General features: G+C 41.8%; 13 protein-coding genes and 1 long non-coding RNA gene across 17 annotated transcripts; 6 read left to right on the top strand and 8 right to left on the bottom strand.

Moving 5' to 3' along the window:
* Positions 1-4924: 4924 nt before the first annotated feature.
* fbxo42 (F-box protein 42) lies at positions 4925-12212 on the bottom strand. The gene is made up of 10 exons (XM_006783383.3): positions 12025-12212; positions 10838-11120; positions 10599-10715; positions 9715-9849; positions 8562-8715; positions 8346-8456; positions 7906-8002; positions 7687-7743; positions 7489-7605; positions 4925-6559 (listed from the first exon to the last, which is right to left on the bottom strand). Exons 2-10 carry the CDS (start codon positions 11112-11114, stop codon positions 5525-5527), a joined length of 2100 nt encoding a protein of 699 aa, XP_006783446.1. The 5' UTR covers positions 11115-11120; positions 12025-12212; the 3' UTR covers positions 4925-5524.
* A 1905-nt stretch (positions 12213-14117) lies between these two features.
* Positions 14118-18901, top strand: LOC102782395 (SUZ RNA-binding domain-containing-like). The gene is made up of 4 exons (XM_006783385.3): positions 14118-14576; positions 16168-16217; positions 16393-16662; positions 16778-18901. Exons 1-4 carry the CDS (start codon positions 14526-14528, stop codon positions 16887-16889), a joined length of 483 nt encoding a protein of 160 aa, XP_006783448.1. The 5' UTR covers positions 14118-14525; the 3' UTR covers positions 16890-18901.
* Positions 15703-20067, bottom strand: LOC118453490 (uncharacterized). The gene is made up of 3 exons (XR_004843334.2): positions 19619-20067; positions 16769-16924; positions 15703-16688 (listed from the first exon to the last, which is right to left on the bottom strand). It is a non-coding gene; the product is annotated as an uncharacterized LOC118453490 (long non-coding RNA).
* On the top strand, positions 19694-25598 carry necap2 (NECAP endocytosis associated 2). The gene is made up of 8 exons (XM_006783384.3): positions 19694-19851; positions 20610-20710; positions 22698-22802; positions 23035-23116; positions 23542-23650; positions 24203-24347; positions 24450-24534; positions 24662-25598. The coding sequence occupies exons 1-8, from the start codon at positions 19757-19759 to the stop codon at positions 24705-24707; spliced, it is 768 nt and encodes a 255-aa protein (XP_006783447.1). The 5' UTR covers positions 19694-19756; the 3' UTR covers positions 24708-25598.
* A 1710-nt stretch (positions 25599-27308) lies between these two features.
* On the top strand, positions 27309-52640 carry crocc (ciliary rootlet coiled-coil, rootletin). 4 transcript variants are annotated; one of them, XM_087840770.1, is made up of 38 exons: positions 27309-27455; positions 31700-31844; positions 32187-32313; positions 32390-32532; positions 33796-33987; positions 34068-34145; positions 34238-34329; positions 36724-36889; positions 36990-37096; positions 37184-37411; positions 37643-37733; positions 37813-37899; positions 37983-38168; positions 38412-38611; positions 38722-38904; positions 39221-39365; positions 40170-40316; positions 40587-40817; positions 41547-41740; positions 41820-41947; positions 42041-42210; positions 42301-42480; positions 42674-42808; positions 42923-43066; positions 43413-43651; positions 43735-43894; positions 43997-44164; positions 44267-44690; positions 45287-45450; positions 45551-45671; positions 45883-46046; positions 46445-46660; positions 47462-47686; positions 47772-47921; positions 48062-48262; positions 48818-48949; positions 50185-50358; positions 51711-52640. In XM_087840770.1, the coding sequence occupies exons 2-38, from the start codon at positions 31782-31784 to the stop codon at positions 51807-51809; spliced, it is 6054 nt and encodes a 2017-aa protein (XP_087696896.1). In that variant the 5' UTR covers positions 27309-27455; positions 31700-31781; the 3' UTR covers positions 51810-52640. The 4 variants fall into 4 exon arrangements, with proteins under 4 accessions (XP_087696896.1, XP_087696895.1, XP_087696897.1 ...); XM_087840769.1 differs by having other exon boundaries at positions 31694-31844; XM_087840771.1 differs by lacking the exon at positions 31700-31844 and having other exon boundaries at positions 51711-52639.
* On the bottom strand, positions 52561-58410 carry mfap2 (microfibril associated protein 2). Its single transcript, XM_006783386.3, has 9 exons — positions 58327-58410; positions 56699-56760; positions 55317-55364; positions 54902-54928; positions 54742-54807; positions 54589-54630; positions 54420-54507; positions 53709-53782; positions 52561-53263 (listed from the first exon to the last, which is right to left on the bottom strand). The coding sequence occupies exons 2-9, from the start codon at positions 56727-56729 to the stop codon at positions 53160-53162; spliced, it is 480 nt and encodes a 159-aa protein (XP_006783449.1). The 5' UTR covers positions 56730-56760; positions 58327-58410; the 3' UTR covers positions 52561-53159.
* Positions 58411-59742: 1332 nt separating this feature from the next.
* sdhb (succinate dehydrogenase complex, subunit B, iron sulfur (Ip)) lies at positions 59743-63304 on the bottom strand. The gene is made up of 8 exons (XM_006783387.3): positions 63189-63304; positions 62433-62566; positions 61838-61923; positions 61338-61474; positions 60776-60892; positions 60578-60679; positions 60368-60490; positions 59743-60247 (listed from the first exon to the last, which is right to left on the bottom strand). Exons 1-8 carry the CDS (start codon positions 63258-63260, stop codon positions 60167-60169), a joined length of 852 nt encoding a protein of 283 aa, XP_006783450.1. The 5' UTR covers positions 63261-63304; the 3' UTR covers positions 59743-60166.
* Positions 63305-63526: 222 nt separating this feature from the next.
* On the top strand, positions 63527-66792 carry mrpl20 (mitochondrial ribosomal protein L20). The gene is made up of 4 exons (XM_006783388.3): positions 63527-63769; positions 63920-64030; positions 65562-65639; positions 65721-66792. Exons 1-4 carry the CDS (start codon positions 63683-63685, stop codon positions 65892-65894), a joined length of 450 nt encoding a protein of 149 aa, XP_006783451.1. The 5' UTR covers positions 63527-63682; the 3' UTR covers positions 65895-66792.
* A 591-nt stretch (positions 66793-67383) lies between these two features.
* atad3 (ATPase family AAA domain containing 3) lies at positions 67384-74506 on the top strand. Its single transcript, XM_006783389.3, has 16 exons — positions 67384-67697; positions 68259-68335; positions 69429-69530; positions 69643-69702; positions 69788-69857; positions 69954-70119; positions 70942-71011; positions 71825-71980; positions 72062-72118; positions 72200-72325; positions 72415-72539; positions 72653-72704; positions 72797-72867; positions 72992-73159; positions 73572-73680; positions 73784-74506. Exons 1-16 carry the CDS (start codon positions 67502-67504, stop codon positions 74174-74176), a joined length of 1998 nt encoding a protein of 665 aa, XP_006783452.2. The 5' UTR covers positions 67384-67501; the 3' UTR covers positions 74177-74506.
* Positions 74507-79399: 4893 nt separating this feature from the next.
* Positions 79400-84317, bottom strand: ssu72 (SSU72 homolog, RNA polymerase II CTD phosphatase). The gene is made up of 5 exons (XM_006783390.3): positions 84031-84317; positions 83064-83207; positions 80775-80914; positions 80555-80673; positions 79400-80338 (listed from the first exon to the last, which is right to left on the bottom strand). Exons 1-5 carry the CDS (start codon positions 84108-84110, stop codon positions 80237-80239), a joined length of 585 nt encoding a protein of 194 aa, XP_006783453.1. The 5' UTR covers positions 84111-84317; the 3' UTR covers positions 79400-80236.
* Positions 84318-85824: 1507 nt separating this feature from the next.
* Positions 85825-87454, bottom strand: fndc10 (fibronectin type III domain containing 10). Its single transcript, XM_006783391.2, has 2 exons — positions 87365-87454; positions 85825-87266 (listed from the first exon to the last, which is right to left on the bottom strand). The coding sequence occupies exons 1-2, from the start codon at positions 87370-87372 to the stop codon at positions 86579-86581; spliced, it is 696 nt and encodes a 231-aa protein (XP_006783454.1). The 5' UTR covers positions 87373-87454; the 3' UTR covers positions 85825-86578.
* Positions 87455-91207: 3753 nt separating this feature from the next.
* Positions 91208-92242, top strand: ora4 (olfactory receptor class A related 4). The gene is made up of 2 exons (XM_006783392.3): positions 91208-91294; positions 91382-92242. Exons 1-2 carry the CDS (start codon positions 91208-91210, stop codon positions 92240-92242), a joined length of 948 nt encoding a protein of 315 aa, XP_006783455.1.
* Positions 92243-93252: 1010 nt separating this feature from the next.
* Positions 93253-96489, bottom strand: ora3.1 (olfactory receptor class A related 3, tandem duplicate 1). Its single transcript, XM_035904194.2, has 4 exons — positions 96220-96489; positions 95758-96015; positions 93956-94192; positions 93253-93465 (listed from the first exon to the last, which is right to left on the bottom strand). Exons 1-4 carry the CDS (start codon positions 96448-96450, stop codon positions 93253-93255), a joined length of 939 nt encoding a protein of 312 aa, XP_035760087.2. The 5' UTR covers positions 96451-96489.
* Positions 96490-100163: 3674 nt separating this feature from the next.
* Positions 100164-113458, bottom strand: LOC102784970 (von Willebrand factor A domain-containing protein 1-like). The gene is made up of 6 exons (XM_006783393.3): positions 113157-113458; positions 103273-103812; positions 102866-103144; positions 101851-102126; positions 101428-101715; positions 100164-101318 (listed from the first exon to the last, which is right to left on the bottom strand). Exons 1-6 carry the CDS (start codon positions 113224-113226, stop codon positions 101299-101301), a joined length of 1473 nt encoding a protein of 490 aa, XP_006783456.2. The 5' UTR covers positions 113227-113458; the 3' UTR covers positions 100164-101298.
* Between the last annotated feature and the right edge of the window lie 517 nt (positions 113459-113975).

Genomic DNA, 113975 nt, shown 5'->3' with positions numbered 1-113975 from the left:
ACTTCAACATAGACCTATTAAATCCAAACAAACATAGTATGACAGATGAGTTTATTAATACAATGTATAGCATGGGACTCTGTCCAGTGATTACTAAACCCAGCAGGATTACAGCACAGTCGGCAACCTTAATAGACAATATATTTACTAATGAAATAGAAAACAGATCTATAAGTGGTCTCCTAATTAATGACATCAGTGATCATCTACCTGTTTTTGTAGTGTATAACAGCAATTACAGGAAGGCCAAACAGGAAAATACAACAAAATACAAACGAGTGAGAACAGAGGAGTCCATAAATGCATTTAAAAGTGATTTACTTAAGCAAGAATGGGAGATGCTGTATAAGGAAAAAAATATTGATAAAGCTTATGAGATTTTTTTAGGAAAATTTAAACTGTTATATGATAGCTGTTGCCCAGTTAAGAAATATAGTAAAAATCAAAAATATGTAGCGTGCCCATGGATCACAAAAGGATTACAAAATGCATGTAAAAAGAAAAATACCTTATATAGAGAATTTATAACAATCAGAAGTACAGAAGCTGAAAATAAATACAAGAAATATAAAAATAAATTAACTAGTATTTTGAGGTCATGTAAAAAGGAATATTATGAGAAATTATTAAATATGAATAAAAATAATATTAAAGGGATTTGGAAAACATTAAATACCATCATTAAAAATGGTTCTAGGCAGTCAAATTATCCTTCGTATTTCGTTAACAATGATAGAAATATTAGTAACATGAGTGATGTGGTTAATGAGTTTAATAAATTCTTTGTAAGTGTTGGGCCAGATTTGGCTGATACAATTCCTGATATAACAGATTCTGCAGAGAAAGAAACTAAACTCATTGACTGTAATCCTCATTCAATGTTTTTAACGGTGGTAGAAGAAAAGGAAATCATTGATATTGTTGGGAAATCACAAACAAAAAATTCTACAGACTCTGATGACATTGACATGGAAATTGTTAAGAAAGTGATCAGTGGCATCTCCAAACCCTTAACACACATTTGCAATTTGTCTCTACAAACTGGTGCATTCCCAACACAAATGAAAACAGCTAAAGTAACACCACTGTTTAAAAATGGAGATAGACACCAATTCACAAATTACAGGCCTGTTTCTCTACTTTCACAATTTTCAAAAATACTGGAAAAAGTTTTCATTAATAGACTTGACAAATTTATAGATAAACACAAAATAATAATGGACAGTCAGTATGGTTTCAGACCAAATAGATCAACATCTATGGCATTAATGGAACTAATTGAAAATATCACCAACAATATAGATCAAAGACAATGCACAGTTAGTGTTTTTATTGATCTAAAAAAAGCTTTTGACACAATTAACCATGAAATATTACTTCATAAACTGGAGTACTATGGTATTAGAGGAGTGGTGCTAGAGTGGGTCAGAAGTTATTTGAGAGACAGGCAACAATTTGTGAAGATTGGTGAATATCAATCAGAGTGCCTGGACATTGTTTGCGGAGTTCCACAGGGGTCAGTATTGGGACCAAAGCTGTTTATCCTCTATATCAATGATATATGTAAAACATCTGATATATTGCAGTTTATTTTATTTGCAGATGATACAAATATTTTTTGTGCTGGAGAGAATTCACAGCAGCTTTTGGAAATTGTCACACAAGAAATGATTAAACTAAAAACATGGTTTGACAGAAACAAGTTATCACTAAATTTGAAAAAAACTACATTTATATTATTTGGAAATTGTAAAAAAGATGCCGGAGCAAAATTGTTAATAAACAATGTTGAAGTAGAGCAAGTTTCTGAAACAAAATTTCTGGGTGTGATAATAGATAACAAAATCTGCTGGAAACCTCACATAAAGCATATACAAGCTAAACTGTCAAGAAGCATCTCTGTACTGAGTAAAGTTAAACATTTTTTGCCTTCCAAATCACTCCGGGTACTTTACTGTTCACTTATATTGCCATATTTAGAATACTGTGAGGAAATCTGGGGAAATACTTACAAAACTTCACTTCAACCACTATGTAAAACTCAGAAAAAAGCAATCAGGATTATTACTAAAGCAGGATTTAGAGACCACACTAACATCATGTTCTTGAAATTAAAAATACTGAAGTTTATGGATCTTATAAAATATAAAACTGCAAAAATTATGTACAAAGCCAGATACAATATGTTACCAGGAAATGTACAGAGAATGTTTTTTGACAGAAACGGGGACTATGCATTGAGGGGAAAATTAAATCTGAAGACTCTTAAAGCACGGACACAGGTTAAAACCTTTTGTGTTACTATTTATGGGGTAAAACTGTGGAACAGTTTTACTGTGGACCTACAGCAATGTTCAAGCATTAGTCAGTTTATAAAGATGTTTCGAAAACTGATTTTGGAAGAATATGAAACTGATAAAGTTGATCACCCATTGTATATATAACTATGCTAAATTGTATTTAAATTATATCTATCACTGTAGCTATGTTTATACATGTTCTCCTTGTTTATTGTGTGGGGTAAGTGATGATGGGAATTAGGTGAATAGTGGGATTCAATAGAATGTTAAGCATGGGGTAGGGATTAATAAGTATGTAATACTTCTTCCTACTCCATTTCAGACCTAATAATTGTCATTTCATGTAATTGAGACTCTGTTTGATTTATTTATTTATTTATTTATATTTTTATTTATTTATTTTTTTTTATTTTCTTTGTTTTATCTGAGCACATACGTGTGTGTATGTACACAGAGTAAATGCAAGTATGTGTACTTGTGTATATATTGTTTTTTTGTATATGTCTGAAATAAAGATACTACTACTACTACTACTACTACAGTCAACAGGCCAGGTAGTGTTTTTTTCCCAATTTTCTAATGTCCATTTTTTTTTTTTTGCCTGTCCCGTTTGGCTCTTTTGCCATCAGAATTATTGTCTAAAGGCGAAGAAAGATGCCCAACGGATTTTCTTTACCAAATTGACCATCCCAGCTTTGCCGTAATGGTCCATTTGATTCACCTTTTATTCTTTATTTTATTTTCACTTGCTGAATACGGGACAGACTTGACTGGGGGAAAGAAAAGGGAGAAAGAAAGAGGGAAAGAAAAACAGTTGAGAAGAGGGACGGGGGAGAAGGGCAAAAAACAAAAACCAACAGAATAAGCAAAAAAAAAAAAAAAAATACATATATCGATCACCTGGATCACCTGTTGAGAAAGAAAAAAGAAAACAAGCAGAAGAAAACGAGAGTAATACAATAAACAACATCACAATGATATATGGGAATATGACAGTAAATACTAAATATTAAACATTATTGTGCAGCACGTAAGATCGACAGCACAGTGTGCATTGAGGTAGGAGCCAAAAAGGGTGTAGTTTGTGTGTGTGATCACCCGTGTGTACACCTGTGAGCATGGACGCGCTTGTTTTCTTAAAAGGTTCCCTCATGTAATGATCTGCTAGAGGGTGTGGGGGGCCACTGCCCCGTCCTCCAGGGCATGAAGCAGGTATGAAGGAGATCAAAACTCCAGACATCCAGAGGCCCCCAGAACACAAGAGACCAAGGAAGACCAACAGAGGGGCAGCCGTGCCATTGTCCCAGAAAGAGCTGAGGAGAGTCCCAGATGAGGGGTCACCCAGCAGCCACGGAGCAGAAGCCAGGGGGGGTTGCAGCGACGTGCCCGTAAGCTCCGCCGGCAGCCAGCTGTGCCTGAGTGACCGAGCCCCAGGCCGAGAGGCCGGGGGCACCCCACCTCCGAAGTGGCCCAAGCGAGCCCCAGGCTCCAGGCCCCGATAAGCAGCCGCCAAGGAGTGAGCCGGTGTGTACCCGGACGCCCACCCCCGGACACAAAGAACCACCAACGCACCGATGTCTGAGGGAGTCCGCCCCCGGCAGGGGAAGTGGTGGGGGGAGATAGGCCTCCAAACCTTGGAGGGCCTGAGCTGTCCTCAGAGAGGTGGCGTCTGATACCCAACCTGACATATGGACACAGACATACAGGCACACACAGATACAAACATCCATTCCCACCCTCATGCTCTCATATGCACTTACTCCACACTTAACCAACGTGGAGACAGACATAAAGAGACGCTGTACACACAATCACACTCCCCAAGCGTACTCTACGAACCGGGTCTAGGTACCCTTGCCCCTGGAGGGGGGAACTGCACCCAGACCCAGGTTGTGTTACCCTTTTTCCCTGCGGTGGGGAGAAGCAGACCGCCCCGACTCCGCAGCAGCAGGGAGGCCCCACATTCCGGACCCCAGTCGGACGGCCAACTCCTCCTCCTAGCCCCCCTGCTCCAGCAGACCGCAGAGAACGAGGGTGAGAGAAGACTCCTAACCTCCCTCCACCCGCTCATTGTAGTGTTGATGTATGTGTGTTCTAAGGTGCATTTAAAACCCAGGAGGGCATGGAGCTACCTGCCAGAGAGCAGCAGGTAAGCGCATAGTCCCTCCTGCTAGCCCTCAATGTCTACGTGTATTTAAAATTGATCTAACGTCCATTTTTAGCGAGTCCATGCAAACTTGTGCCTCTTCTTGGCTGACAGGGGTGATGCTCTGTGTGGTCGTATGCTGCTGTAGCCCATCTGCTTTAAAGTTTGTGCATTCATCATGTGTAATCAGTGGCTATTTGAATTACTGTTGCCTGCCTATCAATAGAGGAAATAAAAGTTAAAGATTCTAATTTTGACTCGACTTCTAATTAAAGTGAAGAAGTATTTAACTATTAGGAAAAAAAAATTAAACTTCACATTAATGGTTTCAGCTGTTTCCTTAGGTTTGTGTAACTTCAAAGTTTATTCTCCAGTTTGATGACAACTGCTGAAATGATCGAAAGCTTCAACACAATTATGACTGCAAGCTGAGCTTGTTTAAGCTACAACAGCAGCAACGTTTAAAGACAAACAAGAATTTTGAGACTGTCACTGAGCAGACATGGAGGCCTTTATTGTTTAACTATATTCATAGTACAGTGCCACATCTCTCATCCACTGTAGCCCCCGTCACACACATTAGTCAACAACTTTTAACCACCATCGTGCACACACATACACACACCACACACACACACTCACACTGTTTTCAATGTAAACATTGCAGGCTTAAAGAGTGATACAAAAAGCAGGTAGTCAGACAGTTTCTGTCAACAGCGTCTGCTCTTCCAGACGTACTCTAAGAGTTCAGAGGATGATGACACAAAAAATAAAAAATTTCTGGTTGTTCTTCTAGGGAACAAAAAAAAAGTCAAATTTTCTCCCATCACTGTGGTCTCATACTCACACACTCACAGGATTCTCATTCAAGCAAATGGTTTTATCAAAGTGTACTTAAAGTGTTTTCTTTTGAATGCTTGCAGTAGGCAGAAGGGGGAATAGTGAATTTCTGAAGTGAAACATCTAGCAATGATTATGTTCTTTATTCATAATCCTTCCTACAGGAAAAAGGCCTTGTGTGTCAGTTCCCTTGTGTGGTCACAGGATGAACATCTTCTCAATCCCGTCTGGAGCTGCATTACCTTTTAGCGCGTACAAAGTACAAGGCGTTGGTTTTAGGGTAGTATTTCACATTCTGTTTTTTGTCCATGAGGCCCCCAAAGATGATGAGCTCTCCCCTGCCCTGTACCACAGTGTGAAGGCTGGTCTCCGGTGGTCCTGTGACTGCAGGTGGAGTCCCGTTCCCATAAACTCTCCAAGACACTACCCCGGCAGACTTGGCTCGGGACACATCGAGCACGTACATCTGCATGGGCTTGCAGTTGAGAGACTGGTACAGAGGTTTGCCTACGTTTAGGCTCTGCGGCGGATGATGACCGAGACGCCTCGCAATAGGCGGGATAGCATGTCCATCGGCTCCAGCCACCTGAGGAGGACTGGAGGAGGATGACGGAGGGGTTCCTGGAGGACCTGCTCCACCTCCAGGAGAAGGCCCCTGTGTCTGAAGGGAAGATGATGATGAAGAAGAAGGTACAGATGAGGAAGATTTGTTTTTCACTGCCTCCAGCCCTCGTCGTAAGGCAGCAGGGGACACTGCACCTGGTGGGGTGCATGGGGAGCCTGAGGGAGGCGTATGCAGGCCGTTGGTGCTGGGGACCTCAGGATGGTGAGCAGCGGAGGGGGGAGACTCCCATCCATAGTCAGTGGAGGAAGGCAGGTGAGGACGAGAGGGAGGAGATGCAGCCTGGGCTGGGCTGGTCCGGGGGGAAGGGGAGGATCCATTTATTAAGGGAGGAAGAGGAGGGCTTTCTGGGCCTTGTGAAGGAGATGGCTGCTGAGAGGAGGACGGGCTCCCGTCTCTGGCACCACCTCTCACTGAAGGCCGAGGTCTCAGAGTGCCCCATCGGCCATTTACACACGGAGCCTCTTCAACAGCTCCCAGAACAACACCGGCAGCACCGCTCCGAACGGGAGACTGAGAGCGCAGGGAAGGAGGTTCAGGGCCCAGAGGGGCAGGCGTGGCACTTATGGGGGAGGGCCGAGAGTTAAGACTTGGGCTTAGCGGTGCCCGCCCAGATGGAGCCTGTGAGAAGACCACCACACACTGGCCCACCTTGCGTGTAAAAAAAGAACAAGTTGGGAAGAAGAAGCATTAGTGAACACGGTTTACAAGTATTCACAAAACTCAGGAGTGTACTATAAAGAGACATACTGGGTTAAGGAGGTATTTTGAAGGTAAAGTCAAAGAGTGACTTTATGTTTTTTGTTTTTAACCTGGTCACAACAGTACCTTAAGATGAAGGCAGAACTGACCAGGGAAAGTTTGTTTTGGAGTTTTCAACAAAAAAAAAAAAAAATCAGTTTCAAATGTCTCAACCATAACCAATTACTTTCAAGGGAACATGTTCGAAGTGCCATATAGATTATCTTAAACATACACCAATCAGAGGCATAACATTATGACCACCTGCCTAATACTGTGTTGGTCCCACTTTTGCCCTGACCCACTCACAGGCATGCACTCCACTACACCCGTCCTTTAAGTCTTGTAAGCTGTAAGGTGGGCCACCATCTGTAGGACATATTTGTCCAACACATTGAACAGATGCTCGATCGGATTGAGATCTGGGGGATTTGGGGAGCAAGTTAACACCTCAAACTCGCCTTTTAGCTCCTCAAACCATTCCTGACCCATTTTTTCTTTGTGGCAGGGGTGGACAGGGGTCAGCATGAACACATTGACTGGTCTGCAGCTATACAGCCCCATGCGCAAAAACTGCAACCCTCTGTGTATCCTAACAACTTTGTCAGAACCTGCATCAGTGACCATATTATGCAGTGTATGTTATACATGCAACCTACAGACCGAAACACTGAATTCATTCAGTTGGTAATGTAGAAAGACCAGGAGCAGGAACAAGTCCACGGAGGGGTTTTTATTTATAGATATATATGCCTAGCCAAGGAAGAAACCTAGCTATGTCGAATGTGCTTTGTAACACACACCTTTAATTGATGGCTAAGTCACACACACTCACTCACCCTACATGCTGGGTGACACCACAGCTCTGGGGCTCCATGGTCCTCGTTTTCCACCTGCAGCTGCTGCCACCTCCATGGTAGTGCATCCATGTGGAGTAGCCAAGCATCTTTAAGAAGCTATGATTAGGGAAAAAAACAAATCAGTTCTCATGTTTCAAGGATCTGTTTTAAAACTGGAAAGAAAGAATAAAAACTTACTGCATTCGGACCACCACATCCTCCCAAGATGAGCAGCGTCTGATCGTCTATCACAATCTAATGAATAAACATTTGAAGAGCATCATTTATTTCACATATAAAACATAGATGGACTTTTCTGGCACCTTTAGTAAATGCACAAAGAGACAAGTCAAAGTCAAAACTTCCACAGGGCTGTTAAAATGATTAAGCATCCCTGTTTAAATACTGAAGCCTTACTTGTGACTGGCCGCCTCGTGGGTGTGGTGATGGTCCAGATATGGGCGGTTTGGACCAGGACCACTGCTCCAGGTCAAGAACCCACACTTCATTACTCCTGTCATAACCAAAAGAGGACCAGTGGAAATTTTCATTCAGTAATACATCCCTGTTCATAACATCTAAATCTAAAAGGATTAGTAATCTGTATTGAAATATAATTCCTGAGAGTCGAGTGTGGGAAGATTTACTGTACTTGGGAACAGTGATTACTGCCGTCTAAGATCACAGTCTGTACAACACATTGTTTCAGATCTAATTTAATCTGTTTCACATGTGTTAACCAACCAAGCGAAGCCTTTGCAATGGCAACCTATTAACACCACTGTAGTTTAAATAAGCAAAAATTTTGACTAGTCTTTCTAATTTCATGCAGTCAATTACAAATAAAACCTTCTTACATCTGACGTGCTCCTAAAGATCCCCCGAACACTATCATGTTGTTTCCTATTACAGATGAAGAATGGCCTGCCATAGGTGGAGGTCCATGTGTCGTTACTATACAGTTCCACCTGAGACAGAGGAAAAAACAAAGTATATGGAAAAAGAAGACAATAATAATGAAATTTTTAAACTAGTTCATATTTGGCCACCATGTCTCAGTCACTCCTTCTCACCAGTTCTTTGAAGGAGAGTAGGTGTGGATTTCATCAAAAAAACGTTCTGGTTGGTGTAGTGGATAAGGGCTGGGGCGAGTCCATCCCCCAAACAGCACTAACAGATCTTTGTGCATCACTAGAGTCGCTCCAGCTTTAGGAGATGGATAAGAGCCTGTTTAAAGGAAATAAATACAATAATTATTGGAAAATAAGTATGCCAGATTTTTAAATAAGTCATCAATTACACATACATATCAGAAACTGTTTCCTCTTTGCTTTAACTCATACATTGTATAATTAAATCTGCTATTAAGCATGTGACTATTGTTCTCTCTAGCATGTCCTGCTGAATATGGGTGACTGGTCTTCAAAGATTTTTGACAGAAAATTGGGAAAGAGTGGAGTTTGACCCAAACCGTGAGATGAGATGTTATACCTCAAGGATGTAGCATTAATTATACAATAATTACATTTAGGAAAATAAAACATAAATATAAACAGGCAGATCTGTAACCTAAACTCATCCAAACCTCTGTGTGGTCCACCAAACAATTTACCCGACGTTTCAACATGAAAAATCAGTTTTAAGATTAAAAACATGTTAACATAATGAGAATTATGGGAGCAGTAATTATAAGAAAATTGGCACCATGGATGGGATTAACAGTTTCGTCAAACTTTGTGCTGTAGTGGGGACACTTTAAATGACCATTAAAAACATGTTGAACTGTTTACTACACTCTATAAACCAAGGCAGAACCATTATGTTGCCATAGCAATACATCAAATAGGTAGGTTGCACTTTAGAGACTGGTTGGAGAACTATCCCCGTCCCCCACCCACCCAAATCAACAGTAACCAGACAACTATGTTGGATATCTAGGTAAACCAAACTGTAACTACCCAAATGTATCTAAAAATCATAGCTTGTGTTCCCCAGGTTGAAAGTCTGACCCAATCACATTTTCACCCAGATGTGGCTGACTTTTTCTCTTTATACTATCTCACTCCACTTCCTACAAGCCTTTTCTCAGAGAGCCAACTCAACCTTTCAAGGAAACTGTCCCCACACAGCTCCCCTTACATAAGACGCTACTTGTTTCCAGAACAGTTGTAAAAGGGGTTACAACCTCTGATTTGTGTTGTTCTTACCAGCCTGTGAAATTGTTACCTGAGGCCAAAGGGCGGATCCACTCCTTGCTGTTGAGGTCAAGTCTCCATAGGTCATTGAAGGCAGCATTGCAGCTACTCTGAGTGCAACCCCCAAACACATACATGGACTGATTTGAGTCATAATAACATGCACCTGCAACCCACAAGAAGAGAGAATAAATACCCAGTGTGTATAGTTAAAGTCTCTGCACACAATGCTTTAAGGATCATCCTGTTCTTTATGAGATGGCACCAACAGCTTGTCTGACACTACATTTAAACCACTGTGATTAAAAGGGTTTATGGTTTATGTATTACTCCAAGTGGCCTATTATGACAGTGACATAGCACAAATCAGCATTTTAAGATTTCAAAACAAAAATGATGAAAGAACATTTCACTTCAAATGCAGCTGGTGAAGAAAAATGAAAAAAATTAAGTTGCTAATAATCTATTTTAAGACCAGCAGTAGTCTATATGTGGATTAAATGTCTGATGCTGCTCTTTTCATGAGTCATCTACCACAGACTAAAAGCCCTTTTTAATTGCTGTACATTAAACTTATAATCTGATCCATACCTTAAATCAGCGGTCCCCAACCCCCGGGCCTTGTGTTATGAATAAATTTTCTTTTTTTTGGTACCGGTACTAGTTTTATTTTGTTGTATTTATCCGCGACACCTTAAAGGCCGGTCCATGAAAATATTGTCGGGCATAAACCGGCCCGTGGCGCAAAAAAGGTTGGAGACCGCTGCCTTAAATTACATCCAAACATTTAGAGGCTTCAGATCCAAAAAAGATGAAGTGGCATTTTATTTTGACTTGTAGGAAATAGACACACCAACCTGTAAGTGGGACAAAATGCTTTTGACATGAAGCATGGTAAAAGGGTCATATACTAACTGTGTGAAAAGCGCTGAGTGATGGGAGTTCCTGGATATGGGTATGTGCGACTTTCCCACTGGATATTACCCTCCTGGACAGCTCTCAAAAATCCATGGTAACACTGATAGGCAACACCTAGTTAGCAGAGAGAGTGTTTAAGAAACAGAAGGCAGAAAAAGTGGAGAAAGCAGATTCTAAGCAAAGATAAACAAGCATCCACCTTATGATTAAATATTATGCAAACATGAGCGGCGTACCTTTAATGAGACGGTACCACTGCTTACAAACGAGTGCAGCGGTCTTGTGCTCCTGGTAAGGTGAGAGGAAGGACAAAATATACTCTAGAACTTCCTCCGGCAGCTCCACCATTGTCCTCCCTTCTCCTTTGGCACCACTGTCCATGTTCCCTTCTTGACAGGAGGACCCCATCTTTGCTTCCACTTCCTCCGTTATCCCAGCAGGCTCTGAACCTTCATCCTCTGTATCCATGGCAACATGTCCTCCTCCATCTTCATTGTCAGGGGAACGGGACATTATTGTCTGTTGAGACATTGGGAGACAGGCTATTGATGCTAAGGGGACTATTTTGAATCAACTAGATTTAATTGTGCTCTATACATTCTTACTGGAATCCCCATTTTACAGATGCCTGTATGATTGATTCACTCAGCCTAAACACAGAGAGGGTGAAGGCTTTAAATTGGAAGAGATCTGCTCCTAGCCAAGAAACCCAATGACACTGCAAAGCTGCAATCAGCATAAAATTAGCGCTCGACGACCTTAAGTGTGATATCCACTGTTTAGAACAGGTGGAGTCCTTTCTTTGAGTATCTGGTCTGTCCACACCGGACGTTTCGGTTATATCATTAGCTACATCTAATTAGCTGCCGTTAGCCATCACATTATAATGCAATACTGGGTAGCTAGTGCTAATTATCGCCTAAAGCTAAGTCACGCTATTAGGGGAAGTAACGTCATATTTCATAAGGCTAAATGAGCTTTGATTTTTGCTACAAACTGCAATTTATCCAACTAACCAACCGGCTAATGGTACCGTATTGTGACCAAGAAAAAATATTTTGTGCTAGCTTTGGCTAACGCTAGTCAACTTGTCATGAGCATCCACGCTAACGTTAGCTAACAGAAAAAGAACCTTTTGGCTAGCGGTGTCAAAGAAAAGGTGCATTTTCTCGACAACACCTCTGCTTTAAACAGCATAAAATCGCTCGCTTCTTAGCTGTCTTGTCGACACGACATCCTCTCAGGTCAGCAGCCTTATCTAGTGTTACCACCCTCCTAACTGACGAGCTAGTCGAAACCTTCAGTCTTCTGCTAATAATCTTTGCTAACGCTAGCTCAACCACAGGCTATGTGTAATGTCAGTTTCCCTCTTTATTATAAGCTGTCAGCTTCACTCGGTGACTACGGCAGATTTGTCTGGTACCGTTGTTTAAGACGTTTTCTTTTCAGGGCTCTGAGTGTGAAGCTTTCCTCTCCTCCTCCTCCCCGTTATCAGCTCCAAAGATTCCTCTGCAGCCTCCAAACAGTCGCCATCTTCCGCTGTGAACAGCGACCTCCTCCGCAGCTCAGCGACGCTCCGGTAGCCGCTAACCGTCTGTGGTACCAGGGTGGGTCCTCAGCCCCAAACAGCCGCCCAGGGCAACACGCTGTGTGTGACCGTTGTATGGAAGCCTTTTTCAGCCATTCAATTATTAATTACTTTTTTTTTTTTGTTTTAAATTGAACGCTAAGTTGAAATTTTGAGTAATTAAGTAAGAAAATGGAGATCCATAACTACAAAAGTCAAAAATTTAAAATGCTAACTCAAAATGTAGTCTTTAGTCTAAAAGAATGTTCAGTTGCAGAAAACCATTTCCATACCACTGTTAAGGTTTTTATAGTTGTATATTTATGTATTTTGTATATATATATGTATAGTTTATTGAAGCAAAAAACAAAACAAAAACAGAAAACAAGAACAGAAGTCTTACCAAATAAGCCTGACATTCATAACAGCAGCATTAATAAATACACAACATAATGTAAGAAGATACCCAAAATAAAGTTTGAATTAAAACATATCTAGGGGAGATTTTCCTCAAGAGAAAAATAAATATATAAATATATGAAAAGTGCACTTTATTGCCAAATTTTAGTTGTTTTCGCAGCTTTCCAGTTGCTGGAGGCTATAATAGTGTTGAGTTAAGATTTGAATTCTGCTGTAAAAAATTAAATAAAAGTTTCTTTTTGCTGAATTTACATTAATGAAATGTTGCAGCTTGAATACATACCATGTTTTCCTGAACTTGAGCTTTAATTTTATTTATTTAATTGTTTTTTGCTTTTTTTTCCTGCTGGTACTGGCTGGTCTGAAGGTTCAACAGACCAATTTTTCAGTCTAGCTTTCCCCTGTGCATCTTCACACAGGATGACATTTTTCCATGGGCTCGGGAAAGAACAACTCGTCCCACACATCTGTAAAAAAGAAACCTCTCCCCCAGGTTTTATACTGTTCACTCCAATGCAAGAGTTTGGCAGTCTTTGCAATCTGGGAAGCTTACTGGTTTCCAGCACCTATTGTATCTTGTATTTATTTAAAACAGTGAAAGGATAAAATGTGTCCTGTTGTTGTGAGTAGAAAAATTTATATCACCAAAATACAAACATTTCCTTATTAGTGATCATCACATGTAACCTGAATACTTTTATCCTTCACAATTCACCTTCTGTATCTAAGGTACAATTAAAGTCACTAAATGACATTAAAACATCTGTCATAGGAAACAGTTGATACCATTCTCTGTCAGTAGAAGGTGAAGGCATAACTATGCAGCAGTACTTATGCTGTCTTAGGTCAGCATTAGTACTGCTGTCAAGGCAAAGTACTGAATCATCCAATGAATAAAGAAATTGGCTTGTTTTTGTCTCAGGGTGATTTGGGGCATATTTTAAAGATATTAGGTGTGGAAATGTCTGCCTTTTCTTGAATGTAATGGAAATAAATGTTTTATCATGTTATGTTTTCTTCAGAAGATTGAAACAGGAGATGGGTGTAGTTTAATAAAAGAGAAAAGAGTTCATATGTTCAAACAAAGAAGCAAACAAAACTTTACCAAAAGCAGTCTGCACTTGGCTGATGAGACTTTGATTGATGTATTTATTGAGACTTTGGATGTCTATAAGGTTGCGAGTCACTGCTATCATAAAGTTATTTTTATTGTTATGTATGTACTTTTCTTCCCAAAATTTTCCCAGAGTACAATATTAATTAATAAAGACTGAAACTAAGACTAGAACTAAAAGAAGCTAAACTAAAACTAAACATTTTCAAAAAGATAAAAAAGTAAAACAAGCAAACTCACGCTGGAAACTAACTGAAATGAAACAGAATTAAAAGCAAAAAAGTCCAAACGATATAAAAATAAAACTAATTATGAATAACAAAATTATAATAACAGTGGTACGGACGCCTTCATTTGTTAAACCACTCCATTTGGAGGCAGCCTGTGGTTGACGTTACCTGTAGCTGACGTTATGACGTCATTTCCCTTCTTCGATTTGACGGTTAAACTTGAGAGGTGTAGTGAAGCTAAGTATTAAAGCATTGCAGGGACAGCGGTTTATAAAAACATAACGTCCAAGGGTGTTTGTTTTCCGTGTGAGCAGCAGCGGTGACCGGGGTTCATTTACTGAGGATTTTAAACAGCAGACAGCTGGTGGGGTTTGCTCCGAGTGTAGCTTTAAGCTAGCAGGCTAACACGAGGCCGGGGTAAAGGTTTGGGAATTTGTTTATCCAGCTTTTATCTGATCATAAAAAGGGAAACAGTGGCGGAGCTCCCTGTGGTTTGTACTTGAGCGCTTGCCGTCGTCTCATGCCCACTGTGGGGTACATTTAGCCGGTGAAGCGAAGAGAGCCAACCAGCCACCCAGCAGTCCCGTTTAAACATGGAGGATGAAGAGGTTGCAGAAAGCTGGGAAGAGGCGGCGGACAGCGGGGTGAGAGACGCTAACATACTGTGCTAAACAAGGATGTAACAACACCCCGGCTTTAGTCTGACAGCCATCAAGGCACAGTGCAAGAGCTGTCGATAGAGTAGAGGCTTCCTGCGCCCAAAAACATTAGCGGTTTTTTTTTTTTTAATTTTCAGCCGAACTTCCTGGTTGAGTCTTGCAGGCCGTGTTGACACGGGACTGAGCACACCATCACACCAATTAATTTATCCAACTGTGGAAATAATCTGAGTAACGTCATTGTAGAAACAATATCGTAACATGTTCAGCTTTTTCCTGCAGCCCCCCCAAATGTGCCCTGAAATGAACCGTAACAGCACCTTAGCAGTCTAGTGTGTGCCACTGATTGTAGAAAATAGTTTTATAAACAGCCGCTGGTTTGTACACATACACATTTTTCTGTGTGTTTCCCCAAAAAATGAACCCTGCTAGATTTGATTGTGCTAAAGTGTAATGTGTCACTTGTGATCTAATTTGAGGTTCTCTGCAATAGCACCTAAGTGTCCTCGAAACATTGAGTTTGTGACTGTAGGGGGGTTAAATTAGTTTAGTAGCTTTTTTAAAAGTTTCTTGTTTTTATCAGCTAAACTACATATGGATCTCAGCTTTATTGGTAAGCCTTTTTATGTCTTGTTGAGAAGAGTTTTCTGCCCTACTTTTGCATATTTGTACAATCACGTAGAGTGTAATTGAGATGAAATTAATTTTTAATATTAGACATATTCAGAGCTGGAGTTGTTTGTGTATTTTGGATCGTTGTCTTGCTGCATAATCCAAGTGAGTTTGAGCTTTGGGGCATGAACTGATGGCGGGACATTCTCCTTCAGTCTTCCATGTTTGACTGTTGGTGTTATGTTGATTTTAGGAAGCGCTGTTAGTTTTATGGCAGATGTAACGGGACTCAAACCTTCCAGAAACTGAACTTTGGTCTCTACAGTCCACAGAATATTTTCCCAAAAGTCTTGGGTATCGTCAAGATATTTTTAGGCAAATGTGAGATGAGCCTCTTTGCATTCTTTTTGGTCAGCAGTCATTTTGGGGGCAATTAGGTCACAATCAAAACTGCAAGACAACATATATATGCATATATTATCTTTAGGTTCTCCTCTACTGTTAAATACACATCCAAATTTCAGTTATCTCCTGTGCACCAACATGTTTTGGATACTTTCACATTTGTGTACTTTGTCACCTGGTTATGTGTGTATTTAGTTAGTTTATAATAATTATCATACTGCCAACAAAAAGCTAAAACACAGTGCACATTTACTATAGCAACAAAGACCTTCCCAGCATAAGGTATTTGATCAATTGCATGTGAGGCTGTCTTTGGTAATGAAGGTTTAATAAAGTCTGAAACACACAGAAAAGTTTTACCTGCTGTGCTGCTGCGTTTGGTTGTCACTTAAGAGTGATTGTAGTAGGGTAATTGAGCCAGGATTGGAATGATATCCGGTCCAAATACCTGATAGGTGTATCTCTACAATGTGAACATGTTTGGTATACAGGAGGATGTGAGGACAAAAGTAGAAATTGAGTTAATTATTGTATATATGTATTATATTTCCTCCTTCAGGAAATTGAGAGAAGACTTGAGGCAAAGCTGAAAATAAATCAGGAAGCAAAGTAAGTAACCAGAAGACAAAGCTACTGCTTTCTGCTTCTTTTTTTCCCCAACAATATCTTTGTGAATATTTTTTTAAAACTTTAATAGGAAGACTAAAACTAAGGAAATGAAATTAACTTAACTTAAAACATGCCCAGACCTCTTCAAACACTAATGATTTTCTCATCTTTGCAGAAAGTCCAATTTGAAATCAGCCAGTTCACCTATACGAACTGCTGTCGTAGTCCAAGATGACTCTCTCCCAGCAGCACCACCACCTCAAATCCGAATTTTAAAGCGCCCTACAAATAACGGCAACACAGGAAACCCCGCTGCCTCGTCTCGTCCCGCTCAGCAGATGAAGTCTCTGGCCCAGAGAGAGGCAGAGTATGCAGAAGCCCGAAGGAGGATTTTGGGTAGTGCTTCTTCAGAAGAGACGCCTCAGGACAATCAGTGCCAGGACAGGTGAGTTGTAATGTCTGCAAAATCAACTGTGACAACAAAATGTTTTGAAGAAGACACCTAAAAGAGAAAAACACTGTTTTGTGATGTATTCTAATTTTTCTCTTACCATTATTAGGCCAGCTTGTATGAGTGTGCAGCAACCACTGGAACCAGTTCGTTCAAACAATCACGTGATCCGTCAACCCAACGGCCCGGATGGCACCTCAGGCTTCCGACTGTGCAGATAGGCAGGAGCTGCCTGATTCAAGACACGGATGTCTTCCTGAGAGGGCACAGAGGGTGCAGTGAGGAGTGTTGTGTGTGGTATGAAGAGCAGAGCGGTGGGACGAAATAAAATTTGACAGACGATAGACATTTGAAGATGTAGCATGGATTTAGATGAACTTCTCCACCCTCTCTCTTCTCTGCTTACTGGTGTGGTCTTTGCCTTTTGCCTTGTCTTTTCCCTCTGGAAGCTTACAAGGGGCTGGCAGAGATCAGCCAAAGATCCGAAATCCTTTGTGTTCCACACTGTGAGCAGGCTTTCGCCTCACATTCCTACACACTGTGTTACTTTGACGTACCATGAGGTGCCCTATGATTTTAGGTCTGATTGGCCGGCCGAGTGCCAGGACATCAGGTGTCTGTCTCTTCAGGGAGAATACGGAGAGCTTGCAGATTTGTGGGACCTCCCCAGAAAAGGCAAGCACACGAGGTGGCCTTTCCACTGATGAAGCGTGGGTCATGGCTGGGTATCCACCGGGGTACTGGCCTTAATTTGTCGGGTTCAGTTGGAATGAAATGCTTGACGGTGCCATAAATTTATTGCGTGTTCAGCAGCTTGAGTGAGCAGCAATAAAAAAAAAATTGTACTGATGGAGCCTTTTGGTGCCTAGCAGTGTGCTTTTAATACTGTAGTCGATGGCAGTGGCTCAGGCCACAAGTGTCCACAATCCTCTGTAAGGCACGAGTGGCCCTTAAAGAAATGCCCGGTGGGCACACAGCCTGTGGCCAAAAAGAATAGAGCTGAAGGACAGTATCACTAAATCTAAGCTTATCTAAGCAATAATGATGAAATTACTCCCTTTTTTTCTTTCTCTTTTAAAATGTTGCCCTTTTTCTGTGCTGTTTCTTTTTGTTCACATATGGTTTTAAACACTTCATATTGTTCATGTGTTTCATTTCTGACACATAGTACGTATAAGTCAGGTGATCTGTAGTGTGTAAGAGCCTAGAAGATGTAGTCTGCATAGTCGTGTCATATTCAGTTATATCTAATTGGCAGAAGACATGAACTGAAAGTTTAAAGTGTGTTTAAAAAAAAAAAAAAAAAAAAGTTCCTGTGTTGTTCCTTTGCTGTTTCGGAGCAGCTCAGCTCTGGAGTTGATGATGGATGATGGATGATGGATGATGATTTTGGTGGGTTTTCGTACCGGCTGCAGTTTGCTGATTTATTACCTACAGTTAAGAGTTGTATTAATTATTCTGAAATAATTATTTCAAGCTCAGCCTAGATGGGGATATCATCTAAAGTTTTGTGTTGGCAAATATTCTTCCAGGGCCAGGAAACCTTAAAGTTCTTTACCTAATATCATCTTACAGTGTGGTCTGCTTGTTTGGGACCACTTTAAAATAAGAGTTTGCCTGCAATAACATGATAGTATAGGCAAATCCTGATGAATAACCAGTGCTGACACTTGTAGTAAACAGTACATGAGCCTGCGGCAGGTTTTCAACCTTTCTACGCTGTTATGCCTTAAAAGATAAACAATCCTTGGTCTCCATCACACGCTCTCCAGCAGGTAGTGCTCATACATATTTGGAGCTTTCTGTGAAAGGTTATTTATGTCACAAGTAAACTGCAGCACAGCACAGGAGCACATTTATCAACATGGCTGGAAGTGTTGCATTTGTGCCACTTATTCCTGCTTCAAAAAGTAGAAGTTTTTGTTTTAGGAGATTATCTACAATGAAAAGGAGGACGTTTGGACCTACAACATCTAGATTATGTGCTACTAACACAGCGTTCCCTGGGATCCTATTCAATTATTGTAACAAAATCAGTTTCTAATCAGTTTAAATTGAAAGGGAGAAATAGTCATCCTGTACCTGTGTGACCTACCCATGATGCTTTGCTGAAGTCATTCATAGCCACCTGTCTAGTGTGAAGCTCATTTTATGTCATCATTGTTTTGAAGCTTTAGGGGGAAAAAGCTCATTAAATTTGAATACCCTTTAATAAACACACTCAGCGGTACAACTTGCTTCATGTGTTGTTATTTTAGATAACGCAGTAGTCTTGCATATGCTGCTCAGAATAATGAAGGGGGCACTGGATCAGCACAGTCTAAGATGGACTTCAGGGATATCAGTCTGCGTGTGAGGAGGCAGCAACAATCCATGATCAGATCCATAATCTGTTTATAACTATCCACTGCATCCTGTGAACTTTCGGGAAAACATGCAACAAACATGTGACTTTTTCTGCTCTAGCCTTTCACCCTCAATGGAAAAACAACCCACATAAAAATAATTTGCTACTATGACTGTCCCCATGGTGACAAACTAATCTAATATTAGAGGGAATGCAGGAAAATTTGCTTAACACTTCAAAGATTGGGTCACCAGTTTGTCTTCAAACAATCACTGAAAAAAGTTTAGTTTGCTGTAATATGTCCCATTTGTACTGGGCATGAAGAGATGAAAATGATTTTTAGGACAAACCTCACATAATGCATATTTTGTGTTATTTAGTACTGTGTAGTAATGTATTGTATCAGGAAGGAAATACATGAATTCACTGGCTTCTAATACATTTCGCACAGTAAGAAGGATTGAAATACGATATGTATCATTTTTTATAAGAGGAGAATAATTTCAGTGTTCTTATGGAAAACTTCCTGTTCTTTCTCTATTTATATACATTATACTGTTCTTTCTAGGCTATTTAAGTTCTTATTGACAGACTGTGACGTACTCTTTAGGCGCTTATACATCCTGGCCGGAGGTGGCGCTGTTAGGGTCCGGTTAGCCTGGTTCAGCAGGACAGAGCCGAGCAGGCGAAGGGTCCATTGAAAGTCGGAAGTTGGTTTTTGGGTTAGTGAAACTTGACAAGATGGCAGAAGACAACAGCTACGAGTCAATGCTCTGTGTAAAGCCAGAGGTCCATGTTTACCGGATCCCGCCGCGGGCCTCTAACCGCGGATATCGGTACGTGCTAATGTTTTTAACTGACGAGAGCAGCCAGATTTTTGATAGCGGGCTAATTTTGCAGACATGCGCCCATTATCGGACAGCAAGTTTGTCAGGATAGTTTGTTAGGTTTTTGTCATTCGATTACTGCTTTTACGGGTAGCCAATATATACTTTTAATATAAAAATTATAATTTTAACTGTATCAGCTCACGGAAATGGGACTTCAACATCCTGTCGTCTTACCTGCGACTTGCACCTGTTGGCGTTTAAAAGCTTACTTCACACGTCGATGACACGCAGATGTAACGCTGTAGCTTTGGTCTGATTGGCCGGCCAAAATGTTGATTTTAAGTATCTGTCCAATGATAGATGCAGATGCTCAACTTTAACGCTAGTAGAAAATTATTCTTGTTTTTAGTGTCTTAGTTTGAAATGTGTCGTTTGTTTTAGTGGAGTCACGTCTTTGCTCCTAAACAATTTGTTGAAAACGTCTTCTTACAAAAGGGAAAATCACACATTAAGTTATTTTCTCAGTTAATTAGTTGTATAAGTACACAGTTTTAATGCCGTAGACACAACAGTTAACAACTACTTTTTAATGGCTTTAACATTTGTAAGAGTAGATAGAGCTCATGTCTCAATTTAGTCTGACTTGAAGCTTTCATTTCCCTTCCTCCTCCATCAAAAGTAGCAGCTGGCAGTGACTGGGTCAGCTGTTTTCATAGAGGATTACACCACTTTCACAAGTAGATATGTGTTTCCTGTTTTTCTAGTGCTGCAGACTGGAAGCTGGATGAACCTGCGTGGAGTGGAAGGTTGAAAATAACTGCCAAAGGAAAGATGGCCTACATTAAGTTAGAGGATAAAAATACAGGTAGGCAGAAAAAGGACTGCTTTAATTAGTGAAGTAAGAAAGAAGACTAAGAAGAAGGAAAAAAATTGGTAGTAAACCCCAAACTAGACTGCAGTAACTAGTTAACAGTTAGGTTTGTGTCTTCATAGTTGTGTCTTACAATATGTTGACGGTTTAAATATATGGTTCAAAACCAGTATTTAAAGTGGGATTTGGCAAAGGGGATCTGGTAAAGTGTAACAGCATGATTCACCTAGAAAGGAGTCTCATAGTTACTATAGTTTTCTATGCTGAGGTCCTGTAGGTTTGTTTTCATTGCGAACAGGCTGTGATTAGCTGACCTGTCCTGCTTTGGCTCTGACGTCTTCTGCTCTTAGTGGATTTAGCCAACTGCATTTGACGATATACACTTGTGGTCACAAGTTCACGTACATCATGAGTGTTAATGTCATGGTAGTCTGGGGCATTTAATGATTTCTTTGAACTGTTCGTGTTCCAGGGTGGAATGATTACACAGTATACACCCTTAATTACTTTAAAAAACAACCTTAGGATGTGCAAGCTTGAATATAATTAGAATTCTTTTAAATATGTACATGCACCCCTACTAATAGGCTTGACCTCGGGGCTTTGGGAAAATCATTCCAGAAGCTTAATGTTAGCCTGCTTTACCAATTCCAAAACCAGTTTTGATGTGTGTTTGGGAACATTGTCCTTTTGGAACACCCAACTATGTTCAAGTTTCGACCCTCCGGAAAGAAGGGTGGAAACTTGATCTGATCTGAAGTGATCCGAGATAAAGTTGAAGAATTTGGAGGTAGTCCTCTGTCTTCATTGTTCCATCTACTTTGTGAAATGTACTGGTATCACTGGCGGCAGAACAGCTCCAGAGAATGATGCTACCACCACAGTGTTTGACAGCTGGTATAATGTTCTCAGTTTAAAAGTCTCAGCTTTACTCCTCTAAACATAACTCTTGTCATTGTGGCCAAACAGCTCAGTCTTTATCTCATCTGACCCCTAACCTTTTCTCCAGAAGGCATTTTACTTGTCCGTGTGAGGAGCTGCAAATTTCAGTCGAGTATGAAAGTGCTGATTTTGGAGCAGGGGCTTCTTTCTTGGTCGGCACCCTCTCTGTGGTGATGTAAAACTGGTTTCACTATGGACAGCAATGCTGGTGTTCCAGCAGATGTCAGTTCATGGCACGCTTGAACATTGGGGCTTTCTGTCTTTTTCCTGAACATCCTCACCAATTGCCTCTCATCTGAGGGTGAAAGTTTGGATCTTCTTCCAGTCCTTGGCAAAGTGGTGACACATCCAAAAAACTATTCAATTGCACTAGCATACAGTTGTTTAGTAGAGACCTTCCCAATGTGTGTAAATGTAGAATCCTCACATCTTTGCTGAGTTCTTTGGACTTTCCCATTATTCTGAGTATTGGTCAATACAATGAGTCTATAAAGGTCTATGTTGTACAATCATTACCCCCTGGAAATGGAACAAGTCAAATAAACCATTAAAAGCCATAATTACTGTGACGTTCATGGCCACAATGAGTGTGTGTGCAACCTTCTGACCATAGCTGTGTGAACAGATGTTATTGACTATCATGGTTGCTTTGCAACCTGTAGCCAACGAGTGTCAAAAATGCAAAGGAGTAGGTCCTGTTATTCACAACTAGCTTGTGTCTTTGAACTATTTTACTTAGATTACCTTTGTCTTTGTTGCGCACTGAGATATAAAGCTGCACGTATAGAACCACAAATTACATCCAGCAAAAATAGTTTAAAGGGTTTTGGGAATACTTTACAACATTTTGCCGTTTCAGTGATTGGTACCAGGTCAACCTTTTACATTACAGCATGACATATTGTTACAGGGTTATCAAAGCTCCTTTTCAGAAACCTTGCTGTCTTGTTTTGTTTTATTCAGTCATCTCAACTTGACAGCTTGTTGGTAACAGAAAATAACCCTGGGGCTTTGTTTGGTGTAAATTTACTCTTTGCAGGAGAGCTGTTTGCACAAGCTCCAGTCGAACAGTATCCAGGTTGTGTCGTGGAAGCAGTAACAGACTCCAGCAGGTATTTTGTGATCCGGATAGAGGATGGCAACGGTAAGACAAAGTATTTGGAACGGCATGTTTTGTTTCGTTAAGGGCATGCTCCACATTTTGTTGAGCTTGACTTAATCTCAGTATTTGTTTTGTACAACTTAACTTTTGTAATCTCATAGTCCCAGTTTCCTGTAAACTGTGTGCCCTGTAGTATGTGCGTTGTGATTTATAGATGTAAGGTTGAACCCGTGTGAACTAACTGTATAAATATCCTTTTTTTCCCCCCTTAAAGGACGTCATGCTTTTATTGGTCTGGGTTTTGCTGATCGTGGAGACTCATTTGACTTTAATGTCGCTTTACAAGACCATTTTAAGTAAGTCGCCATCTATTACGTTAGCTTTTTATTTTAATTTTATTATCCAGTTTGGGCCAAGCTTTAGGTTTATTTGAGTCCCACATCATCACTCCTCTACTGCCGAGCTTCACAGTTCAACTGAGGTGTTTGATCTGTTGTGTTTGGGGCTTTTGCCACACAGCTCCACTTGTGTCTCTTATTTCCAGCAAACATTGTTCCAGAGGTATTGGGGTTTGTTTAGATGCAACTTTACAACCCCAAGCTGTGTTACTAAGTTCTTTTTAAAGGGAAGAGGCTTTCTGACATGTCTGACATTTTAACCCTGAAATGGTTCAAATGTAACTTGAAGTTGAGCATCTTAACTTCTAGTCTAATTTTTTTTATGTGTATCAATAACCAGATTGATTTAGCAATAATAATTATTCTGCTTTCAATTTTTAAAGGTGGGTCAAACAGGAAGGTGAGCTCGCAAAACTGGAAGCTTCTCAGAGCGCAGCCCCTAAACTGGACCTGAGCTTCAAAGAGGGACAGACCATCAAAATCAGCATCGGGGTGAGCACACAGCGGAAGATTGCAGATCGAATGATGACGCGACAGGTTTCCCAGGGATTTAAAAAAGTTACATTCATTAATGTAAACGAGTATCATGCCTCAGCATTCAAACAGGCTTTTAATGCACTGTAGGGGAAAAAGTCACCACTCTGATTGTCAGCCCAGATTAAGGTAGCTGGATAAGCGCACACTACTTTTTAGGTTTTTCTCTTTTATCAGTAAGTCATGTTTGCATGAGCGGTTCTTGAGAAAGCTGGCTATTCTGCACTGTCACATTTTTGTCTCACGCATTCAGTGAATGTCAGATTTCAGATTAGTTTCTGGATTATTTCCAGTCTTTAGGAATCAAAGCTGCTCAATTAAATGAAAAATCATAAACTTGATTATTTAACTCTGTGTCTTTTAAGAAAAATAGTACTTGTTGTACCTCACAGACTCCTGTGTTTCCAAACAGATAAAACGGTTTTACGACTTTTGTTAATCAAAGTTTGAACCTTGCACAACTGAGTGCCTAAGAGGTCAAATACTTAAAAAGACGACTCTCTGTTACAGAACATCAAGAAGAAGGACGCAGGTGGTGCCAAACCACGGCCCATGGCTGGTGGCCTGCTCCCTCCTCCACCTGGAGCAAAGGCTGGAGGTATCCTGCCACCTCCGGCAGGAGCACAGACAGTCCCGCTTGCACAGGCGAACACCGGTGATCACGATGCTTCTCAACCGCAGCAGCTTTTTGCACAAATACGTGCTAACCGTAACGATGCTTATACCAACACGGATTTCTTTTTGTCTCCAAATCCAGCTCCTCTTCTAGACTTCGGCTCGCCCGTCCCTGCACCCCAGCCCAGCTCCGACGTGTGGGGAGATTTCACATCCGCGGGTTCCAAGTAAGACATCACCTACACCTCTGTGTGCCTCAGCGTTACATCCATCCATCTTTGTTTGATTTCTTTATTTTATTTCTGTGTGTGTTCATCAATCTCCCATCCTTTACCCCACCCCTCTCATCCACAGCTCCAGTACAGATGCTGTCAAGTCAGGATGGGTGCAGTTTAGTTGAGCTGTAAGAAAACGTGCAGAAACTCAGGTTCCAAACATTCCACGGACAGGACGATTGTGGTGAAAGATTTATAATTTTTCAAAAAAGAAAGTAAGAGGGGAACTGTTAGGAGACTCATTTGCTGCACTTACTCTCACTCCCTCTGACAGCACACTCTGGAAGAACAAACGTTAAAATGTGTATATTTTTACAATCTCCTGTTTCCCCACACTCTGCTATGCAGTAGGATCGATATTTTTAAATAGTCGGGTAACCACTGAAGTGTAAATGAAGTGTCCAAAAAGGTCGTCTCTTCACACTAACTTGATCAGCTGTTTCTTTATAGCTTTAAATCAGATGCTCCCATGTTTTCATCTTCAATCTGTCTATAATTGTGAGTAGATTTGATTGTGCCTATGTGCTCTTGCGCTGTCCTTTAATGGTCTGATTTCACCAGCACCGTTTAGCTTAAGGTTTTTGTTTTTTGGTGGACATTTGAGAAAATAGTTGGAATGTCCCCGTTTTGTTTAGCTGTTTACAAAAATGTGTTGTTTTTCTGCTTTAGCTACTCTCATCTTTCTGATTCTTCTTTTAGTACACCTGTTGAAGCTTTATTGATCATTTATAATTAGTTTTACATTAACTTTCCTACGCCCTCATTATTTTTTTTAATCATATGTCGGGGTAAAAAAAATCATTTCTGTCTGTCGTTCAAAGCGTCGACATGTCTTGTTGGTGTGTTTGTCCTCCGTGTGTCTTTACCTCACGTTTTAAATTGTGCCTTTTACCCAGCTGAAACTTCCTTACCCCCGTTGGCAATTGCATCGACTGTTTGATTAAGTGCCTTCCTGAAAAAAGTATATTGTATAAAATATAAACCTATGTCTTCTTGTAAATAAACTATATATATTTCAGTGGTGTTGAGTTTTTGATTTTAAATAGGAAGGTTGGTGGTTAAATCTATGGCTGCTCCAGTCACAGAGCCTGTGAATGACACATGCTTTATAAAGTGCTTTGGGTAAAAAAGTAGAGTGGAAAGGTGCTTTATCGATGAAGTCGGGACCACTGTCAGGGTTGGGGATAGTTGTATAATTTTCAAGGTCTACAATCAAGAAACGCTTTCATGTATGTAAACAGAGGATTTACATTAAGCTCCAAACCACTGTTTACACGCGAGAGCAGGAAGGACAGATAAGACTTTACCAGAAAACACATAAAAGAGCCCGCACAGTGCTGAAAATGGATAAATCACTAGATGGATGAAGCCAAGATTAACTTGTGTCAGAATGATGGGAAGGAAAAAAAACATGCACCAAACTTTACAGACACCAAACTGAAACAGATTCAGCTGAAAAACATTTAGACATTTAACGTTTCCTGTGAAGTAAGTGTGATCGGGATTTATTTACTAGACTACAGGTGTCTAATATCAGTTCATTAATACAGTTTGGCACAACACATGTTTTAGAAATGATTTGGCAGCCTGAGCTACTAATTAAAGTAAACATGAGGTTGCTGTGCAAAGAAGTGGAGACTCAGGACTGATTGGTTTTTCTAACAAAGTCAGAATAATGGTTTGTATGGAAGCTTCTTTCTGCCATTGTAACAAGAATGGGGGGGAGGTGGGGGGGTCACAATTTCAATTTCATAACTCATAATAAAATAAAGATCCTAAAGATTCACCTTGTATGCATTTTTAAATTTCTCCCTGAAGGCAAAGTACCTAACAACAACCAACTTTTATTCATCACGTACACAATCATACAGAGTAAAACATGCAGTGAAATCCTTGCGTCCGAAAGGACAGGCTGCAGACGTGGTCGCGCCATCTCAGGGCTTGGTTTTAGCATGGAGGGCTAGCCAGGACCCTTAATGGATACCACCGGCAGACAGGAAATGAACTTGCAACTCCTGCTCCAAAGGTGTGCAGTAACTACGCTGTCCAGCTGCTTGTTATTTTATATGTTTTTATTTTTGTTATTAAATAGTAGATGAATGGATGGATTGGATTTTAGATATTATTTTGATGCTTTTAAAAGATAAATGTCTCTCATTTTGTTTACTGAAATTGTTTTTAAAATATTTTATTTAAAAATAATATTGTTTTATTAAACATATGGCAAAATGGATTTGATTGGATGTTAGATATTAAAAATGTGAACTGAAAAAGTAAATGTCTTATTATTTTTGTTCATTTAAGATGATTATTTAAGAGAGGTTATTTAAAAATATAACTTTAATTCATTTTTTAAATTAAGCATTGGATATGATAATATGACTGGATTTTAGATAGTTAAAAGTGTTATTTTGTTCACTTAAAATTATTATTTATAAGATATTTTGAAATAAAATAATGAAGTGTATCGATTCTTTAATTTAACCTTGGATAAATGTATATGCTCGGATTTTAGATATTATTTAAAAGATAAACATCTGCATCACTAAAAATATTTCATTTTTTACAAATTTCACACTTCAAACATACACACTTTTTTTTTAAAAGATACTCGTTTATTTGAGTGAATAACAGCGTTCATTCAAAATGCCAGCGCGTTATGGAGCTCGGTGTGATCATATGATAGACCCGCCGCTGATCTGTATGAACTGGAAGTCCCTCCCCGGAAAAAGCATGGAGAAGATTTCGAAACAAGGCGACCCTGCGTGCAGGGAGCCGACGGTCCGTTTGTAGGTGCCGGGATGAGCTTCGTGCCTGCTTTTGCTGTGTAAAAAGCCCACGCAGAGGAGAAATGGAGAGACAGCAGGAAAACGGTGAGCAGAACGAGCAGCCGAGGAGAGATGTTTATCAGACAGGGAAGCGGATGTTTTCACTGCTAAAGCTGCAGCAAACACGACATGATGTAGGTGTAGATGGTGTTTATATTCAGCCTCTTGTTTCCACAGCAGTCACGATCTCCTCCTCTGATGGTCGGGTTGCGAAAAAGTCTCCGTTTAATTTTGGTTGGATGCTGCGCGGCTTAACGTGCAACCATCTCCCTCCTCCAACTCCTCCAACTCCTCAGACTTTTGAAAACTTGGGCGTGTCTTTGTGGATGTCGGTGGTTTCTGTGCTTAAAGAGGATGTTGGCGATGAATCGTTTGGCCGTGTTCTCCTTTATATGCACATAATAAACGAGAAGCGCAGAGGGATCTGCTCAGGAAATCAGTGATTTAAGGTCGGTGCAGAAGAAGTCCCGTTTGTTTAACGTGTGGGGAGGAACGGACAGTTTGGGGGTGTGTTCGCATTTGGAGATTCAGGATGAACAATTGCGAAGATCGACAGATTTTTAAGGTTTGATTTCACTGAAGTCAGTACCAGTTATCTCCTGTCACACCAGTAGGGGGCGCCAAAGATATGAATAAGTTTAAACTGAACTTTTCATTCCTGGGAAATGAAAATCTTTCATTTATTTCATATTAGAATGCTATGGTTTTACGTCAGCCACTTTATTAGGTACACCCTGCTTGTGCGGGACCCCCGCCTTTAGAGCTGCTTTAATTCCTGGTGATCTTAGCTGACAGCAGTGTCTCCTGTCTCCTTCTGCATGTCTTGGTTGGAACAAGTGGTTATTGGAGGTACTGTTGCCTTCCTGTCATTCACCTCCGAGCTATGAGGCATCTTCTCCAAGAGAACTGCTGCTCATTAGATATTTTCTCTTTTTAAATCCCAGAGATGGTTTTAAGGGAAAATCCCAGGAGATCAAAAGTTTCTGTCCTCACATCCAAAGTCACTTTAATCACCTTTGTTCCCCATTCTGATGCTCCGTTTGAACATCAGCTGGTCGTCTTGACCCTGTCTATGTGGCTCAATAAACTGAATTACTTTCATGTGGCTGAGTAGACATTTGCCTTAAAAAAGGTGTGCCTAATGAAGTGGTCGGTGAACTAGTGTCAGGCGTGACAGCATGACTGATGATGTCACAACACATCAGTTTTTTGTTGTTTATTCCTGTAGGTTTAAATTTCAGTCATTCGGAAATTTAAGTCAGCATTCACCAAAGTCATTATAGCCCAATGAAACTGTGGTTAAAAAAAACAAAATAACATTTTAGTTAAAGGAAATAAAATCAAAGCTAGAGATTTTTTGAGGGGGAAAAACCGTCTGGAACAATGTTATTACTGTGTTATTACAGTCTACTGAGCATCGGGATGTCTAACACACTAAATCTACATCCTTTGGGAAGTGCTGTTTGTATTGCAACATCTATTCAGAACTTCTGAACAACATGCCCCTATCAAATACTCTTAAAATTATAATGATGAATTTACAAAATTAAAAGTAAGAGTCAAATTACTAAAAACTAAAGTAAACAAAAAGACCAACTCTGAAATCTAACTCAAACTAAACTGGATTGAAAACAGAAAAACTCAGAAACTTGGGGAAAAAAATCCCTATAATAATAATAATGAAGCTGTAATAACTTTAAGTTTTGATGTTTATTCCTGTAAGTCCTTTTGTATTTGGGCTTTTTAAGGACATTTCAATTCAATTCAATTCAATTTTATTTATATAGCGCCAAATCACAACAAAAGTCGCCTCAGGGCGCTTCATAGATACAGAGAAAAACCCAACAATCATATGACCCCCTATGAGCAAGCACTTTGGCGAATCTGGTAATACTCGCTCCCCCAGGGCCCTGTGTGGTTTCAGGGGTTATAGGGTGGAGGGATGGTAATGTGTACTGTAAGAGAAAGTACTCACAAGCATAGAAATGCAAATGTGAGTGTGAGCGGGAGAGCTGGGTTAAGGCAGGGTGGGGGGGTCTGGTATTGACACAATGATCCTCTTGTCTGTAACCTTGACAATTCAAACGCCACACAGTGCAGCACACACCCCGTCATCTTCAATGCCTGTGTCACAAAGCAAACAACAAAGCAGATGCTTTGTTTAGCTTTGTGCTAAAGTTGCTAATGTATTAAAATTAAAAACGTTTAAACGCTAAAAGAAGAAGAAGGAGAAGCAGAAAACAAAGTCAAGTGTAAAGATACGAAATATTTGTGATTTTGTGAATTATTCCCATTACAGCTGCTTGAATGTAAAGATATAATAATGGAGAAGATGTCACCTCTTTGCTCCCCCAAAATTCCTGAACAGGAACAACACCCTTCCCACAGAAAATATTTATCAGAAATGAATAAAGTGAAGAAAACTGTGGATACACCATACTGATGTTGTTACAATCCACGTATTCAGTGGGAGAAATGTTTTGTCACTCATCCAAGTGACTACAATAAATAAATAAATAAAATAAAGTAGATCTGCGAAACAGTACTTTAGTAAAGTATTTTAGTAAATGTACTAACTGTGCATGCTCTCATCCAGTGCACGCTGTGGGTTTTACAGTCGTCTGATTGCATTGGTGGGAGTGGGGTATCAGTAAGATTCAGTCATGCTGCCCCCTCTGGACGTACCCCTGCCCTTCAGAAATGAAGAAATACCCCAAACCCACTAGTGTTAAGCTATATCAAGATAACATTTTATACCTTCCCTTTTTTGTTTTTGCAAACACGTATTCATAGTTTCATGAAGCAGATCCAAACTGTGATGACAGTCATCACCCTAACACCAAAAATACTGAACAGCACTAAAAGGAAAACTGAAACTGACTAAGGCAGCATATTTGGTTTTGTCTTGACTTGTCCAAACACAAACGACTGACCTTAAATATGTTTTATGTCATGTTTAGACTACTTCACTGCATTTCAGAGCAAAGTATGAAACCCTTATTCTCCCATTTAAGTGACAGTCACAACTTTTCAAAAAGTCACACACACACACATCCATGTGTAGAGCACTTAACATGTAAAAGTATAATACAAGTGTAAATGGATATATCTGATCCTTTTTGTGTCATTAAAACTAAGAAGTGGCACAAATTACCTGGATTGTTAATAATAATAATAATAATAATAATAATAATAATAATAATAATAATAATAATAATAATATGATTGCAGTGACAAGATGTTGTTTGTTATAACTGCTTCTTTGGCTGGCAATAATTTTGTACTTTTAATTAACCCCTTAAGCTGGAGGATATTTTTAAAAAAAATTTTTAGATATTAATTTAAAAAGATCCTTAAAAACACTCAGTAACAGCTGCACTGCTGCACTGCCACTACTTATGCTTAATCGAAACAAGAAATTTGGTAGACGCTTATGCTCTGTTGTTTTTTGTTTGTTTGTTTGTTTTTGTTTTTAAACCCTCATATTCAAAAAGTGATTGCTGCTGTTTCTGTGGTTGTTTGTAAAGTCCATTCTTTGCTTGTATTGGTAAATAGACTGTAGTCAACATGATTTATGAAAGGCTCATATACAAAATAAAGAAATGACCTGCTTTGGAAGCACCCTCATGATTCTGTTATGGTAGCTAATGGACCCAGCCCTTTTTCACCACTTAAAGTGTGTTTTAGAAATGTCTGCTCCCCTCTTGGACAGGTCACTCTGAAATAACCTTTTAGTCTTAATGAGACCTTTGACCTGGATAAATAAAGGCTACATAAAACTTACCTAAATGAGAGAGATGTTTCACAGATTTTGGGTCAACAAGTCAGTTGTAACAGATGGTCTGTGTTTTTGGCAGATGAACACTTTTTGGCACGACGCCGTAAAGGAGTTTAAAGATATCTGCTGCTTCTCTCGGTGGGCTCAGGAGTGCCGTAACTATCTGAATCAATATTAACATACTGACGTCACAAAAATCAGGTTAATTTTTCGGCATCTTCTCTCAACTGCGAGGCTCGAGAGTAGCTGGATATCAGTGACGTGTGGAGGGCTCTGAATGTGAGAAGTGGGAGTGTGGTGATAGTGGTGGAGGTGGAGGAGGTGGGTGGTGTGCATTTTAAAACCTGCTAATCCTGCTGTCCTCAATCTCTGCCTCCCGGAGGAAGAGGAGGAGGAGGCGACGGGACGGACGCGCACTGCTCCTCTGCGACTAAACTTTGTCGGCTCATACCAAATAAGCAGCTAAGGCTCACAACTGTTTCTTTTTCCCGCTCCTGCTGCAAAGCAACAGACCATCGCTGACACCGTGAAGACGTAGAATTTATTCGGAGTTAATCCTGTTACCCGGAGGATTTTAAATACCTGCCGGTGCGATGAGCGCTGCGGAAAACTCCGCAGAAAGCGACTCCAGCAGTAAACTGGAGTCTGTGATCCAGGTGAGGCTCGCCGGGCCTGCTCCAGCTCACTTGATCATTTCCTTAAATGACGCAGGTGTGGGGCAAATAATAGCGGCTCATCTGGGGCGTGCATGCGCTTGTTTCTGTTTGGGAGCAGTTTTGTGTATCCATTGCGTAGCAGTCGTGGTCCTGTGCCTGTCGTGACACCGTTGGGTTTGTGGCACTTTTCAGACACATTATTGTGATCACTCGGCTTCTGTCATGTGTTGTGATTTTCTGTGTTTACAGCCTTATTTCATATTTTCTCAGCTCTGTGTTGCTGATCTTTCTCTAAACGTCACAAACTAAATAAAAACGGCTGCGCCTGTCCTTCTCCACCAGAGGCTGGAGGAGAGCGTTCTGTCTGAGGAGAAGAGGCTGACAGTCCGGGGTCCATCACCTGATGCCCCCCCTACATGTCTGCCAGCACGAGTGCGAGAGATTGTGACAAAGAACCTCAGCGACAACGGTGAGTTGCTACAGTCCTCTCTCCTTCACATCAAATCAGTGCCGTCTTTGCCTGACTTTGGCTTTTCTTTGAGCAGCAGGGGCCATGTCCTCGGTCATGTCCCTCCAGGAGGAGAACCGAGTACTGCAGGGGGAACTGGCGAGGTTGGAGGACCTGCTGGCACACAGCAGAGCCGACCGAGACGAGCTCGCCATCAAGTACGGTGCAATCAGTGAGAGGGTAAGGCAAGTCTCCAGGATGCCTGCAAACAGCACTTAGTTGTCATTTTGGTAGAATAGGTTGAGAGGTGGATGGAATCATTATAGCCTGTTAATCTTTTGCGATAAGTTCAAACACTCTTCAGGTGCTCTGGCTTTACACACATTTAAAGCTGAGGACCGTGCCACATTCCCTTTTCCTCATTTATGTGGTTTTTTGGGTCCTTCCTTTGTCTGAGATTTGCTCGTCTCCCAGGTGATGGGGGCTGGAATCAACTGAAGTGGAATGTTGCCATGGCGTCTGTCACCCTGGGTGACTGTAAACAGGGGCTTCAGTGGCGAGGGGAGATGCAGTGTTGGGTGGGTGGGTGAGTTGGGTGCTACAGCTCATTTGGGGTGGGTTGAACATTACAAAAGGAATAACTGCAGCCTGCTTCCTAAAGCACGAAGAAACTGTGCCGGAGATCGTCCAAAGGAATCTTTTCTCTTTAAAGAATAAATTAATGTATATATGTATATTTTACTCTTGTAGGCTGTTGAGATGCCTGCTGCTTTAATGTCACACATAAAACAACCAGTTTAAAGGAGAGTGTCCACCTTTTATAACTTAATGGACTCATTTCAAAAGTGTATTTAAAGTAATAACTGGTCTCCACTTTGGGATACAGACACTCTGTAGTACTGAGCAGCTGGAATATATGTTAGTATGTGAGTCAGCTTTCTCTTAAATATAACAGAACTAAATGGCGCTCACCCTGTGCTGTTCAAAGTGCCAAAAAAATGATTTATAAACTCAGCAGATGTGCCTCTGTCCAGATGTCACGCTCAGGTTACACAAAATAATCCACAAACCTTCTTGTGAAGAGTTTCATTTAAGAGTGAACATCTATGCAGCACAGAAAGAAAGATGTGGCTGAAAACAAAGTTAGTATTTCTTAAGTACTATGACCTCCATTTATGTAGTTTAAATGTAGTATTTTCCTCATTTTATGCATTCATGAGAGGTTTCACAGGAAATAATCAGGATGTGTTTTGTACCAGTGCCATCAGTGTACGCACAAGCTTTCCCGAACAGCTGTTAAATGGTGAGATGGTTTGGGGAAATTCTGTTTTAAAGTCTGGAAAATAGTTCCCATCTCAAGTACTTTGCTCACTGGGATTTACAGAACACGTATACAGGTATTTTTGGATGCAGTCCAAACTTGGCAGTGCCATGCAGATCTGTCATGAAGAAGTGTGAAATTAAACCCGACCCCTTGCCTCTTACCTTTCATTAAAACCACAGCTGGAGCAGGCGCTGCGTTTTGAAACAGGGGACGAAGACCACGATTCACCAGAGTCACGCAGCTTGGCTCAGCAGAATGTGGATTTGCGCAGGCGGCTGGATGAGGAACAGGCGGCCTACAAGCGCAAACTCACTGCATACCAGGAGGGGCAGCAGAGGCAGGCGCAGCTCGTGCAGAAGTTGCAGGCCAAGGTGCGTCTGTTTTATTTCCCTATTCTGCTAAGTTGTTATTGATGAGGTGTGACTACTGGTGTTATTTCCTGCTCCTTCAGGTGCTTCAGTATAAAAAGAGGTGTGGTGATCTGGATCAGGCGCTGCAGGAGAAGTCATCAGAGTTGGAGAAAAACAGTGTAGGCGACCTCGAGTTTACTGTAAACATAAGGAAGCCGATTTTTATCCACAGGTTAAAAATAATATGTCCAATGTCATCTTTTGATTTTAGGGTCACAGCGAAACATCGAATGGTCGCCATCAAGATGAAGCAAGCAGCAACCTGGAGGATGCTTTAATCCGTCTGGAGGAGGAACAACAAAGGTGATGCATCATGAGAGAAGAGACGTAAAATGATTTAGCTGCAAACCTGTACCGTCCTCAGACTGTTGAAAAGTATCAGTGCAGCCAAACCAGAGATAACTCAGAGAAAATTCAATATTATTTATATAGTGCCAAATCAGAAAAACTTAGAGGTGCTTTACATTATAGGGTAAAGATCCTGCAATATTAGAGAGAAAAACCCAACAATCAACCAGAGTAAACATCTGGTTAGACACCATGCTTTTAAGATTGTTAGGGTTGAGTACAATAACCTCAGTTTTATCTGAAATTACAAGCAGAAGAGGTCATCCAGATCTTTGTGCCTTTAAGACATTCACACAGTTTAACTAATTGGTGTGTGTTATCTGGCTTCATGGATAGATAAAATTGTGTGTCATCTGCATAGCAGTGAAAATGTATGCTATACCTTGCCTAAGGGAAGCATGTATAATGTAAACAGAATTGGTCCTAGCACTGAACCCTGTGGAACTCCATAATTAACCTTAGGGTGTGAAGAGGACTCTCCATTTACATGAACAAATTGGAGTCTATGAGATAGATATGATTCAAACCACCTCAGCACAGTACCTGTAATACCTACAGCATGCTCTAATCTCTGTAGTAAAATGATGTACAATATTAAGCTGTCAAATCAGAATCATTCGTAACCTTCACTAAAGCTGTTTCTGCGCTGTGACGAGCTTCAAATAAGCCATTCCTCTGCAGATGATCAGTTAGCTGTTTTACAACTACTATTTCAAGAGTTTTTAAGATAAAAGTTCGGTTGGAACTTGGCCTATAATTTGTTAAAACAGCTAGCAGTGGTTTAATAAGTGTCATTGTAAAGAATTGTGGCACGTAGCCCATAAATAGAAACAGAAACATTAAAACCTGCACTAACACCATTTTTTATATGTCAAACTTTAATTAAAAATTAATTATTAGAAATTATTTAACTGGTATTTAAATAACCTGTGAGCCACATTTATGACAGCTGTGGTTGTGGGGATAGTGTGAGATGTCTGCTAATCAGAGGGTCAGGGTTCAGTCCCAGTGTTGAATGTGTCTAAATTAGTGTGTGATAAAGCTTGGTAAAGCTGCTTTTGTCTGCTCCTTTATTCACAAGGAAGCAGCTTAGCAGGTTTCTACGCATGTCTCATTAGGCAGATTTGTTACACCAGACCCTGTCCTTAACCCAAAATGACTTGTGACTCCTCCTGGGATCAAACCAGGGACTGCTGCACTATAGAGGCACTGTGTGTATCTGTGTGATTGTTAAAAAGTGTTTAAGAGAGCGGGACAAAAAGCTTTATTAATCTAAGTGTGGCATATGATGTAGCAGCACTTTGAGTAGCATGAGCAGAAGACGACTGTATAAGTCTGTTTACCAGCATTCATACAGTGCTTTATTCTGTGCACTTCAAGCGTGTTGTCTCTATCACACTCACACTTCAGTGGCTGTATCCAGGACAGTTTTCGGTTCATTTCATCTTGCCCACATCTTGCCTTCCAATTATTAGTTGAACCTCCTGAGCCACAGCTAGGGTTGCACTGGCTCTACAATGCTCTCAGTGCAACTTGAGCACCGGCAGTTTATTTAAAAAACTTAAATTCAGCAAGGTCGTCCTCTGAGATCAAATTCTGCTTTTGCTCCGTGAGCTTAGCGAGCTTCCTTTGGAAAACTCTGTCTAAGCAATCTTCCAACGGGACTGTTACCTTGAGCAACATAACTTGCTTAGTGGATTCAGCCACCAACAGCTCCCAGTTTCAACCTGATGCTGATGATCAGGGAACATCACACTATGATAGCTCCCTTTGAAGCTGCAAATAAATGTATATGGATTTATTACTTTAATTTTACATATGCAACAGTCTTTAAAAAATGAATTGTTTTGTTATTGTAAGGATCGATGGACAGAATTGATATAGATGGTATTGCACTCATGCAGGAACAGCGTATTTTCATGGCCTATGTATAGCAGATATAAATAGTTATCTAACTGCCAACATAAGCTGTTGGCCAGTTAGTCCACTGAGTTATTATTTTTAACTCTTTTTATTTAGAGACTGAAGATTTTTGAGACATTTTTCAGTTGCAGCCAAAACTATTTTTACAGGAATGAGTCATGAGCTCATCTGTGATTGTGCTCCGTTGTAATTTGACTTTAACTTTTACACCAAAAACATAGGAAATATGAGAGTGAGCAGCCTTTTTTTTAAAACCACGCAGACTCTAGTTAAGGAGGATTTCATGAATTCAGTCATGTATTATACCAAACATCTGCAGGCCTGATCAATCTTCTCCTTTGCTTTTTATTTAACCACTTTCCCTTTAAACAGCTCCAGCCTGAACTGCGTGTGTTATATTTGAGTGTTTTCATGTTGTGACTTCAGGAGCAGCAGTCTGTCTGCAGTGAATGCAATGCTGAGAGAGCAGTTGGAGCAGGCTGGTTTGGCCAACGAGGCTCTCAGCCAGGACATCCGCAGGCTCACTGCTGATTGGACAAAAGCCAGAGAGGAGCTAGAGCAAAAGGAGTCTGACTGGAGGAGAGAAGAAGAGGTGGGAGAGGGATGCTTCTTAAATATTAAAAGGAAATTCAGGAAAGTATAAATTCAGAATAATCATTACTCGTTTTAATTTCCTTTGGCCTCCTGTTCAGTCTTTCCACAGCTACTTCAGCAGCGAGCACAGCCGACTGCTGACACTGTGGCGACAAGTGGTCGGGTTCAGGAGGCATGTCTGCGAAATGAAGAGCACCACTGAAAGGTAAACTTTGTTCTCCTCAGTCTTATTTTATCTTTTGACTCGTGTTTTGTCTCTCACTCCTTCCCGCCTCTCTCCAATCTCCCGCAGGGACCTGTCAGATATGCGTAATGAGCTGGCTCGGACGTCCCACTCTGCTCAGGTGTCCTGGGCCGGTCTGTGTGCCACGCTGCAAAGTCGGGAGGGAGGAGCAGTTCTGGCTCTGGAGCAGGAGAAAGCTCTGAGGGTTCAGCTGGAGCAGCAGCTGAGAGGTCGAGTGGCAGAGATGATGAGCTTTCAGAGCAGGATGGACGCAGAGAGAAGCGAGCTCAACGTCAGGTCAGGGTGCCGAGCCGTCCTGCAGGCTTACAGTTGTATAAGTTGTTTTTAATCGAGCTGTCCAACAGGAGGAGCTACTTTAGTAAAAGTCCCCATTGTGTAACAGCAGGAAGACTTCCAGCACTTTTCATTTAAAACAACAAGAACTGACTCAAAGTGCAAAACTAAAGGTCCTTTTTACCGTCCGCGTGAGTTTAATTTCATATTGTCTGTTTTCGTTCTGATTTTTAGGTTGTCCGATTTGGTGCGAGAAGGGGAGAGACTAAAGGGACAAATTGAAGAGCGTGACAGAGAAATTGTAACACTAACGAGGAAGCTCGAGGTGAGACACCAGTCACGGAGGCCATAATGGTTTCATACTGGTCCGCTTCATGTGCTTCATGTGAATCATTTCCCTTCAGGAGCAGAGCGGCAGTGATGAGACTGACATGCAGATGATGAGGACTCACACTGAGACGCTGTTAGACACACTGCGGGACATCGCTCAGGTAAACAACACACACATTTTTACATCAGCTGATTTCTCAGTGGGAACCCAGATGGAAGGGCTTCATTTTAACTGCGTTTACAGACGGTTTCAGCAGACGGAGAGTCGTCATCGTCAGAAGCAGATCAGGACAATTCTGGGGCTCTGATTCGTGACTCTTTCCCTCGAAGGCCGTCCTCTCCCACTCGACCCTCCTCGCTGTCTCCTCTCCCAGAGGCGGCGCTGTCTGCTCTCCGCTCTGCAGTCACAAACAAGACACTCCAGCTGCAGGTGACATGTTAATCTATAAACACAAAGGACCGCACACAAACCCTCTGAAAGAGGTCACTGATTTTATTTGCCCGCCTTTTCTGGATGTTTAAGACAAGCTAAACGACTTAAAAATCAATGAAGCTCAGACATTAAGTGCTAAAATCTGTGGTGAGACTTTAAAATCTTTCATGTTGTAGGTGCTGTATCCTTGTAACATCATCATCATCATCATTATCTCCACTTGTCCGGTTGTGTTTGCAGGATGTTCGAAGCCGTCTGCTCTCTGCTCAGTCGTCTGTGCAGCAGTTACGAAAACAGCTTTCTGAGTCCGAGTCGGCTAAAAGAGACGCAGAACAGAGAAGCCAAACTCTGCAGCGGGAGAGGGACGCCGCTCAGAGAGAGAGAGAGGCCGCGCTGCGAGAACGGGACCGTGTGAAGCAGGAGAGAGACACGCTGGCCAGGTTTGCCAAACTTCACTTACAAAACCTGCCTGGAGACCCAACAGTGTATTTATCCTCAACTCTGCATTATATTCTCACATGCACACACACACATGTGATGAATGTTGCAGCGAGAAGGTGAACCTGGAGAAGACAGTGCAGGCTGCGCAGAGCAGCAGCCAGCTCCTGCAGATGGACTGCGAGAAGCTTCAGCTGACCGTGGCGTCCGTGCAGCGAGAGCGAGACCACGAGAGGGAGGAGAAGGAGGCTGTCGTGCAGGAGAGAGACCGGGCGAAGGCAGAGACGCTGCGGGTGTAAGCTGGCTAATTCGTAGAGATTAAGTGAATGTGATGGGGGCACTAATCCACACGCTGCACATGCTCACAGTGTGCCATTCAAAAGATCTGCATCAGCTCCCTCTACATAAGCATCTCAGTCATTAACAAACTCCTCCCTGTACAGCCCCAACATCTCATTTACAGCTTTTGCGTAAAAGTTTGACTCTATTCACAACTATTGTGCTGTCCAGTCATCCCTTCCTGCAATAGAACAACAAGCTTCACACACTAACAGATACACACCAAGAGTCCTCCCTGATTTTCAGTGAACAACACGTGTTGCCTCAAACAGACAGAAGCAGTTGGATCAAAGCGAGAGTCGAGCCTCTGCTCAGCGTGGCGAGTTGTCTGCAGTGAGGGAGACTCACCAGCAGGGGGAGGTTCAGAGGCAGCTGCTGGAGCAAGAAAAAACCCAGCTGTCTGAGGCGCTGGCTCGGGTAAGAAAATAGTAATAGTCTGTGTATTTGTCAGAGGTGAAGCGCTACTAGAGTACTGCCAGAGTGCAAGGGAGCGACACTCTGCCACTTTTTTGTTTTGGATGTATTTGTTGAGAGGAAATTAAAGTTAGTCCATTAAAATTCAGTTGTCAGTTTCAGGGTTTTTCATGCGAGAAAGTTAATGAAGGCAAAACGAGTGGTGGAAGTGTTCATGATATTAAGGTGCAGATTTAGTAGCAGTGTCCCAAAAACAATAGAGCATGCTTCTTTCAGCGCTAAATGTAATGTTAGACTGTGTGTTGCAAATATCAGTAAATCAAGTATTTTAAATATTTTCCCTCTGATGTTTTGTGAAAAGGAAAATCCTACAAATACATTTGCAATAAGGCCACTAAACAACCTGCAGCATCTATGGCTTTCAGCTCCAAAGCTGATGCTGCACGTCTTCAGACAGCAGCTTTGTAACGAGTTTTACGATTATTTTTGCAGCTGACCTCATAAATATATTTTTAGGAGTTTCCCTTTCAAAGCGCTGACTGTACGACTGTACATGTCGTCTGTGACACAGATTTCAGGTTTTTGAATAGTTTGTCGTGAAGCAGCGCTCCTCTGGATGACTCCTGCCTCCACCTGAGCTGTCTGATGTAACTAAAACTCAGAAGACTTTATGTTTTTAAGTTTAGTCAGACATTTTATTCAGTTATTCTTGAAAACTTTCAGATAAACTTGTGGTGCAATAGCCCGACTGCTGCGCTCGACTGCTTAAACAAATAGCACCTGTTTGACCGTGATTCTTCCCTCCAGACTGAGAGCAAAAACACGGAGCTCTGTCTGCTGCTTAACAAGCTCCAGTCTGAGGATGCAGCTCTCAGAGACTCTCTGGCAAAGATGGGCAGCATGAACGAGGGTCTGGCACAGGACAAAGCAGCCCTGAACACCTACATCCTCAAGGTAAGGGAGCTGCAGTGCTATTTAAAACCTCCACATATGTCGTTTCAAGCCCATTTGATATGAAATACTCTTGTGTCTCTGTGGACGAGAGTTAATGCCAGTGTAAACAGAGTAATGTAGTTAGATTCAAATTCAGGTGTTGCCAAACTGTGATTGGTGTGCGTCATCACCCATTTCCATCCCAGCCGAGTAAAATAAACAAACCTGTTCTAGATTTTAAGAGAGGTTTTCAGGCCTTTAATGTGACTTGCTCTCACCTCTGTGTCTAAGCTCGAGGAGGAGAAAGCCGTCCTGCAGGCTCAGAAACGCGACGCTGAGCAGGAAAAGCTGACCATCAGAGATGAGCTGGTCCGGCTGGAGCAGGACAGGCTCGAGCTGGAGTCCGCCCGCATCACACTGCAGCAGTCGCTGCAGGACGCCGAGCTAAGCCGCGTGGGGATCGAGGCTGAGCTCCAGAGTCTCAGGGCTGAGAGACTTAAGCTGCAGGAGAAAGTCACCCAGGTACAACTACACATTACATCATTTCCACTCTGAGAGCACTTTAAACATGCCTTGAATGATGGATGTTGCATTCCTGTGCACATTGTCTTGTAAATAAGAGAACACAGGAAGATATTTCCTGTTTGTAAAACACCGGTCTATTACCAAAGCTTGGTTGAAAAAGTTGTTTGCAACATGGGCCTAAAGCGTTATTTTGAATGACCCAAAAATAAATGCAGATAATACGACCACATGGCTGATTTCTCGCCTCAGTTATTTTAAAAACACATTTAAAAATGGAAAGGAAAGTTTTTAAATCAGACAAACTGTTGGTTAAACTTTGAAACCCAGAAGAAAGCAGCAGAGGAGCGATGTGTGTCCGGTGTGTGCAGGTCGGTTTTTGCAAGGTTGATGAGAGACCGCTCACATATGACACTGTGACATGCAGTACCTTTTCTGTTTTTGAATCATCATGTACTTCACACTAATTATAAATAAAAGTGGGCCTTGATATAAACCATGAAGCTGTCTGATATAACAGTATTAAAGTGTTTCAGCTCCTCTCTTTTTAAGGCTTTTGAAAGCCGTTCTCTGATTGGCTGAACTTTGGGGCTGTGGGCCTTAAATGACAGTGACAAGTACATCTCGTATAACTGACATAACAGAAACTGGGTGTTTATAGGAATCTGAAGTCTGAGCTTTTGGCTCACAGAGGTCACTTAACTGACCTCATCATTTTGTACTCGACAGCTTTGTGGTGAGGTGACCTCTTTGGGTTCTGAGTTAAGTCTCGCTAGAGGAGAAGGCCAGAGGAACGAGGTGGCCTTGGAGGAGGTCGGCCGCAGTCAGGCAGAGCTGGCCCGGGACAAAGCGGCCCTCGTGGTTCAGCTGACAGCATCTGAGAGGGAAAATGCCATGCTGTCTGAGGAACTGGCTGCTTTCAGGCATGTTTGGTTTCAGACTTGGTTAATTAGTCAAAAGTGCTCAGCGCACGTGTGTGTAAGTTGTGGTTGTAACCTGCAGGTCGGAGCGCGAGTCCCTGGAGACCAGCCTGTTCGAAGTGCAGCAGCAGCTCGTTCAGGTGGAAACTCGCAGAGAGCAGCTGGAGACAGAGAACCAAACCCTCAGAGTCCGCTGTGAGACGGCTGCAGGTGAGAGGAGAAGTTGATTTTATAATTAAAGATAATAAAAGTTGGTCAATAACAGGAAAGTGTTGTATTTGTTTTCCTGATTGTGATTTCCAGCTGAACTGAGGCGCGTTCGCTCAGACGGGGAGATTGCGTTGGCCCAGACTGAGCGGGAGAAGCAGACTCTGAGTCAGACTTTAAATGCGGCACAGCTGGAGGCGCAGCAGGCCTTGCGCAAGGCCTCCTCTGAGCATCAGGAGGAGGTGGAGAGACTGGTCTCAGAAAAGGTGAGTGGGTTCAGTGGATCACTGTTAGTTTAAATGCTATTTGTGTGAATGTTTTTACACTTGGATGAATGTCATCGTGGTGTTTTGCAGGAAGTTGTGCGGCACAGCTTGCTGATGGAGCATGAGGTCACGCTGAGAAAGCTCAGGCAGGAGATGGAAGATCAGCTCAGCAGAGCAAAGAGAGAAAAAGAGGAGCTGCAGGATGAAATGCGGACTCTGCAGCACGATAGAGATCAGTGTCTCCTCCAGGCTGAGACGGAGAAACAACAGGTCTGATCCCAGCCTGTGAAAGAGACTAGAGCTGTATTTATACATCAGATAGCATCTGTCATTTAAATCTTTGGTTTAAAACAGATTTCTTAAAATAATGTCTTTGTTAGAAATGCCAGCATGGCTCAGGCTGTTCCTTCCCCCCTTTTTAAACTTTGTTTTAGTGTTAACCAGACATTTTCTGTCCTCCCAGGCTCTTTCTTTGAAGGAAGCAGAGAAGACGGTTTTGTCTGAGCGGGTTTCCAGTCTGCAGGCTGAACTGTCAGCTGCAGCCCTCGAGACCGAGCGAGTGGCCAGAGAAGCAGCTCATTACAAAGAGCAGGAACAGGTGACGGGAGGAAACGTGGAGGGTTTCACTTCCTGTCCTGATTTGTATTTTGTTGCTGATGTCGAGGCACGAATGAAAGATTAACTACAGCATCACCCTGTTTGTTTTCCTCAGATCAGAGTCGGCGCTCTGACCAGCGAGGTGCTGGAGCTTCGCTCTCAGCTGGAGGATGCAGCCTCTGCTCATGAGAGGGAGCTCCACAGTCTACAAGAGACATGTACTGATCTCCGCTCGCGTGCTGACATCGCTCTCAAAGAGGTAGATCATTATCTACAAGAGGCAAAATGCATAATATCAGATACCAACATCCTAACATATACCTGGTTTCCACTGAACCGAACCAGGTATGACTTGATGGCCCACATTTGAACAGATTTGAGAAACAAGAAGTTAGAAAATAAATTGCTATAAGAAGAAGATCAAAGCGAGGAGAATCTGCCACTGACCATCAGTGTTTCCAACTTTTTAGCATCTGTGGAAGGTTGTAGATATGGGCAGAGGTCAAATATGAAAACATAAAACAGTTTAATTAATTGGTTTTCATGCTGCAAACAAACAAATGTTCTGTCCAGTGACCTCATTTCATCTGATTTTCACCCACCAGCTGGAGCAGTGCAGAGCCGCCCTCGCAGCCACAGAGGAGAGCCGAGACCAGCTGAGGCGGGACTTGTTGGAGACTGAACGCCGCCTGAACCAAACTCAGGACTCAGCAGAGAGCTACAGGAGAGAGGGCACAGAGCTGCGCCGTGGCTTTAGTGATGTCACCAAGGAGAGAGAGGCTCTCAGCCAATCAAATACTTACCTGAGAGAAACTCTGCGAAGTGCAGAAACTGAAAGGATCAGGTATGCATGAGATTGGCAAAGTATCCAGGGACAGAGACACAGAGTAGATGAGATGTGTAAGCAGAGTGTGTGTGTTTTGTTAGTGTGAAGCGACAATGTGAGGAGAAGGAGCAAAAGCTGTCTGTGCTGGAGGAGAATTTGTCTTCCACTCAGAAGGAGGTGACAGAGCTGCGGAGCTGCCTGAGAGAAGTTGAGAGATCACGACTGGAGGCTCGGCGAGAGCTGCAGGAGCTCCGCAGACAGGTCAGACATGCAGTCATCTCTCTCACATCTGAGCAGAACCTGGGAAATATGTTGCACACAGTTTTGCCTCTAAATGTAAATTTTCCTTTTGTCTGGCTCCAGCTGAAGGTCCTGGATGGAGAGAAGGAGCAGAAAGAGAGGGAGGTGGCAGAGCTGCAGACTCGCCTGTCGCTGGAGGAGCAAAGAGACGAGGAGAGAGGAAAAGAGGTTTTCACCCTCAAACAGAAGCTGGCTGAAGCCGAAACAGCCAGAGAGTCCCTCAAGAAAGAAGTGAGAAGGCAGCAAAGTGAAGAAGTTTCCAGCTCTTTGTTAATCTTGCTGTCTTCAGTGCATCACTGCTGTCTCTTCTGTCTTTTTTTTATGTTAATGCAGCTTTCCATGACTCAGAAGCGTCTGCTTGAGTCTGAGTCGGGCTGGCGCAGCTGCGAGAGAGAGCTGACCGCTCAGCTGCAGGAGGCTCGAAGCTGCGAGAAGAAGCTCCAGGACGAAGCTAAGAACTTGTCCCTGCGTGCTCAGACGGCCCAGGACTCCGCCGCTCACTGCAGCCTGCAGCTGAGCGAGGCGCAGGGCCGGCTCGCCGCCACTGAGTCGGAGCTGACCCGAGCCGAAGCCACGAGGAGGGACCTGGAGTTTCGTCTGAGCAGCCTGCAGTCGGCGCTGACGCGGACGCTGGGCATTGGAGCAAGTGGCAGAGGACCCAGGGGGAGGAGCCCAGGAGGGAGCTCCACATCACCTGGCAGCATGTCACGCCACCACAGCATCTCACCTCTGCGCTCCTCGCTGTCGCCTCCTAAAGGTGAGAAGCAAACACGAGGCCTTTGTTTCATTATTGTTGCAAAGTTTATTTAGCTCTGAGACACGATGTTTCATCGATCGTGGCTCAAGAGTTGGGAGTTCGCCTTGTAATCGGAAGGTTGCCGGTTCGAGCCCCGGCTCGGACAGTCTCGGTCGTTGTGTCCTTGGGCAAGACACTTCACCTACCGCCTACTGGTGATGTCCAGAGGGGCCAATGGCGCGATATGGCAGCCTCGCTTCTGTCAGTCTGCCCCAGGGCAGCTGTGGCTACAACTGTAGCTTGCCTCCACCAGTGTATAAATGTGTGTGTGAATGGGTGGATGACTGTATGTGTAAAGCGCTTTGGGGTCCCTAGGGGGGACTAGTAAAAGCGCTATACAAATACAGGCCATTTACCATTTATCACTCTGATAAAAAATGACTCCAAGACTCTTCAAATTTTAGCATAATTATAGAAAGAAATTACTGCTTACTGACACCCATAACAAATAACATGAGGAATTACTTTTTGCTGGTCTTGTCTCTGTAGCATTATAAGAACCCTCCTTCACTCCTTCAGCTATCTCAGCGTAACATCTTTCTGTTTCTCCTGTACAGAAATTCGAGGAAGCACCCCTGACAATACTTTGGGCTCAGGCGCTGTATCTCCTGAGAGAGGGGATACACCGGTGCCTCTTCTTCAGTCAGAGCTGGACTCCGAGACTGTGCGAAGCGGTCTCAGAGACTTCCTCCAGGAGCTGCGTGATGCACAGAAAGAGAGGGTAACGGGGCTGCGCGGCACGAAAATGACAGTACATAATAACTCGAGGATAATCTCTTTGTTTGTGTAGCTCAAGTCTTTGTTTATTGCTAATTTTGAAGGATGATGTCCATTGCCAGCTGGGGTCCGTGCAGCGGGAGCTGGAGGAGCTGAAGGTGGAGCGGGACTCTGCTATGAGTCGACTCACTCAGCTGCAGTACTCCATGCAGGAGTACCAAGAAGGTTAGAGAGTTTGCCCAAGTTGTTTAGAAAGAAGGAGATTTTAGATGAGCTCAGGGAAACTTTTCGCTTTCAACAGTCTGCTTGTGTCAAACTCTGAAATAATCTTCATCTGCACAATGAAGGCAAGCTGCCCAAAACCCATTTCTGAGTGGAGTTAAAATTAAGTCTGATAATCTGCTGCAGGCTGTGTTGTTTGGATGTCTCATTATAGGGAAGCGTGGACTGGATGAGCGCCTCACCACCACCCAGATTTTGCTCCAGCAGCAAGAGGAGGCGGTGAGGAGAGGAGACAGAGAGCGGCGAGCTCTCAGCGACCGGGTGAAGGATTTAGAGCGAGCGCTGCAGGCCTCTGAGACGGATAAGAAGCACATACAGGTACTCCATGTTTTGTGTTGTCACTCACACAGCAGTGATCCCAGCTCGGCTACAGTCAACATATGGTAGCGCAACAGAAGGACAATAACTGGAAGCGTGCACTGTCGACAAATGTAATAACAACAGATGCTGGCGCACACTCAGTGTTGCACCACCTGTGGTGTCCCCTGCCAGCCCTCCATATGTTTGTTTTTAATACCAGCACCTTTCAAAATGATTCACCTTCTGGGCTGTGTGTACTACTGAGTGAATCTTTTATCTGTTGTATTTTTTAGAACAAACGTTTTGAGAAGACAAGGAGATTATTGAGCTGTGGCTCCTCTCTGTTTCTAATTGTCTGTTCAAACATAAGTGAATGTAGACTTAATATGACCCTTCTCCTCCATCCATCTCTGCAGGATCAGTTAAATAAGCAGCGTGCTGCCGAAATCCGTCTGGAGGTGGAGAGGAAGCGCCTGCGGGAGGCGCTAGAGGCAGCTGAAGCTCGAGCCACCAGGGTGGAGCTGGGGAGGCGCAGTCTGGAGGGGGAGCTGCAGAGACTCAAGCTGAGCCTGGGAGACCGAGAGGCTGAGAGTCAGGCCTCCCAGGAGCGCCGTGACTCTCTCGTCAAACAGGTACAGATACAGAGCTGTTTATTTATGACTCATGATCAGCTTAATGTGATTAGTTGGGCCTGAGAATTTAGAATAGAATAGAATAGAATAGAATTCAACTTTATTGTCATTGCACATGCACAGGTACAGGGCAACGAAATGCAGTTTGCATCCATCCAGAAGTGCTTTAGCCGTGATATAGATATATTACAGTATATATTAGCAATAATATAGATATGTAAGTATATTACAGAAATTATGGTCTATTATGGTATGTTATAAGGTACACGGTATGAAGTATGTTATGAATATTCTAGAACTATAAGTATGTACAGGCTATGAACAGGATATAAATATGAAAAACTAAACAGAAATCTGCGATATACATCTATACAGAAATGTAAACTATGCAAGTTATAAACAGTTGTAGGATTAAAAATGATCATATGTACAGAATTATTATTTACAGAATTATACAGTAGTGCAGTTAAGATAAGTGAGATATGTGGATACATTCTACAGAGGCTATATAAAGAGCTAGTTCCTTCTAATACAGGAGATTTAATGTCACTGATCAGCTGGTGAACATTTAATTATGATTTAATGCTATTATTTATTCTTATAGTCTGCCATTTAGCCAGACTGATGTACACTGTAGTGTTTACATATACAAATAAAGCAACGACTTAAATACAAAAACATCAGAATTAAAAACTTAAAATCTAAAGAAACAAAGCAATCAGCGTCACCAAAAGTTACCAAAAGTTACAGGTTTTTTGTTTTGTTTTGGCCTGACATAAACTGGTTTCGTACTAATTGCAGGTTACTGAAGGAGAAGCCCGCGTAGCTCTGCTGCAGAGAGAGGTGGAGATGCTGAGCCAGGCTCTGCTCAAATCTCAAGAAGGTGAAACTTTACTCAGAGAAAAAATCACTTCTCTCAACCAGACGATTCAGGAGGCGGCGGCCCTTCAGAGCAGCACGCAGGGTCGTATGGCTGCCCTGCAGAAGACGCTCAGCATGGCTGAACAGGACAGAAGGCTCCTGCAGGTGAGAGAGAGAGAGAAAACAAAGGGCTTCAAACAGCGTGGCTCAGATGTGAATGTTGACGTGAGAATTATTCTGTGCCGTTAAGGAACAAATGGATGCATCACGAGCGTCATTAGCTGAGGCGAGGAGAAACACGGCCACCCTCACTGAGCGCGTGCAGAGCCTGCAGACCGAGCTGACCGAGAGTGAGCTGCGGCGAGAAGAAGTAGAGTCTGAGCTGAAGAGCGCTCAGGAGGTTAGAGACAAACAGATTGCCAGAGACACTCGTCCACCTGCAGGGCTGCCGATCTGAAGCTGCGCCAGTAAAAGAGTAGATTCTGCACAATGCTGAACTCAGGCCGGTGTTCTTGATAGATTTCTGTCTTCCTCCGTCAGGCTCTGCGACAGCGCTCAGCCAGTCTTGCGGAGGCTCAGCGCAGCGCCCAGTCGGCTCAGACAGAGCGGGCCGCTGTGGAGGAGCGGCTACGTGCGCTGCAAAGAGCAGTTGCCATGCTGGAGACGGAGAAAAAAGATGCAGAGAGGCAGGCTGTGAGGCTGGAGAAAGACAAGAACGCACTGAGAAACACATTGGACAAGGTCAGCGCTGTGTCAGCATGTGTTTGTTTCTTTGTTTGTTTTCTTTGTGACCTTCTGACATTAAAGATGTTTGATTTATATGGCAGTTAAGATTCAAAATGGCCTGCAGAGCCTTATAGCTACACCACACACGCTGATGCATTACTTTTAAATAAAATATCAAAACAGCCTGAGAGAAATAAAATGTTAAAAACGTCAGATAAGTACGAGCTCCTCTACAAAATTGCCTCCAAGCAAATTCTAATTGTATGATATAATTTATATAAATCATTATAAAAACATGAAAAGTTGATCTTTTAGTATTCTAATAAATGTTTACTATTTACTTCCCTTCATTTAAATTTAAATGTTTCCAGAAATTCTGAAAAAGATATGACATTTACACATATAAAGCGTTTCCTTTGTCTCTTAAACTATAGAACTGCACAAAAACACCGCTCACATACTGTGTTCACCATCTTGGATGAGTGTTTTAGTCACCACACCAGCTCGCGTCCCTGCTTTGAACGGCTTGCTTCGCTGTCGTTACATGTCCATGGTTACATTTTTCATCAGGTTGAACGTCAGAAGCTGAAGTCTGAGGAGGGCACGATGCGGCTGTCTGCAGAGAAGAGTCGCCTGGATCGCTCTCTAAACACAGCCGAGCAGGAGCTGCAGGAAGCGCAGCAGCAGATACTGATGCTGCAGGTAGGGAACGGCCGCTGATGGAGGCAAAAGACGACCAAACTGCTGCCGAATCCTGCTGAAAGATTTTGTTTATTTAGCTGTGGCTGGACACGTCTACTGGAAGTGAGGGTTTTGTGCAGAAAGAGCGGGCGAGAAGAAAACCAAGCAGATGTTTCACAGTGAGAAAATAAACCTGAGTTCTCAACTTTTTGACTTGAGCAATGAGCTTAAAAAGAGCTTAAAATTATTATTTTTAACATGCAAGGTGACATAAATGTGTAATAATCTACATTTTTTCCGTGGATGTAAAAAAACAAGATTAGTTTTAATGTTATATTGTAAAGTTTAAGTCCATAAAGTGACATCTGAGTAATTTTCGATAAACGATTGGACCAAAGACATGAGATAGTTTTGGGAAAACTTCATTTTAATGATGCTAAAGTCTTAACTATGTTTTTCTATTTACCACATACATGCCAAAAACAAGCAAATAAATTAAGCTGCAGCGGGTTTTGGAGGAATTTTGAAACGCTCATTAAAGTTGTTTATCTCAGGTCGGTTTAACATTTCAGACTTCTCCTCTTTTCTCCTCATTCAAGCCAAACTTTTCCCAAGCTGCAGAAATGTGCTTTAACCCTCGCAGTAAATCCCAAAGCTTTAACGTTCGCTGCAGAGTTTTAAAGACTGTGAGGCTAACAGCCGTGTTTGGAGACTTTTTTTTTGTTGCGCATTCTTCGATTGCTGAAGTCTTAAAAAGAGGAAAACACTTTGTGTTGTGTGACCTGATTCCTGCTGGAGGTTTGTTTGCGTGAACCATCACTGATTTGGTGGAGGACTCCACCCAGGTGTCACTAGATACCAGATAATTTCATTTCTTTTAATTTACTTTATCAGGTTCACAGATCTGGAATCAGATTTGGACATGACTTTATTAGACTATTATTTATGTATTATGTACTATTATCTTTCATTAGGATGATTCACTTTTCTCGCATTTTGTCTTGCAAATGACACACAGCTTGTAGTTGACCTTGTTGGACAGCTGTTTTACATGTTCTTAGACAGACTCTAGTTCACTGCAGCGCGTCCAAACGATATGCTTTATTATCTTTTTTTTTTTTTTACTCTGTTGTAACTCCGTCCATAAAACTCCAGTCGTGTTTGGCTTTCCTCCAGATGTTCTGTTGCTCTCCTTTTACATTTGGTTGTCTTCCCGTGTGTGTGTGTGTGCGCGCGTGTGTGTGTTTCATGAGTAGACACAGCTGGCTGAGATGGAGCAGTCTCACAGTTTGTGCGAGAGTTTGGTGAGGCAGCGCGAGGAGGCCCAGCGGGAGGCGGAGAGGCTGAGGACGAGCTTTCGGGATATCGAACGGACGCTGGGCACTAGAGAGCGCGCTCACCGGCACAGAGTCAAAGGGCTGGAGGAGCAGGTGCTCACATTGTGCTGTGTTAAAAGCTTTTTTTCTCTTTTTTACCAAGTTCACCTGTAGACACACCTGATGCTGATGTTCCTGTTGCTTTTAACAAAGTTGTTCAGAATATATATATAATCCATCCATCCGCTTCCGCTTATCAGGGTCGTGGGGGGGCGCTGGAGCCTATCTCAGCCGTCATAGGGCGAGAGGCGGGGTATACCCTGGACAGGTCGCCAATCTGTCACAGGGCTAATACACAGAGACAGACAACCATTCGCACTCACACCTATGGGCAGCTTAGATTAGTCAATTAACCTATCCCCACAAACTGCATGTCTTTGGACGGTGGGAAGAAGCCGAAGTACCCGGAGGGAACCCACGCAAACACGGGGAGAACATGCAAACTCCAAATGTTACTTAGCTGGATCCAAGTTTCATTGAGTATAATAGATATGATGGATCATATCTGTGGGCACAGACACATCTGTGTTTCTTTCAACATCAATAATGTTGCTTCAGCACAATCAGCACAACTGATTAATCAGTCTCATTGTTTTTTACAGGAAAAAAACTAATAAAATGATAGTGCTTGGATTTTTTTTTTCAACAAAACTTCATCTTAAAATGTTGTGCAAGCACAGATGGAACAATGTGATCATTAGTATGTTGAGGTGGGAAATAACAAAAGTACAAATATCTGTAATTTCTGCTTCTTAGTTTTTAAAAACAGGCACGCTATTTTATGTTTAGAGCATCGGAGGGACGTTTTTGTTTCCCAGCACCACACGACTTCAAAACAAGGAGGCAAAAACATATAGTTTATGTGTCATTTTTTTGCACTATATTCAGTAAGTTAAATTAAATTAAATTAAATTAAAAAGTAAGTAAATACAGAACTCGTATTGGTGATACAGGTGCATCACTTCCTGAGCAGCCCATGGAGTGATTTCAATGACTGAATCAGTTTTGAAGTTTTAATCAGTTTTGATTCCTCCAGATTCTTTAAATGTTTTGATGATATTATGTCTCACAGATGATATTTGAAGGTTTATGTTGAGGAACATCACATTTGCATTACATGCATTTGCAGACTGGTGAACCTCTGCCCATCTTCACTTCTGAAGCGCTCTTTTTATATCCAGTCACATTAATAATCTGTTACTAATTAACCTAATCAGCTGCAAACAAGTTCCTCCAGCTGTTTGTTTTTAGCATCACTTAATTTTCAAGCCTTTTGTTACTGCCTTCAAAATCTCACTCTTCTGTCCACGTCTGTAACCTGCAGACTGGATTTAAGATTGAATCATGTTATCAGATTTAAAAATTACATGTTTAACTGTTTGTTGTCACCTTTATCATTACTGCAGGTGTCTACTCTAAAGGAGCAGCTTCAGCAGGAGATGAAGAGGCGGCAGCCGTCTCTCCCATCCTCCGTGGTGTCGGCAGGGAACCGAGACGCAGCTTGAAACCAGAAACACCAGCAGCAAACTCCATCTTGAATGTCTCATAGCAACAACGCTACTCCACAGTTACTGTACTGTTTCAAAGATGTTTTATTTTGTGACACTGAATGAACACTATTGTAATTTTGAAGCCTTGTGGGGGTTTTTTTCATTCTGACTCAAGAGAGAGGAGATGGAGCATTATGATTCAGCCAGCTGTGCTGAAAACACCAGCGGCCGTCCTGATTACTGGCAGCCATCTGCACTCGATCTTTGTCCAGCATATTCCCAAATTTCTTGTTCTTATTCAAGAATTACCGCAGGACTCTCCTGCAGACAGGCTGGAATGAAAATCTGCAGATTCCTCCACGTTCATGTGAACAGATGAGGACAGAAAGGGAGAGTTTGGGTTTGTTAGGAAACAAACAAACTGAGCATAATGAAGGAATTGTACTGTATGTTCTCTCTGAAACAGATTTTACTGATTTTCTGATATATATATATATATTTAGACACTATTTTACCACTGAAGACTGAGTGCTGCAGTGATGGTGCAGTTTTTTTATTAGGTTAGTTTTACTGCTTTTTACTTTATGTATAAATACTGACACTGGTGATTAATAAGGGCAGAGTCACTCATTTGGACGAAGGGAAGCCATGTTTCCTGGAAAATAAACTTGGCTGTGTGTCCTAACTCATGTCTGCTCATTAATACGCTTCAACATGCTGAGCTGCAGCCGGGAATCACACCTGAGTCAATGACACGCTGATCAGCTGTAGTAAAAAAACAAAACAAAGTTTATTTTTTTTCTCAGTCTCTATAGTGACAGTTTTACAAAGCAGTAGTACAGAGGTCATTTGTGAGGTCACTCCTCACTACCTGTTTCATCACATATCTCATGATCTTCGATAGCGAGACAGCTGGCAGCTAGATTAGTTTTGTCTGATGTCAGTGCACTGCGGCCACCATTGATGAGCTAATCATGACAATGACTGCTTTTCAACACAAATACAGTAACGTACCAGTAAACACGAGGCGATTAATGTGATACGATATGCAAAAAATTAAAAAATAAAAATAGAGGATGTTCTGTGGCTTTATGTGCACCTCTAAAAGTTTTATAGCACCAGTGATTTATACAGTCATCAACGTCCTTTGGATTATACGTATCCTTACACACAGGATCTAGTGAGCAAACACACATGTGGAACATTTTAGATGAAGAGAAACATGCTGAAATGCAGAAGTGCTTTTTTGCACAGGGGTAGCGGGGGTGTACAGAGGGAGAGGAGGGAGGGAGGAGGGCAAAGTAAGACAACGTGATGAGGGAGGTGAAAAAGCGGCAGTATCTGGGCGGGTGGTGTCCCTGATCATCAGCAGCTTCCGCAGCTCTTCCCACAGCTTCCTCCTAATGATGCACACTGGCCACTCAGCGCCGCCACTCCACAGCGAGAAAACTGATCGCGACACAGGTCCGCTAAACACACACAAGCACACACACACACACACACACACACACACACACACACGGAAAAGTCCGTTAAAATCAATCTCATGATTCTTTCTCATATGAGCTATTGTCCAACACAGACAATTAAAATCATTAGAAAGTTATTTTCTATAAGCAGGCTTGTAGAAGATTTTGGATAACAAGCCAAATTTATACCATCACTTTAGAATTTGTGTATATTTTACACGCGTTTCTCTTTCATTTACATTTATATTTATTTATATGCCTTTGAAGATTTGGTTTTATTCATTAATTTATTAACCTGCAAGATGAAAATTAGCCTGTTCAGCTAAACCTGGCATATTTACAGGATGGGTTTAAGTGCTTGTGTTAATTAATATACACTCCCTTTTGAATTACTACATAAAATATCAAGGAGTAAATGCATGAACACAGGTTACGCGAATCCCACCTCTGAGCAGCTCCTCGTGTGCGCACACAGTCCTCACGCAGACCTCCTTGTTGACGACGTACACCCGCCGCAAACTGAACAAAAACACATGCAGAGGTCACACGTGCGGAGCCAGGAGCAGCTCACAGTCATCATGTCGGTCTTATCAGTCACAACTGCATCTACAGGCAACAGTCTATAGCCGATCTAATCAAATCCACTGTTGCCTATTTAGTGAGACACTGCACTTCATGGTGTTTCCTCATTACTGCTGAAGTTTATTTTGAGTCAGCACCACATACGAACTCATAAGAACTAAATGAGGGTTGATCCACGGCTGGATATTGTTCCCAACAAATACACTATTTAGTCCTGTTTGAATAATGGAGTCTTTGAAATGATTGCTGAGAACAGGCCGTACAATCTTTATCCGGTAAGTTCTTGGAGAGCAGTTTGGCTCCTGGTTGCCTTTTTGTTAGACACCTTGAGACATCTGCATCGTATAAAACCTCATTCCTTTTGTTTTGGATCTGCATAAATGCACTATAGTTCCAGCAGATTGTTAACATCAGAATTAACTGTGCTTCAGTGATATTTACATTAGAATAACAGACCAAAACTAGCACAGTGCACATGAGGTAAGTATCCATTCATCAAGAAGAAATGAAGCCATGCAGTATTACTCGTAATCACTGCTTTCTGTTGCTGTTGTGCTCCTTTAAAAGCACTTACCTGTAGAAACAGAGGCTGTTGAGACACTGCTTGCATGGCTTGTGAACTGAGTAGAGTCGGGTGCAGAGGTACTGCTCCTCTCTGCAATCTGGGAATCAAACAACAGAATAATTTCTCCACTCTACGTAAAACAACTGGCTTTCTGTTCTCGTCTCTCCGAATCACTTACCGAGAGGTCCAGGCTCCGTGGGCTCTGTCAGGAATTCGGGATCTGTTTTTTTCAAATAGTATGAGACATGCGGCAATTTGCATTCATTCATTCAATCGTGACAGCACTGGGAGTAAATCTGTGACCGATGGGAGGAGAGCTAAGCAGACGTACCTGATTTTCCAGGACGGATCACGGGGTTGAGCTGAACCTGCTGCTGATAGCCTCCACGAGGAGGGTCTAAATAAGAGGAGAGAAAAAATTTCCCACTTATACACTTGGCATAACATTTAGAAAATGAGGAAACTGAAAAAAAGAAAAGTAAATGTCTCACCTGTAGTGTACTCATACTCTTGGAATTCTTAAAACAAGCAAGAGAAAAAAATGTTTCATGAGATCAACCGTTAGTTTAAAAAAAAAAAACACACAGAAAGCGCTGCACCACATAACGTGAACCACCTGCACGAGTTCACAAGCTTGTGAGTCAGTAATCATGACTTCATATGCAAGATGTTTAAAAATAATAAGATGCAGACTGGTCAAAGTGCTATTTACACTACAGTGCAGTTGGTATGCGAATGACAAACATATGAATCAGGAGAAAGACAGAGAGAGGGGGAGGGCGAACTCCTCGAGGGTGGGTGATACAGCAGAGGATAATGAGGAATTGAGAACAGATGTGGAGAGCTCTGATGTAAACCGATGCTGAGCAGGAACAATGAAGGCCAATATTCCCTTAATTAACTTACCGTTAAAGATATATGGATCCTGGTACTGGGGCTGGCTGAACAGCACAACTGTTGACATCATAGACAAAGAGAGGAATCACAAAGACGTAATGATGAGAGAAATGCAGTCGGTGAAACACAAACAGCTCTTTCACTGGTATTTTCTAAGTCTTTTAAGATCACACTCATCTCCTTTAATAAGGCAGTTGTGAAGTATGAAACGTTACAAATGCTGGAAATGTAATCGCACCTGATAATTATGTGGCTTTTACATCTTCAAACTCTAGCTAGCACTACTGCAGGACCATTATTGCAAATGACAAGTCACAATCCCATCAAGCTTGGGAACGTGGGGAGAAAGACCGCACATGGCGTGAGGGGTTTGGGCAGGAAGCCTTTCTGCTTAAGCCTAACCATTAGTGAGTGAACACTGAGAAGAATAACACCATTACATCACTACCAGCAGCCTGAACGAGGATCCATGGATTCTTTGCGTTCATGTTGGTTATGCCAAATTCTGACCCTAACCTCTGAATAACACAGTAGAAATTGAGACTCATCACACCAGGCAGCGTTTTCCGATCTTCTCTTGGCTAATTTTGGTGAGTCTGTGAGAACTCTAGTCTCAGCTTCAGCCATGGCACGTTCACCTATCTTTCTCATTCTGATGCTCGTTTCAACTTTAGCAGGTCATCTTGGTCATGCCTACACTCCTAGATCCACTGGGCTGCCGCCATTTGATTGGATGATTAAGTATTTGGGTTCAAGCAGTGGAACAGGTGTACTTAAAAAATGCCAAGTGAGACTTTGTGCTGCTGTATCTCACTATTATTCAGAGCAGCATACATGTGTTATCTTTGCAGCTTTTTATCAGTTTGACTAAATTTTGTTGCTATTCGAGGAATAGTGAACATAATGAATAGTGAATAGTGATCTTTGTTTTTTACAGTGGGCAGCAATTTTCTGTTAAAATTTGAAACGTTTTGGTAGGTTTTCGGCATTTTTGGTCAAGAGCAAGGAGTGTGTGGGACTAAACTGGACAACGGTGATAACAGGTGCTGTTGGGGCTGTTTTGTTGTTGAGGTCTGAACATGAAATGAATAAAGGAATAAATAAACGAGTAGTTTGACATTTTTTAAAATGTTGGCAGGGCTTTGTTGGTACTTTTAGACTGAACTACTTATCTGTCATTTAATCTTATTTAAGTTGTTGATCGAGGAGTTTTTCATGCATGATACAGACATGAGAATGGTATCAGTCTCCTTACCTAACTTGAAGCAAGAAAGCAAATAAATCTATTATACCAAAATGTCCAAACATTTAGTATTGAGCCTTTGATGTTATAGAGAACCGATTTGTTTTTTGAAGCTGTTTCAGCTCGTAGAGGCCTGTGGTGCAGTTACCTGGCATGCAGAGTAGCAGGAGGACTCTCATGGTCGCTCTGGGAGGTAGACTGACTTTAACACTGGAGGGAAAATGAGAGTATTAATCAAAACAAAACAACATGAGGGGGATAAAGTGCTCAGTGCTGGACACTGCTTTGGTCTCCTGAAAACTCGTCTCTTCTCTTTCCCCCATCCTCCGTCACCTTTCCACCCCCCCATACTTCTGCCCCCCTTAAGCCATCATCCCCACTGTGACCAACACCACCACCTCCTCCACCAGGGAACTGTGGCAGCAAGAATGTGGCACGTCTTCCTCAGAACAAACTTTCTGTTTTACAGCTTTTCCTCGCAGCAGCACACAGTCCGCATTCCAGGAAAAGAAACAGAGGACCCCTCGACCCCACCCCACTCTCTTTCTCTCTGGGTTTTCTTCATCCCTCCCTCTTTATGCCTCCTCATCCTTCATTTCCCTTCTGTCGCTCTCACTGGTCATTTCCTACCAGCCCCCCCCCCCCCCCCCCCTCTCCTTTCCCCCCTTTTCTTTCTTCTTTACCCGACCAAGCAACAGAGCTTTTTAAAAAAATAAAACCCCACTCTGAATCCGTCAGTGACATTCATGAAGTCACACTGTTACATACAGTAAAACTCATTACCTTACACTGGCTAAAGTACTTTTCCACTTTGTGGAAAGTATGAATGCTCCTCCTCCACAGCTGCTGCTGCTCTGTGGGCCACTTCATGCACTAAACCTGATTGTGTGGTACATACACAAAACCCACTCTTTTCTTTTCTCCCTTCCCTTTGTCTAGGTCACACTTGGACACAAAATCTGTGAGTAAAACACTTTTTGCACAAGTTGTGCATGCATGCCAAGCAATTTGTGCACCTTTGTGTGACACTAAAACACACACACACACACACACACACACACACACACACACACCACACACACACACACGCACACACACACACAGTTCTTGGTGTGGCTTTCGGAAACCATATGTTTTCACAGCACACATATGGGAGCCATTACCCCCCCCCCCCCCCCCCCCCCCCACACACACACACACATACACAAAAATACCCACAATCAGGAGATGCTCTGCTGTCATCCATTTTTGCACCATTTGGTTTTTTATAGTTAAAAAGGGAACACTAAGGAATCATTTCTGCATATGCCCTCATCGACCCCTATTCTCTGGAAGTAGCTCAATTTCCCCCCCACTCAATGACAGAGAGGCTGGAGAGAGGGTTTAGTTTTCACCCTCTCACCAGTGCCATCGCTGCAGTCCCTCCTCCTCCTCCCTCTTCTTCTCTCCAGTGAAAACACAGGACCACATGTCAATTCTCAACAGCCATTAATATACACCCAGAATATCCTCGGCTATTTTTGGTTTGCATTAAGCAAACTGATAAGCGCCAGGAATGCTTTGAAGTCTTTTTAAGACTCACCGCACTGCATGAAGTCTGTGCACAAAAAATGTCTCCTGATTTTTTTTCCCTCCTCCATAACCTTCAGCATAAATGCTGTTTAGATCAGGTAAAGTCTGTAACTCATTTCATACGTGCATTTAGTAATAATAATAATAAAAAAGAAACAAGAAAGTCAAACTAAACCAGTCATGCGACTTTTTCAGAGATCTTACCCAACTTTGACTCAATTCGCTCCGACTTTCTGCTGCTCTCATGTGTCCTGTGAGTGCAGGAGGACTTCCAGCGCCACATTGTACCACCCCGCATCTGCAGTCTCCTCCCCGTCCAGTCCAGCCCCGGCCTCCAGCAACGACCAGCAACAACCCTGTCAGTGAAGAGCTATGCAGAAGTGGAAGCGATGCTATAAACTCTATGAAAGTATGAAATCGAAGGGTAAGTTCACATGATCCGTAGTGCTAATTTCCAGCTCCGTGTTTTATTCTTGTGCTTCCAGGATAGTTTAGCATGATTTACATTTCATTTTTCTTAATATGGGCACTGGTGCAGCCCTTTCATGTAGTTCATCTACTGCTTGAAACAAGACTTTTGGCTATCTTCCCATATTATTTTTAGATGGCTTTCTTCTGATTGGCTGGCCTGTGCAAACAGAAGGTCTGGACAGCGGGTGGGTGGGGCTTCTGTGCTCACAGTCTGTGATGTCCCCCTTTCACTGATAAAACAAGTGACAAAAGTACAAAAAAAATTTCACCCAGAGCAACTAATTGTTTATTACCTTGAACCTTTGGCAATCTTTAACGCACATGTGTACAGATCACACAAATGTACAGTATAACGCTCCTAACATATCAGGGTTGAGTGACACCAGTTTTTTGGTTCTTTTTTCCTGGCATTGATGTCTTGTATATAATGTCAGCACATATAAATACCAGCCATGTTTTCCTTTATACAATACAACTGCATGTGGGTCCTTGTTAAATTCTGTACACATAGAAAGTTTTTAAATAATCAGGCCTCATCACATCTTAAAGACCTCGCAGATCGCTCCCAGACTGCAGGTTTAATTGTGGCAGAGCCTTCAGCTTTAAGGTCATTCTTCTGTGAAATCAGCTCCCAGCTTGGTTTTGGGAGACAGACCCCCTCTAAAGTTTTAGGTTTTAAGCTTTTTGGCAAAGCTTACAGTCAGGGCTCAATCAGGGGACCTTGCTGCTGCGATAGGCTCAGGCTGCTGGCAGCCTTCCCATGATGCACTCTACTCCACTTTTTTCTTCTTCTCTCTCCCACAGTTTGTATCTTCTCTGTCCCATCATCCCACAGCAGCAATTGCTTTTTCTGTCTCTGTACATACTCACAGCACTGAAAGCAAAGCTCTGCATTGAGTCCTCCAGAGATTAGTCTGCCGTACAGATGACAAACTCCATTTTACAACATAAAGCAGGATTTTAGTGCCCCTTTAATTACAGTCAACATACAATAAGAGTTTTATTGCTGGTTGAAAAAGCTTTGAAATGCTTCAGATGGTTCAACTCATTTGGCTCTGCCCAACAGTGACACCCAGAGGACACCGAGTCAACGTAGTAGTAGTAGTAGTAGGATGACAGGAGAAATAATCACAAGTGAAAGACCGCAACCAGAATTTAAACTTATTTATTTCCATCAAAACAAAGACTGATGTCAGTTTGCTGGAAGATCTGAGGGAACGTGTCTGTGAACCAGCTGCTAACATGAAAAGCAACGAGCTAAAATACACACAAAGAAACGCCTGGATTTTACTCTGTAGCATCAAGTACACAAACACACAGTAGAGTTGGAGGTAAACACCTATTTTATGGTACATGTAAGACTCTCTCTCTCCTTCATTCATACTGTACATGTGCGTTTATGTCACACCAAGTTCTCCAACCACACACACACACGCTTCTGCTACAGCTGACTGCAGGATGTCGTGGTGGTGATACATAGTGCACTGGCCCAACAGACCTGAAGAAGCATTTTTTTGATCATTGTATAACTTAGTCATGGAGGGATAAGAAGATCCAGAGGATAAATGAGGTTTCAGACAGCAGCTGCTGTCTTCTCCTTGTATGTGGCCATCATCTTCTTGATCTCAGCGATAGCTTTTCCTGGGTTCAGGCCCTGACAGGAAGAGCACAGAAAACACAAAAGCTTATTCACACATCTGAGTAGACTCTGTACGAAGCTGCTCAGATGTACCTGAAGTGTCAGCAGTGATGTGTTTGTGTGCAGAGAGCTTACCTTGGGACAGGTCTTGGTGCAGTTCATGATGGTGTGGCAACGGTAGAGCGAGAAAGGATCCTGCAGCTTGGACAACCGTTCTTCTGTGTACTCGTCTCGTGAGTCAATCATCCAGCGGTACGCCTGAGACACGACAAAGGTTTACTACACAGCCTTGCTGATTCAGACTATAACAGACCATCCCGCATATTAAAGTGCTCAAACACACACCTGCATGAGCACAGCAGGCCCGAGGTATTTGTCTCCGTTCCACCAGTAACTTGGGCAGCTGGTGCTGCAACAGGCGCACAGAATACACTCATACAGCCCGTCCTACATGGGAGAGAAGCAAGTAAAGATATGTTTCCTTAATGTGCTGGAAGACTGAATGTTATGGGACAGTGAAAAAACAAACAAAGACAAACGTACCAGCTTCTGCCGGTCCTCCACAGACTGCAGGTACTGCTCCTTCCCTTCCTTGGACTCATCCTTCTTCTTCAGGTAGGGTTCGATGGACTTGTACTGGGCGTAGAAGTTACTCATGTCCTGCAAACACATTGCTACACTAATGAATCCACCAAATTGAACTGTCTACTCAGGTGGCTGCGGCTCAGATGACAGAGGTGGTCGACTACCAATCAAATGGATCAGCTGACCGATCCCAGGCTCCTCCAATCCACGTGTCAAAGTATGTGTGCGAATCACTCACATTTTATTGTAATTATAATTTTGGCTTCCAGTGACTGTCAGAGCAAGATAAGACCAATAAAACGATTCTTATCAACCTAATTTTTATTTTCCTATTTATTTAAACTTTTTCTAAGTCTAACATCTTTAATAATCATTGATAATCTTAAACAATGTGAATGTGCAATTATGATTTATTGCTGTAATCAAGCAGTCTTACATTCAAATGCTAAAAAAAACCCCAAAAACCTGAAGTAAATGCTTCGTTCCAGATGTTCACAGATGTTCGGTGAAGCTGACTTACAGGTACCAGGTCCTTGACGACGTACATGTGTGGCAGAGGGTAAATCTTAGTCGGCTTGCTGAGGCTGGAGTCGATCTTGTTGAGGCAGGCGAGTGTGTTTCCTCCATTGATGTTCATCGCACAGGACCCACAAATACCTGGTTAAAGCAGAATAAAAATTATAATAACAACATTTATTATTGACATTTAACTTTTGAGGACAACAACAGATGTGGTACAACCGGTCTGTGTGCAACTGCTTGTGGTGTTGTTGCTCGTCAACCAAACTGTGAAACTGAGTAATAAAAACAATGACAATGCTGTCTGTGCTTTTCATACTGTATTTCTTTTTTACCTTTAATGTTTTTTGGGGGTTTTTGCACTTCTTACTTTGAGCTGAAAAGATGGGCTTCTTAAAGATGGGCTTTGTCAGTCTTCAAGAGTATAAAAGCTTTGACTCAGGTGCTCTAGACTCTGTAAACCCCTTTTAAAGGTGCAACTCCAGCCCCTGTGCTACTGACCTTCTCTGCAGGAGCGACGAAATGTCAGAGTGGGGTCAATCTCATTCTTGATCTTAATGAGCGCATCGAGAACCATTGGGCCACAGCTGGATGAAAAAAAACAAAACACAGTAAGTAAAAAAAAAAAAAAAAAAAAAAAAAAAAAAATGTAACATGAAATCGTCAAAGCAGCTTGTCTGATGTGTTTACTTGATCAGCTGAAACCCAGACAGATCATACGGCTGAGCAGCATTACTCAGCATTGAGCAGTGTCACGCTGACAAACATGAGCTGAGAGTTTAATAAAGCTGATTAGAGAACAGGTGAAGGAAGAGGACTGAAAATATGCCAGGCTGTCAGGGCCACCTGTTACTGAAGCCACCAGAGAGCATTAGTTAGGCCATTAACAATGTCCTTTGTTTAGACCCGAATATATTCTCAGCAGCATCCTAACCAACAAACATCCTAACCTGTGAAAAATGAAGACTGCTGGGATATCTAGGATGAAAATGGAAAGCTGCTGGACTGTTGAGTCTGCTTTTAATAAAACTTTCTCTAATCAATGACAGGAAATTGCTCTGCCTGGATGCCAGATGTCCAAATCTATGACACTCACGTGTTGAGGTCAATCTCAAAGGTCTGCATTCGGGGTTTGTCCCCTGGAGTGTCTGGATCCCATCTGTACACCTGGAACTTCTTTACCCTGGGCTGCCCTGCTGGAGCTGCTGCTGTCTGTGCATACCGTACCGCCTGATCACAGGGAAGACAGGCGAGAAATCAAATATAATAATAATTTAAAACAAGCAAACACACACACACACACACACACACACACACACACACACACACACACACACACACCAACCCGCTTTGGGACACAAGTATGCAGTACTGATTTATTAGTGCAGAGTCCATGATACTTAAAGTCCTCTTCAATCATGACCAGGATGAAGTACCTGCTCCAATCACTAAATTTAGCTTTGTCTAAATAACCTTTAATCAATACCAATAAATATCCTGTATTAATAGCAGTCAGACATGGTTTCATAAAACACAAACTTCATTGCAATAGAATAATGCCATCATTTTTTTCGGATTGTGTCTTTTAATATATTTTTCTGCACAAAGCTCTATTATTATTTACTTTTAGTGCCTTTTAGACATACATTCCAACACATTTAGCGTTAACCAGCCGAACCATAATTAACACAAGTTTAGCTAACAACTACACTATGTAACCCGAACTTCAGAACATAGACGGAACCCTCACGTAGAGAGCTGTAACCGGTCTAAACGCTGACACCGGGCCGGCTGATGACAGCAGCGGTTCGTGATGAAACCATTTACTTTTCCCCAATAACCGTCAACATACCAAGAGTCCTACGGGAGAGCGGAATGCCAAAACACCGCACCGAGTCAAGGACGTAAAACTGGCGACCGACATTTTGGATGGTCTCTCCTTTGACCTCCGCAGCTCGCTATCCCAGCATTCAACTCAGTGGATGCGTTTGTTTTGAACACCGACGTGTTGCGCACTGAAGCAAACACGTCCTTTAGAAAGTGTGTATTTTTACGGATCTGTAATCAAATGTTTGACATTTTATTTTCAGGCTTTTGTTTTGTTTTTTGTTTTGTGAACCGTAGCCGTCTGGTGCAATTGAAAAGTTATTTGTGTTAAATTAGCCCGCGCGCCGCCTCTGACAGAATTTTAAATTGAACGTACCCAGAATGCGCCTCGGTTTGTCGACGTACGGCGTGCGGAGTTATTGAGCTCTCATAACACCGAGAGTGCATGGTTGGAGGTCACTTATTACGTGTTTATTCTTTTAAAAGTGGACACTGCGGTGAGGTGACGGGGGGACTGAAATGGTGTTTCTGACGCTGTCTTGTTGGATCAGAAGCCGAGGACCCGACAGATACTGGAAGGTCCAGGAGGTCCTCAAGCATGCGCGGGTACGTCTATTGGCTATTTCCTGGAGCGATAGCTGCTAGAACTCATTCATGACGTTTGTAGAAGCTGTGGTGTTTTGTTTGTTGCATCCTCGTCGTGTTAAAGACTTGTAACAAGTGTTGTTGTCACTTCTCTGTCGGTTCTTCCAACAGCACTTCAGAGGCAGGAAGAACCGCTGCTACAGCCTGGCCGTGCTGGCTGTCAGGAGGGCGTTCGTGTACGCCACCAAAGCTCGGAAACTTAAGAAGCGCAACATGAGGACGGTAAGAAGACCCAAATATTACTGCATGGCATTTGGATTTTTTCCTGATAGTAGCAATCGTAGTCTAAGTAACAGACTTTTCAGCAGATTCTGGGTGCAAATATATTTAAAACAAACACTAATGATAGCTTTTTGCTTATCAAATGATTCCTGACTGGCGTCATGACCACCTAAAGGATCCCCAAGATAAATCAGGTGCACCACAAGATGACTAAATTAAAGCATGTTTTTTAGATAACTGGTTATATTTTCTTTATTTTTTGGTCGGTTTAATCAAATACTTGATATTTTCACTCCATTAGTCCGCTATATAATAATTAAATAGAAAATAAAGCTTTGGGCTAGTTCCGCAGCAGTGTCTACATTACTAACAGGCCACTTCATTAGGGACACCTGTTCAACTGCTTGTTAACGCAAAATACTAGTAAGCCGATCACTTGACAGCAACCCAGTACATTCAGGCGTCTTGACATGGTGAAGATGACCAGCTCAGGTTCACACTGAACATCAGAATGGATGAAGGAGGGTGATTTCAGTGACTTTAAACATGTTGTGGCAGACAGGCTGGTCTGAATATTTCAGTTGAGCTGCTGGGATTTTCCAACACAACCATCTCTAGGATTTACAGAAAATGGTCCAAAAAAAAACCAAGAGGAAACAGTGCAGCGAGCGGCAGTTCTCTGTGTGAAAGTCCTTCGCCTGAGGCAATAGGAAGGCGAGATGAACTAAAACAACCTTGCATTACAATCAAGGGTTAGAGGATATCTAAATGAAGACGACCACAGGGGATCCTGTCCGCTAAGAGCAAGAAACTGAGACTATAATTTGCACAGGTTCAGCAAAATCTCACTGCAGAAGATCAAAAACGCCTGGTCTGATGCATCTTGAATTCTGCCATGACATTTGGATGGTAGGGTCAGAATTTGGTGTGAACAACTTGAAAGCACTCCTTCCATGTCCACACATGCACTGATAAACACAGTTCCACCCCCCATTTCAAGGATAAACCACCACTGTGCAATAACCCAAACTATATATACAAAACACTTTTTATTAATTGTTTTTTTTTTTTTTTACCAGATTGTATTTTTGTACACTTTATATTTTTTTTCCTGTAAATACTGCTCATATGTATATAGTGCTGCAGAAACTGTGCACCCCCCATGTATCTCATTGTACATCTGTATAATGACAATAAAGGCATTCTATTCTACTGGTATTCTATTCTAAAACCTCAGTTCTGCTCCATACTCAGTCTGCTGTCTTGCCTTGCACAGGCCTGTGTTGACAGGGGATGCTGACTTATTTTGATTAAATTGAGAGAATTTGAAGTCAGGTCAGCACTTTGGGGTGTGTTCTCTGGCTGGGTGAGGCCACTGCTGTGCACTTCCCAGCAGAACTTTGCAGTATAACAGGATGTTGTTCACTTCCTCTCTTTGGATTTAATATTGCAGCTGATTGGTGTGTGTAAGATTAGAAATCAGTTTGCTTCAGTATAATTGATCCTGTGTGTTGTCCCCTTGATTCATCAGCTCTGGATCTCACGGATTGCTGCAGCAACACGAGAGCACGGCATGAAATATCCCGCCCTCATGCACAATCTGACTAAGGTTAGTTTTACGAGATAGTTTTGCAGCTCATGTATTTTTAAAAATTCTGTTGGCTCACTCTTCCTTTTTCTCACCATATAGAGCAGCGTCCAGCTCAACCGTCGCGTCATCAGTGATCTGGCTGTCACAGAGCCTCGGTCGTTCCTCTCACTTGCAAAACTGGCAAGGGCTCGGCAACAAGAAGGCTTCAGGGCAGCACTGGGTGATGGCAAAGAGCCTTCTGGTGTGCTCTCCCGTGTAGTTATGCTGCAGTAAAGGACTTGCCACAGTTATGGATAAATGATTGGTTTTTTGGGGGGTGGGGGGTTAAAGAACAGCATTTATTTAAAAAAAAAAAAAAATCGAACTGACACAGACACCTCATTTTAGGATTTCATCAAAATGTGTTTCTTGTATGATTCGTTTAAAGAATTGTATTTGTGTGTGGTGATTCATGATCGCTTGATCAGAGATCTGGCTTGAATTCGAGCTGTAACACAGGTTGTTTGTTTGGGAAAAACTGAGGAATTTTACAGGCTGATCAAAAAGTAATCGGTTTTGTGACACTTCTGCTGGTCCTGTGCTTCTTGTTGGCTTTATATTTGAACAAGTCCTTACAAGGAGTCTCATGTTAACGAGCTTTCCACTGGTCTCGCGTAGAAATTATTTTTGGAGAGATTTTTAAAATGGTACCAACAAAGTGCATCATTCCTGAAGTAAACTTGCCTACAGCAGCACAGATCATTATGTGTGCAGTATTTTGATTCCTGAACTTCCAGATCAGTGTCTCTGATTGTGTTCTTCATACGAAGTACATGTATAAAACCCATAAATCCAACTTTCACTGGTATTTATCAATGGCTGCACAGAATCCCTGGCAGGAGGTAAACTTAAACTTCCTAAAACAGGAATGTGTTTCCAAATCCAGACCTGCTTCAGTCCAACATGTGGTGTCACCTCCTGATTACCTCCAGTGTCTTCACACATGGTCTTGTTATCATTTCCATAAACCTGTTTATCATATGCAACCTTGAGTTATGACTGAAAGTTTTTCTTTTTGTTTGGTTTTTAAGGTTGGCCTTTTTTTTTTGTCTCTGTGTAAATATGTGTTTTACCACCTTTTGTGGGTCGGTTGTCTTCTAAATGTTTAGCTCATTAAACATTTTGATATATATTCTGGTTTTGGTCTGTCTTTCATCAGATTTTTTTATTTTAAGGATTTTATTTACTTTTGTCCTGATCAACAATAAGCTGAACTCAGTTCTGCTCAGTGTTTATTTTATCTTCTTACAACTTATTGGTGTGGGCCTGCACAACAGCTTCTCATGTAGCCCCTTGGGGACATAAATTGCCCACTCTTGCTCTGCAGCATGAAGATGTTGGAAAACAGAAGGTTAAAACTGAAGTGCTCTTCAGTTTTAACCTTCTGTTTTCCAACATCTTCATTGTTTTCAGTGCAGAGTGTTTGCTTTAAATTTCCAGATTTGGAGTTTAAGTAAATCAAAAATAGATTTGATATAGAAAACCTGGAAACAATCCTCTAACACTTCAATGACTTTCAAAAACAGAAACAGCCTGATGAAACCGGGGGTAAACGTCCTTTCGAGTGAATTGTATGCTTTATGATCCTTCGCGGCTACCGTATCGAGTGTGGGCGGGGCTATGTCAATGACCTCTACTGAGGACTACTACGTTGAAGAAGAAGTACTTGTTCTGAGCCAATCCTGGCTGCGGTTATTCAGCTAAACCTCGCGCTGTTTGGTGCGCATGCGCAGAAGCTTTCGGCGTAACACGCGTGTGGAGGAAGCGTAGTGACAGACCTGCGGCTGCTATCCTCTGTCCAACAGAACCGGTTTAACGGTGCTTTATTTGTTCTCAGCGAAATGTCGTGGCTGTTCGGCCTGAACAAGGGACAGCCGGAGGTGCCTCCCGGTTTACCGGCACAGCCTCCACCGCCGCCACCTCCGCCGGCCGGGGGCTCCAGCGGCGGTGGAGATAAACCCAAGGACAAATGGAGCAACTTCGATCCCACCGGGCTGGAGCGGGCTGCTCAGGCGGCCAAGGAGCTCGACATGTCCCGTAAGTATTCAAGGGCTTCGGGTGGGTCTCCTTAGAGGAGGTGTGTACAGGTTATACCAACACGGCTGCTGTTGGAGAGCAGAGCTGCACCAGCATCTGCTGCTCTCTGGCTCACGGTGACGGTGGTGGTCGTCTCAGTGTAGCTGAAGAGGCCCTCACCGACATCCAGCACCGGTATAAATACTAAAGGTTTAACTCACGTGAAGTTAGGCTTACAGAACTGAGCTGCATCCACCTTCATCCAGAGAGAGAACAAAGTTCAAAGGTCACGGACGTTGCAGTCCGGCTCAGAACATCCAGACCTCACCCTCTAACACACACACACACACACACACACGTGCAACGATGCAACACATACTATTATTTCATTATTGATAATGATTTCATTCATTCATTCATTCAGGGCTGTTGTTTGGTAGTTAAGACTCAAAGGTGGATACAGTCAGTCACAGGGATCAGCAAAGACAGCAGGCCTCACAAACATAACGCTTTGAAGCAACTACATGCATCTTCATCTGTGTGTGTGTGTGTGTGTGTGTGTGTGTGTGTGTATGTGTGTAGGACATGCCAAAGAAGCTCTGGAGCTGGCTCGAATGCAGGAGAATACCACTCAGCTGGAACACCAGAGTAAGATGAAGGTACAGTGAATACATTTACTCACTACGTACTTCAAAAAACTGTGTTCATCACACAAATGTTAAACCAAGAAGCAACACAACCAGAAGATGAGTCACACAAGTAAAAAAATGAAAAAGAAAATCGGTTAATAAAAATAGAAGCAGAGCAGTGGATCACTCTGCATCTGCAGCAGGACACCGGGTACATCAGTCCGTTTCTATCAGCTTGATAATTCCTAGGTATTATAGACCTGCATTAGATGAAGCCGCAGTAGCCGTATTTTTCAAAAGTGGTCTTTATCAAAAGTTCTCCGGGCTTTCCAAAGCTCTGTCAGAGGCTGCTTTTTCACTCATTTTAAAATCAGTCCTGGTACTTGGGCACTGTTAGTGGTGTTGACAGGGATGACCTCAAGATGAACCCGTGTTGTTTCTGCACATAACAGACAACTTGCCAAATAACTAATTTGAAGTTACTCACAGCTTACATGCATTAAATGGTATTTATTGTTTGCATCGTTGAGGTGATTCCTAAAGAGCTATTAGCTGAAAGCTTGGCATATTACAACATGAGTCAATAGGTATGGAGAAGGTCAGGAGAGATTAACAACAGTGAATATATACAACTGTCTGTATAACATGATGGAGGCTGTGCCATAGCATGCACAGACTCTGTATTTCCATGTATGTTTGCATGTTACAGTGAATTATTGGACTTTTTCTAGCAAAATACAAAGAACTGTGTGGTGTTGGCTTAAGACTTTTACACAGTACTGTATAAGAACCACTGTAATGACCTTCCTGAGTATGTATAGGTGGAATAAGGCAGGGAGACCAGCACAGAGCAGGCATCAGAGATGAAAAAAGAGCTGGGGTAGAGATTTGTTGCAAGGGCGCTTGCACCATAAAGATGAGATGTTTCAATGTGATGAATAGAAGAGTAGTCTCGATCTGGAACTGAAGTCATCTGATTGGGCGTAATAACAGCCGTGCTCTATTTAAGTAGGTATTCTTGCTCCTTTGATACTCGAGGACTTTGGTGGCATCTGTGTTTTGTGCTGCGATGAATTGACGCTGTTCTCCAATGACCCAGTTGTGCTCTCACCTCACGCTTTAGGAATATGAAGCAGCAGTCGAACAGCTCAAAGGCGACCAGATACGCATCCAAGCTGAAGAGAGGAGGAAAACTCTCAATGAGGAGAGCAAGCAGCATCAAGCTGTAAGAGGGGAAAAACATGAGCTCCTTTTCTTTTTCTTTAGAGGGAAGAGCACTGTGAGTATTACAGCAGTGAATTGTACCAAATTGTGTTTTTGTGGTTGTGTCCCATCAGCGAGCTCAATACCAAGACAAGCTGGCCAGGCAGCGATATGAGGACCAACTGAGGCAACAGGTGAGTTCTTAACCTCCAACTCCAGCTGTAACGTGCTGTGAAGTGGGATACAGTACTAAATGTCTTGTGCTTGTTTAATTAACAGCAAGCCATGAATGAGGAGAGCCTTCGCAAACAGGAGGAGTCTGTACAGAAGCAGGAGGCCATGAGGAAAGGTAAAGAAACGAGCGCGGTTATTGATGGGATGCTTTTAAATGTTTGACACGATGAGCTGAGGTTTATGTTTTTGTTTTTTCCTCTTTGTTGTTTAGCGACCATAGAGCACGAGATGGAGCTGAGACACAAGAATGAGCTGCTTCGTATTGAGGCAGAGTCCAAAGCTCGAGCCAAAGTTGAGAGGGAAAACGCCGATATAATCCGAGAGCAGATCCGCCTGAAGGCTGCAGAACACAGACAGACCGTCCTGGAGTCCATAAAGTAAATCGTTTTGCTCTGAGCTGTTTATAATGGTGTATCGCTGGTTTTTAAGGTCATGAATGATAATAATTGTTTTTAATGCAGTTTCTTGTAAATCCATTTTCGCACCTGAGCTTTTATAGAATTTACTCAACTGAGCTGTACGCGAGCACACAAATGTCTGACACGTCTGGATTGGGCATTAAATTGTCTTTAATATGTCAGCTTGTGTGTGTAAAGTCCAATTGTACTGATGTGAAAGGAGTTTAAATGAATTCACTGCTAGAGTGCGGCCGCCTGTATCACATCTGCAGACTGTATAAAAGATTGACTTATCTGTTTGACTCAGAAGACCCAGTCGCCATCTTTGTTTTTTTGTTTTTAAAACAAGGACATTGTGCATAACCTTGATAACCTGAGTTCTTGACTTAAAATAAATAAATAAATTTATTTATTTATTTTTATATCGATCGATCGCAAAACTTCAGTACAGCTGGAAATCCCTTTGCAACCTGCTGGCTGTTAAAAGAATGCAGTTTTGATGTCTTTTTGAAAGTTGGAAGCTGCGTCTGTCTTTTATACAGTCTATGTTCCTGCTTCCTGCACGCTCTACTCGAGTAGCACCCTCATCCAAACCAAACAGAGTATTTAAAGTAGCGCAAATTTCACTGATGCTGACTTTGTCCTGCTGTGTGCTGAATGTGAGAGAAGCAAATTTTCCTCCATTTTCTGGAGTTCATGCATGAAAACAGCTTAAGTTCAGTAAATGTTTAACAGTGTCAACATGGGCACTGTGACAGACTCTTAAAGGCGTGCTCACAGTTAACACGTGTTTGCTTTCAGGACTGCAGGTGCTGTGTTTGGAGAAGGATTCAGGGCCTTTGTGTCAGACTGGGACAAAGTGACTGCCACGGTGAGACACTCTGCTCCCATTCAAGGGAGAATTTGTCACTGAAATTCCAATAAAAACAAACATGAATATGCCTAAGGAGTACACTAAAGCACAGTTAGTTATGCTGTGTTCAAGTAACATAAATCAAACATTAATGTTTTTGTCGAAGTCAGACAAACAGGATTTGTTTTGCTTCTTAGCAAGATGGCAAAACAGAGCAATACCTTTTTTGTGTGTGTGCTTTGAAATGCTGCTGCAGCACGTGCATGGATAGAGCCTGGTCTGTGAATTATATGCCATGCCCCGAATACATAACAGTGGCAGTTTTTACAGTTTTATTACTGTTGATATTCACTGCCAATATCTCTGGTGGTAAACCTGGCATTCATGGGGCTGCTCCAACTTTCTGAGTTGGAAATCCAAGTTTAGGGGTTATTCCAGATGAAGATTTTGACTGGAAACTCGTAAATACAAATTTCTAATTTAATCTGGAATGCAGCATTAAAAGGCCCAACATGTGTGTATTCACAGATGTGCTAGACATTTCAATTGACTGTGTCCTTTTACTCCGTTGTATATACATCAAAGCAAATACTGCTTTTATGACACCTGTGGGTTTCCAAACACTTCCATTCTCAGAAACTCTATCTTAAAGGTATTTTTTCAAATTGTTTCTATAAATGTTTTTGGCTATAACTATGAAGATCTTATATCCCAGATGTTACCTCAACTATAAATATTATCTTCTGGGAAAAAAAATGCTCTGCCTATCATTGCTCATAATGGAGTGTGAATTTAGTCTCCAGATCTATAATGGTTTCCTCTCTTCCCCAGGTGGCAGGGTTGACCCTCTTGGCTGTGGGAGTGTATTCAGCTCGAAATGCAACAGCAGTGGCCGGACGTTACATCGAGGCCAGGCTCGGAAAGCCGTCACTAGTCCGCGAAACTTCCCGATTCACTGTCGCAGAGGCAGTCAAACATCCAGTCAAGGTAGCTAATGATGAATTCATAATTTTGCTATTTTTAAGCTGCAGAGTTTGTTGTACTAATAACTGCTTTGAAATGATTTAGACGGCCAAGCGGCTGAAGAGTAAACCTCAGGATGCCCTGGAGGGAGTTGTGCTCAGTGTAAGTGGACATGTGGTATAAAAGTGCAAATCATTGCCGTTTTGTCTCAACTTGAAATAACAGCACTTTCCCATCTCTTAGCCTTCCCTGGAGGAGCGTGTGCGTGACATTGCCATAGCAACAAGAAACACAAGGCAGAACAACGGCCTGTACAGGAACATCCTCATGTACGGTCCTCCGGGGACGGGCAAAACGCTGTTTGCTAAGGTACGCCAGAGAGCTAAAGCATGCTCAGGTGTCCAAAAATATAAACCAGTGCTTTTTCTGACTGGAGGATTTCTGTGTATGTGGAGTAGAAGCTGGCAGTGCATTCTGGGATGGATTACGCCATTATGACCGGTGGTGATGTAGCACCAATGGGCCGCGATGGTGTCACCGCCATGCACAAAGTGTTTGATTGGGCCAACACGAGTCGACGCGGGTATGATGCTCAAAATATGTCACCTAACATCTTTATTATTATATTTGCACCAATATCACAAAGTGCACCAGATGTAGCAAAACATGTCCTTTCTGCCATGTTTCCAATCACAGGCTGCTGCTGTTTGTTGATGAAGCCGATGCATTCCTCCGCAAGAGAGCCACCGTAAGTCTGCGTTTATTTCATTACTCAAAAAAACCTGCCGATTACATAAGAAAGAAGCAACTGTTCATTACCTTATTTTGTTTTTACAATAGGAGAAAATCAGTGAAGACCTCAGAGCCACTCTCAATGCCTTTTTATATCGCACTGGAGAACAGAGCAACAAGTAAGAATCTATTTCACATGTTTACAAACGAACTTTCTTAACCAGACCTGCACACCACTGTGATTTACTTCCTACCTTTATTAAGCTGCTTGACTCTTGTGTTTTTTTGTGTGTTTTTATGCAGGTTTATGTTGGTGCTGGCCAGTAACCAGCCGGAACAGTTTGACTGGGCCATAAATGACCGTATAGATGAAATAGTGAATTTTGCGCTGCCGGGTCTTGAGGAGCGGGAGAGGCTGGTGCGGTTATACTTTGACAAATATGTGCTGGAGCCGGCCACTGGAGGGAGACAGTGAGTACACAAGAATAGAGCTCTTAAAGTCTCCTAGTAGCATGTCGGTGATGAGAGAGAACAGAGTGTGAAAACGAAGCTGTCAGGTTACCTCACCTATTACAAACAGCAGAAATTAGCTTCCTCCAAAGGGTGGCGTGGCTGTCTTTTATAGTTGGGGTTAGGAGCTTGATCACTCCAGAGAGGATCAGAGTAGAGTGGCTACTCCTCCACATTAAAAAGAGCCAGTTGAGCCATCTGATTCAGAGTAAGATGCCTTATACTGGAGTGTTTCTAGCATGTCCACCTGGGAGGAGGTCCTGGGGTAGAGCCCAGACAGTGAAGAGATTACACGTCTCAGCCAGTGTAGGAACACTATACTGTGTAACAGTGGAAATTTCCTTCATGGTCTTATTCTGCTTTGTGTTTACAGGAGGCTGAAGCTGGCGCAGTTTGACTACGGGAAAAAGTGCTCTGAGATAGCGAAGCGGACAGAGGGCATGTCTGGAAGAGAGATCTCGAAGCTGGGTGTGGCCTGGCAGGTACGAATCATCATATTATCTTTGCCTCCATAGCTGAAACCTTGTCATACCACTGGAGAGTGGATCTTAATTTCAAAATGAAAATGTTGTTGTTTTCCTTCAGGCGGCAGCATATTCCTCTGAAGACGGCGTCCTGACAGAGGCCATGATCGACGCTCGGGTCGACGATGCCATCAAGCAGCACCTTCAGAAGATGGACTGGCTGCGAGGAGAGGAGGCGGCGAAGAGCCTTACACCCCCACCAGCTGGGGTGACGAGCAGCGGAGGAAAAATGGGTTTTAATCTGCCCCTCAGCGAGACGCCTCAGGCCCAGGAGGTGATCGCTCCTGTCCTTGAGATTAATGAAAAGCAAGCACCTATGAACCTCTCGGCAGAGGGCCAAAGTGCCGACCGAGCTGGACACAACAGCACAGCAGAGAGTTCAGGTCAACCTCCTGCCTCCACTGACGGCAAGATGAGAGAAGACTCTCCTCCTAAAGATGGAACTCCAGTTTGAGTTCGTTTTTCCCAGTGGTGCTACCTGGATAGGAAAATTTTAGCTTTCTGCCTCTTTGACTAGAAAGTTTCAATCGAAAAGCCTGTTGGGATTGTCTTTACGACAGAAGATGAGTTTCTAGCGCTAACCAATTAACTACAAAATACAAATGATGCCTGAGACTCTTTCGGTCTTATGCATCATGTAGACAATGTAAACGTTTACTTTACATGGAAACCAGTCGCTGTGTCTGTAATTACACTATATAAATGTACTAATTAAAGTGTCTCTGTTGAAACAATGAAACTGATCCATGTTTTCATAAAAAGTAAAGATTGTTACTACAATTGATGATTTGTGGTGTTTCTCTCAGAAGCCAGAGGTCTGAAAGGCTAAGAAAGAGTCGTACTGTGACACCTCCAACCTTTATATATAGCTCTGAAAGGCAGAGACTTTAGAACCACACAATGCATAACGGATAGAAGGGCAATGATAAGACGAGTGGGTAGTTGTGTCCTATAGGAATCCATCTGGGATTTCAGTATTTCACTATAATAACAGAGTTCCCGTAGAAGCTCCATATTCAAAGGAAAGTCGAGGGCATGAAGCTGTCCATGGTTTGGAAAAGGCTGCATGATTAAATGCCCTGTCACATCTTATGTGACCCTCTTATGTAGCGTGATGTGCAGGTTTGCATGAGTAAGACATCAATAATGCATTCCTGACAGGGAAAGTGAAGGTTGTTTTAGAAAGATGGGGATATGTTTGACTGATTTAAAAAAAAAAAAAAAAAAAATCAATAGACATAAGGTTTATATGATCACTTGAGAGGTCCCCCAATTATTCATTAAAGGAAACTTCGATTTTACACATAAAAATGAATTATAACATCTGGTTAAAGTCATTTGTAGTATCATGCTGGGAGAGCTGTTTGAGCTACGTGCACAAGACCTGGTTGACCAGAAAAGTGTCCCTGAGCTCCTAAGAATGGGCTTAGCTCACACAAGCTGACTCCTTACCTCTGCATATGCCTTATATATATATATATAGCATTTTTATTAGTTAGTAAGTAGCAAGCACAGAAAAACACTGACAGTTGCAGAGGCAGTGTATGGCAACCAGTGTACAGTACATGTGTGTATAACTAAGGTTTCTTAACCCCTTAAATGTTTCCATATCACAGAAACAGACTTTGCAAACAGAGAAAACAGGCTGAGAAATGGCAGATCTGCTTCTACAAGATTTCCCTGAGGAAGTGTGTGTGTGGGTTTTTTTTTGTTTGTTTTTTTACATGCTGGTGGTTCCAGTGGCTGCTAAAATATCATTATTACAACTGTTATTACATTCTGTTATATTTCAGTCAGAACTACAGTCTTATGTCAAGTGCTTCCATTAACTTGTGGCTCTATCTGCACCATGTTCCTGCTGGATTCCTTCGAGGGTTCAGGATGTGGACGCCTGAACATTTTCCTTATATTTCTGAATTTTGGCATCCATGAATGGAAACGATTACCTGGAGATAAAAAAATAATAATAATAATTAGGAGTTAACACACACACAGTAAAAATGTAACAGCTTTTTTCAAACTGAGAGACTTAGGTCTCTGGTTGTGTTGAGTTGAATCGTCACAGACAAAGGTTTGCGATTACTCACTGGTGAGCTGGTTTGTCCTCCAGCAGTTAAGTGCCCTGTGCCAAACAGGATCCAGCCACATCGAGACCCAGCTGATGCAGATACCCAACATTATCCCAGCTATCAGATCCATCTCCTGCTGGGTCATGATGTAGCTCCCGTAGGAGCGGTCTATGGACATGGCTATGTGATGTGGAACAACAATATAGGCTTGTTCACTCTGATAACAAAGAAAAGAAGCAACAATGTCACATACTTTTCAAGATTTATTTATTTAGCACTTTGAAATTCGAGGCAATGTTTGAACACAAATATCTCACAAACAATTAAAGATAGATGCTTGCAATGTTCACTGGCCATTCTCATGAACAAAATAAATCAGGATCTGGAATTTGTGACAAATGCATCAAAAAATGCCTGAATACTGGCTGGTTAATATATATATATGTATACTTGTCCTGTAAAGTCATATGACAGAGGAAAAATAAAGAAACGACTCACGTCTAGACTCACGTGCGCTCCGAGGTGGTCTCGTGCCTTTAGATCAGTCCTTTCCTCTGCTCAGGCTGTGGGTGAGTGAAGCCCACGGGTCGCTTTGCTTTCCTCCAGCCATCATAATTTGTCATACAATGAGAACAGGACAAAACAACAATTGACAATGACTAATTAATATTAAAATCTGCAACATAATGTTTGGAGTTTAGTCTGTTACTGTTACTATTTTTACCATTTCTTCTTGGAACAAATGTAACCCACATAATTTCCTTAGGGATTAATAAAGTATTCTGATTCTGATTGTTTCAGGATACATGACGTGCCATTATCCAATGACACATCTGCTTACCTGTATCTTTTGCTCGTTTCTCTTCCTCTTCTTTTCTCTTTTTTTCTAAACTGAGCACCTGATGGCTTTGAACTTTTCTTATCCATCTTCCATTGGTTTTAATTTTGCACTCCAGTATGAAAATAAGTCCCCCAACTCGAGGATCACACCACAACTTAACCTAATAGACCGACACCTTAGTTCACAGATTCACTTTGTCTAAGGTGTATTTCTGGGATTTCACACAACCCAAGGTTCAAATGATGAATACATGATGGGCTTGGATTTACATCATTATGAATGAAATGTGCTCTATCTGGAAGCAGCCCCCCCCCCGCCCTTTTGACGGGTTGTGTGTGAGACTTTAAATCATCAAACTGTAAATTATAAATTTGAAATTGTTATTGATCCCTTTACCCCAAGTCCTAAAGTGTATATTTATTTTCTTACTCTTCTTATATTTATTGTTTGTTTACTTGCACTGCTGTAACTGGAGCCTCGTCGTCTTGTCTCTCTATATACTGGACTGTATGTAGCGGAGATCACAATAGTTTACTTTGACTTCAGCAGCAAGCAGGCGCACCGAGGGCTCTCGCGCTCACTTTTCGTGTACAGAATTTCGAAAAAAACATCGGTGCAAATTATAAGTCTGTATCATGATGTCCGTTGTTTTCGTGTTTGTTGTTTTGTTTTTATTTTCTTTTATTTTGCGAGCTACAGCCAGCCAGAGAATCCCCCGCCGCCCCGCCCTCTCCTCCCTGTGCCACAAGCAGCAGGCGCACCTCGTAAACGGAGGGCGCCCTTACGCCCAGCAAATGGGCGATAGAAAGCCGATCGGTGCCTATGACATTCCCAATATGCGCTGGCTGATGTCGGGGCGGCATGAGTAGGCCTACGATCATTTCTTTTTTTTTTTTTTTTTGCCGATGCCCATGATGCCGCCCCGGGCAACCGCCCGTGTCACCCGTATCAAAAACCGCTACTGGTCATCCGCAATGTTCCCTCTAAGCTGCGCGCGTGCGCAATCGCGCACTGCTGGCACGGTTCCTGCGCACAGAAAATCTGCGTTGCGCACAAAAAAAATCTAACCTGAATTGCAATTAAAAGAAATCCGTTAACAATCCATTCTGTTTTGCAGTGAGTTTTGTAGTAAGTGACCAGTGACTGGCTGCTCAACCACTGGAGATGTGAGCAGGACAGACGGAACAATTGACGGAAAAAGTGTGGACTTTATACCAGTTTTTATGAACAAGGTCATGAACAAGATTTTTTTTAAATTTTCATTGTAAGTGGGCTAAAGCAGTTAATTAAAAGTAGCCTAACATGAATGCAAATTCTGTAATTTGGTTGTTTTAATAAACCACTTGGATGGACTCGATGCTGGCGTGACCACAGTGCACACGTCTAATGCTGCTCACAGTGGTCCAAGGGACCGTTCAGGGAGTTTGTGTGTTTGCTCAGAGACATGAAAAATTAGAGGGAACATTGGTCATCCGTTCATAATCCCTCTTTTATATTTTCACGGATGAGCAGGGGCGTGTCTAAAATGTGTTTGGCCCCCAATCTAACGGTTATTCTCACAGTTTAATTATTATTTTTTAAATCTTCATCCACGATTTATTCATCCATGTGTCCATGTCCTTGTATTTGCTGTATTTTGCTGCTTTACTTTTTATATCTACTGAAATCCTTTATCCTCCTTTTTTTCTAATTGAGCTCTTACTTACCTGAGCCATTTAATTCTGTGATAGTGCATTTCAGTGGACTCGTAACCCTACAATTAGAGCGAGGGATTAAGGTTAGGCCTCCAGTGTGGGCCGGGGTCCCCTGGAGGGCCGCAAAGGTACTGCAGGTAGGTCGCATTAATAACAGAAATCCAGTTTGAAATTACTCACATGTATGTACAGTCACATTTATTTATTTTATATATGTATTTATTTATATAAAAAGTGAATTAAAACAGGTTATTAATCATTACATTGAGCGATTTTTTAAATGCAATTTTCAAGTAAATTTATGAGGCTCTCTGTTTGACTAGAGCGAAAATTTAAGATTAGGTGGGCCCTGTGAGATTTTCTGGTTTCAGTGGGTTGGAGTACTCTTAATTTTGGGAATGTGTGTATTATTTTATTTACCTACTTTTTTAAAGGTGGAGTTTTGGCTTCTTTAACATGAATTTTCCCAAATATCCCAACTTCTGTATTATCTCATATTACCACTGGATTAAAGAATAGTAGTTGGATGTACCCAAGTGTGTTAACTTTAGTACTTTACTCAGGTACACCTTCATTATACTTTATATGTTATGCTGCTCTCTACTTCACTATATTTTGGATGCAATGTTTGTACTCCATACCATTCATGTTTGAACTTTATTAGCTTTTGCAGATTTCTAATTATAAATATACCAGTATTTCTACAGATCCACCACTGGGAGTATCCTCACTGTAGAAGCTGCACAGCCGCCATGCTGAAGGACCTACACCTTCAGCATGTGGTGAAGACATGCCCACCCTTGCAAATACTATACAACCCACTCTACCACCTGAGCCTCTCCGTGTTCTGTTCTGATATTTTAATATATTTGCTTTAGTTTTAGTCAAACTGAATGAATAATTCAAATCTAAATAAAGATCAGCCCATATTTTATATCCAAGTCTGGTAATTTGTCCTCATCACTCAAAACAGTCCTTCTAACAGCGCTGTTAGTCTTCTAATACCCATTTTGTAATTAAATAACTCAGCAGGAACTAAATACTGATAAAGTCAAAAAAAGGGTCATGAACTATTTCTTAGAGAGGCTTCGTTCTTTAGTAGATTCATATGTACAATACAGGAAAAAAGAAATATCAGGCACTCTGAGCCGAGCTCGCAGTTTGAAAATAAGTACAATGCTTCAGTTCAAGAAAAAAAAAAAAAAAAACCTCAAAACAAAATACTGTGGCCAGAAATACAGCATCGAGTTTAAATATCAATCAACACATATCTGAAACACACCCGATGAAAGCCTCAGAGGTCTAGGTTTGGTTATTCATTATTAATTAGCCCACCCACTTAAAACTTAATCCTAACTAAATCTACAAACACATGGTCGCACAGAAACAAGCATACACTTCAATTAATTCTCCTCCAGCATGTAAACACATGTACACCCTCCCAAATATTAAATAAATCTGGCATATATGCTTGAATTAATTATAGATCTAAGAAAACAAAAACATTCTGTGCCAAACAAAAATGAAAGTAACTGGAGGAGCTGTTGAATCTGGCCTGTGGGTGTTGTGGCTCTCCCTGAGGAGACATAGTTGAGTGATTCGACTGGACCTGTGATTTTTGGAGGGAGTAACCTTGGCCTGACCTTGATCTGGAGGAATGAAAGGCAGAGCAAGAGCAGCGAGTCCATCCTCTGCTTAGAGGAAAAACCCATTATCAACAATATGTCCAACAGCAGCCATTTGTTAGGTCCTGACCCAAAGCTATTTATGTGTGTCTGTGGTTGTGTAGGCACACAACCTGTATGCACTGAGTCATGGATGACTGAGGAGTATGATGCATGTGTGTCCATATACTTCTGTGTGATTGCTTGTGATCTCGGTCTGTGTTTATTGCAAATTGTTGCAGAGTCTTAGTAGAAGCAGACAGTGTGAAGGAAAGGCCTGTTGCTTTTGTCCTCAAACTCTTGTAGGAGCTCGTCGATTTCATTCTCCATGTCGTCGGTGTGCTGGATCTGCAAGGGTGCACAAGGGAAAGCTATCAAAACACCACCTGTGCACGCACACGCCTCATTTCCACCACTCACAAAGATCGATTAACCTTTCTTTAGATGCCAACTGAAACAGTGTTGCACATTATTTACGTGTATATTTATTAGTAATTTGTTTAAAAAAAAAAAAAAATAGTAAGAAAACGCCTCCTCGAGAAGTTATCAGATGCTGTCACTCACACATTGGCACAGCTCACAGATGAGGAAGGCGCCCAGTGTGGCTTCCTCGTGGTTATCCTGAATGTCTACATTGATTACATGCACGGGCTGCAGCGTCTCCTGCTCTCTGGAATTCAAATCTAGGAAACACATTAAAGACCAGGTAAAGGCAGGTAACAGTTGGAGAAGCAGCAAAGCGGTGAGTTTGTGAATGACTCCGAGTAATGTTACAAAACCTCACCCTCCACCACTTGGTCATAGACTCTCTCTTCACAGGTGATGACCAGGTCAAACTTGTCCTTGCAGTTCTGGAAGCGCTCTGGCTTTGATTTGATCCGCTTGTTGCGGTCCAGCATGTGCAGGATGCCGTTTTGTGTGTATCTGAAGAGTGAGGAGGGTCAAGGAATACACAGCACGAGGCAAGAAGGGTAACCCCCCCCCCCAAAAAAAAAACAAAACACTCAAAACAAAATAAAACTGATCAGAGCAACAGAGAGAGGATTTCAGTGTGCACCCAATTAGACTGAACTCACTGGTCCAAGCAACTATATAAAGTGCATCTCAATCAAACTACACAAGGGGGCAGGATGCACTTTCCAGTGACGTCTAGTTAGCATGAACTACATCGCCCTCTAGTGGTGCAGACTATTCACCAATGAGGGTCAGTTAGAAAACAAGCTGAAAGGATGGATTTTCAGGAACATTGTTTACTTTTTTTTTTTTTTTTTTTTTAAACAGCATTAAATCCAGAGTTTTAATATTAACAAGCCACACTGGTACTGCCAGGCTGATGCAGACAATGTCACCATTGTTTGTTTTTTTTATTCTTTCAAAAAAAATTGATTATAAACTATACAACCCACTCACTACAAATGGGAAGAGATTGTCTAAATAAATAAATAAATGTAGTTGTTGTGCACTACATCAGTGAGATATCCATGCAAAACAGCAGAAATTACAGAAAAAAATACAAGCACAGTGACTTAAGTTAATCATACAGCACGGCTGTGTCACAGGGTAATTTTCTTATTTAGGATAACAGATTTGTTACTTTACCTTAATGCAGGCTGGGAAAAAACACCTACAATACAGGACCATCAGCAGCAGCACAACAGTAAATGACACCTCAGAGAAAACTTGTCTGACCTTTCAACATGCAGGCCTCTATAACCAGATGAAATAAAGGCAGATTTCTGTTTTTAGCACATTTAAAAAATATATATATAAATAAATAAATAAATAAAGAAAAGAGTTGAACTAAAACAAAGGAAGGTTTAAATAGAAGGACCATGATTACTGGTTACTGATAGAAAATATGTGAACTTTATCATTAAAGTAAAAATAAATAAATAAAAGTAAGTCCTGTGCATGCACAGTTAAAGTGCAGCCACGGAAGACTAACACACTTGTGCTCTTTGTTGAACACCACTAACTATCTAATGTGTCTGAGTGCCTTGCATCAGCATAAACATACCACATGCTAATGAGGAGAAACTGATAATCTTTAACTTACCTTGGGGCACTCAAGCCTACAGCTTAAAACAACCTCTTAGATTCATGGCCCTTATGCATCCACCCCCCCCCTCCCTCCCTCCCTCTCTCTGGGGTTAGTGGCTGTCATCCACTTGGGCAAACTCAACTTCTTTGCTAATAGTTCATATTCTGTCCTTATCAGGTTTTACAATTTTGATAACTGAGACAATACTTATTCTCTACGACTAACTACAAAAGGCGACTCAGAAAACGTCTCGTTCGTGTTACTTCAACAGTACAAATACTCTGAAAGTATTGTTAAAATGCAATAATTGCATTAACGCTAAGCAGCCTCATCAAATTCACAAAAAAACTGGTGTTTGTGGGGTAAAAAAACAAAACACCCCCAAACATTTTAGTTAACAGAATTTAAAATAAAACTGAACCAGTTTTATTAACTTAAAAGCTAAAGTAAACTTAAAAAAGAAAAAAAAAACAAAACATATACACAGGCAGACTGAGTTTTGTCTTTGTCAGTTTGGTAAAAGCCTGCCTGATGAGACTTCGCTGCACATTTATTGAGACTCTGGATGTGAGTTAACCCTCCTCAAAGTGCTGCGTTTGCATTTTCACACCAACTCTAAACTTATTTAAATGTTGCCTAAAACAAATATTACAATAACTAAAAGACTGAAACTACTTGAACTAAAATAAACAGAAACAAGCAAAAACTGGAAGCTTCAGTGAGCCAAATTACACCAATTTCAAATAAAAATAAAATCCTAGCTCTTACCAAAGCAAACTTACTGTTGCACCGCTGCTGTATTGCAAGGTGTTTCTCCACACCCTACATGTTAAAGATTTAAAAACAAACCTTTTTACCATCATGTTTTTTTTTTCTTTTTAAATCCCTGCATGTGGTTTCATCTCCTTGCACTGCCCAGTGTCCAAAACTACTATCTAATCAAGACAGATACACAGCCCACGTTTACTTATCTGGCTCCTAGTATATGTGAGTGTAAGGATGCGTGTGATGTTGTGTGTGGGAAGGGGATACAGTTCCTTGTCCTTGCGGACCAAGTCGTTGTACATCTGTTCATATGTCGTTTTGAAGTCATACACATTTGGCTTATCCGGAGCAGGACCGGGTAGCTTCACATGAGACCCTGTCCCAAATGAACGCACATCAAATCCACGTTTGCTGCAGAGAGGAAAGGACAAGAGAGTGAATTATGCAACAACTTTGAGAAAACATTACGAAAGCACAAGGAAATAAGTCTTTCCACAGCCGTCACGTAACCTGTAAACCCAGCCCTGTAAACTGCCTCCTCACATATTTAGAATAAGACTTTATGAAACCTAAGACACCTCAAAATACCAGTTTCCACCCCATCTGCAATCCATCAGCTGACCATTTTCATTTTAAAAAAGGAAATTAAATATTAAAAAAAATAAAATAGGTGACAGTTTGTCACCCTGGTCTGCAGATCTTTTTTCCCCAGCCAGTTTGTCTAATCCAGTGCAGTTAGTAAGAATATATCTAAAGAGGGCTGAAAGGCTCTTTTTTGTAGTGACATCTTCTGTGTAAGAAGATCTGATCGACACAACACAAAACTCCATAAAATGTGGTGGATGAGGCAGCTGATCGGAGCCTGCCGTCGCTGTGAAACCTCCAGACGCTCCCTCTCGGAGGATTCCCTACAGGGGGCGCTCTTGTTAAAATGTGGGGGGAGAATACAACCCAACAACTTGGGCCTTGGTGTGACTTCTCTAAAAATCAGTTTGACAGCAGAATCTTAGTTAAGGCCATTCTAGGCGACCCTAAACCTGTGAAACACGGTCAGAAAGCTGAGTTTTAGTCGAGCTGCAGCCTCGGTGTGGCGCTCTGAGCTCGAAGTCCATTGTTAAAAAGTGTCGAGGCCTGACGGGCTGTCATCGCATCGACACGGCTCAGAAAGCCGCACAGATTTCGATCACTTTGTGGCCGCCTTCCTTCTCTCTTCTTCCAGTCGTCTCATCTTTACCTGAGGATATTGTGCGCTTCCATACTGCGGTTCTGGTTGCTCGAGCACACAACCGCTACACGCAGCGGGTGGCTCGGCATCGCGACTCTCCGGCTGAAACTAACCGATATGAACTCAAAACCTAACTGAGGCGGTTACTTTTATCTCTATGAGAGAAATAAACAATAAAAAACTTGTTGTTTGGATCAACGAAAACGCTTTTCGAGTGTAGATACAGCGCGACAAGCTCGTCTTCTTTAGAAGCAGGAAGTTAAAATGGCGGAGCGGCACCTTGCCCTGGATACGGCTTTAAGTGATGTCATGTTGAGGGCGGAGCTTCGCAGCTCTCAGCGCAGTGAGGCCACGTAACGTCAGTAAGGAAAACATGCCGGAAGAGCTCGGCCTTCTCTTTTCGCCACAGTAGAAGTGGCTAAAATCTCTCGTACCATTAACATCTTCAGTAAGCAGACACAGTCAACGGGCTTTTAGCAGCAGGGCATACAAACATAGGGACCATTAATTCCACATTTCATGTCTTACAACTTTTACTTTGTATTTAATATGTTCGTACAGTGCTGTGTTTTGGCTGCTGTCTACGACATTGCAAGGCTATTTCTTGTTTTAAGGCCATCACTCAACAAACAAAATTAAAGAGATTTCCTTTAAGTTGATTCATAAGTTTTACCCTACCAAACAATATTTGTTCAAATTTATGGCTGAAATAAATGTAAATTGTACCTTCTGTCAAGAACAACCTGAAACAGTTTCTCATCTGTTTTGGTCATGTAAATTTACATGTAAATTCTGGAAGGATTTCCACAAGTTTATTACTGACTCTGTTCTCCCTAATCTTCAACTATACTATAAGGATGTTATCTGTGGCTATTATACTTTTAAAGACAAGGACAATGATGCTTTCTTCTTTATAAATTTGGTTTTATTTTTGGCAAAATTTCATATACACAAAAGCAAAGTCCTCGGCAGAAAGCCTGAACTTCTTGTATTAAAAATGGAACTTGCACAATATATAAGGACAATCTCCTCATCAAAAAACACTAAGGCTCTCAAGACTGTTAACATCTATAACCGATTGAAACTGCTAACTTGATTTTGGCTCTTGCAAACTTTTGTTTATTTATGTTCCCCTTAATTTATTTTATTTTTTGTACTCACTTTTGTCTCACTGTCCTTGTCACTCTCTCTGTTCCTCATTGTACTACCACAATGTCATCTTTTATGTGATCCCTGTTTTACTTGACTGTATGTCTAAAATGTGATAAATAAAGTTTAAAAAAAAAAAAAAAAAAAAGGCCATCACTCTACAGCAAGATAAATCATTCACAAGTGGAAAACATTGGAGACTGCCGCAAGTGTTCAGGGTGGACTTCCCAGCAAAATCAAAGTCCTACATTTCAAACTCAGATATGTCCAGTTAGAAAAAGACTGAACAAGTATGGGCTGCTTGGGAGCATTAACAAATGGTCATGACTTAGGTTTGTAAAATTGTATCTGAACAATCCACAATAATCCCAAACATAGCAGCAAATCTAAAATAGAATAGCTGAAAAAGAAATCTGTCTGCCTGTCTACACATGAAAGAATGAAATTTAATAGCTGATCTTTTTGTAATATTTAAGTCACCATCTTGTGTTTTTCTGTAGTTTTCATGCATTGTAATGTTTTGTGGGTTAATTTTATTTTTTGGTTCTTATTTTGTATGTGCACGCACACACACACACACACACACGCACACACACACACACACACACACACACACACACACAGAAAAAGAAGAAGAAGAAGGACAGCTTCTCATTATTAAAAATGACCTCATAGTACTTTATTCACTGACAGCAGGACAGAAGGTGGTTTAACTGAAGATGTTTGGCACAGTATTTGGAGATTGTACACCAGATTGTATTGCCCTTCAGAAAATGACAAACAAAGCAAAAACAGTGCTGTTGTCACTGACTCGAGTGGAGAAATGTGTTAACTGCTAAAGTTTAATTTTTCGGTGTCCCATTAAGGACACTTTTACAGGCTGCACATTTAGCAAAACTCTTGTTTCTCATGTACTCAGAGCCATTTCATTATTGGTATTGCTGTAGACATGCTGCCCGATTCAATCCCCAGACAGCCTTGAACGGAAACGTGACACAGTAAACTGCCGTATTTACAAACTGCAGATAACCAGTAGGCTAATTTTGGTTCAGTGCGTCCTCGCGAGGTTCAGAAGGCATGTTATTAGCAGAGCCACAGTAGATTGTGCTTCAGTTAGGTCATAACAGGATGAGTGTGTCATACTGGAAAAACGGAAAACAGGACTATTATAGATATTAACTATGACTGCGAGATTTATGGAAACTTGTTTCAGCAGCTGAGAAAACTCTTTTTGCCACTGAAAACCAACATTTTGGGTTATTATCGCAAAACTGACTCAAAATTGAGAAAATAACTTGTAAATACTGATACATGGATTACCGTTCATTTTCCCCCCAGGGGCAGAAACAAGTCTCCACAGAGATAACACATGACCGCGGTGCGCGTTCATGTGGGTCATTTTAGTGCATCAGTGATGTGAGTGAGCGCGGTAGGAGTACGTATGCTGTGCCGCGGGGCTCATGATGTTTTCCGTGATGTACGCCACCAGCAGGCAGATGATGACCAACATCACGCAGATAGCTCCGCCCACCGTTGTCATGGCGATCACAATGTCTTGCATACCGGACGGCGGCAGCGTGAACTCCACGCAGTCCCGCTGCTCCGGCCTCCCGGCTGGTTCGGAGCGGCCCAGGTTGCGCAGACAGATGCGGTACGGGATGTTCTCGTGCAGCTCGGTGAGCAGAAAGTCCCTGCAGCCCGACCCAAGATGGACACCGGCGCACTCAAACTGAGTGTAGCTGCCATTCCACCAGCAGCTTACCTCGTAGCCCCCGCGTCTGTGGCGTCGACCCCTGAAAACAGAGTCTGATCGCGGAGTTTCCTCCTCTGTCGCATTCGTCCCAGGACTGCTGGCCTCTTTAGTCTTTGTGGATTCGGACTCGTGGGTCCACTGTAACAGTACGCTGCCGTTGGTGAGAATATTTGCCACCAGCCTCCCGAAAGACACCGCACTCCTGCACTCTCCCTTAGAGCACTTGTACCCAAACAGAGTTTGCCGAAAGCACAGCTGCCCCCCAATGCCTCCCTCGATCACTCTGTAGGCGCACACCGGTGATGGCACGTCCTCTGGGCTCCATCTCGGTGCCCTGCCAGGGCTGTCAGATATCACAGTATTATTATTATTGTTATTATTATCATTATTACTATTGCCTTGACTTGTGTTGAACGAGGAGCTCTTCACGTGGCCTGTTACCTCTTCATGGTTTGATGGTGGCCTGCTCTGATCGCTGGGAGTCACGTTAGTCTGTTTCAGCCAATTTTGGGTCACATTTTTGTCTCTCACCTCTGATGAGGGCGTCGATAATGATGATGATGATAATGATGAGCTGTTGAGCTGATGAGAGCCAGCTGTCTGGGGTAGCGTGCAGAGCAGCAGTGCCGATAAGGCGAGCAGGGATGGTCGCTGTGGGTTTGTCATCTCACCGAGTTCTCGTCGAGTTATTTCCTCTCACAGTGGATTAGATGGGCGATGGCTGAAATTTCTGCCATAAGATGCGATCCAATTCAGTGCACGCGAAGAAAATCCGCGTGAAACGGGATCCATGGGCGACAGAAATAACATTGAGTCATGCGCCCCGTGCAGTTGGTGAGAGATACGAGGGTGACCTTGCAGGATGAAGTTAATGCAGCAGAAACGGCGATAAAAGTGGCCTCAGTGCAGCTCGCCGCTCCCGGACAGTTGGAGTGGACCGGAGGAGCAGGCTCGTGCCATCAGATTGGATTTCTTCTTCCTGTCTGGCTTGACGTAAATGGCTTTGATGCCTGCTGTGTTAGAGTGCACGTGCAGGAGCGCGCCCCGCGGAGTGCTGGGCAGCGTGGGTGCATGCACAAAATATTTCTTGTCATCAGTGCTCGGTTTGTGAGTCATCAGCCCACACAGCGCTTCAGGTAGCTGTCAAGTCACCTGTGCGGACTCCCGAAAACAGCACTGATGGAGGGATTGAAGTCTGCCCACCTGCGCTGAGTGTATCCTTTATGATTTATGGTCGGGTCGCTGGAAATGTGCCCAGTTACAACGTTACACCATCGATGCTCTTTTCATGGCTTCAGCCTGGAAAATGGTCAGATTGTCTCAGATGAAGTCAAACTGAGTTCAAAGCCAGAGTGTTGTGACCCTGTGTAAAATTAAATAAAAACGGAAAGATTTGCAAACCTCACGAACCCTTATTTTTTCACAACAGAATAAAGAAAGCATATATTTGAAATGAAAGTATGTACACCTTTAAGAAAAAAATAAAAAAAATATCATCTTTTTTTATTTGATGTTAGTAACACATATCAAAAAAGCAGAACAAAGCCACGTTTATCACTGTTTACATCCACTCGTCTGTTAACAACAGCCTGGGAACATCTGGGAACTGAGGGGACCAGCTGTTCGAGTTTTGGGAGAGGAATGTTGCCCCATTCTTGTCTGATGCGGAAGTCTAGCTGCTCAGCAGTCCTGGCTCTTCTTTCTTTTATATATATATATATATATATATATATATATATATCTGGCTCATTATGAACCATATATATATATATATATATATGGTTCATAATGAGCCAGATCACATGTTTTCAGCTGGTGAAAGGTCTGGACTGCAGGCAGGCCCATCAGCACTCTTTTACTATGAAGCCATGCTGTTGTAATAGAGGGATGATACAGTTTAGCATTGTCTTGCTGAAATATTTCATGTCTTCCTTGAAAAAGATGCTGTCTGGATGGGATGTTGCTCCAAACCTGTATGTACCTTTCAGCACTGATGGTGCTTTTCCTGATGTGCATTAATGCCATTTCCTCTGGCACCAATCCACATCCAGACTATCACTGCAGGATTTTGAACTGACTCTTGATAACAAGCCCAAAGCTCTCACTCCTTTTTTTTTTTTTTTAGGCCGGATGATACAATGATATAGTTTTAACACAGATTTGTGGATTTCTCAACATGTTCCATGCTGTGATTCATGACAGAATCATCACAGTTTGTAATGCAGTGCTGCCTGAGGGCCTGAAAATCACGGGCATCCAATATTGATTTTCAGCTTTGTTCTTTGCACACAGAGATTTCTCCCGATTTTCTGAATCCGTCGATGATATTACGCTCTGCACATGACAAGATATTCAAAGTCTTCACAGTTTTACATTAAGGAACATTATTTCTAAATTCTTCCACAAACATTTGGCTTAAACCTCTGCCCATCTTTACTACAAAACTCTGCCTCTCAAAGACTCTTTTTATGCCGAATAACATTAATGACCTGTTGCTAAGTAACCTAATTAGTTGCAGTGTGGCTCCATAGTGCTTTACGTAGTTGTTAGGCAAGCAAAAGGTTGCTGACCAGGTTCCAGTCAGAGATATAATTCCCTTTTGGCTTGAGTCAGGAAGGACATCCAGTGTAAAACACTTTGTGATAAGGGAGCGGCTCAAGAGTAGTTAGATGCAGACTGATCCTCCAGATGTTTCTTTTTAGTAACACATTTTTTTCCAGTCTTTGTGTTACCCCGTCCCAATTAGGGCATCACATTCAAGTAATCTGACAATTGTCACACACTAGTAAAATGTCAAAGTTGACATATTTATATGTTTTCTGTGTTCTATTATAGATAAAGTGTAGGTTAATGAGATGTGCAAATCATTACATTCTGTTTCTATTTACGTTTTACACAGCGTGCCAACTTAAGCTAACATAAGAGTGCTTTTGATTGCATCCACGTTTGTATTTAAATAGCCTACAGCTAAAATTTGTTTGGTCCGCGGTGTACTCGGGTTATAAAGCCACAGTCCAGCAATCTTATCGTTCAGTATTTGTACTGTAATTACTTTGTAGTATATAATTTACTGTTGCTGGTCGCAGTTTTTGTCATATGAAAGAGCAGGAAGGCATACACTTTGCTCAGCATTAGCTGACATAAAGCTGGGATATTTAATATCTAAGAACTTTGCATGTCTATAAACTGACGAGTTTACACTGAGACTGATGACATGACACTCGTGACGCATGTAGTACTGATGATGTTCGAAACATGACAGGTTCTTCAAAGCAAAGTCACTGCTGCTGATTAAATCTGGTTCAAAATCACATTAATGCACTTTGCATGCGCTCATAACATGTTGTTATATCCGCTTGTGAGTTTGGACTCTGTTGACGCACGGCTATACTCTGATGCAGTCATTCTTCTGTGAGAGTCTCAATGTTTGCTGTTGTTGAGACTGGTTCTGGGAGTTTGATGAACAACCTTTTGGTTACTGAACATCTGACCTCCACATAATACAAGCCCCCCCCCCCCCCCCCCCCCCCCCCCCCCAAAAAAAAGAACTTTGTGCAGTCTACAGCAATATGCAGTGTAAATACAAAACAAAACAAATACACTAGTATTTTGGAGTTTCATGGATTCTCTTATGGAAACTCTCCTGATGATAAAAAACAGAAAACAAAGCGGAAAAAAATTCCACTGCTGATTCATAATGATGATGTTCGGTTCTCAGTGTACATTTAACTAAGCTGTGCTTAGCTAAGAGTAATTGAGTTTTCTCAAGAGATTAACCGGTAAATAATTAACACCAAGGGAGTGAGTGTGAATGGCTGACTAAAAGATTTTAAGTGCTGAATCACTTGAACGTTTTCTTTCTGGTGCATTTGGTCACCTGTTACTTTATTGCCCTTTAGCTAAGCTTATCATGAGACAATAAAAACAAACAAATAATACCCAGGTCAGATTGCTAATCCATTGCAGAGTTATGTGCTGTGGTTAGTATGAACAGTGACTTGCAGGTGTTTGTGTGTTGATGGGCAGCATGTTGAACTGCTCTGTGACGCACGGATAGCTGGAAAATGCGTACCTTCGTGCTCTCGCAGCTTCTAATGGTCAGATTAAATTGACCTTGAGACTGATCAGCAACATTTGCTTATGTGTGATGAATGTGTTTGTTTATCAGTGTGCACATGTATAAAGCACAATGAGAACTGTGAGGAGTAGAGCTCTTCAAGCTCACAAACCAGCCTTTTGTTATGAAGAGAAGGAGAAGTATGTCGCCATGCAGAGGATGATGCCATGTCAAAGGTTCTCACTGTAGAAGCGATTTTGTTTGGCGTCTTGGTGTTTTCTGGCATTTTGGGAAACATCCTGGTCATCTATGTGGTGAGAAAGCACACAGTATTTGGAGTGTGAAGTGGGCTGAATGTTTTGGTTTGAGTTGTTCTCAGTCTGTCTCGTTTTTGCTATCAGGTGTTTCAGTCAGTCACTAAGACTCCACCTCGGAGACTCCCTCCTTCGGACCTTATTCTGGTGCACCTGTCCCTAGCAAACCTGCTGAGCTCACTTTTCCGCACAGTGCCTATTTTTGTGTCAGACCTGGGCTTGGATCTGTATCTGTCCTCCGGATGGTGCAGAGTCTTCATGCTGCTGTGGGTGTGGTGGCGAGCCGTGGGATGTTGGGTGACCCTGACGCTGAGTGCTTTTCAGTGCACCACACTGAGACGCCAAAATGTGGCCTTTGGACCTCTTACTGTCCAGAGGGAGAGGCGGCGGCTCTGGATTGTCCTGGGGGTGGTGTGGGGGGCGAACCTGGCTTTCTCTGTCCCTGCACTGGTATACAGCACTCATGTTAAAGGCAATGCCACAGTCGAGCTGATGGTGATCAGTTCCACCACCAGGCCTCTGCTAGGATGCGTCTGGGAGTTTCCATCAGAAGAACAAGGCACGGTCTTCGCCTCTACTTCGCTGGCAGTGAACGAGGTGTTGCCGCTGGTGCTGATGGTTTGCACCAATGTTGCCACACTGCACGCTTTGGCCAAGCACATCCGAGCTGTTGCCTCAGGAGGAACCCACACCGAACTCGACAAACATCTGTCTAGTGAACGTAAGGCAGCTCAAGTAATCATGTCTCTGGTGTTGTTGTTTGTTGTCTGCTGGGTGCTACAGGTTGCTGCAGTAACGTACTACAACCACAACAGGGGGCACCATGCTGAAGGGCTGCTGACTGTTTCCCATTTTTCTTCTTCACTGTTTGTGGGATTCAGCCCCTTGGTGGTGGCCCTGGGACATGGAAAACTGAGGAGAAAAATTATGAGTATGATGCTAGGGTGAGCTACAATTCTTAAATGTCACAGTAAAGGTGCCAAAAAGCAGACTAAATCCCCAAAGGCTACAGGAAAGACGAGAAATAAACCAGTTTTTGTTGTTCAAAGAGAGATGAAGGTCATAAAAGTGCAAGAGAAGATTAAATAAAAATAAATTCGGAACAAGAGCACTCAGAGAAGAGCAAGGACTATACTAAAACTCTCATGTTTTATTATGTTTTTATTACAACACATTGAGGTGTGACCTTTGACTCACGACCTTAAAGCATTACATACTAAAATGGTGTCTTTATTTTATTGTCTTTACTCATATGTATGGAGGAGAGTCGAAGGAAATCTTTGGCTCCTATAAACCGTTAAATTTGTGATTTTCACATATATTTATGCGGTGTGGGATTTTGCAAAACTTTATGGCGTCTTTGTGATGTTAAATAAATAAAAAGAATGTTGTACAGCTCTCTTCAAGACTTTTCTATTTAAACTATTACTCAATATGGTTTTTTAATCATTTTTTAAGGTCAGCTTTTATCTCAGGTGCTAACAATGAAGGTTGAGGTCGACTGTCAACCTAGATACTCATATCCCTCAAGGTCTAGGATATTGTTTTGGGGCAATATTAATTTTCAATTTCACATTTGGTGTCACCTTGACATTGACCAAATTTTCATGAACTGAAGCACAACATATCACAACATAGAAACATCCTCAATCAAAAATACACCAAAACTGTTCTTTGGAAACCTCTTCTTGGCTACAAACATACCTTTCTGAAGGTTAGCCTTGTGTTTTCCCACTCATTTAAAATTAGGGAGACAAAAAACATCACCAGAAGCCATAATGGTAATTAATGATGTTATACTGAACCAAAAACAAAATGCTTCAGCCACTGCCGTGGTACTTTTTTTCTTTCCTTTGGACCCTTTTGTCTATAATGAATACAAAAAAATTAAAAATAACAATAGATTATGATTAGTGATGGTATATTAGGTGCATCTCCAGAGCTTTTGCAGAGTACCATCAGTGCACGAGTGTGGACCTGATACAAGAACGAAGCTGCCGGTGGCCGACCGCCAGAATGACAGGTGACAAGGCAATGAAGATGATGTTGGCAAAACGAGCAATGACCATCAGATAATCGGCTGAGGAGCCACGGTTGTAGTTGAAGTAGTTGACAGAGATAACGCTGGTCCCCCATGAGAGGATGAAGAGTATTATGAGGGTGAGAATCACCTGGGGAAAAAAAGCACACAAATAAAAAGAAAGCATTTTCAGAGTTCAAGACTTTGCTGAATTTGCTGTAGTGATTTACTCTTAAACACATCCAGTCACATAGCTCATATCTGAAATGACTGATTTACAGCTGAGCTCATCACTCTATGCAAATACAGCAAACTGAAACGAAGAGTGATGACTCAGAAGAGACTGCAAGTGGTTGCTGGAGCGATTGAAACAGGAGGCAGCAATAAAGGGCTGCAGTGGCACTCATATGTCACAGGGAGATATGAGAGAATTTGCACCTGAAACAGACCAGCACATTGGGAGGATGCGTTTGATGTGTGAAGGGTGACAGTATGAATGTGCAGCTGTCCCTTCTCAAGCTGATGTCATTTTCTTTGAGGCAATGCATTTACATTTTTTAAAAGCAACTTATTACATTTTACATTCATTTACACAGCTCACTGACTCCTTCATCTACCTCCAGTGCCCCCTTCTTCCTCACCTTGGATGCTCGTTTCTCGGCTGGCACCCGCTTTAATACCGGTGCGTCTTTCCGTGGATTCCGACCATGGGTGTAGAGAGTGTAAAGCGAGGTTAGGTTTGTAACGGCCATCAAGATTATAGGAATCATTTCATGTATCACCAAAGATGTGGTGGCGTAGGCCAGGCCAATGGTGGGGGGAAAGTTTGACACACAGCCCAGCAGAGGGCGTGTTGTGCTGCTCACCAGCATCAATGTCTGAGGAAAGAGCAGGGAGAGCAGAGGGTGGGTCATGTGCTCAGCCAGCAAGTCAGAGAGATTATTATTTTTCTAGATCATTGATAGATTTTGGCACTTAAAGCCGATAAGCCAAGAATCTGTGAATACATTCTTAATTTTTTAAAATAGAGTTGAGAGAAACAAAATAGAGAAAAAGTAAATCAAGCAAATGCTTATGGCAAAACCAATGGGACAAAACATATGCAGTACTACAATACACAGTAATACTAGAATTACTGTAGTAGTTAAAATAATACCAAATGGTCAAGTCTGAGTTTAATGATGATTATGGTTGCTGATAATGTTTTAGATTACCTCATTTTGGTTCTTGTTTAAAATGAGGTGGGGGAGTTAGTGTCTCTTTTAAAATATGTAATTATTATTATGGCCCTGATGAAATCAGAGGGGTTGGAAGAACAACACATACCTACACTATACTAGGTACACCTTATTAGAAGTCACTCAGAGACTTTGGTCCACATTGAGATGGTAACATCACACAGTTGCTGCAGATTTGTCAGCTGCACATGTGGCATTTAAAGATGCTCAGCTGATACTACAATGCCAAGGATGTGCCAAGAAATTATCCCTCACTCAGTTACACCATCATCAGCCTGACCCATGGATACAAAACAGGGTGGATCCATTTTAACATGTTATTTACACTAACTTCTGACCCTGTCATCTGAATTCTGCAGCAGAAGTCAAAATTCATCAGACCAGTCAACATTTTTCCAATCATATATTGTCCAATTTTGATGAGCCAGTGTTAACTGCACCCTCAGTTTCCAGTTGCTGCTGACAGTGTTGTCGGTGTTCTGCTGCTGTAGCTCATTGGCTTCAAGGTTTGACGTGTTGCCCAACATTCTCTTCTGCATATCTCAGGTTTAACAAGCGGTTATTTGAGTTGCTGATGAAGCCGTTGACCTCTGACATCAAAACGTCATTTTTACAGAGAGAACTGCCGCTCACTGGGTATTTTCCTCTGTTAATTCTAGACTTGGTTTTGAAGGAAAAGCCCAGCAGATAAGCAGTTTCTGAAAAACTCAGAAGAGCCCACACAACAATCATCCCCATGCTGATGCTTAGTTTAAACGTCAAAGATCATCTGGACCTCATGTCAAAGCCCAAATGATTGAAGTTGCCTATTAGATATTTGTTAATGACAAGTTAAACAGATGTACCTACTAAAATGGCAGATCTGTGTCTATGTAAAGATCTATATGCCTGTTAAAATGTGAAATGTATTTATTCATTCTTTTTTTGTAATTTAAATGATGAATACAGTGTCAAAGATTTGATAACCATATGAGTATCATCAGTACATACAAAACTATTGCATTAGTTTTGAATACAAGCTAAGTATTTTTTACTAATTGTGTAATGTAATGTTTCAGACAGTCATTGCTATATGTGTCACTTTATGTGATAGAATAACGACAGGGAAAACATTGATTGATAAAATAATTTGAAAAATTACTATTCATGATGACAAATAAAAAGAAATAGACTACTTGGAAGGTCCTTGGCAGTGCCCCTCTCACCTCTGTAGTGTTCTTGTTCCCATCAGAGGAAAATATATGAGCTGGAATCGAGTAAATAAGGTTACCAATCCAGATGAGGCCCAGGCACATCAGGAGGGTCTTGGGAACACCCCGGGGGCCATTTGCAGCACCAGGAGCCACACGCTTCAACGTCTGGAGGTGGAACGCACTGAGGAAAAGTGTTGACCACGCATTGACTGACCGCAGCCACACCGACATTCCCATTAGCAACTGACAAAACCCTTTGGCTGTATATATCTGTAACAACATAAGAGGGGCTTAAAGGTGTAAGCGCGAGGAGCTCACAAGTTAAATCTAGATTTAATTTGGTTAATTTGATCTTTCATGCATGTTTTCTGTGTAAAACACATCATTGGGTGAAACACAACCAACATAGAGTATTGAAAAAAAAAAAAAAGACTATGAAATGAGTGAAGAGTGAATTATGGACAATGACAATACCTGCAGTCTACACTCTGAGATGATAAGGAGCGTGTTCCTCAGTAGTAATACCAGCAAGTTAGACATTGCCATGTTAACGATGATGATGTCCGAGTTACGTCCCCAGTTACGCTCCAAGATTATGCTCTTACCAATGACCAGAATCACAGTGGTATTGCCCAGAATTCCCATTATCACCAGGATAATGTAAAAGGCAGTTTGTGCAGGGGAAACAAAGATATGCATTCCCATCCCTGCAAGATCTTTTCATTGGTCCGAGAGGCTGCTCATTGTTCCACAAATAAATAGACCAAGCTGTAAAGGAGTTTTAACAGCTCACGAAAAGTTCTGAAGAAATTTTCATCGTTGATTTGAATGAATATCAAGTGAAGATATATTAGTTATTATCCTCGAACAAGCTAGTAAGACGCTGGACTGTAGTTAACTGGCCTTTTGGTTGATTTTTTCCGTTTGAAGATGGAATCACCTGCGTTACTCCTCCATGGACTTACTGGAATAAAATGATCTTGCCTGTATCATTGGAGCTGTGCTCTTGTAACACAACCACTGTTCAGGCCACAGAACATTACAAAGCATCCACAATATTCGAGTCCTCGGAGAGCATGAGGCGTATATTAATGAAACACAGGAGATTAATCTACTTGCTTGCATAAACGCGCTTCCCTTGCAAGTTTGCTACCATCATCCTAAGGGAAGTGAAGGCTGTTTAGTGTGTGGTCATGAAACCTACTAACAGATATTCCTAAAGAAAATCAATACTTTGCACCTTTTTACAATAAGTAAATTAGTGGGAATTCTTCTCTCCTTATTCAGGACAAGTTGCAGCGTTCACCAGTAGAAATTTTACAGTTTCTTGGCGCTCTAGGCAAAAATGCACAGAGGGTTTCTCCATTTATGTTATAAGGTTACGTTAGAATGTATTTGGTTCAAATCCAGGCCAAAGACTTTCTGCATGGTCTCTCTCCACATGCACCAGCTTTCTATTAAGGTCCAAGACAAGGCAGACTTATTAGGTTAATTGGTGGTTCTAAATTGGGCCTACTTGTGAATATGAGTCGGCCTCTGTGTTAGTCATGTAATGAATTGGCGACCTGTCCAGGATGTACCCTGCCTCTCACCCTGTGACAGCTGAGATAGACTCCAGCCCCATAACACTGAATTGGATTAGCAATTAAGGAAAGATAGGAGTATTTTTATCACCAACCGAGCGAGGCTTCCTTCTTATTTGTGTCATTAATGCTAGCAGCACCCAGCAGGGGGTATAATCATCTTTTTAAATTAGATGACAGGTTGCACTGAGTCAGAGTAACAAAGACAAGAAAAAAGAAAAAGTTTCTGAAATGCGAGATGTGCAACGACAAAATGCATTCTACATTGCATCGAGGGATCAAATCAGTGCTCCAGTTAACATCTTTATCCCCTTTGTGAACGCATAAGTTACTTATTTATGAAGCAGAACATCACTTATACTCATCCTAAATGAGTGCATTATGACAAGAGAACAGGAAGTTTCCCAATTTACTTAGTTTTCAGTATCTCAGTATCTGTAGGGCTGCATCAGGAAGGTCATCTGGCATAAAGACTGAGCAGGTGAAAGTAGCCTCTTGATTACAGCTAATGACCACTAGATGGCGCCTTAAACAAACCAAATACAACACACAGGACAAAACAGCATAGTTTCTATTTATTTAATTCATTTTTTAAACAAATGTTTATTTACTCTGTACAGCATTAGTTAGTAGACAAAACTGTAAGTAAATTTAGTAGCGTTACATACAAAGTCAGCACATTTAAAAAAAGAAATTCACAGTACATATGTCTGATCAGCACCTTTGGAGGCTAAAAATACAACTATCATCTTCATAATTTACAAGTATCAAATTTAATCCCATCAGCTTTAAAAACATTTATATATATACACACACATCAGTTATGATAACGTGGAGACACATTCAACTGTGAGATTAGTGTGTCCATCAGAGAAAGGAAAATATAAAATATTGACTGCATATCATCTGTTCAGGTAGGTAACACTTTCTGACTCATTCATGATCAGAACATGTTGAACTGGTTTGATATAATAAACCATGTAACTAAAGAAAGATGATGAAAAATGCTCTGACACATCTCCTAATGTGTTTTTTTTAAAATGAAATCCTAAAATGAACGGGTGATTTTGCCAAACAAAGCTACAGCCCTGTTAAAGTAATGAAACTAAACAGTTTCTGATCATCTGCCAGAGAAAGTTTTCACGGATTACAAAATTTCAGCTGAGATCACAAACCTCTACCTTTTATTCAAAATTTCTCAAACTTTATTAGAATGATTTAATATTTGTTTAAAAAAAATCCAAGTGCATTTGTAAATGTAGCCATAATTAAATGGTAAAATAATGCAGTAAAGTGGTTTCAAGTTTTAGCTGAGCTGTGTAAAGACTTTCACAGAAGCTCCAGTCTTGTTACCGACCTGAATTGGTGCCTGCATCTTGAGTAAGGAAGAGAAAACAAAATGCATCTCAGCCTGATAATCAGGGTACTATAGTTCAGCTGCTCAGGTCACAGATGAATGGGGCACTTAAGTTCTTCATTTCACTGCAGGCATGCTTTCACTGGCGACTTCTCCAGCTGATCGTAAAACAGATCTTGCTCCAGGCACTGTAACCAAATCTCCATTCAGATTCTACTTAAAAATAACCCAAAAAGTAACTAATTTACAAACAGAAGACTAAAATTGTATAATATACTTTTAAGAAAAACAAGAGCTTATTTCAAATAAACAAAAGTGCACTCACTTCAATAACTATCATACTAGCTCTCAATGCTGTCGACAGTTGTGGTCAGAAGTTTACATTCACTCACTGTGGGCATGAATGCCGTGGTAGTTTTGAGCTTTGAATGATTTCTTTTAACTGCTCTTTCTCCAGGGTGGAATGATTGTACAGCATTCATCTTTAATGACTTGACAGAACAAGAACTGGATGCTCAAGTTTGAATTTATTTAGGTTTTTCTCTAATCTGCACAGGGTCAGAAATATACATACAGATGAGTTTCTCTTCATCAGTATAAAAAGGATTGTTTGACAGCAGTCATTGGATTGCCATTGGTCAAAGACCAAGGAACTCTAAGGAGAACTGTAGATTTACAGAAGTTAGGAAGGCCTCTTGGAGCCATTTCCAAACAAATGCAGATTCCAAGATCATGAGCTCAAAAAGTTGTGCATAAGTACAAGTTATTCAGATGTGTCTCCACTTTGGGTCATCTTTCAGATGTTGGCAACTTGTCACTCTCAGAAGAGAGTAAACATGTAATGACACTGAATCTGCTGAAACATCACCATCACTGTCCACAGGGAAACTCGTTTTACATCACCATGGACTGAGCAGTACCAACGAAGAAAAAAAATGGAAAATTTGTAGCTTCTGATGGTTAAACGAGACAAAGTTTGAGCTATTTGGCCACAAAGAGATAAGTTTGAAGAAGTAAAGGTGAAGCTTTCAAGTATGGTGGTGGTAACATCATGCTCTGGGATGTTTTGATAGCAGTGGTACTGCAACATTACACAATGTGGATGGAATAATCAAGAAAGACAACTACCCTAAATTCACCTCCAATCAGTAGTTAGAGAGATGAAACTTGCTAGATGTTTCAAGAGAACAATGATCCCAAACACACATTGAAAGTGGTTGTCGTTGTTTATTATAAGTTTCAACTTGGGTAGAAAAACAACAGAATATGAGTGAGGGTGTATGTATACTTTTGACCCTGTGTGGATTAAAGAAAATCCAAAATAATTTCAAGCTTGTGCACTCAGTTCTTGACTTTTTAAAGCCATTAAAGGTGTATTGTGTTTAATCATTCCACCCTGGAAAAAGAACAGTTCATAGAAATGATTAAAAGTCCTAAATGACCTTGACATTAATGTAAACATCTGAGCACAACTGTATGTGAGTGTTTGTACGTGAATGTAAATGTGACTGATACCTCTGACTGATATGGATAAGAGAGAGAGAGAGAGAGAGAGAGAGACAGCAGAAAAAGAGCGAGAGAGCGAGTTTTGAGATGTGAGAGATTTGTGACGTTTAGCGTGTTTGGAGTGTGTAGTTAATGTGTTGTCTTGTGTAGTTAGTGTGTAGTGTTGTGGATAGTTTTGTGTCATGTGTCAGAACAATGAGGCGAGTGCTGTCTCCAGGTAGAAACAGGAGTGATACACCTGCTGCTGTCAGACCTGCAGGTATCAGGCTGTGATGTTCTCCTTTATAGTCGACAGAAATTATTGTTTTGGAGTGGCACAAATAATTTATGTGGCATCTTATTGAATGCAGAACAGCTGATTGTTCTGTAAATAGTTTATTTAAAAAATCAAGGTAAAAGGTAAATGGATGCAAATAACTTTGTTTGCAAAACTTGTGCATAGGATTTTAAAATTGACAATTTATATTTGCATTTAAAGTTCTGAAATATGATTCATTAAACATGTTTGTGGTTGTTACAGTAAAAAATATAACTTTTTCTACTCTGATTTTATGTTTTTTGTCTGATTTTAGATCAATTGTGTTAATACAGTATGTCAACATGAAAACATGACTGTAAATTCAGACACGTGAGGTTGTGCTGAAAACAATGATGCCAAACAAGGCAAAGTAAATAGTTTTTAAAGGTGAAATGTAGAGTTCAAATCAAAAGTGGTTAAAATGACCAATTATACCCTGGACCCCAGAGGGTTAAACGTTTTTTTAAAGTAACGCAATAGTTACTTTTCAAGTAATGAATTACTTTTAGAATATTGTAACTCAGTTACTAACTCAGTTACTTTTTTGAAGAAGTAACTAGAAACTATAATTAATTCCTTTTTCAAAGTAACTTGCCCAACACTGCTGATGTGGCATATTGTCTTCCCGCATTGCCAGGAAAAAAGATTTAATTACGTGGCATGTGTATTTGTTCATCTTTGTTGGTGGTGGAGTTGTTGAAAAAGCCTTTTCCTGACACTAGAATTAATTTCAAGATGATATATTCGCATCCAACTTATTTAGTGCTTGAGTGGTTTGCTTTGGCTGCCTGATTGGTTTAGACTGGTTGTTAACCCCACTGTCTGGAATCTATCAGAGAAAAGAGACAGAAAAACATAAATTTGCACTTCCTTTAACCTTCTGCACGACCACAATTGCAGAGGGAAACATGCAAGTGGTGATAATTAGCCCAGCTAACCTCTGTGAGTCGTGGCAGTGCAGCACAGCCCGTCTCCTCGGCCCGAGCTGTAGATGGGGGACACACACACTCGACTGTTTGGTGCAAGATGGGTGAGCTGCGTTGAACGGGAGCTAGGAGGTAGGTACATTGAGGAGGTGGTGCTGTGGGGGTTTTCTGTCTCCCATTTGATCCAGTAGCCTCTTAATCCTCCCTGATAGGCTTGCCACTTTACTTGCATCTCCTCCACCCCCAAGTCCTGTTGTTTTACTGGTTCCAGCTGAAGGTCGATTAGAGCAGGCAGAGCTTCTGCAAGAGGGAACAGAGGCAAAGATTTAAGCAGCCTGGTTATAAGTAAGGCTGATACAGAATCTACAAATAGCAATTATTTAAAAACAACAAAGAGAAGGACTAAACTGGAAGAAGAAGAAGGAATATCAGTACCTGCCAGTGTGCAGGCTCTCACAGACATAGCTCTTTCTTTTCCATCCACCTGCAGAGCAGTGACTGTAACCAGGTACTGAGTGCCCGGCTCCAGGCCGGTCAGTAAGGTTGAATTTTTCTGCCTGGGTAAGGTCACAGTGCGGACATGTGAACTGGGAATAGCTCCGTACTCCACTGTGTATTGCAGTACCCGAGCCGGCTGCAGAGGACCCCAGCTTACACGGATCTGACGAGGACCATGATCTGACAGGTGGACCACTGCTGGGCTTAAAACATCTGAGGAGTGCACAAGAAGAAGGGACACACACAGCAGCAGGTGAGAAGATGCCTTTCAGGATTAAATTTTAACTTTTGGTGCTAAAACACTGGTAGTATCAGTTTTAACTTCCTGTAGAAACCCTAGCATGCTTTAAACTGCAACTGAATGAGTAAAATGGGGTCTTGTAATATACTGGGCTTAAATGCAGGTTTCAGTCATTATGCAAATGTTCTGTGTATAAGGTTGGGGAAACCTGCAGTCAGCTGAGACTGAAGAAGTCACTTGGATGAGTGACGAAACATTTCTCCAACTGAAAACGCTACGTCCAGATGAACAGAATCGACTTTTGGAGAGTTCAAATGCCACCTATTGACCAAGTCCTTTGGCTTTTGACCATGGGTTTCTTGTAAGGCACTATATAAATCTTATTTATTATTTATTATTATAAAAATTCATCTTCAGAGCTGCAAACTTCAAAAATACATCAGTAAATAGCTTCAGACTTGCATGGAAACCTAAATAAAAGGAACATAATAACATCTGAAATCTGAATAAAAACCATTTAACAATTACTCTGTGAACATTGTTTAAGTAAGATTATGAGAAATGAGCCAAAGCTCCTTAACTGGTGCTTTTGGTGAAAGATATGCCAGCATTTCTACCAAGCTCTTCAATTATTTTTCATTTTAGGGAAGCATCACTGTATTATAGAATCACATGCATTAAAAGAGAATTTTCCCATTAAATGTTCTTTACCAGGAAAAGTAGTGAAGGTTACGGTGAGTGTATTAAACACTGCCTGGTTGGACTCTGGGCGGAGGGACGCTGTGTAAGTCGTGTCAGGCTGCAGATTTTTCAGCTCCGCCCTGCTGGAGTCTCCCATTAAAGTACGTCTAATCTCACGACCTGGTTTGCTCACGGACTTATACCAGAGTTCATAATAACTACTGTCTTCACTCAGAACAGGGCGCCACTGCAACACAGCGCTGTGGGAGGTCAAATCAACCACACGCAGCCGTTCAGCACGAATGATTTCTACAGATGAGATAAGAGAGGAGAGGCAGACATTAAACACAAAACTGGAGAAAATAATTCTGGAATTGAACGTCATTCACCATCTGCTGAGTCTACAATAGACCGCATACCATATTTCAAACACACACCTATCATGGCCTTCCTCAGGTCCTCTGTGATGATGTCAATGTTGTCTATGTCCACAGTGTATAAGTGAGAGTCCAGCGGAGGTGTCACCACACGTTTTAGCACCTGGTAGTTCCCATGTACAGTTGACACAATTAACACGGAGACTCCCCGCGTCTTCAGCTCTGACATTGGTCTGTCCACGTCACCAGGCTGCACTCCGTCAGTCAGCCACAGGAGAATCTTTGGCACTTTCACATCCGTCTTCGTCAGCAGCTCGCGGGCAATGCCGAGTGCCGCCTCAGTGTTAGTGTCTCCTTTCAGCTGCCTGATGCCCTGCATGGCCGACTGCAGACTCTCCTGATTGCTGTGGACGTCGAAGCCAAACTCCAGGTGAGGGTCGGTGCCCACCTGCAGCAACCCCACTCTCACATGCCCACGGCCCAGTGAAAAGGGACGCAGCAAGTCGGCGGCGAAGAACAACAGACGAGAGAATTCATAGTTTGCTATACTTCCCGAGGAGTCCAGCAAAAGGAGAATGTCCCCCTCACAGCAGTTCAGCACTACACAGAAGAGGAGGAAAACTGGAAGGTTACTTTCAACATGTGGCAATGATCCTCCATCATAGAGAATTCAAACAAGTAGTAGCTGTATTATATTTAGTTATTTGGTTCATTAACTAAACCTGATGCACTTCCTTCACCATTTATTTATGTTCTTACCTGTTTAAATTTGTTATGCTGCTTTCCTGGGTATTCATTTTGTGTGCTCTACTCCTTTCTTAGATAATTAGTGCCTTTATCCCTCGAGTCATCCTCTGCTTCCCTGCTTTGTGTCTTTTGTTGATTTTTATTTTTGCTTGTAGAATCATCACAGTTAACTGAAGTGTTTTTAAGTTTTGGACTACATTTCCCATGTGTACATTTGGATCTTCTTGTGAATGCACTCAACAGAGCCATGAGAGCAAGCTTGTTAAGGAAAATATATTATAAGCATTATATTATGAATACAGAAGACTGTTTAATTAAACATCTCACAGAAGTGCATAACACTATGTTTGTGTTACCTGAATCAAAACTGAATCAAAATCCTTCCCAAATTTTATAGAAATATTCATAGCTCTAGTTTTCATCTTTACTGATCAAGTGTTTCGTTTTTTAGCTCCAGTATGTTCATTAGCTGGTTGTTTTTGTGTGTCTCTGCTGCATCGATGAATGCCACAGAGGAGAGCAGTGACGGCGAATCTAATTAGTTAAGGCCTGTAAACAACAAATCTCTAAAGTTAAAGACAACATAATCAAAGAGTCACGGATGATAAATGTGTGCGGGTTCTTTATTACATCTAACAACTCACATTTCATCAAACGCAACATGCAGACTTCAACTCATCGAGATATCAAGGAATCAATTGACTGTCAGCTCAAAATATTAAACACAGCTGAGGCTGATGGCACAGACTCAGCTTTAAGTCTGAGGCAAGAAGAAGAAAGCACTACCTCAGGGTTTCAAACAATTTGACAAATTTTATGCCAATGATTCCAGTAGTTGTTAAGCTACTTTAAATCAAAGTGATCTAGTTTTTCTTAGGAACTGCCACTCATTCTTTTGTGCCACACATGTCCAGTTTTAACATTTTTTTTAAGTACATCTACTTTTCAGCTTTCTTTGGGGATCATCTAATTGAAAATACAATTTTTTACCTGTGAAACTGGGTCATTTTTTAACATTTTGCATAAATTCATCTAAAGTAACACGAATAAATTCTGTTTACGTGACAGGCTGCTAGTATCAAAGAGCCTAAAGATATTGTTTAAAATGGGTTCTTTACCAAGTTGTCTGTTATGTGTAGACACAACACTGGTTGACTTCAAGTTAGGCGTCTTTTTAATGCTTTAATGATTCATAGGTCACACTGTTTATTAGGTTAACATGCAAACAAAAACATTTCTCTGAAAATAGTCAGAATCACAAAAGGAAGAAAATGAACCTTCATTCCTTGAAATATTTATTCAGAAAACAGTGACAGAAGGGACGTAAAACTGTTTCTCTGCTTCTCCTGGAATCTTTTCAGACAAATCTGAGATGGTCAAATGGGAAGCATTTGATGAAATGACATGAAATGACACTATATTTAAAAAAATATTAGCAATAAAAGCAATATTAGCATAATTTGCGCAGGTTGAATGACAGCTCAGGCAGAAATTTTTTAAATTAGTTTTAATAGAAAATGTTCCAAAAAAATTGTGTCTTAAAAGGTTGGCTCTTCCTCCTTAGAGAAAGTTTAAAATCTTGACAGTGACAAATGACGCCATCATGACTCTATTAGTGTCAAATAAAAAAGCGACACTGCTTTCATGTAACCCATACAAAGCAGATCTTATTGTCACAGGTGCAGTTACTGTCCGCGAGGAGGCATTGATATAAAGTATGACATGGAGTTGGCGTATATGAGGTGTCTTATTTCATACATAACTGAGAAAAAGCCTCTCTGCTGCTCCCAACACACGTCAGAAAAAACATTTCACCTAGAACACTTCAGGTGCAGCGATCGCAGAGGATTTATGATAGCAAGGAACCAACAGGATTGGTCACAGAAGGAGATTTATTATATGAAAGTGGAGATGGGTTTACACTGCAGATAAATCAGGAAAAAAAAGAGAAGAAGAAGAACCAATGCGGTGAGAAAAAGGGAATATGTATCCAGTTTCTGTAGGATCTCTCGACTTGAACAAACACATATTGGTTGCATTGCTTCTGAGAAGCAATTGTGGCCAATTTTGTAATCAAACAGGTGTCTTACTGGGATAATTTTAAACAAGAAAAAAAAAATCAATCCTAACTACAAGCACCATCCTGCCTGCATCCAGTTAATGATTGAGCCACTTATCTGCTCTGACAAACTATTGTGCTCTCTCTGCATGTGACTTCTCCTAAATTCATGCCTGTGGTTCACAAAATGCTCTATATTTGTAATATTTGTGATATATCACATCTGTTGCAAATAGACTGACATTGGTACTTAGCATAGTTTGGACAGAAGTTCGGATTAAAAGAGGTGATTCTACACAAATAGAGTTAAGTCTATTTATCCCTCATATATGAGATGATGATGAGATGAGATAGCCTTTATTTGTCAGTTGCAGGTCTTTTGCCCACAACCGAGATGACAGACCTTGCCGACCGTACATACAATACACAAACATCACATTGGGGAGACAGGTCAGGCTAGGTAGCGAGGAAAAAAACATCGAAATGTGTAACACAGAAGGATAATACAGGAATGCACAGATATCAACACACCATAGCACAATAAACACAGACAAGCAACATGGGAAAGAGTTCCAGTGTGTACATCTGATCTGGGACCGCTGCAATCTTTCGACTGCGCCTCCAACTGACCCAATGTCCACATCAGAGGGGAGGTAAGCGTTGGAGGTGGCGTTGGATCCGGGGTAGGGAGGGTGATGCGTCGGTGAGTGCTTATCAGTATCAGTATATGTATGTGTGTGCGTTTCCATAGTTCAGCTGAGACAGTGTCCTTCGCCCTGCCAGGCTAAGTAAACAGTCTTCCAGCCAACCCAGGTGGCCTTGCATGGAATGGGAAGGAACAGACTAAACACAGTCGTTATCAGGGTGTTTTGTTCAGCTCCGGCCTTGTAGCTGGCGCCGAGAGGGTATCCACATGAAGTGATGTTATTTTTTTACTTTAGTGCGAACAGCTCATATGAATTTCAAAGCAGTTCTACAGTCCAACACTGGTCTCTTAATCTCCCGTTGGAGAGCCGCGAGCTTCGCCATACTTGCGTTCTGTGATGTTGTCATTTCTTGTGCTCAAGGAGCCGATTTCAGAGAACTCACGGCAGTGTGCCTCCCCGAGATGTCATCCAATTTTGCGCCCAGAGATGTTATTCCGGGCTAGCCCTTCCGAGATGTATCCAGTCTGCAGTCAGAGATCTTATTCTGAGTATTCACAGCAGCCGTAGCCTCTCCAAGATCTTATCCGTGCTGACTCAATGAGCCCATTTTGAGAAACTCACGCCTCTCCCATCGTTCCAATCCCAGCGGGCAGCCTTGTGGGGGTTTGAACAGCCGGTTCCGCTTTCTTAATTCTTCGATAAGTCAGGGCCAAGCCAGCTCCGATCCGCCAGAACCCTGTTACCATGGTTCCAAATAGGTAGATATCTTCAGCACTCAGGCTCACCCAAGCCCAAACTTCTCGTTGAGAAAGGGGTGTCAATTGCATTCAGGGACCAGTTGATTCAATCCATAATTCCTCTTTTAGGTTTTAGAGAACAGACTGTGAGAGAATGTTCCAGGGAAAATACAAAAAAACCACGAGACTAGACAAGGACATAAGCAGGGAAGATAAGGGAGAGGAGAAAAAGTGCGTCCGCCTCCTCCGAGAGCCAAAGAAAGAAGGTATGTTAATGAAACAGTAATAACTTTTAGAGGGAAGGGCAGAAACTTTGATAAAGTGAAAGCACTGTGACAAATGTACACGGTGGCAGAAGGGAGAAGTCATAAGGATGGGAAAAAAAAGACCAAAAGTGAGACAGAAAGATGAGGGGAGATTGGACTTGCTTGTTGAGATGTACAGAAGTTGTACATCTCGGTGCATTCCTCAGAGGAGAAATGCATGCAAATGTGTATGAGAGATTTGAGCGAATCATCTGTCATATAATTGGCTTCGAGCTGTGCCGTGCCATATGCCATACCGCGGTGCTGCACGGATCAGTGACAGATATGCTCCCTGTGAGTCCAACAGACAGATGGCACAGTACCCAGTTCATGTCAGAGAAGAATCAACAAAGGCTACTTTCTAAACTCATCATAATCTAAAATATTTTACACACTATTCGTGCAATGCTCTTCAGCTTTTCAGGCAGCAAACGAAAAACCTCATTTTGATTAAAACTTGCTCTCATTCCATGTGTGCTTTCCAGATCTCAAACACAGCTAATCAGGTCAAATATTTACTTTTAATTAGATGTAGCCATCTGTAAGGACCACAGCTTTGAAAATTGTCCTTGTCAACATTGAGCATACTTGCAATCTGCCTGTATGCCATGACTTTTTGCAGCCCTCACGGTCTTCATGTGTACCATGTGCGTCCGCTTCCTGTCATTCCACACGGTCACGCGAAGGTACAGTGGGAAACTTTTGTTGCATGGCCCAAGCAAGAAAACCCCCCCAAAACAAACAAACAAACAAAAAAACAGATAGTGCAGCACAACGCATGCCAATAGACCCTGTGCACGAGAAAATGCTAAATTCCTGGTTTGAGACCGGATGTGGGGTTGTACATTTCCGGTAACTTTACTTTGCAGTCAATCGCTACTGCGAAGATATACTCCAAAATCATGTCCAAAACTCGAAAACGGAAAGATCGCATTAAGTTACAAAGAGCAGAAGGTGGGAACACTCACCACTGTTGTGTCATAAAAAAATCTAATGATCAATTTTGGCGTTTAAGGAGTTTCGATCGATCAGTTGTTTACATCACTCAACACAAGCAGAACTGCATTACAAAATCAGAAGACACATCGTCCACATTCAGAAGCACATCTCTGTATAGTGACTGGTCTTATGATTTAAACAGGCAAATGTTCAGCATTCAAACTACAGGTGAACAATAGTCAAACCAGATGTTTCCCCCGTTATGTCGATATCAGCTAGTCAAGTACACACCTACACAGCATGTTAACAAACCGTGAAAAAAGCCACACAAAAAATGAATGATTGCTGGTAACAGTTTCTATACATTAGTATTTATGAAGGGTATGTTGTGACTTACCTTCAAAATTACAGTGGTCCCTCGCTATAACGTGGTTCACCTTTCACCTCGCTGTTTCGCAGATTTTTTAGTGCAAGTTTGCATGCTAATTTTTTTTACATCACATTGTGTCCTGCATCCTGATTGCTGCAGACGATCTCCTCCGTGACGTCTCTCCTGTACAGTACAGAATCGCTGCATCGATCGCTAGCAGTGTGACTCTGAAGTGCAGTACTGTATGTCCACGAAACGTTTTGCACCGTCGAAAAATAAAATTGGCTACTTGATTTCACCTATCACTGGTTATTTTTAGAACATAACACCCGCGATAAACGAGGGACAGCTGTTTACAGATACTGAGAAATATAAAATTTGAATACCTTTTCTCTTTTGCTCTGAGGCACGGGGGAAAAATATCGACAAGTCGATGAACATCATTTACAGATATATTGGGTAGATGCCCAAGACATCTATAGAAATGTAAATCGCTGCTTGATTCATTCATTTGCTTAACTTGTTTTGGACCGTAAACAAGGCACGAATAGGTCACTGGAAACAAAGCTCCCCACAGGAGTTTCCGCACCGGAAGTAGCATATGCTAACATGCACATAGTCTATTCCTGTGTGAAAGGGCCTTAAGGCTCCAGCCTACATGCCTACGCAACCATCTGGCAACCACTGGTCAGGAGGGAAAAAATTGTAACACTTGAGTGGTTGCTTCAAGTTGATGGTAGTCACTAGTTAACAGAAAAGTGATTGCTGAAGTCCCAATCGCACAGACCTGTTAACCAGTCAGTGACCCCCTGGCAACCGCCTGCTGCTAGGGAACAGTATGTATTCTCTAACCAGTTGGAAAAAAGCTTGCTTGTAATTGCTTTGATTGCTAGCATAGTGCTGCGGTCACAGTCTGAATGGAAACCGTTGACAGCTCTCTGAGCTGAAGGGAGACTGGAGGCGCTTTGCCTTCAAAATAAAAGTTCCACATTTTGAAAAATGCTGGGTGTAGCACTGAAGCACAGCTTTTGCTTTGAAGGTGAAGTGTCTCCATTTTCCTTTACCATGATGTAAAGGCCGAGCAGGGTCGCTGGATGGATTGGGAGCGTGTGGAAAAGAGGAAACTCACATGGAGTGAAATCTGGGGAATGGAGTCTAATAGACTTTTTTTTTTGGAAAGGACCCTATGTGCAGTCCCACCAACACTCAAGCACATCTTGGTTGGTGTTAGGACTAGCCTTACTCAAGGCAGATACACATGGAGACACAATCAGGTCCTCAGGTGTTTAGCCAAGAAAGTTGAGTGCAAGAGAAAATCCATCAACGCTCAACCTTTCACAAACCAAGAGGAGCATTCATCAGCATTTGTCCGGGAGGGGGACAAGCCGAGGATTAGCCCTTTAATCCCAGACCTGGGCACGCTGAAGGTCGCCAGGGATTGGCAGATGCAAGTGGATTTGGATTAGAGGCAAAGGTTTCCTACGGAGATCGTAACAACTACTCGGCAACCAAACCTCATCCTTTGGTCTAACTCCCAAAAACCTGTGTACGTCATTGAGCTGATGGTACTGTCGGAGGATGCAATTGAGGAAGTATTTGAGCGTAAGAAGCTGCGGTATGCCAATTTGGCAGCTGAGGCAGAGGACAGAGGCTGCAAGATCAAGGTGCGCCCAGTGAAAGTGGGGTGCAGGGGCTTTGTTGACAGTGCAACAGCAAAACTGCTTAGAGAAATTGGAATCAGAGGACAGGCGCAACAGCAGGCTATAAGAGAACTAGCTAACACTGCTGAGAGGACCAGTCACTGGCTATGGCTAAAGAGGGCTGACATCACTTGGGCAGCTAAGGCAGCCAGCTAACCGTGAGACACACGCCCAGGATTGATCAACCTGTGGTGGGCCTGCCTCAGTAGAGGGTGATGAAAGGGTAGAAAACCTAACACTAAAAATTTTGCTGGTTGACCCCAGGTCCTCCTGGGAGCCGTGCAGTTAACCTCATGGTAGTGAAACCTAAAAGAGGAATGAAAGAGAAAAAAGAAATGGAAAAATGTTCCGCTCTTCTCCCTTCTGCTTCTTCCCTTTTCTGGGAGGCAGTGGGGAGGTCAAGTGTACAGCCCGATCCGGTGGGGAGGTGTGGGACGCCAGATCAGGCGCCCCCCCCTTCCAGCTCTCCTCTCTGCTCTGCTCTCTCCTATCTTGTCTCTTTTGTCCTCTCTTTATCATCTTTTCTATACCTTTGAATAAGTGAGGCTCCATAAATATTAAAGAGGTAAGTATTACTTCTCAGTTGTAGTAAATTGATAGAAGAAAATAAATTGTAGAAAACTAAACAGAAGAAAGTAGTAAAGAAATAAAAAATTAACATAAACCATTGACACACTCTGGGGCCTGATCAACCCTGGCAGGGCTTCCTTGGATGAGGGTGTCTAGTGATAATGGCCGAAACACCCGATGGATCCAAGGTCCACTACTGACGATGCCCCCTAAATTGTAATATGATAATCTAGATCAGATCTCTAATCCCTAAACCTAACCAAGGAGAAGGTTTTTGTGAGTATCAGATGTTGTGATGTCCTCACACTGCTTAGCAACCACTTAGCAACATGCAACAATGACGCATTCTTAGCATTTACGAACCTATAACGTCTCACTAAATCACTGCATCGTTTTTATTTCCCAACAATAACATAAAACAGAGTTATGCACGATATATTATGATACTAATATGTTGCCTGGCAACCATTTAATAACAGGCTAAAATGATCTGTTTTTAGCCTTCATGCACCTGCAATGCCTTAAGAAAGCCTCATCTTAATTTCACAGCTATTAAAAAAAAAACTTTTTTATCCACAAAAGTTTAATTATAAATGCCTAGCAACCACCTAGCAACGGGTTAAAATGGCCCATTTTAGTACCTCAACAACCTCTGCATCTACTTTTCTCAGTGTGATGGCCAACAGCACAATCAGGCTAAATATTCCTAAAGCACAGACATGTACTAATATTATACTGATTATGTTGAACTATGAGAACATGGAGTTTACCCGTTTGTTTGACTTTGTTTTTTCTTTACAGTTTTATGAATGTGTTTGTTTGATTTACCATTTTTCCAACTGTTATTTTTCTTTAACTTTGTCTAAAGTTTGGATTTGTTGGCTGCAGGTCAGGAGTCAGACAGACTCTTTCCAGCAGCATCAGAAGTGCAGCAGAAAGGAAAAGCTCCAAAACCCATCAATTTTTAAAAACGCCCACACTTCTCCTGGCTCTATAGAGTGGGCAGTCAAGACACTTAAAGCTTGCATTAGTTTCTTCAACATGGCTGACATCCACGTTGGCTGGTGTCATACATTTCCATTGCTTGGTGAATTTAAATATCACTAAAAATAATAATTTGTTCCACAGCAAGGCTCAAAAACAACTTTAGTCCAGTTAAAGCCACCTGGATTTCATCATACAAGGGGAAAAGCCCCTTATCAGAATCACACTATTGGTTACATCATTGCATCTTATTTCATTTGAAAGCCATTAACTTATCTATAGGTGTACAAATACAATATTTATGTCTCAACTATGATGGAGAGCAAGCACTTAGTACTATTACACTGAATGTTTTGAGTACTAGTATTCAAAAGTTTTTTTTAGTTGATTAAAGGTTTCCTAAAAAGAAATAAAACTCTGTGTTTTATAGTGACATTGCAGACAGCCTTTAGAAACCGTTATGATTATTATAGATAATTATACTGATTATATTGTTTTTCTTTCCTAAATTAAAAAGTAATAAAACATTGTTATGCAATAAACCACTAAATTCCCCGGAACACGCCATCCGTGTGACAGCTTGTTCAAACCAGACTGCATGTGGAAATGATTCTGGTCTTCTACTCATGAAATGCCTGCGAAACAACTCAACACATTAAAACAAAACAAAACATTGAACTCATTGTAAGAATTTTTTTAAAACGCGCTTTCCGCCCACAATTCGATTTTTTAAAAAGTTATGTTTTCCTACTCTGGATCTAAAATGCCACTGCCAGCTTTCAGCTTGTGGATTATACCTGCGTGCTGTTGTTTATCTTTCACTCGGCGTCATACCTTCCCATCGTCTCTATCGTATCGGTGTGGTATCCCGAAGTCAGCGACTCACCTGTGGCAGGTACAGCAATCATTTGTAACGTCACCCAGAGAAAAACGTAGCGAAGAAAAACGCTCTTCATCCTTCCCGATCGACCTCAAAAGACATGCATGTGTTTAGAAACAGCACGGGCAGGTGAAATAACAGACTCGGGATCTGGTTACAGCGCCTTCCGTGCTCCTTCGGTCTGCGGAGGTGTGCGCAGCTCTCACGGCTGAAAACTTCAGCGAACACCTGCGTCATGCGCACTCCCGTCTCAGGACAAGGTGTCGGACATCGCGTCTCCTTAGCAGAGAAAAGCTTACTTTAGACTATTCTTCCACCAGCTGCAGAGCAGTGAAATTAAGCCATAGTTTTTTTTTCTTTCTGGACTTTGGTCTTTTATAGCTTTCATAACCAGGTTCAAAGGTCATCACGTATTCTGGCACAGTCCAAATCAGCAGCCATGTCCTGAAATGCTCATCATAAGCATTTTCTTGTGTCCGCGCACGTTGCAAGAAAATGCGCTCACCTGTTTTCTCCGCAAATTAACAAATGATGTGATCTACAGTTTATTTGTCTTTTTTTTTTTGTTAGCCCCCTTAGCTGACCACAAAGTTGAACTCCTCTTTCAGAGACAGAAAGACCGTGACGGGATTATAAGAAAAATTAAAGCTTGTAACCAGATAAGGATCAATAAATGGAAATCACCGACTGAATGTGGCCTGTTGAGACACTGCCCTGTGTGAGCACGCTGCCAGGATGAAGCTGCTGTTGAGAAATAGTTCAAACATGACAATATTAATCGCCTCTGTCAGTGCGCCCCAGGGCAGCTGTGGCTACAATGTAGCT

The sequence above is a fragment of the Neolamprologus brichardi genome, chromosome 5, assembly GCF_056152115.1.
Source record: "Neolamprologus brichardi isolate AB-2024 chromosome 5, ASM5615211v1, whole genome shotgun sequence".
In the NCBI taxonomy this organism is placed as follows: Eukaryota; Metazoa; Chordata; class Actinopteri; order Cichliformes; family Cichlidae; genus Neolamprologus; species Neolamprologus brichardi.
Note: the sequence above shows the minus strand (reverse complement) of the source record. Positions and strands in the feature narration are given on the sequence as shown.

Bases quoted from the DNA above. Each gene is read 5' to 3' on its own strand.
- fbxo42 (XM_006783383.3), bottom strand. From the start codon at position 11,114: ATGTCCCGTTCCCCTGACAATGAAGATGGAGGAGGACATGTTGCCATG. The intron at 8,457-8,561 runs GTGAGAAGGAGT...CCTCTGTCTCAG, and splicing joins TACTCTCCTTCAAAGAACTG to GTGGAACTGTATAGTAACGA. The intron at 7,606-7,686 runs GTAAGTTTTTAT...CCCTAATCATAG, and splicing joins GATGTGGTGGTCCGAATGCA to CTTCTTAAAGATGCTTGGCT.
- LOC102782395 (XM_006783385.3), top strand. From the start codon at position 14,526: ATGGAGGATGAAGAGGTTGCAGAAAGCTGGGAAGAGGCGGCGGACAGC. The intron at 14,577-16,167 runs GTGAGAGACGCT...TTCCTCCTTCAG, and splicing joins AAGAGGCGGCGGACAGCGGG to GAAATTGAGAGAAGACTTGA. The intron at 16,218-16,392 runs GTAAGTAACCAG...TCATCTTTGCAG, and splicing joins AAAATAAATCAGGAAGCAAA to AAAGTCCAATTTGAAATCAG.
- necap2 (XM_006783384.3), top strand. From the start codon at position 19,757: ATGGCAGAAGACAACAGCTACGAGTCAATGCTCTGTGTAAAGCCAGAG. The intron at 19,852-20,609 runs GTACGTGCTAAT...CTGTTTTTCTAG, and splicing joins GCCTCTAACCGCGGATATCG to TGCTGCAGACTGGAAGCTGG. The intron at 23,117-23,541 runs GTAAGTCGCCAT...CAATTTTTAAAG, and splicing joins GCTTTACAAGACCATTTTAA to GTGGGTCAAACAGGAAGGTG.
- crocc (XM_087840770.1), top strand. From the start codon at position 31,782: ATGAGCGCTGCGGAAAACTCCGCAGAAAGCGACTCCAGCAGTAAACTG. The intron at 42,809-42,922 runs GTGACGGGAGGA...TGTTTTCCTCAG, and splicing joins ATTACAAAGAGCAGGAACAG to ATCAGAGTCGGCGCTCTGAC. The intron at 47,687-47,771 runs GTGAGAGAGAGA...TGTGCCGTTAAG, and splicing joins AGGACAGAAGGCTCCTGCAG to GAACAAATGGATGCATCACG.
- mfap2 (XM_006783386.3), bottom strand. From the start codon at position 56,729: ATGAGAGTCCTCCTGCTACTCTGCATGCCAG. The intron at 54,929-55,316 runs GTAAGTTAATTA...GCTTGTTTTAAG, and splicing joins GGATCCATATATCTTTAACG to AATTCCAAGAGTATGAGTAC. The intron at 54,508-54,588 runs GTAAGTGATTCG...TTTGATTCCCAG, and splicing joins CACGGAGCCTGGACCTCTCG to ATTGCAGAGAGGAGCAGTAC.
- sdhb (XM_006783387.3), bottom strand. From the start codon at position 63,260: ATGTCGGTCGCCAGTTTTACGTCCTTGACTCGGTGCGGTGTTTTGGCA. The intron at 61,924-62,432 runs GTGAGTGTCATA...TTTTTCATCCAG, and splicing joins TTTGAGATTGACCTCAACAC to CTGTGGCCCAATGGTTCTCG. The intron at 61,475-61,837 runs GTCAGTAGCACA...TGCTTTAACCAG, and splicing joins TCGTCGCTCCTGCAGAGAAG to GTATTTGTGGGTCCTGTGCG.
- mrpl20 (XM_006783388.3), top strand. From the start codon at position 63,683: ATGGTGTTTCTGACGCTGTCTTGTTGGATCAGAAGCCGAGGACCCGAC. The intron at 63,770-63,919 runs GTACGTCTATTG...TTCTTCCAACAG, and splicing joins AGGTCCTCAAGCATGCGCGG to CACTTCAGAGGCAGGAAGAA. The intron at 64,031-65,561 runs GTAAGAAGACCC...TTGATTCATCAG, and splicing joins AGAAGCGCAACATGAGGACG to CTCTGGATCTCACGGATTGC.
- atad3 (XM_006783389.3), top strand. From the start codon at position 67,502: ATGTCGTGGCTGTTCGGCCTGAACAAGGGACAGCCGGAGGTGCCTCCC. The intron at 69,531-69,642 runs GTAAGAGGGGAA...GTGTCCCATCAG, and splicing joins AGAGCAAGCAGCATCAAGCT to CGAGCTCAATACCAAGACAA. The intron at 71,012-71,824 runs GTGAGACACTCT...TCTCTTCCCCAG, and splicing joins GGGACAAAGTGACTGCCACG to GTGGCAGGGTTGACCCTCTT.
- ssu72 (XM_006783390.3), bottom strand. From the start codon at position 84,110: ATGCCGAGCCACCCGCTGCGTGTAGCGGTTGTGTGCTCGAGCAACCAG. The intron at 80,915-83,063 runs GTATCCCCTTCC...CTCACTCTTCAG, and splicing joins GTCCGCAAGGACAAGGAACT to ATACACACAAAACGGCATCC. The intron at 80,674-80,774 runs GTGAGGTTTTGT...TGTGTTTCCTAG, and splicing joins CTATGACCAAGTGGTGGAGG to ATTTGAATTCCAGAGAGCAG.
- ora4 (XM_006783392.3), top strand. From the start codon at position 91,208: ATGTCAAAGGTTCTCACTGTAGAAGCGATTTTGTTTGGCGTCTTGGTG. The intron at 91,295-91,381 runs GTGAGAAAGCAC...TTTTGCTATCAG, and splicing joins ACATCCTGGTCATCTATGTG to GTGTTTCAGTCAGTCACTAA.
- ora3.1 (XM_035904194.2), bottom strand. From the start codon at position 96,450: ATGGGAATGCATATCTTTGTTTCCCCTGCACAAACTGCCTTTTACATT. The intron at 96,016-96,219 runs GTATTGTCATTG...ATGTTGTTACAG, and splicing joins TCTCAGAGTGTAGACTGCAG to ATATATACAGCCAAAGGGTT. The intron at 93,466-93,955 runs GTGAGGAAGAAG...TTTTTTCCCCAG, and splicing joins CCGAGAAACGAGCATCCAAG to GTGATTCTCACCCTCATAAT.
- LOC102784970 (XM_006783393.3), bottom strand. From the start codon at position 113,226: ATGAAGAGCGTTTTTCTTCGCTACGTTTTTCTCTGGGTGACGTTACAA. The intron at 103,813-113,156 runs GTGAGTCGCTGA...TCTTCTGTGTAG, and splicing joins GATTGCTGTACCTGCCACAG to TGCTGAACTGCTGTGAGGGG. The intron at 101,716-101,850 runs GTACTGATATTC...TCCCTCTTGCAG, and splicing joins GAGAGCCTGCACACTGGCAG to AAGCTCTGCCTGCTCTAATC.